Raw genomic sequence first — 144,179 nt, forward strand, 5'->3', positions numbered from 1 at the left:
GGAATCTTTTAATATCTCGGTTTACTTAATGTTGTTTTCGAAAATCGTTTAAGTTAAAAGAGTATTAAGAATGGGGAATCTCTTAAAATTTCTGTTTGCTTAATGTTTGTGTGAAAATCGTTTAAGTTAAATGAGTATTAAAAATGGGGTATCTTTTAATATCTGCATTTGCTTAGCGATTGTTGTGGATGGAGTCAGTGTATGCTCATGCATTTCATTTTGGTAAATCGTGCTGACCCGTGATAGGTGGCACCTCGGTAAACAGTACTGACCCGTGATAGGTGGTACGTTTACGATTTACGTTTTTAGTAAATTGTGCTGACCCGTGATAGGTGGCACCTCGGTAAACAGTACTGACCCGTGATAGGTGGTACGTTTACGATTTACGTTTTGGTAAGTTGTGCTGACCCGTGATAGGTGGCACCTCGGTAAACAGTACTTTGGCCTGTGATAGGCGGTACGTTTACGACTTACGCTTTTTCTTTTAGTAAATCGTGTTGACCCGTGATAGGTGACACCATGGTAACTGTACTGACCCGTGATAGGTGGTACATTTACGATTCCCGCTTTTTCTTTTAGTAAATCGTGTTGACCCGTGATAGGTGACACCATGGTAACTGTACTGACCCGTGATAGCCCGTGATAGGCAGTACGTTTATGGTTTACGCTTTTTAGTAAATCGTGCAGACCCGTGATAGGTGGCACCTTGGAAATTGGTACTTTGGCCTGCGATAGACGGTACAATTATGATTTACGGCCCTTCGAGGAGGGTTTTGGTTTGGAATTCCGAGTCCATGCATTTTGGCATATACGCATTGCATTAGGGTGCTTGGCACACGAGTCGTGTTTGAATCAAGTTTATGATTGAGTGGTTTGAATAGGAATTGTCGTGGTAATTCTGTTGGAATCACTAAGTGTTATGTATTGATTATCGTGTGTGAATGCGATGGATTGTAAAACTATTTCGAAAATCAATTCGTCGTGGTTATTGTGTGGGAATTTCTAATTGTTAAGTTTTGGAATTATGTGTGAGTGTGGCAACCCAGGGACTCATCAGAACTGACAAAATCGACTTAGAAATCGATTTGGTCATGCAGAAACTCAGCAGAACTGACCAAATCGATTTGGCAATCGATTGGCTCAGCAAAAGTCCTTATTTTGAGTTAGATAATCGATTGCTCAATTGATTTATCAATGCTTTGGTCAGTTATGTATTACTTGATGGTTTGAGAACTTCATTTTGATTTCATTTTTAATTGGCAAGCATTACATGAACTTTTAGCATATGAGAAATCCTTTTAAGGTGCATGCTTAGTTGAAAGGTTATTTTGTGCATTTAAAACTTAAATGTTATGTGTTATCTGTTAATTTCGGTTGGTGACTCTTTACAACTATTGTGGAAATCTAGGCTTTGCCCTCAGATGAGAGCCAGGATGATCCTGCCGGTTCGTACCCTACGGATGGGAATGCTTGACTGGAGCTATGTAGGAGGATCTCACGGGGCGCATGGAGATCACTCAGGGTGTATAGTTTTTTGTAGGATGATCAGATTAGGTTGATGTATAGAGACTAGACGTCCTTCTTTTTGGGTTGCACTATTTTAATTCGAAAAATTGTACCTATACTAATATTGTCTGTTTGACATGTTATTTATGATGGGGTCTATGTACCACCTTTTGAAGTGTAAATACTTTGGATTCGTATTTTGAGAAACTTTTCTGCTGCTTGTAAATTATAATGACTCAATTATTTATCCAAAGGTATTTCCTTATTTGTTTTTCTCTGTTTTATTTTAATCTCTTTTAAAAAAAAATACACATTCGCTTTGAAAATCGGGGTGTTACACAATAAAAGCAGCTATTGTTGCAGATGGGCTTCCTCCTCTTCCTATTGGTAGTAAAAAAAGAAAACCCAATGCTAATGGTCCTAAGAGAAGCTCTAAGGTTTGGCTGGACTTTAACATTCTACCCCGATGAGTCTATCCCTACTGCTGCTTGTATACATTGTCACCAAAGATACCTTTGCCATTATAAAACACATGGAACCTCGAACCTGAAAGCTCACTCTAAGAAATGCAAAAGTAATCCAGCCCACATTCTTAAGGACCCCACTCAAACAAACCTTTCTTTTGGTGATGGTGGTAGTTTAGTTCCATCAAGCCAAAGATTCAATGCCCAAGCATGTAGGAATGTCATTGTCCTTTTTGTTATTCTTGATGAAATTCGTTTAGAGTGGGTGAAGGTGAGGGTTTTAAACAATTATGTAGACAGTTGCAACTACAAATGACCATCCCTTCAAGGAGGACTATTGCTAGGGATTGTTTTCAACTATATATCTTGCTGAAAAATTGAAGCTGAATGCATTGTTCAAATCTGATTGTAGTAGAATAGCTCTTACTACAAACTGTTTAACATCCGTTCAAAATCTCGGTTATATGACCCTTACCGCTCATTTCATTGATAAAGAATGGAACTATCAGAAACACATTATAAGCTTTAGTTTAGTGCCAAATCACAAAGGGGACACTATTGGTAGGAAAATTGAAGAGGTGTTGATGGAATGGGGTATAAGAAATGTGTCTACAATTACTGTTGACAATGCATAATCCAACGATGTGGTTGTATCTTATCTGAACAAGAGACTTAAGAACAATAATGGACTGATGGGTGAAGGGGATTATTTTCATATGAGGTGTTGCGCCTATATCTTGAACCTAGTAGTCCAAGATGGCTTAACAGAACAAGATTTATCTATTCGTAGCATTCCAAATGCAGTTAGGTTTGTCTGTTCTTCTCCACAAAGAGCTTTGAAGTTTAAGGAATGCATTGATATTTGTAATATAACATGTAAAAAACTTCTTAGTCTTGATGTTTCCACAAGGTGGAATTCAACATACATGATGTTGGAAGCTGCTGAAAAGTATCAAGCAGCTTTTGATAAATTAGAGAGTGATGATTCTGGGTATTTGACTTGGTTTGGGGTTGTTGGTCCTCCTACTTCTGATGATTGGGAAAGAATTCGAGCATTTGTTGGATTTTTAAAGATTTTCTTTGATGCAACAAAGGTTTTATCATCGTCACAACAAGTGTCTCTGCACACAGTTTTTCATAACTTGACTTCTATTCAATGTGAGCTTGACAAAACATCAATGAACCTGAATACTATTGTGGCTATAATGGGTACGTATGTGAAGGGAAAATATGATAAATATTGGGGTGACATTGAAAAAATCAATCGTTTTCTTTATTTTGGAGTGATATGTGATCCTCGTTATCAATTAAGGTATATTGAGTGGACTTTTGATAACATGTATGGTGAGGACGTTGGTAAGGTGAAGGCTGGAAATATTAAGGATAGTTTAATGAAATTGTACACTTGGTACAAATCTTCCCATGATCGTAGTGTTGTATCTGTTGTTGTCCGATCTGTTGAACAATGTACCCCCTAAAAATCCATCATTTTTTGCACGGGTAGATGCCTTTAAACAACACTTAAAAGAAAAGGATTCTATTGATAAACAAAACGAACTTGAGAGGTACTTAAGTGACGCTTTTCAGTAGATTGTGATAAGTTTGGCATTTTGATTTGGTGGAAGCAAAACACTGCTCGTTACCTTATTTTGGCAGCAATGGTAAGAGAAATTTTGGCCACACCAGTGTCAACTGTAGCTTATGAGAGTGCATTCAACACAGGTGGAAGGGTTTTGGACACTTATAGGAGCTCTTTGAGCCCAAAAATAGCAAAAGCTTTGATCTGTACTCAGAACTGGTTGAAGCCCTCTTTTTCATACTTTAAAGACCTTATTTTGACAGAAGATTTTGAGATATCAAAGAATGTTGTGACAGGTTGTGTAATATGTATATGTACTTCTTTAATTAGACTATTTCTTGTTATTGTAAATTAGCTTTTAATTTAAATTGTTTATTCACTGTAGAACTTCAACAAGGCTCAATAACTAGTAATGGAAGGCAAAGGTCTATTATTGACGGAGCAGCTGCTCCTGGGCATAGGCCTGCTTAAGTTTTTTAAGTAAGAAAAATTATACTTATGTTTTAATTATAAAGTATGTAAGTGATTTTTAATAATGAACCTAATAGTTATGCTAATTCAGTTTTATTTAATTACATCTAGGTTTTAGATTTCAGATTTTTTGAGTTTTTTGAAGTCATATATGACTTATACTTGCACAACACATGCCTGTATTTTGAGGATGATGTTTTGGCTGAAAACCGCGCTTGTGTGACATCGTTTTGAACATGATTTGCTGACGTTTGTTGGGTTGGTTGTTTGTTGCCAGCAATTTATGTATGTGTGGTTCATGCTTGATAATTGGTGGGTTTCTATATATTGGACTTATGAGTTATATTTACTGAAATTTCTGAATTATTTGGTACTAATTTTGTGTTTGATTGTCACCAACTTTTAAATGAACTTCACTATTGGGAACCACACAAATTTACTCATGTTTCCACACGTGAAAGGGTAAGTTACTGACTTGATATTTTTTAACTTAGTAATTAGCATTATTGTTCTGCCATACTTAATAGTGTAGATTATAATGTGAACTGATTATGTTGTATTTAAATTGATAGAATGAGAGCTTAATTGGTTATGAACTGGTTATGCTGTATTGGTAGATAAAATGATAATTTAATTGATTATCAATTTGCTAGGTTGTATTTAGTATTTAAACTGATATAAAGAGAACTTAATTGGCTATGAACTGATTATATTTACTGAAATGTCTGCATTATTGGGTACTAATTTTGTGTTTGATTGTCACCAGCTGTTAAATGAACATCACTATTGGAAACCACACAAATTTACTCATGTTTCCACATGTGAAAGAGTAAGTTACTGCCTTGATTTTTTTTTTTTTGTATGTATCATTAAATTTTAATTGAGTTTGTAATTGAAAATTTAGTTGAGTTTGATATTATTTATAACTTATTGAAATTTGTATTATTGTTAACTTAGTAATTAGTATTATTGTTCAGCCCTACTTAGTAGTTTAGATTATAATATAAACTGATTATGTTGTATTTAAATTTATAAAATAAGAACTTAATTGGTTATGAAGTGGTTATGTTGTATTTAAAGATAGAATGAGAACTTAATTGGTTATCAACTAGTTAGATTGTATTTAGTATTTAAATTGATACTTAATTGGTTATCAACTAGTTAGATTGTATTTAGTATTTAAACTGATATAAGAAGAACTTAATTGGCTACGAATATGTTGTACTCAAGCTTTTATTTTTCAAACATGCTAGTGGCAAGAGAATTGGCAGTGGTTCATTTTCAACCGTTCATTTTCAAATACGAAGTGGTTATCTCACATTAGGGGAATTGAATTTCAAGGTTATAGTTTAAACTTTATATATTTATGTTGATGTATTCTAATTTATTTAACATTAGGTTATATTCTTGATATTCTTATGAAATTAATTTCATTTTTGTTATACGTACAACTACTGCAACATCAGCCATATGCAAATTGGTCATCAAACTCCAAAATATTGCTTTACTATGTTTATTAATAGATTTGAATTGAAATATATATTTATTTAAATACTTCTGGATGACTGTAAAATATAATTACTTTTCCATATGACTGTAATTATAAAGTTTGACTCATTCTGGGTGATGTTGGCAAGCTTTTGATTTGGATGAAATCCTGAATAGCATGGCCCTTTTTAGGTTTTCCATATTATTTAAGTTTGTTATCAAAGATGAAGGTCCTAATATGTTCTTAATTGATGGCCCTGTTAATCTATTCTATTGATCCTTTATGTTTATAAGTCAATTTTTATTTTGAATGATAGTTGATGTAAACTATTGTTTTAAAAAATGGGGCTTAAGTTAAATTATCTTATGGTCCATACAAATAAAATGTAAACCCGACCCGCAAAATCGATTAAACCCGTGACCTGCATATCAACAAACCCAAGATAAAAACAGTCGAAAATGGGCCTTAGTCTGCCAACCGTGGTTTGGGCTGGATTGGATATTTAGACCCGAATCCGTTCGAACCCGACCATTTGTCCAGCCCTAATCGAACTCGAACTTATACCTGTTATTTGGTAATAATGAAAAACAAAACTAACAAAATTTTAAAATAAAAACAAAAACTAAAAATATCCTTCATTCCTTCCTAAATATTGTCTTTAACTTCTTCAATAATTTTATGTTTATTTTTTTTCTACTCAATAATTTTATGTTGATGTTCAATACATTTTGCTTGACTATTAATGATTCGGTGACTAAGATGATTAAAAAACTTGTACAGATTGCTCATGAGTTCCTCCAATAATTAATATTATAGATATAAATGTGGATTAGTCCCAAAAAAATGTAGATATATACATATGGGTTATTGGTTTTTTTTTATAATTGATGATAGTTTTGTTATTTTAACTATAATAATTTTATATTTATAAAATATTCATGGGATCTCTTAATTTAATTTTAGATAATAATTCATTTTTTTATTTGATTTTTTTATTTAATTTTAAGTAATAAATTTTATGTGTTAACGAGTAAAATACATGTGCTTTCGCATTGATACTACGTTATTATTATATTTCTCTCTAAGGTCATAATTAAAGAAAATTAATTAAAAATTAATCTCTTCTTTGTGCTATAGGTAAAAGGATTAAACTTATTTGAATTAATAATGTTCAAATAAAATTGAAAATAATAATGAGTTATAGTATTTTACTTTTTTGCATTTTCAAGAAAATATATTTGATCAATAGTACACTAAATATTGCAATTAATATTTTGTATATATCTTGAATATTTATTTGTGACAAATATTTGTTTTATATTTTTTTTATGTGTTAGTGACAAACTTTTGTCTAGTGTTTTTTTAATACTTATTGATGGCAAATATTTCTTTCGTTTTTTTATATGCATCAGTTATAAATATTATTATGCATTTTATTATATTTATCAATGATAAATACTTGTCACATGTTTTTTATATGATTTTTATTTATTTATTACTAACAAATATTTGTCTAGAATTATTTTCATGCATCAATTATAAATACTTATCCTGTGTTTTTTTTAATATTTATCAATGATAAATTTTTGTCTTGTGATATTTTTATATTTATGACTGACAATTTAGTTTGATATTTGTCCTACATTTTTTTTAATATTTTTTATATTTGTCTCGTGTTTTTTAATATTGAACATATATCCCACATATTAAATTAACTTATTTATCTCTAAATTTATATTTAGTGTTCAATAATCGTTCCTATATTTTTTTATTAGTATTGAAACCCTATTAAACCCTTAAAACTGGAGCATTTCATCCGTTCCTTGCAAGGCTATGTAAGAAAATATAAGAAAGTGGATTGAAGTGGGATTAAAAATGTCTAAAGTAATTGATTCTTTCATTTTTTTATTGAAGTTGATGACTTAAACTCTTTGTAACATAATAGCTTTTGTCTTTCTAACCTAATACATACTTGTAATAATTGAAATTGAATTGATAACTTAAACTCTCATGCAATCTTTTCTACTATACGACAGATTATGCAAATAAACACTAATATACAACATATATCAATTTAACTAAAGTCTGTAATATATCATGTTTTTTGTTCATGATATCATTTTTACTAAAGTGTTATTTGAAAATTCAATGACAATGGAGCAAACATTAGATGGATATCTCTCAATAACTAATAAAAATTCATGATAATTGTAAACACATTAAAAGATAATAGTAGAAACAGGTTTTTCTTGAATAAATAACTGTTATTAGTAATAGTAAATAATACTGATACAATACAATAACAATATGTAAGGGTGAAAATTATACATCGAGAAATATGAACCCAAAATATAATCAACAAACATAAATGTGACATTAAATAACCAATTCTTATTCATTCTTGAATGAAAATGAAAAGAATTTTTTATGATTCTTTTTTTTTTTTTGTCTAGACTAATATTTTACTCACAATTTTGGAGGAAAATTTTCTCTTGAATAATACAGTTATATAAAATTTCACTTTAGAGGGAAGTTATTAGATAGTTATGGTTAGTAGATAAATGCAGTTTTCAGCGGTTAAACATAATAATTACTTTGGTCTCCATAATTAATGAGTCAATGATAAAAATAGCTAGGTCAGAAATGTAGTTTTAGCAGTATTTTGTTTTCTTAAATTGATAGTAGAAAGATCAATAATATTATCATTTTTTTTTTTACAAAAATGTAGAAAATTCATCATCATCTTCAAATCAAAAAATATTTATCAAATAAAGAACTCGCATTTTAATATTTAGGTTAGGGATTTGATTTTGAGGAAGGATAGAAAGAATAAGAAGACATTGTCTTGATGATTTGGGGATCAAATCTTAGAGTGTGAGTTCATTATTTGATGGAAATGATGTTGATGGAGATGAAAATATGGGTTTATTTGAAAATATGAGTTTATTTGAAAATTTGAGTTATGAATTTGATGAATATATGAATATATGAATATTCTTGAAATTGATAATGAATTTTTTAGACTTTGTTTGAAGATGATAATGATTTTTTTAAGTTTCTAACAAAAAGGATAATATTGTTGACATTATAAGACATAAATGATCAAATCGTTATTTAAAATTAAATAAATGAACAAATCGAGAAAAAAAATAAGAAATTGAATTGTTATATGAAATTAAATTTTAAGGAGACACAATTGCTCCTGTAGTCCCTTAACTTAATTTCAGATAACACTTTAATCGTTTAGCTTCATTTTTTCCCCTCGATTTGGTCATTTATTTAATTTTATTACAAAAATTCAAAAATATAAATAATGAAAATATGAGTTTATTTGAAGATTTGAGTTATAGATTTAATGAAATTTGCATTATTTATTGAAGATGATAATTAATTTTATGAGTTTTATTTGAAAATTTTGATGAATTTTTGTAAAAAAAATGATAATATTGTTAATATTTTAAAACATAAAAGATAAAATTCTGTACTTAAAATTAAATAAATGACCAAATTGAGAAGAAAAAAAATAAAAGACTGAAGTGTTATCTAAAATTAATTTAAGAAACTGTAGGAGCAATTATATTATTTTAAAAATAAGCAAAAAAAAAAAAATGTTATCTTTTATATTTGATTATATTTTCAAGGTTAAATGATATAGACAATTTCATTCTATCTTGTTTGTTCTAACTTAGCTCATAACATTAATTGAGATTTAAACTAGATAAACATAATATAATGGGGTGATAAGATTGATAGTCCCTGTAAGACTTACAATAATTCAAAAAGAATGTAATGAGTCTAAATTTGAACTACATGCACATAGCTTGTTATTTTTATTTTGTTTTAAAAAGAGTATATGATATATCATATCTACCTAGCTAAAGGCCACAACGGGTTGGATTTATAATAATATTAATAAGGTAATATTTTATTTTATATATAAAAGGACTACCAAGTTTTTATGTGGTTTTTTCTTCTTTTAATTATACTTTTCATTTAAACTATTTTATTTATAATTTTATTTTATTTATTTAATAATTTATTATATATATATATATTTTATATATATAAAAAGGATATTAAGTTTTAGTGTAAATTTTATTCTTCCAATTCTATCCTTCTTTTCTCTTTCATTTTTATCATTTTTTATTAATCAAATAACTATTCTTTTTTAAATTTTACAAAACTTTGTAACTTTTATTATTTTATCAATAAAATAATATAAAAATGGTCAAAACAGTACACTAGTAACTATTAAAAATAAATAAATGAAAATTACTAAAGGAAATTATTGATAAGATAGGGAAAAAACACTTGGGTTTTTAGAAACAAAGAAATTTTTTTTTTTATTTATCTCGCTACAATTGTTCTAACATTCGAACCCACAAATTATAGATTTAATGCTCCTCTTTTACAAGGACGCCAAATGATTGAAGTTAAAAACCAATGCAGGTTTATTCCATAAGTTATAGTATATATAGTATATTATTCTGTATTTTTATGTTGTAAATATGTAAACGAAAAATTAAATATAAGAGTGGTGGTTATTGTACAAAAAGAGTGGTGGTTATTTTGGTAAATATTATTTTTTAAATATAATTTGATATACATTATCTAAGGATAAGAATAGGTTTTGTCTAGTTAGGTTGAAAAATTGCAATGTTTAAGTCTAATATGTAGTTTGTCATAAATTTACTTTTTCGACTTGAGTCTGATCTTAATAAAATTATGATATAGTTAATCTATTTAAAGGTCTATTTCATTTTAAAATTTTGGAATAAGTAATCAAACATATTTGTAAATAGATTAACGAATTAATATGTCAATGAAATTAAGTTCTATTTTAATATTTAATATGATATTTTAAAGAATATGACTTTATACACATCCTATTTCAATTTTATTTTATAATAAAATATTTAAATATTTCAAAAACTAAAGAAAATTAATATGCGTAAATTATTAAAAGTTGATTATCTAATAAAAAGATCAAAATTTAATATAATATTGATAATAAAAAAATTATTATTTATATTTATTTAAATAGGTCAACATAATAAGCCTCAAGTTTATTTTGCGTCATGTAGCCTTATCTTTTTAAGTTTACAAGAAAAGTTTGAGACAAAGTCTCAGATAAGTTAGGCGGTAGACAGTTGTTGATTGGTAAGATATATTCTTACTCCTACTGTTATTGGCACAATACAATTTGTAATATATTATTGTGATACGGAATCCCATAAAATCAAATTTTGTTTCTGTTAAATTTTAAATTTTGTGTACTAATTTTTTTTAAAAAATATTTAGTAAGAAAAAAAAAGTTTTAAAATTGTTCCTACGCTTCGAATTGCTGTTGTTTGAGGAAATTTCGAGTTTTATGTTATAATTTAGTGATTATATATGCATTTACATATATAGATTAATATATTACTTTCTGTTTCAAATTGTAAATTATTTTGACAATTTCACACATATTAAAATTTATAATGAATATTTTATGAAAAAAGTAATTATATATTACTTTACAAAAGTATATTACACTAATTTTATGAAAAATATAAATTAAAATAAATGGGATAAGATAGAATAATAAATAATAAAAGATAAAATAAAAACAGTATTTATGATTTATTAATATTGTGAAATGACTTATAATTTAGACAAACATATTTGTTAGAATTATAATTTAGGAGAGATGTTTGTTAGAATGACTATAATATAGGAGAGGGAGTAATTATTATATTTGAATTTCAAACATATTTGTTAACACTTACACTATTTGTTAATTAAGATTCTGGTTTCACTAATTAAATGTCATTACTTGATATACGTTGTATTAGTATAACTGATTTGGAGTTAGTTACAAGCTGTTATGTGTTAGTAAAGTTAGGCTAATTAATTATCATTTTTAATTAAATAAATTCTTCTTTAAATACTGTATTTTTCACTCATTCAACACTTTCAACCTATTTCACTTTGAGTTATATAAAATCTCCAACATAATTTTCTCCCTCTTGCAATCACTTTCTTTCATTTTACTGCACTTTCTTGTTAATAATGAGGAACACCGGCGTAAAGGAAGAACCAGTTCAACTCGATAATTTTTGGGCCAACATGGATAAAGGATTACCAAAAGATTTGAATTTGTTGGTTTGTGAGAAACAAAAAGTCAAATTCCACGAATTATGTGAAAGAAAATCACAAAAGAATTCGTATTTCGATGTGTCAAATGTTCAAATAAATCAAGAGAGAATTGATACAAGTTTGCTTAGGAATAAGGAAGATGTTATCAATTTGGAGCAATGAAGTGAAGGGAACATTCAAAGGAAGAATCCTTTTCTCGATTTGTCAAATATTCAGATCCAAAGTGAACACACAAGTAGTTAGATGGATCCATGATCATTCAAATATTTAATGTATATTTTTTGAAAAAATATTAAATATTACGCCGAAAAACCATAACAAAAAGGAAGAAATCATGTATTATTTTTTTTATTGATTTGATTCGACTATTTCAATTCATATTATATGATTAGTTTTATTAACTTTAATTTTTAATTTTTAATCTTCATGATTTATTCGTGAAAAAGACTATCGTAGTATGCACTAGGTAAATAGTTATATGTATTATTATTTAATTGATTTGATTATTTCAATCCGATAAGTATATGATTAGTTTTCCTAACATTTTAACTTTAGTGATTTATCCCTGAATAAATCTGTCGTAATGTTTTTATTTTATATTTAATTATTTTTAATTTATAATTAAATTTAAATTTATTTTGTTTTAGGGTTTCAGGATTTCAAGTATTCAACAAAACTCCAAAATATCAAAAAATTAGCTACAAATGGGCTTGAGAATATCAAAGTAGAGCAATTTGGTAAAGGAAAAATAAAAAAGCATCAAAGAGTTGAAGAAGATTTACGTTCTATTAAGAGGCGTAAAACTCAGAAAATTGTAGAGAGAAGTGTCAGTCACTGTGCGACCAAAACCAGTACTCAATGGAGGATGGGTCCATTAGGGAGAAATATTTTATGCAATGCATGTGGGTTGAGATACAAGACAAAGGGGTTGCATCTAGAGTATAGACCTGTGGCAAATCCAAGTTTTGATGACACAAAGCATTCAAATTGTCACAAGAAAGTGTTGAGAAAGGGAGGATATGTAAATTATAATTTTTATTTTTGACAAGATTCATCCAGTATTGATGTGGAAGACAGAAGTATCGAAGATCCTGAAAAAATCAAAGAGTGAAAAATATTTAAATTTGTAAAATTGATTCTTCTATATTAAAATTCAACCCTTTTGTAATTTCACATATTTTTTTAACTAAAAAGTAATAATGGACATTTCAATTCATAAAATTGGTCTTAATATCTATGAAATTGAAAAGAAAAAAAAAAACTTTTAAAACTTCAATTTCAACTTTTAAAATTATTATTTTTATAAGTTAAATAACAAAATAGAAATAATTAATATATAAATGATTTTAAGTCTTAAAATATAAAATGTCATATAATACAATGATCGCCATTATTGTCAAAGCAACACAAATTCTGCATAAATAGAAGCAAGCAGCAACAACCTGTATCTAAATGATTCTACTACCACCACACAAAGCCTGATAAAATACCATTTAAGTGCACAATCTGTTGACAAGCACAAACATCCAACTAATTATTCTACTATATAACCAATTCATTTAACACAACAAAACCAATATCCCAAGCGTGCTCGTGGATTCAAAACCAATATCCCTTATCGTCACTTATATGTTTTCTAAACATTCACATTTCCATCTGTTCTAAAAGTCTTCATTCTAAAGGGTTGTAATCAAACAATACTCAATGGTTTATAGAAGGAAACACAACTAACACTATTTTAAGAACATGAAACATTTAACCAGTGAGAAATATAGAACTTCATCAATACCAATATAAACTGAAAATCTTATAACAGTACCAATGTAAACCAGACATGTTCAATCATCAAGGAAAATGTAAAACACAAATAATTAAACTCCTGAATATATCCAATGTTGCTGCACATTGCAAGGAAACTAAAATTTAAAAGTATAATACTTGTCTGTTAACTGAAAGCAAAAAACACCAAGGCTTAAATATCATTTGCAACTCCACTGCAGCATCTCGAATATTCAATAACCGACATAATTAATCCCCTGCTAGAATTATAAGGAAACAACATCAAGAGTCATTTATAGCATTCAATCAAGCAGAGAAGAAAACAAATTTTGCAGCACTGTTATTAGTGTAGTCTCTTACATTATCAATATTTTAATATAATCTTTGAAATTATAAAATATAATTCAAACAGAGGGACAAATTATTTGATTAACATGTGCAATTTTAGAAATCATTTTAAAATATTAATAATATGAAAAACTATATTAATACAATTCTACAATTTTCATCGCAACATATTATGAACAAAAAAGAATGAGAATCACTAACCTTTTCTAGCAGTGATTAATACAACCTGCCACCGCACTCAAAGGCACCACAATAGCAGTTCTTCGTCTTAACATTCCCATTGCCATCCAGCACAAGACCTATCTTGTAATGATAATGGTAAGTCAACTCCGTCATTTTCGGAATGGTCTCAGCTGAAAATAACATGATGTGTGGAATCCTTCCATCATCGTGATCATAAAGAACATTCTGACCAAACAAATTAGGAGAACAGCTATGGTTAATAAATCTCGCTACATTACCGTAATAAGCAGCGTCAATAGTAAACCCACCATTGTTTTCATTACCACTCTCATCCACAAGAACCTCTTCATCACCACCATCCTCATCCTCATCCTCATCCTCATCCTCATCCTCATCATCATTAATCATATTTGAAGCCTCTTTCAACACACTATCATCCATATGATAATCACCAATACTAAACAAATACTCATCATTATCAACCCTTTTGTCAACTTCATCATCTTCAATAACCTCACCTATATACTCACAAATAAAACTACCAGCTGGAATTGTGTCACGTGACCTCACACCCCACCCTTTTCTTTCAGTCCTGAATATCTCAAGATTAAATTTAATCCCTTTTTGACTCACTCTATTAGGACAATCTGCACTACACTTACAATAAGGACCACACTCATGAATCACACCCCCTGATGCCACAATAACATTATTCTTATTATATGGAATTTTCCCACCATTCCTCACAGCACATAAACACTTCGCAGAATCTCCACATTTACCTTCACAATCACACCCTAGATGAGGAACTGGAATAGGTTTACACCAATTAGGATAAATCATTTTAGTCTTGTAAACAAAAGATTCAACTGTAAGCCTCTCTTTATCCACAGTATTAATCACACATATAGGAACAGCCTCTCTCTGACGAGAAATATCTTCAACAATTAAACCTTTTCTAATTCCATCAATTCCATATTTCATCAATACATTCCATGCAACCTCTTCCTGACCAGAGTTTCGAACCAAACAAAATGTATAAACCATCCTTTCTCTTCCACATCGTTTAACCTTATAAAGACCATAATAACAATAAACATCCATGCCGCAGCGACCACTATTCTTCAAAAAACACTTAATTATAACTCTAATGTCATTTTTAACATTAAAGCTATTAACTAATAATTCAGCATTTTCTCTTAACTCAGTAGAAATATAAACTTCATTATGTTCCAATCCGTCATCATCTAAACCGTCGTAAACGACGCTAGTAGCAATCCTTTTTCGGTCCCTGATCACGTGATCGATGTACTTTTCATATTTCATTTCACGGTGGAGGCCAATGATGTTTAGTTCATTCCAATATTGAAAAACGTCGCCAACTTCAACTCCGGGGACTTTTCCTATAAACACTTTTCTGTCGTTTAGGAATTTGCCTCGATCTTTAAGAGTCTTTGCCGTTTCGAAAGGAGATAATATGGAGAAGAGTCTACGCATGCCATGGAAGAGCTTCAGTAGTTTTCTTACTTTCTCTCGTGCCACGTCATTGGAAGGAAACGACGCCGCGTTTTCGTAGACGGTAGTGATTTCATTCTTTTTCTTGCGTTCGTCGTTTCTGTTGCTTGAAGAAGGTGTTGCATTGTAGTCAAAACGACGTTGTTTGGTTCTTTTCTCCTCGTATTCAGAAATTGGAGGGATATGTGTTTTCTTCTTATTGGATTCGTTGTGACTGTTTTTAAAATTTTTCAGGGGCTGTTTAGTCTTCTCGCGCTCGGTTGTTCTTGATAATGGAAGTGGAGTTCTTGCTATTTTCTTGGTGGTGACATTTTTGGACGAAAGTACCCTTTTGGTTGATTCCTGATGAGATGGTTCTGCAGCATTGGGTTTTGGCTTTGGGCCCCTTCTTGAAGAGGATGGAGCCATAGGAATTGGTTGGTGTGGGTCCCTGTCTTCGAACAAATTTGGGTAGATAATAATGTAAAATTAACTGAACTCTAAATGATTCACTTGAGGAAGGTTTGAGAAGAGGAGGACCAAATTACTGGAGTATGAAGTGTTTTAAATACTGTCTCAATCAACTGCACCTAATATCACCTGGCTAACACAATATAATAAGACTAGTAAGTAAAGGAAAACTTTATCCACTAAAAAATATGACTCTAGCTAATTGATCATCACAATTACTTATTTTTAGAATTAGAATTGCCTCTATTATTATCTGTTAATCTTTGATTTGTTAAAAATCTCACTTGTGTTCAAATGTATTTTAAGAATTGTCTCATGGTTTAAGATGGAAAATTCAAGCTACTTTAATATTAGTATTATGGTTGATTTCTGAGAGGCAATTGACTTATAACACATAGAACCTAGGATAACTCAAGTGGCATCTGACCGATATATTGGAGATGTTGGTGGCATGTGGTCAGGTAGTGTCTCGCCAGTATATATGAGATATCATTGTCAATATCATTTAGTGGCATGAGTCAACATGTGACTCATAATTGCATTAGAATAGTTAATACACAATTTGAGATATATACTAAATGATGGCATCTTCTTTATGAATATTTTTGTGTGACATATATTTTTGTTTTGCATCTTATCCCAACTTTTATACTTTTACATAAATCTTAACTCCTATTTTTTTGTGTGTGGTATGTTTCTCATTTACTGCAGATGGTAGGATATCTTCCACCTCACTTTCTTAGAGCACTGGGACAAGCACTGTGGAGTGATTTAGAGATACTATACCACAACAACATTGACGACAAACATTGAGATTTTGAAGTAGAGGGGAGCATGGTCGTCTACACCAGATGAGGAACCTAGGTGTACCCAAGTCCAAAATGGGCAAATGATATTTTTGAGAATGGTACCACTTATCACCAGCTATTTGGTTAGGTCAATCGGGGACGGGGACATGGTCTTGGTAAATGATAGGTGCCAGGGGAATGAGACTCGATGATCAAGGTTATGTGTATAATGTTTTGGCCAATATCTAGTCTTTTTTATTGGTTGTTGGTCGTTGTGTCATTTTTTGATTTGCTGTTTGTTTGATGTATTTTTTTCTATCTCATAAGTCCATGTGGTAGACTCCAAATAACATCATGTTTATATATATTGGGTTTGCCTTGAAGATATGGAGACATTACTAGTACAAATCAAGATTCACAATTTTGAGTGTTCACAAGATTCTAAAATATCTATTTGATCAAAAGGAGTTAAACATTAGGTAGAGACATTGGATGGTATTTCTGAAAGGTTACGATTTCAGTAGAAAGACACGTCATGTTTCCACAATGATGTTAAAAGAACAAGAGTCGATTGAGAAATCTATAGATTTAAACTTGTATACTCAATTTTCTCAATATAGAATGTTCTTAGGCACTGCAACGATGTCTAGTGAATTCTTGAAGTGGATTAAGGAGGAGCAACTTATGAATGAACATTTGATGAAGATAAAAGAAATAGAAGAAGATGGTTAAGGTTGAGCGTTTCATCAAGGAAATGATGGAATATTAATGTTTGGTGCACCTAAGAGCCACAAAAAATGTACTAGGACTTAAAAATATATGTTTTTTGATGGACTAAAATGAAGAGACATTAATGTATTTTGATAGACTAAAAATGTATTTTGATGGACTAAAATGATGGACTAAAATGTACTAGGACTTAAAAAAAATGTATTTTGATGGACTAAATGTGTGGTTTTTTGTTTCAAAAAGAGAAAATTGAACTCCAAAAACAATTGGATCATTGCAACCTATAGATATCCCAAAATAGAAATGGGATTGAATAACTATGGATTTTGTGATATCATTACTCAAGACTTAGAAGAAGTTTGACGCTATAAAGGTTATCAACGATAGGCTGGTGAAAAGTGCACATTTCATTTCCATCAGTCAAACTTACACTTCAAAGAAATTTACATCGGTGCTTGTCAAACAGATTGCCAAACTACATGCGATTCTTGAGAGTATAATTAGAGATAGAGACCCAAATTTACATTGAAGTTTTGGCAACAACTGAATCAAGAACTTAGAATGAAGCTAATAATGAGCTCAACTTATCATCCCAAAACACTAACCAATTTGAAAGAATGATTTAGTAACTGGATGTTCGGATGAGAGCTTGCATGCTAGAACATAGAGGGAGTTGAGATGAATTATTTCCTTTGATACAATTCACGTATAACAATAGTTTTCACTCAATTATTGACATGGCTCTATAAAAGATGTTGTAAATGGTAAAAAAATGACGTACACCTCTTTATTGGTACAAACTAGGGTGAATATGATCCTTAGATCAAATTGTGTTGTAGACCATGAAACGAGTTAAACCAATTAGAGATAAAATGAAGTTTACGCAAGATTTACAAAAGAGATACAATAATAAGCGGATAAAACCTTTAGAATTTTAACTTGGAGACCATGTGTTCCTAATAGAAACCTCTATGTATGGAGTTGGATGAACAATCAAAACTAGGAAGTTAACACAATGATTTATAGGACTTTTCCATGTTATACAAAGTGTTGGCCCGATAGTTTACCATGCCGCATTACCATTGCATTTATTGAATCTTCATGATGCATTACACGTTTCTTAGCTAAGAAGTTACCACCCAGACTCTTCGTTCGTCATCGAACCCGAAACATTTGAGCTTCAAGATAACTTGGAGTATGAAGCTTTACTTGTCAAGATAATGGAATTTTGGGTAAAGGAACTTCACATGAAACATAGACCATGACTATGGATTGTGTGGGGCAAAAATAATATTAGACAACAATATCCTTTTCTCTTTTAGATTATGTTAAATTTCAAGAAAAAACTTTCCTTAAGGAGGTAGAGTTATAACAACCCAATTTTCATTAATATAAGTCGAATCGCGTTTAGAATTGATCAGTAAGTGTTTAAATTGGATGGATTTCTTCGTGATTAAGTAAATTAACTTGGTCAATTAGTCACCAAGATGTGTCTTGGCCGACACCATACTCTTAGTGAATTTAGTGTTGACCTAATTTTGTAGTTGCACTCGTGTCAACAGACTTGGGCTACAAGCACCATGTGTCATGCACAAGTTGGCTTGAGATACATGGTGCTCTCTAATTGAACTAGACAAAAAGCGAGGGAGTTAAAGAAACAACATATTCGTTAAGCAAATTCGAGGCAAATTTTCCTACAAATAGAGAATCTGTAACCCTTGATCCTTATTCATTTTTCTCAATAATTTCTTTCTCGAAAAGCTTGTTTTCCAGAATCTCTCTCTCTCTCTAAGGTTGTGAGTTTCAAGTAGGTTCCAACATTATGGTTCAACTTCGAGTGAGTTTTCAGTGTGTCGAGGTTATGTTTGATTTTTCAAAGGCATTTAGGTTTTTAACGAAATGCTACAAAGGTAATGCCCATTTTAATTTCTAAAGGTTATTAGGATGTCAGAGGTATACCCTTATTTCTTTTCAAATCCTTTTCATAAAGGTCATTAAAAGTTATGGCAGTCTTATGCCGTTTATCTTAGATTGGTATATTGGAAAATACATTGTATACCTATTTGTGTACTGTTTGCATTAATTGTTAGAACGTGCTATTTGTGACGTATATATGTACCTAGTTTACTCCTCATCTCCACTTTTATACTTGTACACATATATTAACCCCTATTTTCTTGTGTGGTATGTTTCTTTTGTATTGCATTTGGAAGGATATCTTCCACCTCTTTATCTAATGATACTTGGATAAGACGTGCGAAGTGATTTGTAGATACTATACTATAATGACGTTGATACAAACATTGGGATTTTGAAGCGGATGAGGGCACAATTTTCTTCACAAGACAAGTGACCTATGTGTACTAGAGTCTTGGGCGAACATATGTTATTTTTGAAGGCCATGTTTAAGTCATACAAGAGTTGCTATTTCACCGCATAAGGCATGTAGGAGAAGCACACTTACTATAATTTGTTTGGTCAAGTTTATTAGGGAAGAGGACGTGGTCATGGGAGAAGACAAGTACACATGGGGCAGTAGGCCCAATATGTAGATTTTGGGATTTTATCTTATCATGTTGCTAATCCCTAGGGGCTTGTTCTAGATGGAGGTTGAAGTGGCGATTTGACGAATTTGGCCAGTATCGAGTCCGTCTTTTTGGTCATTGGCTGTCATGTCATGTCATGTTTGGTTTTGTTGTTTGTTTAATGTATGTTTTTTTGTCTCACCAGTCCACATGGTGAACGCCACATAACGTAATGTTTGTATATATTATTATATATATGTCTTTATGTTTTCTTTTACTCACATTTATTGACTGAAAATTTATGTGTATTTATAACATAATTTGTTGAATTAACTAGGTGGACACGATCTACTATAGATCAGTGCTAAAAAGTAAACTAAAACTCTAACATTGATCAACGACACTCCTTGGATGTATAAGTTAATGACTCTCTTTGTCTTTTTGGCTAAAATGGCGACCTGATTATTGTTGATTAGACAAGTTGACTTTTGAGGAACACATTATTTTTCTCTTATTTTATTGAACTAATATTGATTGAGTCATAATTCAAGTTGTAAATATGAGCAGGGTCTTGTCGTTGATTATCGTTAAATTTCGAATGAATTTTTAGCATTGAGCCAAATGTATTGGATTTTCTTAGCCCTATTATATGTAAGATATACCATGTTCATGATAAATGAATGGTCATAATTGAAATACAAAAATTATATTATACATTATGTAAATAAATGAGAAACTATATTAATTAAAATACTAAAAAATGGATTTTAGTAAAATAAATAATTGAATTTCATGTATTTACAAACTAATTTCGTTTACAAAAAAAATTATATTCCTTCTGAATAACTATTATTTATTGGATGATTAAACTTTTTGTGATAGTTCAGTTATATTTTCTCTGATCATAAATAAACGAAAAAGTCAAATATATTTAGTCTTAATTGAGTCAAAATACATTTGAATATATATTTATATTTAAAAACAGAGAGATTATTACATTTATTATTATACAAATACATTTTTTTGAAAATTCATAGTATAATTCATAATATTGATAAACAAAATGAAAATGATATGCTATGAATTTTAAAATGTCCTCAAGTTGCAATAATAAATCAAAACTAATTTTGATTTATTACATCTAAAAACGGAGAGATTATTACATTTATTATATACAAAAACATATTTAAAATTTCATAGTACAATTCATAATATCGATAGAAAAAATGAAGATGATATGCTTTGAATTTTAAAATGTTCAAAGTTGTAATAATAAATTAAAACAAATTTTGTAAAAGCAATTTTTAATTTTCGTTAATAGATCGTCCACTAAAAATCCTTTCTTGCACACTATTTTTCAATTGAAAATTTTGCAATTCATTTACTGATACTGTCGATAAAATCTTCAAGCAAGTAAATAAAAGGTAAACAAATCAAACCAAGTAAAATAATAATGAATAATAAGATCTCACCGTTAACTTACTCGAATTTCTGATGTGCTGTAACAAAAATAAAAAAACGCCGTCATGCGCACTATTTTTCAATTGAAGATTTTGCAATTCATTTACTGATATTGTCGATAAAATCTTCAAGCAGGTGAATAAAAGGTAAACAAACCAAATCAAGTAAAATACTAATGATCAATAAGATCTCACCTTTAACTTGCTCGAATTTCTGATCTGCTGCAATAAAAAAAAAAAAACATCGTCATGTGTACTGTGCTCTTTAGCTACGTTTTTTGAGGTTATATTTATGTGCGTAAAAGATGAATGATGAAGAAAATCTCACCTTTACCTTTCTTGAATTTCTAATACGCTCCAAGCAAAAAGCGCCGTTGTGATCACTATTCTCTTTAGCTGCGTTTTTTAGGGTTAGGTTTTTTTGAGATGAGAGTATGTGTTGGTTTTCTTTTATTTTTCATTTTATAGACCTCATTGTGCATATTTATACAAGTGTACCGTAAGTGGAAATATTTTATTAATACCTTTTTTTTTACAAATATAATAATACTAACAACTACTAAATATAAAAAGTGTATAATATCTACGTATATAAACCAATTATAGAATTTTTAAAAATAATCTAAATTAAATTATTTCTTAAATATTGCTTTTATTAATATCAATTTTAAAAAAATTATATATTAAAATTGTACACATCATTGTGATATTTTTAAGAGGCACATTAATCGAGTCACTCTTAATTTAACAAGAGTGACTTAATTTTAGTCTTGTCCAAATAGTTATATCACAAATTGTATTTCTCTTTTGATTGATTTGAAAATGAAGTAAATCTCTTTTAGTAAAAAAAATCTATTACTTGGAGTTTTGGACTAAGCTACGACCCATTCCACCCAAAAATGTGGTAAACCCAATAAACATAACAAAACATGTTACACCCTAGTTGACGTTGCACGATCTTGGATGATTTGAGCTGTTGAACGAATCCAACAATTCTTTGTATTCCATGTCGTATTTAGAACAACCTCCAATAATATTTCCCATAAATCCTCCATTGCCTTTATATGTAAAGGCAATAGTTAGAAGAGTTTGGTATGCAATCCATACAACTTACCTCTCACTCAATCCACTTCAGTCATTGACTTAGGCGTTTAAATGCATGTAGGTATCTCCACCACGTCAAAAAATTGCAGCTATCCTATAACTTTGACATCCACTATGATCCTACTTCATATCATTTGGTATCTTTTGTGGGATGTAACTATTATGATCCTACTTTGGATCATCATATGTCCAACCACAATGATCCTACTTTCAATCGTCGTTCATCCAATGTTGTCTTCACCGGACATTAAGACAAAATTTTCTTCACTTGTTCCAACACTTGTTAAAATAAAAAAATTCCTCCAATATTCCCAATAACTTCGTAGAAAAAATTGATGTTTCTCTAGAATTTGCTCGCATGAGTAGAAAGACAATCTAAGATGATTGATGAGAAAAAAATTTAGACGATCATCACTACACATCTAGGATCTTAGCGGCAAAAAGGAGAATCAGGTTAATACTCTATTACTTATGGGTCGTGAAACTATCGCTAAAGCCGTATTCCTCACCACTTCATTCCCTCATTTCACCTTGTTTCTCGATGAGATGCTTTGTGACACCTAAACGCGTTACTAGTAAGATTCGCTTCCTCATCCCTTAAAACACGAAACTCAAGCAGATCTGATGTCCACCATGAACCAAAACATTAATACTTATCGTCATTGACGAAAAGGAACCATCGATTCTCTTGATCTTCATCTCTTATATCTTTTGATGAATTTAAAAATCTTATCTATCACGGTCCATTCGTTAAAAGGATCATTAGTTATTCTATCTCGTCGTTGCTAAGAATTCAACATAAATAGGCGCCTATTATGGTATTACTGATCCATGAACACATCAAAAATGCTAAAACTGTTTTGAACTACCACAACACAAGATCTCTTAAGTGTAAATTCTTTTCACTAGCGTTGAAGAAAATAGTCATAGATTGGTTCCTCAACATGGGGTCTAACTTTGTCGAGTGATGTTCAAACCATTACTGCTAGTTCATGGAACACTTCACTACATCATGAGTGTAGCCAATGTTGATATCCACGTTGAAAGGGATTCGTTAGGGAAAAGACGAGTTGCCGAGAGACTTAACAACCCCATTTTCCTAATTTGATAAGTTATGTCTAAAATTAATGATTTTGATATCCCATTCTTCTTTATGTGATTGATATGTTCGTTTTGAACATTTTCCGTGTTGGGAAGTTTTTCATTTGAGCCTTGGAAGGACTTTGAAAAGAGGTAATTTGTTGTCATAGAAAAAAGTTTATTTGTAATATTTGAATGTAAGCTTTAATTTTTTGAACGTATTGTAAAATTTGTCTAGCCTTTCGACGTATCAATTTTTATGCACAACAAGTTTCATGTGTCAACCAAAGATTGGATGCTAACATAGGACGTACGACATGTAACACATTTTGAGTTATAAGTTTTTTTGTTTGATTTTCATCCTTAAAATTTATTTATTTATTTTTTAATTTTTATTCTTTTGTTTCAATCCCTATAAATTTAAATTTTATTTGAATGAGTCCCTACTCTTTTTAGTCCTTGCAAATATTCATGGTCATTTTTGTTTAATATTTTTTATAGCATCAAACAAAAATTCCTTATGTTTTACACTAATAAAAATATTAACTAATATTATTTTAATAAAAACTTCAAATATATTGAGTAACATTTCATATTCTAATAACATTAATGATTTATTAGTTTGAAATATATAAAAATTATTCATTAGTTATATATTTTAATTATTTTAACTTATAAACATTAAATAAATTTAAAATTGTGGCTTATTTTAATATATTATATTTTAAATATAATTAGATATATTTTTTTTATCAAAATATTGTGACTTATTAAAATATTATTGATTGTATTAATTAATCTATTTTGTCTTTTAACTATAAAGAATCTTAATTAATCATTATTTTGATAAAAAATCAAAAATATATTTAATTTTATTTAAAGTTTATTATATTTAGTTTATTTTGATATTTTTTCATATTATAATATTATTGATTGTGTTAACGTTCAAATATAAAACTTCTAGTACATTTTAGTAAAATATTAGCATCACCTATTAAATTTGTAATTATTAATTTAAATTTGATAGAAATACATACAAGCTTTCTAAATGATACAATAAATTGTTAAATACTATTGAGATATAAAAATAAATAAATATATCAATGATAAATTAAGTGATTGAGCTCAAATTGTTTATGAGTTTCATATAAGGATGAATCATTTGGAGAATTTAAATTTGAATTATAGCTTAAACAATTATTGGTCAAACTTTTTTATCTCTTGCGGAACTCCAAATAGAGTTATCAACATCAAGTTAATTATCTAATGGATCAATGATTAAATTGCAAAAACACTTGAGAGAAAGTACCTCCTATTGGACTTACTAGAATGGTCCAGTCCACCACATTTCAATAAAAAATAAGACAAAATACATATTCATCAATTAATTAGTGCTTAATACAATACATCATAATTTATATTAATAATTTCCAGTAATTAATTATTGTCAATTCATATTGATTAATTAAATAATTAATCTAAAAGTCTCCCTCTTGGATGACAATAATTAATTAAGAGAATATAAATTTTAATACTTGAATTTTAATTATGGTCAAAAAATTTGTCTTCTAAAGAGAAATAAGTTATACCGCTGCATAAATTGTATACGATCAGAAAAACAAATCACATGTTTAAACTTACATATTTATACAAGATTGATGAATTTAGAGTAACATATTTAAATTAACAAGAAATATGTTTTTAATAATGACTAAAACATTTGAAAATGCTATAACAAACTTTCACTAACCCAAAATACCATAAGACTTGACTCAACCAATATGAGTAACAACACTAATGCATATTAATATGTGGCTATTGATTCCTTCAATGAGTTTTCAATTTCATAAAAGGTCATAAAATATCTACGTAGGTCTAAGAATAGTATGTCTGTAAGTGTCTAAACATAACAACTATATACTCGATAGAAGTATTAACAATATACTTGTACTTGTGCATTTGTGACCTCACAAAATGTGGAATGTTGGCAACAAGAGAAACAAAATTTATTTGCATGCTAACGAATTATTGTACATTTTCCAACAAATTTGACAGAAACATCCAATTATGACACTTACTAAGATTAAAGAGTGTTTATATATCTAAGTATAATACAACAAGACTAAACTTAAAAGTCTCTTAAAATATATTATATGTTATAGTGCGTACAAGCATATATGACAATTGAAGAATGATAATTTTCAAATATTTATAATTTGTGTACACATGCACGTCCATCCGATATATATCACTTTGAGATTCTCATTAAAGTCAACTAATTTCAAAATACTCCAACGATTCCATCCTTTTTGTTCATCTTTGATTCCATCTGATTTCCATCAAGGAATTATCACAGATCTGTTTTGATCGAGGTATCTATTCATGTCGAGTATTGCCCTTATTATCACTTTGAGCATCAATTTTATTTCTCACAATTCCACAATCGTGAGATTTACCATTGTTGAAGAGAGCGCCAATGCTACCATCCAAATTCATTGTGAGCAATATGCAAACAATACTCTTTGACACTGTCTCATTGGGAGTCTTGTGACTGAAAAAAAGGTTAATTTCCTTGTCATAAAGGATTGCTTCATCAAACTATCGCATATGAATAAAAGGTATCACAATATCTGCATTGGAAGAAGACAGGTTCTTGTTTTAGTTATAGCATCCCTTTGATGTTGATTATGATTGGATGTGTGATGCCTAGAGGTGGTTCTGTTGACGATGTCAGCAAAGACCACAAGGGATTTATGTGCAACATCTCGTAGAAGATAAAGAGAAACTTGCCAAACTTGGTACTTGAGCATTTGAGGTCTTGTATTATCAACTTTAGGCCAGAGAAAATCAAGACTATCCCTTACTCAAGACTCATAATAGCTATTCTATCGAGAACTCCCCTTATTAAGGCTCTATAAGAAGTAGAAGGAGTTTTTAAAGATGAGCACATGGTATCCTCATTTGTACTAGTGTTCAACATCCAAAATATCATTAAAATGCGGCTCATTGCTACCAAGGACTACATAAAACCACACAATGAAGTTAAAAGGCTCACATGATAGTCTAGTGGAACTCAAAACACTCCTTTTGTGGTTGGAGATTCATTCGCACCAATTTTTGAAGAAGATAATAAAAAAGTCATTCAAGAATATTTATGGTTGTATCACTCTGGTCAATAGATACCTTCAGTCTTCTTTCCTATCCAAGAGCATTTCAAGAGTTTGGGAGGAAAAGGAAAAGAGCAGTCAAGGTATCTTATATGATGACAAACAAAGAAGATGATGCAAACGCAAATGAGAATATAGTTAGCCTCAACTTGAGGAAGAGGCAAAAGGTATATTCATCTACTAAGCGTATTCACACTCATGTTGATGTTGGTAGTGGTAATGAAATAATTGAACCCAAAACTATTACAACACCATCTGAACCCTTCACTAAACACCAACCTCTTACTCATATCCGCTCTGCATCCTCATAAACTTGATTACTTGTTTTAGTTCTGATTCAGATACAAATACCTCAGACGATATGTTTGAAGCAACCCTAGCTGAAAGTCTTTTAGCACTTAGGTATCAATCAAATCCATATCCTAGTAGTACTAAATTTCCCACCTCAACACCACAACCTTCCCAAACTAACCTTCCAATAACAACTTACCAAACAACTAGTCAAACCTTACATACCCCTTCTACACCTACTTCTGAAGCTCCCTCACCTATGCTTGTAGAATCTATCCATGCAACATTTGAGTTAACATCTCAAGCTGTAATTGACTTAATGTTTGAAACATCCTCAAATGACTCACCTAATTCTAAATCCACCCAATCTCAATGTGAACCTAATACTTCCATACCCCTAGACCTAGCCCTTTTTATCCCATCCATTCCTTTTGGCTTTCTAAACCTTAACTCATTCATTACCTATTTCACTACTAAAATTAACAAGATTAGGAATATGAGTTTTCAGAGTTTGGACCCTAATGAAGTCTCAAACCAGGGGAACAATGTTCTTTCTTTTGGCACAACCTGGATTAGGGAATATAATCTTAAGTGAAGATAACTTTCCCTTTCGCTATACTTATTAGGAAACACGCGTAGCTGCTCCCCTGGCACCACTGAAGTTTTTTGTGATCATCCCATCGATTGAGTTACCTCCATTGGATGTTCCTTCTGTTGTTGCTTCAGGATATGGAGAGTTTTCCTTTTAAGGCCCCATTACTAATCTGTCTACAACTACTTTTGTCCGATCTTAATTTGTAAAGAAGGAAGACTTTGATCGACTGAAATCTAAAATTGAGCCGTTCATGGAACAGACAACCAAGAATCAGGAGTCCATTCAAATCTTAAGTAGATTGACCAATCCTACCCTTCAGTTTACTTTTGATTTTATTTGCTTTTGTGTATTGTTTTTTACTCTATATGTACTATTGACTCTCTAATGTAAATGTTTTGTTGTTATTTAAGTTATAACTCTTATATCCTTTTTGTGTGCTTTACATCCTACTCAACTCTTTTTGTCTGATGACAAATTGAGGAGTATATGGGTTTTTGACAATTTGTTTGAGAACATATTCTTATCTTTTAGCAAAACCTCCTTGTCACAATATTGTACTCGACTTTTTTTTTTTTTTTTTTTTTTTTTTTTCTGGAAAACTTGTTCATATTAAGGGGGAGCTTTACTACTTTAATTTGAAAAACTTTACATTTATCATTTCATTATAAAAAAAATTATTCACAAAAATAGATCTTTGTCATCATCAAAAAAGGAGAGATTATTAGAACCAATGTGGGTTAAAGAACAATGACCCTAAATTATTTTGATGATAACAAAAACTCATTTTGTTGGAGCAGTTTATAGCACTAACAATTTCAATTAAGTGCACAATTCCATTGTCACAAACCTCAAAGACCTTATGCTGGATCCTCAGATGATTGGAGAAGATAAACATAAAAAAACAAGACAATGCTCTAGACAATCTGTTATGTGAAGAGTGAATCTGTTAATACATGCTCACTATGATAAATATGTATTTCATGAACTTGGTATACAAATTGAACATCTAGAGAACACTCTGATGAAGTCAACATTATGAGGTCAACATTCTAATGAAGCCAACACTTTGATAAAGCCAACACTTTGATAAAGTCAATATTTGGACATTATCTGCACATCTTAGTAGGCTTATCCTCCAATTGAAGAAGCGTGTGACATCTTCTGATAGTGTCATCCTTTAGTCTTCCTGCCATTTCTATCAAGATATGTTGAATCAATTATTAAGATGAATTTGGACAAGTTATTAATGATGATTCAACATCTCTAAAGATTGATACGAGCTATTATTTGACATGTCAATTTCATGCAATAATAGAAATGGTCAGAAACCCTAATCGACTCAAAGTCTCTCTGTAAAAGGATTTGTGATTATCACTAAAAAGTAAAAAAGAAAAAACAAGAGAGAAACCTAAAGCCGTTTCAGATAAAAGTTCTTATATTAGTTATAAGTACCAATAAACCTAAAACACATTTTGAGAGCAACTTCTGTAAACACTCTTGTGTGAGAGTTTGTCATAAAATCATTATAAACACTATTGTAACTTGACCCAGTAGTGGTTGCTGCCCTCAGTAGCTTGACCATAATAAGGTAGAATGTTGAGAAGACTTGAACACAATTAGTTTGACTAGAATTTGTTTAGTGAACGTGTGATATTGTTGGAAAGAACTAGATGTAGCTATTGTCCTTTAGTGTGAAAGAACTGGATGTAGCTATTGTGTTAGTGATAAACCAGGATAAATTGGCTTATGTTCTCTCGGTATCTATTTACTTATTCTTGTTTTTAACATTACTAGTTTATAAATAAATAAAATTAAAGTTTATTTTTGGATACATAACACAATTCAAACCCCCAATTTCTTGTGTTTTTCTCTCTACAAGCTTAAAGTGTTTTCAAATTAGTGCGATTTGTAATGAAGAACCAGAACCATATTTATAGCTCTCACCTCCCTCTTCCTTTACAAAACTAAACATTGTGGAACTTTTTTAACATTGTTCAATTTCAACCAAATCCATTAGAAATGAAAGAGTGCTCTCAATTGGGTATTTAAAGACTTTACTAAATGAATATAAAACTCTTAAAAATATGATTTTTAATGGTGCTTAATTTGTTTCAGATACTAGTCTTGTTTCAATTTGTTTATCAAGACTTTAAATGAATCCATTCCAAGGATAAAAAAGTATTAAGAAATCTTTGAAATACAAAAAACTGATATTTGAAAGAGAATTTGTAATATGTATTTAACAAAGGATAATCAAAAAATTAATTTTCATTAACATTTCTTAATTCAAGGGCTTGGGAAGGAAGATGAGATCAACAAGGACAAAACCATCTAATCTATAACATAGATTTAGACTTAACTAGACATGGACTAATAGCCTATAAGAGACATGCATTCATAACCTTAATCCCATAATGATGGATAAACACCACATATTTAGAAATTGGTACATGCAAGAATTCAAATACAAATTAAGCATACCACAACAGTTCCAATCACCTATAAGGATCTATCTATCACAGTGTTTAGTTTCATTAAGTTCAACAAATGGGTTTACCACTATATCTCCAGCTAAAACCTCATCAACTACAAGTTCATGATTTTCCACCTAATCCTTGTACTAAACTTTTCCTTGGTAATTTGCATCTTGATACAAGTTCTAACACACGTAATATTCATTTGGGGTGTGTCCACTATGTATTGTACATTTTCAACCTATCGATTGTCAGTCAACTACACCTATATATTTCATACCATCGACATCTAATTTTTTCCGTTCCTTTCAATTATTCACAAAAAATAAAAATAAATTCTTTTTCTCTATTTTGGTCTAAAATTAAATATTAATACACGTTTTTATTTTAAAATATAAAATAATAATTAAAATAAAAATAAATAAATAAATAATTTTAAACTAATTAAGAATGATTTTGATTATTTGTAATTATATTTATTTTTAATCTAGAATAATCATACTTTTAATTAAGGAGAATTTTAAAAAGAAAATATCACTATTAGGACTTGACCAAATTAGTATTTTTGTTGACACTAAGGATTTTCTCTAATTAGTATTAATGTGGGTTATTACTTCCTAAAGTGATTTAACCTCATATTCAACAATATATAAGAGTCTTATATGACTCTAAAAGGGGACAAACTGATGAATTGACAAATTGATGAATTGATGAATTGATGAATTCAACTATATATAAGGTCGCTTGCTTATGTTATTTCTATATGTGTATAAACCTTTTAATTGAGTTGGAGCAACTCCAATGGTAGTTATTTTCCTAATAGAGACTACAACCTATTAAGCACTCACGTTGAAGAATAATGAATATGAGTGATTATTAAAGAAAAAGACTTGTTATCAGGTTTTTTGTTTGAATTTAGTCCCTGTAAAATCAAAGGCGATTGATTTTGATCCCTAAAGTCAAATCAAAAGTTTTTTTTAATAAAAAATCTGGCAAACTGCCATGACACAAAAGAAGACGGGTTTTCCAGTTAAACCTTGTTATTATTATTTTTGAAAAACAATGATATAAATTAGGTTTACTTACAGTTTTGATCTTCCTATTTTAGCTGAATCACGAAAATAGTACTCCAATTTAATTTCTCCTTAGTTTTGGTCCTCAATCATAATTTTGATCATAAACTTGATGAAGTGTCATTTTTTTGCGCTTATTTAAGCCACTTCATGGCTCACGATCTCGTGATACAACAATTGTACCTTATATCTATGATGATAAATGGTGTGATGTGACATAAAAAAATAACACTTCATTAAATTTTAGATTAAAATTCTGTTTGGAGACCAAAACTGGAGATAAATAAAATGAGATGACTTTTTTGTAATTCAACTAAAATAAAAGGATCAAAAACTACAATTAAACGTATCAATTATTAGTAGATTTCATTTAGTAATTTTTTTAAAAGTGGTAGCTTCAAGTAATTAAATATTTATTAAAGACCATTATTAATATTATCATTATTATTATTATTATTATTAATATTTGAAAAAAAGACATACGAATATATTATTGATGAATATTTTTTGTTCAACCCAAATCGCTTGAGATTTGATTTTGGATTACATGAATACAAACCCCAATCCATACTTCATCGATATTAGATAAAGCAAAATGGGCCAAAGTGTGAGCAGCCCTTTACCCTTTGTACTAACATTGTATAATTTCCCCATTATGTTCGAGGAAAATCGTGGATCTTAATGGCACTTACAAGAGTTTGACAATCTGATTCAAAAGCAACCTCATCGAGTCCACGTGCTTTGATGATTTGAATGATGTTGAGGATGGCATGAGCTTCAACCAACGTGATATCTGGTGGCCCCATCATCTTCCATGTTGCAGCCAAAATCTCCTTCCCGTTGTTGTTTCTGATCACCCATCTCGATCTCCACTCATTATTACTGGTAAGAGTCGCATCACAGTTTGCTTTAATCGAATACTTTTCAAGCTTCTTCCATTTTTTTTTTGCCACTTACTATTGTTTTACTTCTCATTTTTTTTTTATCTAAGATCTGACTACATATTTGTCTCAATATTGTGCAAAATTATGGTTAATTTCATGATATTAATAAATTAAATTGTACTACATTATAAAAAATTAAATAATTTAAATATTAATAAATTGAACTACATATTTAAAATAATTCAGTTAATTAAACTTAATTCAAAAATCAGTTTAACAATTCTAAATTTTTTTTATTACAAAATATTTGAAATTTATTTTTCTCTAAATAAAATATAGAAAATATTGAATTTTTTTTTGAAGAAATAAAAATAATTAAATCAATTTTTTTTTTTTTTGAAAAATTTTTGAGAAAAAAATCGAAACTTTTTTTTATATTTATTTTTCTCAAAAAAAATTTTCTTGAAGAAAATCGAAAAATTTTCTGTCAAAAGAATTTCAAAATAATTTTTTATCGATAAATTTTTTACATTTATTTTTCTTGAAAATAAATTGATATTCTTTTATCAAAAGAATTTCAAAATTCTTTTTTCGAATAATTATTTTTGATATTGATTTTAACTAAAAATTTCTTCAAAATATTAAACTAGTTTATATTTATAAACTAGTTTATATTTATAAACCAGTTTTAAACCGGTTCAAAACTGCACTGAACTTAATTTAAAAGTGGTTTTCAATAACTGAATCAAACCATTAATGTGATCCAATGCGGTTCGATTTTTGCACCATGAACACCCTTATGCCTGACACCTTTTGATTGTACTCGTAATGATCTCTGAAACATGTATAATTGTTAAATACTTTTATGCTGCTCATTTGATATTTAGACAAAGTTAAAGGAACATCTAGACTTCGCTATGAAATTCGTATTCTAAGTCTAATTAAAGCACTCTGAAATGCGCCGTTGGTGATTCTGTTAATGCTAGCAATGCTCTGATTAGTTCGGCCTCTGATAAGTGTGTCAAACATTTGATTACTCTGCCTCTGATAATCATGACAAAGAAGCGACCATCTGCCTCTGATAAGTATGACAATGCTTTGATAATATGCCTATGATAATTGTGTCAAACCTCTAATCGTTTGATAATAATATCTTATATATATTTTCCTCTCTTAAAACACCTCAATAAAATTATATTGTAGAAAGAAAAAATAGATCTCTTGACACACACCATGATTCATGAAATGAATGTTGGCAAGCATTTCTAGGCAAAAGCATTGAACACTTCATGTTATATTATGAATAAAATCTATATTAGACCTATTCTTAATAAGACTTCTTATAAACTGTGGAAATGAATAACACTCAATATTTCATACTTTTATCAATTCGGTTGCATATGCTACATTTTGAATACCAAAGATAATCATGGCAAGTTTGATTCACGGTCTCAAAAGTGTACGTTTTTGGGATACTCTAAAAGGTCTAAAGTCTATATAGTATACAATAAAGAAACACTGATTGTTGAAGAATCAATTCATGTAAAGTTTATGATAAAAAGCTTGACTGTAAAAGTCAAAGCTAGATGTAGATTATGCATATTTACAGATATCAGAGGAATTGGAAATATCAAAGGAACCAACGAAGCAAAATTCTAATGAATCGGAAGATGTGCATAAAATTTAAGAACAAGCAACAATGAACCTCCCACAAGTCAAGATAATCAGGAAACCAAACTTAGATGGAAATAAAAATCTTCACATCCAGACTCTTTGATCATAGGAGGTATCTGAAGACTAGATCCACATTTAAAGAAACATCTGTGTTTGGACTATTATCTGAAATTGATCCTACAACTATAGAAATGATAATAGGGGATCTTGTCAGAAAATTTATGCAAGAAAAGTTGAATAAATTTAAAAGAAATGAGGTAGGGGATCTTGTACTCAAGCCTAAAAAAAATAAGTCAATTGGAACCAAATGTGTTTTCGAAAACTAACTGAACAAGAAAGGTGAAGTGATTAGAAACAAGGTTAGACTTGTAGTTCAATGATACAATCAGCAGAAGGATATTGATTATACTGAAACTTTTACCCTTATGGCAAGGTTACATAAATCATTTTATATCAAATGCATGTGAAAAATGCTTTCATAAATGGTTACATAAATGAAGAAGTGTGTCAAAAAACCTCATGACTATAAAGATAATGTATTTCTAGACTATGTTTTCAAATTAAGGATATCTCTATGTGGCCTAAAACAGGCTCCAAGATTTTGGTATAAGTTAAGTATTTTTTATTTATTAAAGAATGATTTTGAAAGAGGTCAGGTTGACACTACTTTATTTAGAAAATCATCTAAGAATGACTTTCTCACTATCCAAATAGATGTTTATGATATAATTTTTGGTTCTAGTAATTGTAAGCTCTACTAAGAAATTTATAAGTTAATGCAGAATAAATTTGAGATAAGCATGATGTAAGAACTAAAATTCTTTCTTGAAATCAACATTCATCGAAGCCTGGATGGGTAATGTATTGGCTTCAAGTTCATCCTCAAACCCTACACTGGATAACGTCTCTTATGTTCCTATCATGAAATGTAACCTCAATCAACTAAACATTCTTCTTGAACAACAAGTAAACTTCGCAAACCTCGCTGAAAAAAGGATTTGTTTTTATTGAGGATGTTGCTGGTGTTGGTTGGTATGAATACTTTAACCTAAAACAAGATGTTGCTTTGGACGTTCTAGTCAAGAAATTATAGGGATTCACTAATGCTAACATAAACGGAGAAGTATCAAGTACCATGTTAGGGTTTTCCATCAAGATCACTCAACAATCCCTAACTACTATTACAAGATGTCCAAAGGTAAATTCAAAGTCATTCCACCTGAAACCTAAGTACAAGGTACTCTTCAAGATCCTGATTGGGTGTGTGGTACCCAAAGGAGGATCTATAGACTATGTTAGCAAAGACCACAAGGGTCTGATGTGGAATATCTTCTAGAGGATCAAGACCAATCTTCCCAAACTAATTTTGGAACACATGAAGTCGTGAGTTATCAACTCTAGGCCAGGAAAGATCAGAGTAAACCCACTACCCTAGACTCATCACTATTGTACTATCGATAACTCATCTCATTCAAGCCTTAGAGGAACGAAGAGGAGATGTTCAAGAGGAACACTTGGTTTTTTCCTATGCACCAGTGTTCAACATCTCAAATGTCATCAAGATGTGACTTATCTCTCCAAAGAATTGCATCATCTTCATCATTCATGAAATGTTCTTCCTGATTAACATTTTCTTCATATATTTCTTGTTGTTGTTAAATAAGTGATGTGTACACATGACTCCCATACAAGACCAATTTAAGCACTCATTTTAAAAATCCACCATTGTAGATGCTCTTATTATTTTCTTGCCTTAACTTTGTACAAGTCCTTTTTTTCCTTACACTATATCTCTTTTCTCCTTTTGTAGTGTTTATCTTAAACTACGTCTGACAAGTGATGTAAAAATAATACATTGAACAAGAAAGTAACCAAAGCAAAGAACCAAACTCAATATGAAAGCAAAATTTTCACAGATTTTTTTCATCAATAATCTTCAAACCAACAACATGAATATGAAAGAGGTTTTGATTTTCAAAGAAAATAATTTAGTAAAACTAGAAAGATAGATAGTAGAAGCATTGCCGCCGGATGATTGGGTTCCATTCCATTCCCCTTATTCACCAATGCCGACTGGCCAACATCTTCCATGTGTTGTCTGGCTTGCGACCGCACATCCGATTTTGGTTGGTATGATATCGCACGTAACCACCTCGTCCTGTTTCCTTGTGTTGCAGCTGCAAACTTGCTGCGTTTATGCAATGTTAGGGATGGCAATGGGTATACACGTGTATCGATAGTAATGTTCTAATATCCGCTTAATAGATATTTGACAAATTTTTAAGTATCCGTGAGTATTAACAAATATTGATGGATATCATCTTTCAAATAAATAAAAAAAACATTTATGTACAAAGAGTCTTTGTTGCAATTGTGTAGATTTTCTCCCTATTTTGTCAACACAAAAAAATATTAATGCATAAAACATTAATACATTAACAAATAAATAAAATATATAACAAAATTCCATAAAAACTAATAATACATTAGTAGATAAACAAAAACATTATAAAATATTAGTTTTACTAATTTATTATCGGGTACGAATATCGTTACTTCCACTTTCATATCCATTAACTTACCTGTAATCAAAATAACAATTTATTTTATGTGGCGTAATCGTTAAGCTCTCCACCTTGTGCCCGTTGCGAATATTATCTGCGATATAGTTTTTCTTACCATCCCTAAGTCAGAATTAAAAAAAATTACTTTTTTGCAAAATATGAAATGGGAGTATGTGTCAAGTGAGGATAATTTGGGAAGTTAAGGGCCCAAAATTATAAATAAGGGTACAAGTCAAATTGTGGGGTAAAAAATCTAACTTTTTTTTATAAATGGGCTTCTGATTCTTTTAAAGAAATTGGGTACAGAGCTAAAAAAATGAAACTCTTTGATTCAAAAGAAATAAAGAAAACAAATTCACTTTCACATAAAGTGGGCTGAATCTTTCATAAATTTATCTTTTTTTCTTAAATGAAATGAGATTTAATGAGTAGAGTAAAATCAACTAAAAATAGTTGAAGATTATCCAAAATAAAAATAATTCAAAAAACTTAAATATCTACGAAGTTTAATTAAAATCACCGGTTAAATATTTGTTATAGATTCGCCTTTGACTTATTTGAGAAACCTTTTTTTTTTCTCTGATGATGAAGGGTTTGCATCATTAATGTGTGTGTTGTCAAATGTCTACATTGCCTGAATTGATCATTTTGGACATATTCCATACATTCCTTGATTGATCTCTCTGCTCGCTTTGACTTACCAATTCTTTAGTTGTTTTTTGTTGATGAATGTGGTGTTTTTGGTAACATATTAGACTACTTTAAGGAGTTTTAATTGACTCCACAAATCAACACTAATTTTTCAACATGTTTTGCATTCACTTTGCATATATTTTAAAAAACTTTTTACATGATGATCACCTATTAAATAAGTACTCCAAATCAAATACGTTTAACCGTTAAGTTCTTATTTCTAGTTTCCTAAAAAGAATACGGAGAGCGAGAACAAGATTTTTGCCAAAAGCAAAGGATAGTAATTATGGCAATTTTATGATTAATAATATTTGATATTTCCTTTACAAAGAAACATACAAAATATAAACATAACAATTAACTTTTCAAAAACACAACTCTTTGAGTAAAATAGATGGCACTAATGCAACATCGCAATAGACGTAGTGTGGAGACCTTTACCTAAATCCCTTTATAAATTTCAATCTTTATTTAATATATATATATATATATATTGCTTAAGCTAAGTGTTTAAAATTAATAAATTATAAGTAAAATTATTTTAAATTTCAATTCTCCTATTTTATTAGGTTTGCATACATAGTACTCTTTTGATCCCTTAAATTTTATACTTGTTATAATTTTTGTCCCACCTATATTTTTCACACTAATTAGACAAATTTTTAGAAGACGTGATATTCAATATGATAATATAATATGATATGACAAAATATTAGTGGGTATATATTTATTCAACATATAAAACATTCAAAAAATAACAAAAATACTTTCAAAAATAAAAAATATATTACAAGAAAGATGAAGTTATAAGTTACAAAATTAAACAAATATTTTTGCACAACATAAAATTGCAATTAAAACATTAAATGATCAAATATTCATTAATATTTTGGTTGTTTTAATTTTGTTTGGATTATGTCCTCTCTATTGATGTTGACCATGACTTCATTTGCAAAACCATATTTCAATAAGAGTTTCTTCTCCTATCTCTTTTGTTCTCAAATACATGTTTAGATTGACTAATCTAGACATGTAAAATACACCTCCGAGGATTGGGAAGAAAAAAAAGTTACCCACGTTGTAGATGTATGGTTTGTTTTATATACAAATTGATGTGTGAGTTTTAACACTCTAAGTTTTAAAATAAATTATTTTATTATTTAAGTAGGATTTTAAAAAATTAATTTAATATTAAAACTGTTTAATAATTAATTTTATTACTTTAGAGTAGTTATTTTAAAGAATAAAAATTTGAGTGTTTTTACGTACACTTACACGTTGGTAGTTAATGTAATATTTGATTAACATTAAATGAGTATATAAGTTAAATTTAATTATCTTTAACTATATTTTATTTTAGTTACTTATTTTATAAATATTATCTTAAACATATCGTTAATATTATAAAATATCTATTGTTATTATAGAAGTGTTAAATATGTCCTTAGTAAAAAAAATGCTTTTAAAAATGTATATATGTAATTATAGTTATAATTTTAAATATGAGACTTTTAGTTATTATTAATATATTTTTAAAAGATTAATTACTTTAATTACACTATTTTGTAAAATATTATTTTGAAATATTAATTATATTTTAAAAATAAAATTATATTTATTTAGAAATAATTATTATCATATATGATAAGTATTTTCTTAGTCCTATTTTAATCCTAGAAGGGTTAAAAATGAGTTTTGGACAATCATACTCTTTGCACCCCATCATCAGGCCTTTAACTTTATGCACCTCTATCTGGTACTATTCAACATCATCCTCATCATCACGATAAAAATGAATGCAGTCCTCATGATCAAATCATCATTCTCTTTTTCTCTCTCCTCGAGCACTCTCATACAGAGTCGCGGGGCGTTGCACAAAACTTTACCTACCTACATAAAATCGACCACTGAATCTATTTTTGGCATCAACTTTATCAATAGTGGCATCGTTTCGCCGAAAAAAGTCACGTTTTCACGGCTGGGTGGATTGTATTTTCCCATTTTCCAACCATCACGGACATCGTTTTTTGATTCCTCTCGTTGAAACCTTCAGAAAGCACTACTCGATGCATGTTGGCGAGTCTTTTATGACTATATATTTTGCGTTGTCTTGACTTTGTTTTTTATCAAAAAAATTTAATTAACTATTTCATATTGATTTTTAAGCTTCGGGTAATTTATCAATCATGTTTTATTGACATTATGAAGTTGTCTCTGATTTTTTAACTTTTTCGTTGCACACCGTTGATTTGCCATTTATGCTGAAAAGTATTGTTGATTCTTGTAATTTGAAAAAAAAAACAATGAAATAAGGTAAGAAGCGAGAGAGATTTGAATTCATAACTAGAATATATTGTGAGCTAAATGGGAGAGTCGTGTTTCCCAATGATTCATTCGGGACTCACTACGTACAATAGTAGTCCTTTGAGAGATTAATTAATTAATATTAAATTATGAGAATTCTGATATTAAAATGTGAAATAGAAATATTTATAAGGTGTTGATTGCTTTAATTTTCAATAATTGTGTGGTATTTTATAATATTGTGATATTGGATGTTGAATTAATTTTGTGACTTTGTTTGATTTGATTTGATTTTGTGATGTGATAATAAACATTGAATGCATTGTGTGACATAATAATATTTGATGATAATATGTGACTAACAGTTGAGATTTTATCATTGTGATGAATATATTGATGTCACCTCATAATTGATGAAATATTGGTGATTCTAACTTATGTTAAAGATGATGCTTTTAATGGAGTATCTTAGACCAACGAGACGAGAAATTAGATGCTAAGGTGTTTGATGTGAATATTATTTTGTCATCATATAGGTATGACTAGACAATCCTTGTGATATTGGAGAAGTACAACTAGATGAGTTTGAATGTGGTGATCTATTGTTGAGCCATAAGGTAAGATTGTTAAACCTTATGAGTATTCCGGTTTGAAATTCTTATGAGACTTGGAGGTAGCCCTCCAAATTTTGGGAGCTACCATACAACAAATTTTATCTAGATTGTCGCGTATATGTATCTCGGATTTTGTTGAGGTGATCTATCAGGACATGACCAATTTGAATGTTCGCCCACTTGCGTAGTTGCATAGTATCAAGCCTCCAAACCAAGTACTTCAGAGTTAGAATGATACAAAAAATGTGAAGAAGTAGAGTCTAAGCTCGTGCATAACATTGCATTATCTTGTGATTATTCCATTGTAATTAGTGTGTATTGAATGTGATTATAATTTTTTCTAAAATTTGATGTTAATTATAAAGAGATGTTGATTTCTCTTTAAGGATTTTGACGTTATAATGTGATGTAATTTCCTTGAATATTTTAATAAATTAGAATGTATTAAGATATAATTTCTATTTTAATTATTTGTGTGTTCTTCTTACTTATATTATACTATTAACATGATTTATAAACTCACCCCTTTAGTTATTTATGTTTGATTGGTTTGATCATACATTTACGAAATCACACTTATTATAAGTTAGTGAGCCTTGAAGTTGAAATTTAGGAGAAGTTTCACTAAGATATCCGACGTCGTGAATATAATTTATAAGTTATATTTTACCTATTTAATTAGGAACCATTTCTTTATATGAAAATCTTGTTAGTACTAATAAGTTCTTGAAATTGAATTAAAAAATTATAGTTAAATTAATTTTATTGAGATTGCATTGTTTTGTTTAAAAATTAAATTTAAAGTTTTTCATATATATCTTAAAAGACGTGATATCTTATATTATTTAAAACAATTTTCATTGATACGCTGAAAATTCTTATAAAAATATAGGATAATTTATTGTATGTATTACTTTGTGTTTAGAGTATTACATGAGTTATATCGTTAGTATTGTATCTAATAGATTCATCACTTGTACGATAATTATAACTTTAAGCATAACAACCTTAATATATGATGATTTATTTGTTCACTATATATCACACATCATTATCAACCGTATTAAATATTTTTTTTTTCTAAACGATCATATTAAATATAAAACTAAAATAAATTATTATTTTAGATGATCATATTATCGTTATTTATTTATTTATGACTTCACATGATCATATTATTTATTACAACTCATTATAATTTATTCTGCAGTGGCTTTTTTGTTGTCCATATCCTGTAAAAGACGTGTCTGTCAAAGAAATAAAAAGATCAATTAGATATAAAATGAAGTGTGCTAGAAGTAATAAGAGTAAAATCACGTTCAAAGTTGCACAAAAAAAAAAAACTGTTCAAATTATAATTTAAAAGTAACAAAATTATCTGGCAAGTTACCTTTTAACGGCATGAACATTCATAAGCAGTGCACCTCTTAAAATAAGGTCGTTCGCATTTTGGACAATCACCATCAATATAACATTCACGATCGTCTATATAATGTAAACCTCAAAGTAATATTAATGAAAGTGGAGAAATCTTGTGTAAAAAATTGGGTTTGTATAATATAGATATCTCAAAAGGGTTTTAATAGTAGACCTTTACCATTTTCATAAAAAATAAATTTTATAATAATAAAAAATAAGAAAGAGAGATGTAATATTTTATTAAAATTTACTAAAAATAATAAGTGTTCATCTTTGGTATTTTTTAGAGGTCCACATTATTTGAATCCTACAAAATAAAGAATAAGACGATGTTTACTTTGGAAAAATATTTTCTATTTTTAAATTTTAAAAAAGTGTGTTAATTTTACTTTGAATAAGGAGTTGAAAGCCTTTTGAACCGAATAATTATCTATATTTTTTAAAACAATAAAAATGTCAAAAAAATATCTATAAAAAATATATCATCATTAATTAGTATTTTATTTTCTCTCTGTTATAATTGTTCAATTCAATAATCTTTTATTAAAATAAAATAAACATACATTTAAAAAGTAAAAATACAAAATATTTTTATAAAGTGAATTATGAAACCTAAAATTTGAGAAGGATGAGGAAAATAACTTACGTATGCTTTCGATTACACCATAAAGTAGGAAAAGATACACGATTATAACATAAACAATTTTGAGAATTGCACCCATGTTTCTTTTACTTTTAAGTAACAAATAGAAAAATGTTTGATCACTTTATTGTTTTTAGCATTTATAGGTTGGCAAGAGACTCTTGTTTAACTTAAAGTTTTTATTAATGCCTCTTGATTAAATTGATGGGTCATTTTTGTTTCTTTTACTAACTGAATTTACTAACTCAATTGACTACTTGTCTTTATCTATCACATTAAAATATTTTTTTAAAACAAATGTTTGAAATTAGAAGTTCAAAAAAAAATTATGAAGTGATCAAACAATTTATAGTACTTATAGGTTGGCAAGAAACCCTTATTTAAATTAAAATAATTATTGATGTCACTTAATTAAATTGATGAGTCATGTTTATCTTCTTTATATTTTATATTAAAATATTGTTAGTTATCAGATTTTAGTTTTTTTATCTACTTTCGTAGATTGTGATAAACATAGACAAAATTTTAAAAGGAATTTGTATGCTTTCAAAATGTATATAAGTATATATAATCTAAACAAATAATAAATGATAAATATATATCATTTCCATGAGATTTGTTTAGTTAATTTATATTAAGTCATTATCTAGATTAATTAGTGGAGAAAAATTGGTAAAAAATGTTTATATCTATTGTACTAAAAAATTCAATACCACAAATGTATGTCAAATGTTTCAACAGTCAAGTGACAAATAATATTGATTTTCACAAGTTTTGTTCATAGATATGTATTTAGTCTTTAGAATTGGTTTTAATTTAAAGTTGTCTATTTTGTCTCTTATTAAACATGATTTTTACTTTATATTTTACACCTTTTGAGATGAAATAGAATTTTATTTCATTAGATGTTGGCTCTCATCAAATTGTTAGGGACATTCAATTAACATTTCAAACTTTTGTTTTAGAAACCATATTTCAGGTCGGTTTTGTGAGACTCGCCCAAATTTTCATTAAAAGCAAATTCAAAATATGGGGTTTACCACTTCTTCACTAGATTAAAATATTTGGCATGAAGGCCATGTTTAGTGGTGGCTATCTTGGTAGTCTCCAACAATTTTTTATATTTAAAATAGACTATAAAAAAATTAAATAAAAAAACTTAATTATAAAAATATACTGTCTTTTTCAACTTAATTAGTTTCAATTGTGTATATTGTAAGTTTCTTCTAGCATACAAAAATCAAATCAATATATGATCAACTCAAAAGTTTATAAGAAATCTATTAAATTAATTTCTTTATTTTAGCTAAAACTAAACCAAACAAAATAAATTCTAACATCTATTAATTTAAATATGGTTTCACGTCATTTAAAATCAACTACCAACATCTAAACGAAACAATTGTTTTTATTTCGCACTATATCAATAGAGTTATCTTAGAAAATGTGTGTCTTTAATCAAGTATTTTTTAATAATTTATATACTATATTTTTTTGATTGTTGTTTATGTACTCCTATCCTAAAAAATTTGATGCAGTTGTTTTAATGGTATTACAAATCTGGCGTTTGAATTATTATTTTAGATTATTATAAATGTTAAATAAATTTTTAGTCACTTTAAAATTTTAAAATTTCATTTTTATTCCTAGTTAAACAAAAGATTTTTTTAGTCTCGATAAAATTATCATGCAAATAGTTTTAGTCTCAATTGAAATGTCAACATATATTCTTTTTAACAATCTTTTGCAAACATGTGTAAAATATTATAAAAAATTTCTTCACAAAAATTTAAATTTTTTTAACTTTAGATCAATTAATTATAAAATTTTAAATGCTATAAACTCAAGATAAAAGAAATAAAAATATAGATTAGAAAACAAATTTTGAACTCTCTTTTTATGGGAACTTTTTATAATATGTTAAACATTACTTCTAAAAAATCATTCTAAAATATTTGGTGACATTTCAGTGAGACTCACACTACTTGTATGATAATTTTATAGTGATTAAAAAATGTGATTTTTTTACAGAGATTAAATACAAAATTAAATCCACATGTAATTCTTTATTGATTTGGTTCAAATGTTGTGAGAAAAATTGTGAATGCTCAACTAAAAAATCTATCTTTGTAGTTCAAATTTTTTTTCTTGGAAATCAAATCAATATGTTACAATGTAGCTCCATCTCTCCCAAACATGTGAAGCTCTTCTATTTGATTCACCCTCTCTTTCTCTACCATTGAGTTTACAATTTTTTATTTTTGTGTGCTTACAATTGTAAATTGGTAACTTATAATTCTAATATACAATAAAATATTATATTTAATCAATTAAAATTTTAAAAATTCGACATCCTTAAAAAATTTGTCTATACATCACCGCTAGCCATGTTGGCTCGTCCTTCTTTGTTATCAAACATAGATTAAAGTCATCTTATGTTTCCACGAGACTCTTATTCTTTCCATTGAAACCATTCTTCTTGGGTTTCTTGTTGTTTTCCTTCTTGTCTATTGTAGGAAAGTGCTTATGGTGCTTCCCTTTCTTACTCTACGTTTGTTGAATCTTTCTAGAGATGAATAAAAGTTCATTGCTTAATTCTGATGGGAAATTCAACAACAAATATAATAACAACTCTAACAGAGCAATATGCAGCGGATAATCAATTTCCCAAACTTGCAAGAATCTGTGAGGAGCAATCAACAAATAATCACAGCAACTAAAATCACCATCACAAATGACACAATAATTTTTAACGTGGAAAAACCTTCTCAATGTGAGAAGTAAACAACCACGGGACCAAGCCAGTAATAAAGCTCCACTATGATCAAAATATGGGTACAAAGAGTTTCTAATATGGCACAAATTCGTACTCAGTAACCAGCCAAAAACAGCAAGGTAACTAGCACAACAATCAGCCAACACAATGAGAAAACAAACATGAAATTGAGAAAAAAGTTCAGCAAAAAAAACCAGAAAAACTGCTGCTGTCCGAGTCCAATTTCTCCCACCTCAGACCTCTGATCGACGATCCAAACGGTCAGAATGAAGTACCACGAGTCACGAACCTGCTGTCCAAATTTCAGCCCGATCCGACGGTGAACGAAGGAGAAATCGTGAATTTAGTGCAGCTGCTCTGTTTTATACGAAAATAGGGTTTGCTCTTCCTCTCTCACTTTTCTCTTTGCCTCTCTCTCTGAATTCAGCTCTTTCACGCCCACTAATCTGACCTCTCTCCACTTGGATAAGTGAGACACATGGACTTGCACATATTGGGCCTTTCTCCACATAGGAAGGGAGCCCAAAACCCAACATATCTCCCCCTCACAACTATGTGGAGGTGACCGCCAAACCGGCGATCTCACAACAAGTTTCAAACTTGCTTCTCGGTAATGCCTTGGTCATCATATCAACACCATTATCATCTGTATGAACCTTGGCCAATTCCAACAACCCAGCATCCAAAAACATCACGTATCCAATGATACCTAACATCAATGTGCTTGGACCTAGAATGAAAGGTTGAGTTCTTACCAAGATGAATTGCACTTTGACTATCACAAAATAGCAAATACTTATCTTGAACAAAACCAAGCTCCTGCAAGAATTTCCTCAACCATAACAATTCCTTGCATGCTTCTGTAATGGCAATGAACTCTGCCTCAGTAGTGGACAATGCAACACACCTCTGCAATCTGGATTGCCATGCCACAACTCCCCCTGCAAGCTTAATCAAGTAGCCTGAAGTAGACTTTCTGGAATCAATGTCTCCAGCCATATCAGAATCAGTATATCCCACAAGAGTAGGCTTATCACCTCCAAAACAAAGCCTCAAACTGGTAGTACCACGAAGATACCTCAAAATCCATTTCACAGCATTCCAATGCTCTCTACCTAGATTAGACAGAAATCTACTAACTGTACCAACAGCATGTGCAATATCAGGCCTTGTACACACCATTGCATACATTAAACTACCCACAGCAGATGCATAAGGAACTACCCATAGCAGATGCATAAGGACTCTAACTAGTACTCAATTTAAAATGAGTAGCAAGAGGAGTACTTACAGCCTTAGCATATTCCATCTGGAACCTCTGTAACAGTCTTTCAACATAGTGTTCTTGTGACAGCCAAAGTTTCTTCTTGTTCCTGTCACGCATGATTCTTATACCAAGAATCTGCTTAGCAGCTCCCATGTCTTTCATGGCAAATGACTCGCCCAATTGCTTCTTCAACCTGTTAATCATGGAAATATTTTTCCCAACAATAAGCATGTCATCAACATACAATAACAAGATAATGAAATCATCATCAGCAAACTTTTTAACAAAGACACAGTGATCAGAAGTAGTCTTCCTGTAGCCTTGCTCACACATAACTGACTCAAACTTCTTGTACCACTGACGCGGGGCCTGCTTCAAACCATATAGACTCTTTCTGAGCCTACACACATAGTCTTCTTTGCCTTTAACAAGAAAACCATCAGGTTGCTTCATGTAAATCTCTTCCTCCAAATCACCATGAAGGAAAGCAGTTTTTACATCCATTTGCTCTACCTCCAAATCAAGAGTAGCAGCCAAACTCAACACAGTTCTAATGGATGACATCTTCACCACAGGAGAAAAAATCTCATTGAAATCAACACCCTTTCTCTGTCTGAAACCTCTCACAACTAATCTGGCTTTATATCTTGAAGATGTAGAATTGTTTTCTTGCTTCACTCTGAAGATCCACCTGTTTTCCAAAGCCTTCTTTCCCTTAGGTAGTTTCACCAAATCAAAAGTGTGATTATCATGCAAAGACTTCATTTCATCTTGCATAGCATCCAACCACTTCTTCTTTTCATCACTCTCCATGGCTTCATCATAACATTCAGGTTCGCCTCCATCAGTCAAGGTAACATAGTCATCAGAAGGATACCTGGTGGATGGTTTCCTCTGCCTAGTAGACCTCCAAACTTGAGCTTGAGGTGGTTCAGGAGCATCACCAAGATCCTCATCTTGTGACATCTCATGTTCTTCTTCAGCATCATCATTAGGAACATCAAAATCATCTCCAAGCTGCTGATCACCAACATCACCATGTTGCTCATCATTCTGAACATTATTTTCAGCAGTATCCAGATCATGTGTAGGCATCCGAACTGGATCAACATCAGACAAACCATTATCAATCTCAGGTGTAGTCTTCTCCATCTTATCAATGTCTTCAATGGTTTGGTCTTCCATGAACTTCACATCACGGCTTCTAACAGCTTTCTTCTCAACTGGATCAAACAGCTTGTAGCCAAATTCATCCTGACCATAACCGATAAAGATGCACTGTCTTGTCTTCCCATCCAACTTGGATCTCTCATCCTTTGGAACATGCACATATGCTTTGCAACCGAAGACACGCAAATGATCATACCTGACATTCTTGCCAAACCAAATCTTGTCTGGCACCTCAGCATTCAAAGCAGCTGCAGGACTCAGATTAATAACATGCATTGCTGTGTACAATGCTTCACCCCAGAAATGCTTAGGCAACTTTGCTTCAGAAAGCATACACCTAACTCTTTCAATCAATGTCTTGTTCATTCTCTCTGCTAAACCATTCAGCTGAGGGGTTTTAGGAAGAGTCTTTTCATGTTTGATACCGTGCTGCTTGCAATAAACATCAAATGGTCCACAATACTCACCACCATTGTCAGTACGAATGCATTTCAACTTCTTGCCTGACTGTCTCTCCACCATAACATGGAACTCTTTGAATTTCTCCAGAACTTGGTCTTTTGTCTTCAAAGCATAGACCCAAAGCTTTCTGGAACAATCATCAATAAAAGTAATAAAGTAAAGTGCACCACTAATTGACTTTACCTTCAACGGGCCACAAACATCAGAATGCACCAATTCAAGCAACTCTGACTTCCTTGAGGAAGGATGTTTCTTGAAGGATACTCTAGTCTGCTTACCAGCCATGCAATGAGAACATTTCTCCAACTCTGCACTCTTTAATCCCGGAAGTACATCCTTTTTAGCTAAACAATTCAGCCCCTTTTCACTGATATGACTAAGCCTGTGGTGCCACAAAGAAGCCTCCATATCCATGGCATTCACACTGTCTTTAGCAACCAATGCTTTAGTCCAATACAGTTTATTAATTTTCTCCCCTCTGGCCACAACTAAGTTACCTCTGGTGAGTTTCCATTTTCCTGAACCAAAGTGATTATCATAACCACCATCATCAAGCATCTGCACAGAGATCAAATTAAAGCGAACATCTGGAGCATGTTTGACTCCTCTAAGCAACAACTGCACTCCCATGTTGGTCTGCAAACAAACATCACCAATACCAACTACCTTGGACACACCATCATTACCCATCTTCAACACTCCAAAGTCACCAGAAGTGTAAGATGTGAAGAACTCCTTCCTTGGTGTAACATGCAGTGTAGCACCACTATCAATAATCCACATGCTCTCATCTGATACAAGATTGACTGAGTCATAGTCACGGAGAATAATCAGATCATCACAAGTAGCAGTAGTAACACGGTCATCATCATCATGATTCTTATCTCTCTGCTTACTGTTATTGTTTTTGCTCTCCCTTTTCCATATGAAACAGTTCCTCTGTATGTGCCCCATTTTGTGACAATAATTGCACTCCACATTCTTGTATCTGGACTTGGACTTACTTCTGTTGTTCTCTCTACTCGCACTTCTGTTATTCTGTCTGTTCCCTTTCGGTTCCTTCCTTTGACTTCGGCCCATGTTCTCAGTGACAAGTACCTCAGAATGAAATGAAGTACCTTGTGCCTTCCTTCTCATCTCCTCATTAAGAACACTTCCCTTTACACTTTGCAAAGAGACAACACCATCAGAAGCTGAGTTTGTAATTGAAACCCGAAAAGTTTCCCAAGAATCTGGTAGAGTATTCAGTAGCCATAGTCCCAACACTTCATCATCAAATTTGATACCCATACCTGACAATTGATCTAGGAGCCCTTGAAAATCATTTAAATGATCTGAAATAGAAGTCCCCTCCTTGTACCTCAAATTCATCAAGGAGTTCAACAAATACAACTTATTATTCCCTGATTTAGAAGCATACAAAGATTCAATCTTCTTCCACAAGGATCTTGCATGTTCCTCATTAGCAATGTGATTATAAACATTGTCTTCTACATATTGCCGAATAAAACCACAGACCTGCTGATGTTCAAAGCTCCAATCCTCATCAGTCTTGGATTCTGGCTTCTCAGTAGCAAACACAGGAAGATGCAAATTCTTCACAAATAACAGATCCTTCATTTTTCCCTTCCATAAGTGATAATTAGTGCCATTCAAACAAATCATTCTATTTGTATTTGCCTCCATCATTCAAACAAGTCAAACAACCCCTTAACCAAAGAGCTCTGATGCCACTCTGATGGGAAATTCAACAACAAATATAATAACAACTCTAACAGAGCAATATGCAGCGGATAATCAATTTCCCAAACTTGCAAGAATCTGTGAGGAGCAATCAACAAATAATCACAGCAACTAAAATCATCATCACAAATGACACAATAATTTTTAACGTGGAAAAACCTTCTCAATGTGAGAAGTAAACAACCACGGGACCAAGCCAGTAATAAAGCTCCACTATGATCAAAATATGGGTACAAAGAGTTTCTAATATGGCACAAATTCGTGCTCAGTAGCCAGCCAAGAACAGCAAGATAACTAGCACAACAATCAGCCAACACAATGAGAAAACAAACATGAAATTGAGAAAAAAGTTCAGCAAAAAAAACCAGAAAAACTGCTGCTGTCCGAGTCCAATTTCTCCCACCTCAGACCTCTGATCGACGATCCAAACGGTCAGAATGAAGTACCACGAGTCACGAACCTGCTGTCCTAATTTCAGCCCGATCCGACGGTGAACGAAGGAGAAATCGTGAATTTAGTGCAGCTGCTCTGTTTTATACGAAAATAGGGTTTGCTCTTCCTCTCTCACTTTTCTCTTTGCCTCTCTCTCTGAATTCAGCTCTTTCACGCCCACTAATCTGACCTCTCTCCACTTGGATAAGTGAAACACATAGACTTGCACATATTGGGTCTTTCTCCACATAGGAAGGGAGCCCAAAACCCAACAAATTCATCATTGTAGCTTCTAGAAGATACATAGCTTGTAGAACCTTTGGAGTAGAGGGTTTGTTGTTAGATTTCAAAGTTATGGAATTGCAAACTATAGTTAATAATATTGAAGATCATTTATCACTTAGATTACTTATTTAATTAATCAATTATTAAAAATTATATTATTAATTCAACTATAGTTAATTAATATTAAGCACTGGATTATGTATTAGACTTTTGTTGTTCAATAGATTAAGATTGAACCATTCCGTAAATTCTAATAAGAGGTCATATCTCTATTGTTTAATTATACTAATATAAAATGTTTTTCCATTAAACTTTTACAATTGACTCAGTTTTCTTGATTCTCATTCAAATATTATTGATTTGGATTATAGATTATCATTGATATCATTGATATTAGAATTTTATATTTTGATATAAGTGTTTATTTTATTTGTATTATGAATCATTTGAGATTATGTCGTAAAAGATCTCATGGATCTAGAGTCATAATCCTACCGTCATTAGAGCATAGTGACTCTACACACAAGCAAATATAAAATTATTTTATGCACCTTGTTGTTGCATAAATATTGTTAATTTGTATAATTGTAATCTCACTTATTATGAATGTAATTGTGCAAATTTTATAAATTAAATAATTAAAATGATATAAAGAATAATCATATTCTATTGTTGTGTTATTGTTAGTACGTTTAATTTGTTGTTAATTGGTTTTCTTTGTAAAATTTAAATAATAAAAACTATAGTGATAATAATAATACCTTATCGGTATGTTATTGTTAATTGTTCAATGCACTTATAAATTTTATAAGATTTTATGTCAATTATGGTTCCAAGTACCTTATCGGTATTAGAATTTTTCGTTACATAATACTTGTATATTGTTGTTATATTTTTTTATGTTCGTTACATAATATTTGTACATTGACACTAAATAAGAATATTTTTTTTAAAGACATGTAATAATTTATATTTTTGTAACAATCCTCTTACTATTTTAAATATTTATTTATTTTTGATTATTTATATCATTTAAAAAAAAATTAATTCCCACTATTGTTATTAGGTAGTTAATACCATTCCTTTCGGTTTTAATTATTACATATTAATATTGTGAAGTGAGAAGTATATTCATTATAAGCAAGAGTCAACTTTTCCATCATTCTCCCAAACACAACATAAATGCTACTCTTCTCCTCCTCCTCTTTTCCAACCTCAAAATATCATATGCAAGTTAATGTGTGTTTAGTTTATAGTATTTTGAAATGTTTGTATAGTTTTAATGTGTGTTTAGTTTATAGTATTTTTTTAATGTTGATTTTAATTGTATTACAAATGGTTGCTTGATTAATAAGCTTGATGTGTTTAATTTGCATTGATTTAACATAAAATGATACTATATTTTTTTCATATTAAAATTTCATTTTTCAATTATATGTTTTAAAATGAATGACTGAAAAATGATAGCGAAGATATGATGATATTTCATTAATAAAACATCTGTAAATGAAGAGCAACTAAGATGTCTGTTGCGGTCATAGTCTAGACCTATTTTACAAAATGATCACAATTATCTTGGTGGCTCACGTTGAGATAATTGGAATATACTATCCATATTTTATATAAAAATTGACTGAAAAGAATAAAAGATTTTTAAACGTAATTTTACCTTATAAACTTTATTGAAAAGGAAATGTGTATTTTTCTATTGTTGATGTTTTAAAAAATATATTTTCTAACTATTATATGTGGATTGATAATTCAACTATCATTCTTTATCTAGTGAAATAATCTTACATGTAAATTATATACTAGAAAACTAATAGTATTTATTTTGGAGAATTATATTGAGAATATTTTAGTCTTATGTTATTTATAAAAAAATGATAAAAGTACAAGTATAGTATCAATACTTCTATAGAGTATAATATTTTGTTGTTAAAGTACTTATTAAATGAACAATAATAAAAAATTTCATTTCACTCACACATTCGAAACTTTAGCAAATTTTTTTAAAATTTTATTGATTATAAAATTTTTGAAATACAAATTAAGTTTGATTTCGAAAGTTTGAACTAATTTAAAATTTTTGAAAATACAATATATTGTATTCCTTAAATATATTTGAAACTTTAACCTTTAATAAAAGTTTTGAAATGCATATTTTCGGAACTTTCAAACTTTCAAAACATTAGATTTTTTGTAAATCAAATTTTCGAAACATAATATTACATTTCAAAACTTTCAGAAACTTTCAATGAAGATGAAAGTTTCAAAAATTTGAAATTTTACTCAAATTTTAAAAATGTAAATTTTGTTTTAAAATAATTATATCTTTTTTAAAATATTGTATTTACAGTATATATATTAATTAAATTTAGTATATTTTTTTTCAAATTAAAGGTAAAGTTCCTACAACACCGACCATATATTCTATAGATAAATTCATGACTGATCAGGTAATCTTAATAATATATGATATTATATGTTTTTAGTTTTTAATGTATATACATATGTTGATGTTTTATTTGAAATATATTTTGTAGATATTTTTCTCTCGAGAAGTTGTATTCGAATGGACAAAACTATTGGAAGACAAAAACTATCAAAAGTTTCATATGGTTCGAAACTTTCAAAAAAATTAAAAAAAATTAAAAATTACTTTTCAAATGTTTCAAATTATTCAAAAAGAAAAAAAAAACTTGTACTTCGAAAGTTTCAAAAGTTTCGAAAGTGTTGGAAAGTTTGCTAATGTTTTAAATGTGTGTTTGAAAGTGAAAAGGAAAATATATCAATATTCTATATATAGGAAAAAGGATAAAATAGTGTTTTTAAGTGTATTGAGGTTGAGAGATATAAGTGGAGGGTAGGAAGTAGAAAACTCTTGCTTGTATCATGCTCATGCATTGTTTTTTTGTTTTTTTCATTTTATCAAAAAATAAGTATTTAACTTTATAAATTAATAATAAAAAAAACTTTATACATTACCCTTTGAATTAATTATAAGTTAAGCATCATATTTATTAATTAACCGATTCCACCACGTTTGGATTGGTTTAACCAATTACACTATGATCCGTAACTCTTACTGGTACGACCTCTGATCCAATTTTTAAAAATGTTGTATTATTGTTGAGAAAAATATGTGGTTAAATATGTGAAGATCCAATAGTGATAAAATTCTATATCCAATTATATTGATAATTTTGTACTAATTAAAAATTTAGTATCCTAATGTTAAATATGACATCATTAGAGTAATTTGCATATATATAAGATTAGTGGGAGTGTGTACACAAAATTATTTATAATTGTTATATCTTATAGCAATAAATTTGTACTAAAAATTTAGTATCCAACTATTAAATATTATATTATTAGAGAGTAATTTTAAACAAGTGAATTCTTAATGATAATCCAAATCTTGTTATATATTTTAGATCAATGGGAGTGCATATATTAGAGCATTTAGAAATTAGTCAGCTTTAATAAGAATCTAAATCAAGTTTGCATATATATCATTAGAGTATTAATGGAAGTGCATGAATAAATAAAATATAAATATTTAAAAATTATTATGCATGTATTGTCATATACTTGTAGCACATTGTAACATATGACATACTTTACAAGACCTTAAAATTAAGTCTCATTCTATTAAATTGAGATATATATAAAATTATTTTCATTTTAGTAAGCACCATAATTTGGTGCTTAGCATGCAATTACATTGTGATTCTTTTTAATTACCAACATTCTACATTTTGTGAAGTTCCAAAATACAAATACAAGTATAATATCAATACTCCTATTGGGTATCGTATTGTGTTATGAAAGTATTTATAGACATAATACTTTTAGACCTAAGTCGATATTCTATTACATTTATGAAATTAAAAATTAATTTGCAAAACCACTAACCCAAGACATGCCCCATAACGGATATCATTTTGATTAAAGTCTAATGGTATTTTGGGTTAGTGAGAGTTTATTATAGTATTTTCAAATGCTTGGACCATTCTAAAGTCATCATTATGATTTGACACGTATGATTTGTTTTTTCTATCAGATTAAATTTTTGCAGGTTAAAGTTTATTTCTCTTGGAAGACAATTACTTTGAACATAATTAAAGTTCTAGTATTAGAATTATATTCTTTTAATAATTGATTATTTTTATTCAAGTGGGAGATTGTTATATTAATTATTTAATTAATCAAATATGGATTAACAATAATCAATTATTAGAAATTATTATTAATTAAATTATGATTAATTAATATTCAATACTAAATAATGTATTTGACTTTTGTTGTTGAATGGACTATGATGAGTTGGACTATTCCGTCAATGCAATAGTTACTCGTATGTGCTCTCTCCATCGCGAATCCCAAAAATATGCCGTTATTGATTATTCTTGTGACGGTAGATATTCTATAACTTGTATCTTATGCCGAAAATTTTTATCACTACTAATTACCACTCAATAGTTTATATGTTAGTACATACACTACAAAAAACAAATATATTTCTTTGCAAATTTTTCTAGGCACACGACCCCTATGTAAAAAACAATGAAAAATTCATGTTATATTATGAATAGAATCTATATTAGACCTATTCTTAATAAGACTTCTTATAAACAATGGAAATGAATACCAAAGAGAATCATGGCAAGTTTGATTCACGGTCTCAGAAGTTCACATTTTTGAGTTACTCTAAAAGGTCTAAAGCCTATAGAGCATATAATAAAGAAACAGTGATTGTTGAAGAATCGATGATCATGTTAAGTTTGATGATAAAATGCTTGACCATAAAAAGTCAAAGCTAGATGTAGATTATACATATTTACATATATCATAGGAACCCAAAATATCAAAGCAACCAACGAAACAAAATTCTAATGAATCCAAAAAAGTGCCAGAAAATTCAAGAACAAGCAACAGTGAACCTCTCACAAGTCAAGATAATTAGGAACCCAAACTTGGATAGACATAAGAATCTTCACATCTAGACTCTCTGATCATATGAGGTTTCTGAAGACTAGATCCACATTTAAAGAAACATCTATGTTTGGACTATTATCTGAAATTAATCCTACAACTATAGACAAAACTCTATTAGATGATGGATGGATAATAGCTATGCAAGAAAAGTTGAATAAATTTAAAAGAAATGATGTAGGGGATCTTGTACCCAAGCCTAAAGAAAATAAGTCAATTGGAACGAAATGTGTTTTCCAAAACTAACTAAATAAGAAACGTGAAGTGATTAAAAAAAAGGTTAGACTTGTAGTTCAAGGATACTATTCAACATCACGCTCAACACGATAAAAATGAATGCAGTTCTCATTCTCTTTTCCTCTTTCCTCGAGCACTCTTTTACCAAGTTGCGGGGGCGGTGCACGAAACTTCACCTTCCTACACAAAATCGACCACTGAATTTATTTTTGGCATCAATTTTAGCAATAGTGGCATCGTTTCCCCGATAAAAGACACATTTTCATAGTTGGGTGGATTGTATTTCCGATTTTTAACCATCATGGGCATCGTTTTCGGATTCCTCTAATTGAAACCTTTAGTAAGCACTACTTCATATTAATTAACTGTCTTGACTCTATTTTTTATTAAAATAATTAATTAACTATTTCATATTAATATTTAAGCTTCGGGTAATTTATCAATCATGTTTTATTGATCTTATGAAGTTGTCGTTGATTTTTGGACTTGTTCGTTGTACACTGTTGATTTGCCATTGCTATTGAAAAGTATTGTTGATTCTTGTAATTTGAAAAAGCGATGAAATAAGGTAAGAAGTGAGAGAGCGTTTGAATTCATGAGTATAATATATTTTGAGATAAATGGGAGAGTTGTGTTTTCCAATGATTTATTTGGGGCTCGTTACGTACAACAATAATTCTTTTAGAGATAAATTAATTAATATACAATTATAAAAATTCTGAGATTAAAATGTGAAATAGAAACGTTTAGAAGGTGTTGATTGATTTAATTTTCGATAATTGTGTGGTATTTAATATTATTGAGATATTAGATGTCAAATTAATTTTGTGTCTATGTTTGATTTGATTTAATTTTATGATGTGATAATAAACCTTGAATGCATTGTGTGACATAATAATATTTGATGATAGCCCTCCAAATATTGGGAGCTACCATACAACACATGTTTATCCCGACTGTCACATATGTGTGTCTCGGGTTACGTTGAAGGTGAAATTACAATGTTGATCACAAGAAAAAGGGATTTGAATTGTAATTCTCTTTTTAAAATTGATTTATGTATTAATTTGTTGAGTCAAGATTGATCTTGGTTTGATAAATAATAAAGGCAAAAAATTCTTCGTTAGAATATTACAATAAAAACTTCACAAAATGATTAGTGCCGTGCAGGTGAAAAATAAAAAGGAGATAAAAGAAAGAGAATCCACACAGAAATATACCATGGTTCAACCTTGACCAGTTACAATAGTTCACCTTTCAACCTTGAAAAGATTTTCAAAAATTACCCTTCAGTCCAGAAGAGTATTTACACGTCACCTTTTAAATACAAATGATTTTTCAAAAGTACTCAAACTATTTCTATATTCTATAGTGTTTGAGCTTCAACAAAAATGTTTGGAAAAGGATTGTTGGATCAACATTTACTCAATACTTGTTTGAATTAAGTTTTACACAATCAAACTCAAAGAATAAATCATTAAATCAAATGAAGAGCTGAAGTTTTTGCTTGATTCTAGAGTTTATATTTCTCAAGAATGATGATTTAATTGAATGATTGTTTGCATTTTGGACTGATGACGTTTCCTTTGCCTCGCGGTTCCTTTTATAGGCTTCTTGAAGGTCTGTGCCAGCCCGTATAGCCGTTGGAAGGCAAGCTATTTGGTATATGAATTAATAGGCATGTGTTGTAAATAAGCGAAGAGTGTTCCTACTTGATCATTAGAACGTTCTTCGTTTCTGTTTTTGGCAACTGCTTGTATTTGTCACTTTTGACAGCTATTGTAAATCATGTTATTATGTACTTGTGTCAATGATGCAATGTCTCATTTGTCCAAGATGCACTTGCTTATTGTAACATCGAAAGTTTAACATGAATAAAAAATATTTACATGATGTACATGAAACTGAAATTCTTTTGTAAATTTTTTAAATAACTTAGAATGCTAAAATACTTACAAACTTTAAAACAACTTTCAAGTGAGACTTAATTGAACTATGACTCTAATCTAGACTCTTGACGAGATCCAACTCCGACTCATGACATTGAAGAACTAGTGAGCAAATCCGAATATTTATCAGACTTTCAACATTTACTTGTTGCTTGGAAAACATCACCCTCAACATAATGAGCATAAAACTCAATAACATAGATTTAATAAAAACAATTATTGATGTTTCCCAACCATGCCGGTGTGCTAAGCATAAAAAATCATCTCGGCAAACTATACTTCAATTTTATATAATACTATTTCTTCGTAAGCTATATTCAAATACCTCTTCTACCTCTAGCCTCAAATCTTTCAAACATTTTAAGCCATTGGACGTGAGTAATCTAATGACTTAAACTCAACATAATAAGTAAATTATAAAGACTACATTGATTTCACCTAATGTCCTCTACTTGAACAACTTATTTTAGTTAAGATTGGACATAATTAAGTTCGTAAAAAGTGTCTGACACACCCTCGCTTACCCCTCACTCCGTCGTTAATTGACGGAGAATTGATCTAGCTAGAATGAATCCTATATAATAATAATAATAATAATAATAATAATAATAATAATAATAATAATAATAATAATAATAATAATAATAATAATAATTGAATATATATCTAATGATAACATATGAGTAATCATTTACTCCATTCACACAATTGAACATGTGCTTAACATAAAATTCATATGACTGTATACATATACACACACACACTATGTATCAACATCAAACTTTTAGGAAAAGAGTGTTATATATAAGCTTTCAAACTTAATTGGTTTCACTAAAAATTGATTCCTATTGCTTATCATTTTAAATTAGCTACATCATAATCCTTTTATGCTTAAAATATTATAACTTTGATAATTTAATTAAAATATCAAACGATGTCCGATTTGAATAAAAGATAACATTTTGGAAAGCAATAAATGTCTAGTTTATAAATATAATTTTTATTTTGCATAATAGACATTCAAATAATACAGTTTAATAAAATAAGGTATACAAATACAAAATACGGAATAAGAGATTATTTTACAACTTGTAACTCAATTTTCTCTATCAATTCGCAATGCAAATTAGTGGAGCCAGTGCCTATTTTGTAGGTAATTAAGTCTATTTTTTAATGAGATAGAAATCAGCTCAAAACACCATCTATGGACAAAGTTATGAATAAAATACCGAAGGTATATAGCTATACGGATTCAAAGACATCATTTAACTATTTTTATTTCAAATTTTATATTTTCAAGTAATTATCAATACAAAACAATAATCATCTCATCATCAACTCAACCACAACACTCAACAACAATAATAAAACAACAACTCTTCATAGTAATTGATACAAACACCTAACATGCATTATTAATAATCAATGATACTAAATCAAATAGGATTATCTCAATACCTGAATATACAAATGATGAACAAATATTAGGAACATGCAACCAATATCTCTAAGCATACCTAAGAGAGGTTTTAAGAAAATTTTTTGTTACCTTAACTTGTAGATGTGGAAGTCATTCATTGATAATAATCCTCACTTGGCTTCCATCTTCAATCTTCATTTTGTTTTCTTAAGAGTGAAACTTAATCTTCTTTCTTTCTATCTTTCTCTCCTCAATTGTATTCAATCTTATTGTAAGAAGAATATATTGTAAGAGAGTGGTGTGGGTAAGTTTGGAGGTAGAACATGCAATGGAGACTGATTGTATTTTCTCTCTTCTTTTTCTTCTTCCTTTTCTTTCTTCTTCATTTTCCCTCTTGTCTTACATTATGCCCTCCCTCCCCCTTTCTTTCGTTCATTCATTTTTTTTCCTTTCTAACAATTGGGTTTTTTAAGTACGAGGAATGTGATGGAAATTATTAATCATGCCCCTCCCATTCCTTACTAATGACAAGTTATGTTTGACTACAAAATGGGCTACTACAAGTTGAACTTGAGATTTCTATTTGGTTTATTTTTAATTTATTCCCCAACTATAACAAACACACTAGTCTGAACTTCCTAAACTAAATCTCACTTGAATAACTAACAATCATTTGTGATTAAATGAGATATAAGGGATTAGAATAAATATATGAATTATGACAATAAAAAAAAATAGAATTATTAGTAAAATAATAATAAATGGAATATACAATTTTTGGGGTGTTACACTATCTAAGCCATCAATTTTGAAGATTAATCTTACAATTTACTTTTTGTGCATTGCTTTGACTTTGTTGATTCTTTTGACAAATCTGTCCAAAATGTCTTTGAATATACAGTTATGTTCCTTCGTAATAATTAGTGGTGATTTGCTATGCATCTTGATGTACTTATGCAACCTAGATCGATTTTGATTTCTAGAAGGTTTTGTTCTTTAGTAAACCAGAACGCTATTGAATTAAAAAGCTGTGAAAACCAGAACGATCTTCGCTTTTTCTATTTAATAGCCAGAACAATCTTGTTTTCTCAGATATGATCTTGCTTCTTTCAAATTGATCTTTGTGGTTATATTTGATGCATGTCTTTGATTAATACACTGAAGAACACGTTAAATAACAACACATTTTTAGAATCAAAACTAGAAGAATAATTAACTTTGTTTGATTATCATCAAAATATTAATTTAGGATTTTATCTCAACAGATGGGATCTATGAGGACGTGACCAATTTGAATATTCGTTCACTTGCATGTTGACATAGTATCAAGCCTTAAAACCATGTACTTCGGAGTTGGAATGATACAAAAATGTGAAGTAGAGTTTAAGCTTGTGCATAGAATTGCGTTATCTTGTGATTATTCCATTGTAATTATTGTGTATTGAATGTGGTTATCATTTTTCCTAGAATTTGATGTTATAATGAGATGTTGATTTCTCTTTAGGAATTTTGACGTTATAATGTGAAGTCATTTCCTTGAATATTTTGATATAATTTATGTTTTAATTATTTGTGTGTTCTTCTTACTTATATTATACTATCAACATGACTTTTAAACTCATCCCTTTCGTTATTTATGTTTGATTGGTTTGGTTATACGTTTGCGAAATCGTACTTATTACAGTTTAGTGAGCCTTGAAGTTGAAGTTTGGGAGAAGTTCCAATGTGACATGTGCAGATGTCGTGAATATAATTTGTAAGTTGTTTTTCACTTATTTAAGTAGGAACAATTTCTTTGTATGAAAATCTTGTTAGTACTAGTAAGTTCTTGAAATTAAATTAAAAAAATTATAGTTAAATTCATTTTATTAAGATTGCATTGTTTTATTTGGGAATTAAGTTTGAAGTTTTTCATATATACCTTGAAAAATGTAGTACTTAGGTAGGAGTAAGAATAGGCTAGACCAAACTTTGAAAGGTTTGAGTCTGACTTACAATTAATTTTTTTGCCTAAATAAACCCATAATTAACAAATTTTAAATAAGAAATACTAATATTAATAAATAATAAAAATAAAAAAAATAAATAATAATAATATATATGTAGTCTGATCTATCAGGTCTAATAGACTTTTTATAAGCTCGAGTTTGATCTATTTAAATTAATAGGATTTGAAAAAAGTCTGAACCTAATCTTTTTATTAAACAAGTCACTATAACTAAATTTACAAAAATATAATATAATTTATTTTATATATTATTTTAGAGTGAAGGATATCACAAAAATTGTATAATTAATATTGTATCTAATAGATGCATAACTTGTACGATAATTATGATTTTAAGCATAGTATCAGTAATATATGATGATTTATTTGTTTACTATATCACACATCACTATCAATCGTATTAAATATTTTTTTTACTAAACGATCATGTTAAATATAAAACTAGAATAAATTATTAGTTTAGATAATCATATTATCTTTATTTATTTACTTATGACTTTACATGATCATATTATCTTATTACAACACATTATAATTTATTGTGCAATGGCATTTTTGTTGTCCATATATATCCTGTAAAAGACGTGTCTGTCAAAGAAATATAAAGACAATTAGATGTAAAATGAAGTGTGCTAGAAGTAATAAGAGTAAAAACACGTTCAAAGTTGGGAAAAAAATAACTGTTCAAATCTATACATTATAATAAAGCAAAGATGATAATTTGGCAAGTTTGCCACGTGTCAGCCAAATAGAGTCTTAGGAATATATGAAGTTTCTATTAATAGAAATAATACTTCATCGTGCAGATTTATGGCCAATTAAATAATTAAAAATAAAATACTATACACCACGACTACTTGACAGTTTTTTTGAAGGTAAGTGTTTTTTAAACACTACTTTATCAACTACCGCTTCAAATTAATTTAATTAAAAAATTTATGGCCAATTAAAAAATTAAAAATAAAATACAATACACCACGATTACTTGACAGTTTTTTGAAGGTAAGTGTTGTTTAAACACTACTTTATCTACCGCTTCAAATTAATTTAATTAAAAAATTTATGGTCAATTAAAAAATTAAAAATAAAATACAATACACCACGACTACTTGACAGTTTTTTGAAGGTAAGTGTTGTTTAAACACTACTTTATCAACTACCCCTTCAAATTAATTTAATTAAAAAATTTATGGCCAATTAAAAAATTAAAAATAAAATACAATACACCACGACTACGACAGTTTTTTGAAGGTAAGTGTTGTTTAAACACTACTTTATCAACTACCCCTTCAAATTAATTTAATTAAAAAATTTATGGCCAATTAAAAAATTAAAAATAAAATACAATACACCACGACTACGACAGTTTTTTGAAGGTAAGTGTTGTTTAAACACTACTTTATCAACTACCCCTTCAAATTAATTTAATTAAAAAATTTATGGCCAATTAAAAAATTAAAAATAAAATACAATACACCACGACTACGACAGTTTTTTGAAGGTAAGTGTTGTTTAAACACTACTTTATCAACTACCCCTTCAAATTAATTTAATTAAAAAATTTATGGCCAATTAAAAAATTAAAAATAAAATACAATACACCACGACTACGACAGTTTTTTGAAGGTAAGTGTTGTTTAAACACTACTTTATCAACTACCCCTTCAAATTAATTTAATTAAAAAATTTATGGCCAATTAAAAAATTAAAAATAAAATACAATACACCACGACTACGACAGTTTTTTGAAGGTAAGTGTTGTTTAAACACTACTTTATCAACTACCCCTTCAAATTAATTTAATTAAAAAATTTATGGCCAATTAAAAAATTAAAAATAAAATACAATACACCACGACTACGACAGTTTTTTGAAGGTAAGTGTTGTTTAAACACTACTTTATCAACTACCCCTTCAAATTAATTTAATTAAAAAATTTATGGCCAATTAAAAAATTAAAAATAAAATACAATACACCACGACTACGACAGTTTTTTGAAGGTAAGTGTTGTTTAAACACTACTTTATCAACTACCCCTTCAAATTAATTTAATTAAAAAATTTATGGCCAATTAAAAAATTAAAAATAAAATACAATACACCACGACTACGACAGTTTTTTGAAGGTAAGTGTTGTTTAAACACTACTTTATCAACTACCCCTTCAAATTAATTTAATTAAAAAATTTATGGCCAATTAAAAAATTAAAAATAAAATACAATACACCACGACTACGACAGTTTTTTGAAGGTAAGTGTTGTTTAAACACTACTTTATCAACTACCCCTTCAAATTAATTTAATTAAAAAATTTATGGCCAATTAAAAAATTAAAAATAAAATACAATACACCACGACTACGACAGTTTTTTGAAGGTAAGTGTTGTTTAAACACTACTTTATCAACTACCCCTTCAAATTAATTTAATTAAAAAATTTATGGCCAATTAAAAAATTAAAAATAAAATACAATACACCACGACTACGACAGTTTTTTGAAGGTAAGTGTTGTTTAAACACTACTTTATCAACTACCCCTTCAAATTAATTTAATTAAAAAATTTATGGCCAATTAAAAAATTAAAAATAAAATACAATACACCACGACTACGACAGTTTTTTGAAGGTAAGTGTTGTTTAAACACTACTTTATCAACTACCCCTTCAAATTAATTTAATTAAAAAATTTATGGCCAATTAAAAAATTAAAAATAAAATACAATACACCACGACTACGACAGTTTTTTGAAGGTAAGTGTTGTTTAAACACTACTTTATCAACTACCCCTTCAAATTAATTTAATTAAAAAATTTATGGCCAATTAAAAAATTAAAAATAAAATACAATACACCACGACTACGACAGTTTTTTGAAGGTAAGTGTTGTTTAAACACTACTTTATCAACTACCCCTTCAAATTAATTTAATTAAAAAATTTATGGCCAATTAAAAAATTAAAAATAAAATACAATACACCACGACTACGACAGTTTTTTGAAGGTAAGTGTTGTTTAAACACTACTTTATCAACTACCCCTTCAAATTAATTTAATTAAAAAATTTATGGCCAATTAAAAAATTAAAAATAAAATACAATACACCACGACTACGACAGTTTTTTGAAGGTAAGTGTTGTTTAAACACTACTTTATCAACTACCCCTTCAAATTAATTTAATTAAAAAATTTATGGCCAATTAAAAAATTAAAAATAAAATACAATACACCACGACTACGACAGTTTTTTGAAGGTAAGTGTTGTTTAAACACTACTTTATCAACTACCCCTTCAAATTAATTTAATTAAAAAATTTATGGCCAATTAAAAAATTAAAAATAAAATACAATACACCACGACTACGACAGTTTTTTGAAGGTAAGTGTTGTTTAAACACTACTTTATCAACTACCCCTTCAAATTAATTTAATTAAAAAATTTATGGCCAATTAAAAAATTAAAAATAAAATACAATACACCACGACTACGACAGTTTTTTGAAGGTAAGTGTTGTTTAAACACTACTTTATCAACTACCCCTTCAAATTAATTTAATTAAAAAATTTATGGCCAATTAAAAAATTAAAAATAAAATACAATACACCACGACTACGACAGTTTTTTGAAGGTAAGTGTTGTTTAAACACTACTTTATCAACTACCCCTTCAAATTAATTTAATTAAAAAATTTATGGCCAATTAAAAAATTAAAAATAAAATACAATACACCACGACTACGACAGTTTTTTGAAGGTAAGTGTTGTTTAAACACTACTTTATCAACTACCCCTTCAAATTAATTTAATTAAAAAATTTATGGCCAATTAAAAAATTAAAAATAAAATACAATACACCACGACTACGACAGTTTTTTGAAGGTAAGTGTTGTTTAAACACTACTTTATCAACTACCCCTTCAAATTAATTTAATTAAAAAATTTATGGCCAATTAAAAAATTAAAAATAAAATACAATACACCACGACTACGACAGTTTTTTGAAGGTAAGTGTTGTTTAAACACTACTTTATCAACTACCCCTTCAAATTAATTTAATTAAAAAATTTATGGCCAATTAAAAAATTAAAAATAAAATACAATACACCACGACTACGACAGTTTTTTGAAGGTAAGTGTTGTTTAAACACTACTTTATCAACTACCCCTTCAAATTAATTTAATTAAAAAATTTATGGCCAATTAAAAAATTAAAAATAAAATACAATACACCACGACTACGACAGTTTTTTGAAGGTAAGTGTTGTTTAAACACTACTTTATCAACTACCCCTTCAAATTAATTTAATTAAAAAATTTATGGCCAATTAAAAAATTAAAAATAAAATACAATACACCACGACTACGACAGTTTTTTGAAGGTAAGTGTTGTTTAAACACTACTTTATCAACTACCCCTTCAAATTAATTTAATTAAAAAATTTATGGCCAATTAAAAAATTAAAAATAAAATACAATACACCACGACTACGACAGTTTTTTGAAGGTAAGTGTTGTTTAAACACTACTTTATCAACTACCCCTTCAAATTAATTTAATTAAAAAATTTATGGCCAATTAAAAAATTAAAAATAAAATACAATACACCACGACTACGACAGTTTTTTGAAGGTAAGTGTTGTTTAAACACTACTTTATCAACTACCCCTTCAAATTAATTTAATTAAAAAATTTATGGCCAATTAAAAAATTAAAAATAAAATACAATACACCACGACTACGACAGTTTTTTGAAGGTAAGTGTTGTTTAAACACTACTTTATCAACTACCCCTTCAAATTAATTTAATTAAAAAATTTATGGCCAATTAAAAAATTAAAAATAAAATACAATACACCACGACTACGACAGTTTTTTGAAGGTAAGTGTTGTTTAAACACTACTTTATCAACTACCCCTTCAAATTAATTTAATTAAAAAATTTATGGCCAATTAAAAAATTAAAAATAAAATACAATACACCACGACTACGACAGTTTTTTGAAGGTAAGTGTTGTTTAAACACTACTTTATCAACTACCCCTTCAAATTAATTTAATTAAAAAATTTATGGCCAATTAAAAAATTAAAAATAAAATACAATACACCACGACTACGACAGTTTTTTGAAGGTAAGTGTTGTTTAAACACTACTTTATCAACTACCCCTTCAAATTAATTTAATTAAAAAATTTATGGCCAATTAAAAAATTAAAAATAAAATACAATACACCACGACTACGACAGTTTTTTGAAGGTAAGTGTTGTTTAAACACTACTTTATCAACTACCCCTTCAAATTAATTTAATTAAAAAATTTATGGCCAATTAAAAAATTAAAAATAAAATACAATACACCACGACTACGACAGTTTTTTGAAGGTAAGTGTTGTTTAAACACTACTTTATCAACTACCCCTTCAAATTAATTTAATTAAAAAATTTATGGCCAATTAAAAAATTAAAAATAAAATACAATACACCACGACTACGACAGTTTTTTGAAGGTAAGTGTTGTTTAAACACTACTTTATCAACTACCCCTTCAAATTAATTTAATTAAAAAATTTATGGCCAATTAAAAAATTAAAAATAAAATACAATACACCACGACTACGACAGTTTTTTGAAGGTAAGTGTTGTTTAAACACTACTTTATCAACTACCCCTTCAAATTAATTTAATTAAAAAATTTATGGCCAATTAAAAAATTAAAAATAAAATACAATACACCACGACTACGACAGTTTTTTGAAGGTAAGTGTTGTTTAAACACTACTTTATCAACTACCCCTTCAAATTAATTTAATTAAAAAATTTATGGCCAATTAAAAAATTAAAAATAAAATACAATACACCACGACTACGACAGTTTTTTGAAGGTAAGTGTTGTTTAAACACTACTTTATCAACTACCCCTTCAAATTAATTTAATTAAAAAATTTATGGCCAATTAAAAAATTAAAAATAAAATACAATACACCACGACTACGACAGTTTTTTGAAGGTAAGTGTTGTTTAAACACTACTTTATCAACTACCCCTTCAAATTAATTTAATTAAAAAATTTATGGCCAATTAAAAAATTAAAAATAAAATACAATACACCACGACTACGACAGTTTTTTGAAGGTAAGTGTTGTTTAAACACTACTTTATCAACTACCCCTTCAAATTAATTTAATTAAAAAATTTATGGCCAATTAAAAAATTAAAAATAAAATACAATACACCACGACTACGACAGTTTTTTGAAGGTAAGTGTTGTTTAAACACTACTTTATCAACTACCCCTTCAAATTAATTTAATTAAAAAATTTATGGCCAATTAAAAAATTAAAAATAAAATACAATACACCACGACTACGACAGTTTTTTGAAGGTAAGTGTTGTTTAAACACTACTTTATCAACTACCCCTTCAAATTAATTTAATTAAAAAATTTATGGCCAATTAAAAAATTAAAAATAAAATACAATACACCACGACTACGACAGTTTTTTGAAGGTAAGTGTTGTTTAAACACTACTTTATCAACTACCCCTTCAAATTAATTTAATTAAAAAATTTATGGCCAATTAAAAAATTAAAAATAAAATACAATACACCACGACTACGACAGTTTTTTGAAGGTAAGTGTTGTTTAAACACTACTTTATCAACTACCCCTTCAAATTAATTTAATTAAAAAATTTATGGCCAATTAAAAAATTAAAAATAAAATACAATACACCACGACTACGACAGTTTTTTGAAGGTAAGTGTTGTTTAAACACTACTTTATCAACTACCCCTTCAAATTAATTTAATTAAAAAATTTATGGCCAATTAAAAAATTAAAAATAAAATACAATACACCACGACTACGACAGTTTTTTGAAGGTAAGTGTTGTTTAAACACTACTTTATCAACTACCCCTTCAAATTAATTTAATTAAAAAATTTATGGCCAATTAAAAAATTAAAAATAAAATACAATACACCACGACTACGACAGTTTTTTGAAGGTAAGTGTTGTTTAAACACTACTTTATCAACTACCCCTTCAAATTAATTTAATTAAAAAATTTATGGCCAATTAAAAAATTAAAAATAAAATACAATACACCACGACTACGACAGTTTTTTGAAGGTAAGTGTTGTTTAAACACTACTTTATCAACTACCCCTTCAAATTAATTTAATTAAAAAATTTATGGCCAATTAAAAAATTAAAAATAAAATACAATACACCACGACTACGACAGTTTTTTGAAGGTAAGTGTTGTTTAAACACTACTTTATCAACTACCCCTTCAAATTAATTTAATTAAAAAATTTATGGCCAATTAAAAAATTAAAAATAAAATACAATACACCACGACTACGACAGTTTTTTGAAGGTAAGTGTTGTTTAAACACTACTTTATCAACTACCCCTTCAAATTAATTTAATTAAAAAATTTATGGCCAATTAAAAAATTAAAAATAAAATACAATACACCACGACTACGACAGTTTTTTGAAGGTAAGTGTTGTTTAAACACTACTTTATCAACTACCCCTTCAAATTAATTTAATTAAAAAATTTATGGCCAATTAAAAAATTAAAAATAAAATACAATACACCACGACTACGACAGTTTTTTGAAGGTAAGTGTTGTTTAAACACTACTTTATCAACTACCCCTTCAAATTAATTTAATTAAAAAATTTATGGCCAATTAAAAAATTAAAAATAAAATACAATACACCACGACTACGACAGTTTTTTGAAGGTAAGTGTTGTTTAAACACTACTTTATCAACTACCCCTTCAAATTAATTTAATTAAAAAATTTATGGCCAATTAAAAAATTAAAAATAAAATACAATACACCACGACTACGACAGTTTTTTGAAGGTAAGTGTTGTTTAAACACTACTTTATCAACTACCCCTTCAAATTAATTTAATTAAAAAATTTATGGCCAATTAAAAAATTAAAAATAAAATACAATACACCACGACTACGACAGTTTTTTGAAGGTAAGTGTTGTTTAAACACTACTTTATCAACTACCCCTTCAAATTAATTTAATTAAAAAATTTATGGCCAATTAAAAAATTAAAAATAAAATACAATACACCACGACTACGACAGTTTTTTGAAGGTAAGTGTTGTTTAAACACTACTTTATCAACTACCCCTTCAAATTAATTTAATTAAAAAATTTATGGCCAATTAAAAAATTAAAAATAAAATACAATACACCACGACTACGACAGTTTTTTGAAGGTAAGTGTTGTTTAAACACTACTTTATCAACTACCCCTTCAAATTAATTTAATTAAAAAATTTATGGCCAATTAAAAAATTAAAAATAAAATACAATACACCACGACTACGACAGTTTTTTGAAGGTAAGTGTTGTTTAAACACTACTTTATCAACTACCCCTTCAAATTAATTTAATTAAAAAATTTATGGCCAATTAAAAAATTAAAAATAAAATACAATACACCACGACTACGACAGTTTTTTGAAGGTAAGTGTTGTTTAAACACTACTTTATCAACTACCCCTTCAAATTAATTTAATTAAAAAATTTATGGCCAATTAAAAAATTAAAAATAAAATACAATACACCACGACTACGACAGTTTTTTGAAGGTAAGTGTTGTTTAAACACTACTTTATCAACTACCCCTTCAAATTAATTTAATTAAAAAATTTATGGCCAATTAAAAAATTAAAAATAAAATACAATACACCACGACTACGACAGTTTTTTGAAGGTAAGTGTTGTTTAAACACTACTTTATCAACTACCCCTTCAAATTAATTTAATTAAAAAATTTATGGCCAATTAAAAAATTAAAAATAAAATACAATACACCACGACTACGACAGTTTTTTGAAGGTAAGTGTTGTTTAAACACTACTTTATCAACTACCCCTTCAAATTAATTTAATTAAAAAATTTATGGCCAATTAAAAAATTAAAAATAAAATACAATACACCACGACTACGACAGTTTTTTGAAGGTAAGTGTTGTTTAAACACTACTTTATCAACTACCCCTTCAAATTAATTTAATTAAAAAATTTATGGCCAATTAAAAAATTAAAAATAAAATACAATACACCACGACTACGACAGTTTTTTGAAGGTAAGTGTTGTTTAAACACTACTTTATCAACTACCCCTTCAAATTAATTTAATTAAAAAATTTATGGCCAATTAAAAAATTAAAAATAAAATACAATACACCACGACTACGACAGTTTTTTGAAGGTAAGTGTTGTTTAAACACTACTTTATCAACTACCCCTTCAAATTAATTTAATTAAAAAATTTATGGCCAATTAAAAAATTAAAAATAAAATACAATACACCACGACTACGACAGTTTTTTGAAGGTAAGTGTTGTTTAAACACTACTTTATCAACTACCCCTTCAAATTAATTTAATTAAAAAATTTATGGCCAATTAAAAAATTAAAAATAAAATACAATACACCACGACTACGACAGTTTTTTGAAGGTAAGTGTTGTTTAAACACTACTTTATCAACTACCCCTTCAAATTAATTTAATTAAAAAATTTATGGCCAATTAAAAAATTAAAAATAAAATACAATACACCACGACTACGACAGTTTTTTGAAGGTAAGTGTTGTTTAAACACTACTTTATCAACTACCCCTTCAAATTAATTTAATTAAAAAATTTATGGCCAATTAAAAAATTAAAAATAAAATACAATACACCACGACTACGACAGTTTTTTGAAGGTAAGTGTTGTTTGTAATGACATCGACAAGTTCATTTCAGCAGAACTACCTGATTGTAATTTATATCCAAAACTTGCAAATGTTGTTTCAAGTTTCATGCTACATGGTCCATGTGGATCTTCCAATCCAAAATCTCCGTGCATGAAAGATGGCAAGTGCTCAAAGTATTTTCCAAAGGATTACCAATCTTCAACTATAGTTGACGATGAAGGTTATCCAAAGTACAAGCGACGAGATACTGGTTTGTCCGTTTTGAAAAAAGGAATCAGTTTGGACAATAGGTTTGTAGTTCCATACAATCCACATTTGTTGATGAAATATCAAGCACATGTCAATGTTGAGTATTGCAACAAGGGAAACTCAATAAAGTATTTGTTTAAGTATGTTAATAAAGGACCAGATAGAGCCACAATAGAGATTTCAAACCGAACAGAAAATGGCCAGGTACTTGATGAGATAAAACAATACTATGAGTGCAGGTATTTGGCCCCGTGTGAGGCTGTTTGGAGAACTTTTGAGTATGACATCCATCAAAGGTGGCCTCCTGTTATAAGGCTTTCATTTCACCTTGAAAATGAGCAATCTGTAATGTATTCAGAAAATTATTCAATTCAATCTGTTGTGGCGCGTAATGAAGAACTTGACACAATGTTTTTGGCTTGGTTTGAGGCAAACAAAAAGTATCCTGAAGGAAGAGAATTGACTTATGCTGAATTTCCTACAAGGTTTGTTTATATAAAAAATAGCAAAACATGGCAGCCCAGAAAGCAAGGTAATTCAATTGGAAGACTTACTTATATTCCCCCAGGAGGTGGGGATGTTTATTTTTTGAGACTCCTATTGACAATACAAAAAGGGTGCACAAGTTACAATGATATTAAGAGAGTGGATGGCACAACACATAAAACCTTTAAGGAAGCGTGTTTTGCACTTGGGTTGCTGCAAGATGACAATGAATTTGTGTATGCTATTACTGAAGCAAGTCAGTTGGCCTCTGGACATCAATTGAGGAGATTATTTGTTATATTATTGTTCATGAATTCAATGACAAATCCTTTTGTTGTTTGGGAAGCTACATGGAAACTTTTATGTGATGGAATTTTATACGAAAAAAGGAAAATGTTAAACAACCCAGGTATGCAATTAAATATTAAATACTATATATATTAATTTTGTGTTATTATTATTAATATTTTACAACACTAACTATATGATTAAAATCATTCTCTTTGATTCAGGCCTTCAAATAAGTGACGATGAGTTAAAAAATATTTGTTTGGTTGAGTTGGACAAACTACTTTTCATGAGTGGTAAATCTCTTAAAAGTTTTAAGACCATGCCATGCCCTACCCATTCAAATATGAATCAATTTGAAAATAGGTTCTTGGCTGATGAATTAAACTATGACAAAGATGAGTTAGCTGCAACCCACATCTCATTATTGTCATCCTTAACCGCAGAACAAAGGTCAGTGTATGATCAAATTATTGCTTCTGTGATGACTAATTCGGGAGGGTTTTACTTCTTATATGGATATGGAGGCACAGGAAAAACATTTATCTGGAGAACTTTATCAGCTGCATTGAGATCCCAAGGTTCAATTGTTTTAAATATTGCCTCCAGTGGGATTGCAGCTTTATTATTACCTGGAGGAAAAACAGCTCATTCCGCATTAAAGATTCCTTTGGTTACAACCGAAACATCTACATGTGACATCAAACAACGCACTGATAGAGCTAATCTTATCATACATTCTAAGCTTATTATATGGGATGAAGCTCCAATGCTAAATAAATTATGTGCTGAAGCTGTAGATCGTACTTTTAGAGATATCATGAGGACTGTAGATGAGGCTAACCTACATAAACCATTTGGTGGGAAGGTAGTTGTTTTTGGAGGTGATTTTAGACAAATATTACCTGTTGTTAGAAAAGGTTGTAGGCATGATATAGTGGCAGCTTCAATAAACTCATCTGAATTATGGAAATACTGCAAGGTTTTGACATTATCAAGAAACATGCGTTTAACATCTGCAGAACCCAATGCATATACTAATGACATTAAAGATTTTGCAGATTGGATGCTTGATATTGGAAACGGTAAACATGACTCAAATGAGTTAGGGGAGAGTATTATTAATATTCCTGAAGACTTATTGGTAACAAATTCCCAAAATCCTCTATTATCTCTGTTTGAATTGACATATCCACTGCTTTTACAGAACATAAACAATTTGAAATACTATGAAGAGAGGGCAATACTTGCTCCGACTCATGATACTGTAGATATCGTTAATGATTATATTTTATCATTAATTCCAGAAGAGGAAAAGGAATACATTAGTTCAGACTCAACTGTCCTTTCTGATGAAAATTGTGCTGTGCAGGGAGATTGGTTCACACCAGTATTTTTGAATGACATGAAATGTTCTGGAATTCCAAATCACCGATTAAGATTAAAGATTGGTGTTCCAGTCATGCTTTTGAGGAACATTGATCAAGCTAATGGACTATGTAATGGAACAAGGTTGCTCATAAATGAATTGTGTACAAATATTATTGGAGCAACTGTGATCACGGGAAAAAACATCGGTGATAAGATTTATATACCAAGGATGAATTTGGTTCCATCTGATCCAGCTTTCCCATTTAAATTCCAGAGAAGACAATTTCCATTGTCGTTGTGTTTTGCAATGACCATAAATAAGAGTCAGGGTCAATCTCTTTCTCAAGTTGGTTTGTATTTAAAGCGACCTGTATTTACTCATGGTCAATTCTATGTGGCTATTTCACGAGTAAAGTCTAGGGAAGGATTGAAGATTGTTATTTTAGATGAAGAAGGAAAACTATGTACCGACACCAAAAATGTTGTGTACAAAGAAATTTTCAATAATTTGTAAACATGTATACGACATTCTTTTTACGGTTATATTTGTTTATTGTAAGTTATTTTTTGTATGGAATTGAATTGATGATAAAATTCATATTATGTCTTTAATGTCAATGTCAATAAAATTATGTCTTGAATGTCAATGTTAATTCAAATTTTTATATTATATAACTTTATTATAACAATATATTTATCAATATAGTAATTTGTATCCGTGCGACGCACGAGTTACTCACTAGTTATAATTTAAAAGTAACAAAATTATCTTGCAAGTTACCTTTTAACGGCATGAACATTCATAAGAAGTGCACCTCTTAAAATAAGGTCGTTCGCATTTTGGACAATCATCATCAATATTACATTCACGATCTCCTATATAATGTTAACCGCAAAGTAATATTAATGAAAGTGAGAAATCTTGTGTGAAAAATAGGGTTTGTACAGTATAGATATCTCAAAAGAGTTTTAATAGTAGACCTTTACCATTTTTCATAAAAAATGAATTTTATAATAATAAAAAATAAGAAAGAGAGATGCACTATTTTATTAAAATTTACTAAAAATAATAAGTGCTATCTTTGATATTTTTAAGGAATAAAGAATAAGAGGAAGCTTATTTTGTGGAAAGATTTTTTATTTTAAATTTTAAAAAGGTGTATTAGTCATACTTTGAATAAGGAGTTGAAAGCCATTTGAAGCGAATAATTGACTATATTTTTAGAAATAATGAAAATATTAAAAAATATATATTTTTATTATTTTTAGAAAATATTTTTACTAACTAACATTTTATCTTCTCTATAATAATTATTCAATTCAATAATTTTTTATCAAGATAAAATAAAGAAATAAAATATTTTTAAAAAGTAAATGAAACCCAAATTTTGAGAAGAGTGAGGAAAATATCTTACGTTTGCTTTCAGTTACACCATGAAGTAGGAAAAGATACACGATTATAACATAAATAATTTTGAGAATTGCACTCATGTTTCTTTTACTTTTCATGTAACAAATAGAAAAATGTTTGATCAATTTATTGTTTTTAGCATTTATAGGTTGGCAAGAGATTCCCGTTTAACTTAAATTTTTTATTAATGTCTCTTGATTATAGTGATGAGTCATGTTTGTCTTCTTTACTAACTCAATTGACTACTTGTCTTTATGTATCATATTAAAATACTTTTTTAAAACAAATGTTTGAACAAAAGAAAAAGTTATGAAATGGTCAAACAATTTATAGCATTTATAATTAAGTCGGCAAGAAACCCTTATTTAAATTAAAATAATTATTAATGTTACTTAGTTAAATTGATGAGTCATGCTTATTTCTTTTATATTTTATATTAAAATATTGTTAGTCATCAAAGTTTAATTTTTATCTACTTTCGTAGGACAAAATTTTAAAAGGAGCTTGTATGCTTTCAAAATATATATAAATATATACAACCTAAACAAATAATAAATATAAATATATACTATTTCCACGAGATTTGTTTAGTTAATTTATATTAAGTCGTTATCTAGATTAATTAGTGGAGAAAAATTGGTAAAAAATGTTTATATCTATTTTACTAAAAATTTCAATACCACAAATGTATGTCAAATGTTTAAACCCTCAAGTGACAAATAATATTGATTTTCACAAGTTTTATTAACGTTCATAGATATTTATTTAGTCTTTGGAATTGATTTTAATTTAAAGTTAAAGTTGTCCATTTTGTCTCTTATTAAACATGATTTTTACTTTATATTTTTCATCTTTTGAGATGAAATAGAATTTTATGTCATAAATTGTTAGTAACATTCAATTTAACATTTCAAACTTTTGTTTTAGATAACCATATTTGATGTCGGTTTTGTGGGACTCACCCAAATTTTTATTAAAAGCAAATTCAAAAGATCGGGTTTACAATTTCTTCTTCACTATTTTATGATTAAAATATTTGGCATGAATGCCACGTTTAGTAGTGGAACTTTGTTTTGACATGGGGTGGCTATCGTGGTAGTCTCCAACAATTTAAAAAAAATAGACTATAAAAAAGCATTAAATAAAAGATTTACCTATAAAAATACATTATCTCTTTTAACTTAATTAGTTCCAACTGTATGTTGTGAGTTTCTTCTAGCAGACAAAAATCAAATTAATATCTTGTCAACTCCAAAATTTATATACGAAATCTATTAAATTGGGTTGTTTCTTTATTTTTGTGTTTGAGTTAAAACTAAACCAAACGAAACAAACTCAATATATATTAATTTTAATTTTAATATGGTTTTACGTTATTTCGAAATGAAAGATTTAAAAATTTAAAAAATTTCGAAATGAAAATTTTAGATTTTTCAAACTTTTGAGAATTTTGAAATTTTCAAAATGTGACCTTCGCAAAAATGTCAAAAATTTGGAATTTTTAGAAATTTTCAAAATTAACAATTTACTAAAGGGTTGGTCTGGATCTGAGAGTTTTTAGTTCTTGATATAAACTTTCCATTTATATATTTTTTTAATTATATAAACTTTCCATTTTTTGATTTTGAAAGTTTTGAAGATTTACTGTTTCGAACATTTCAATGTTTTGAAAACAACTAGAAATTAACATTTCAAAAATTTCGTATTGATGGAAACTTTCAAAAATCTAGAAAAAACCTATTTCAAAACTTTAATTTTGTTATAAAAGTTCGAAAATTTCAAAAATAATTGTTTCGAAACTATGAAAAATTCAAAATTAAGAAAACTTACTTACATTTTATATTTTGAAAATTTGTAAACTTTCGAATGGTGGAGTAATTTATGTAAAGTTTCGAAAGAGGGGTAAAAAAATGAGTGCAAAATCATCTTGAGAGTTTTATAGATAATAAAAGGGCAAAAATATAATTTCAAGTGGGAGGAGGGGTGAGAAGCTATGGTGTGGGGTGCATGGTAAAAACCTCAAAAGTCATATATCTATTGTTTAGTTATTAGACCATTATGTCAAGACCAATATTAGGTTATATCTCTGTTGTTAGTTATATAAGGGTTATTCGGGTAACTAAACTCTTGAAACCTAAACGATATTAAAGGCAGTTCACCGTTTATCTTTGCTCCTTCCACCTAATCCTAAAGGTACGTCGTTCTTGATTATTTTTGTAAATGTATATATGTTATATAACTTGTATTTAATATTGGAAATTTCCATCAATTGGTATTAGATCCAAATAGATAAATATTTTGGCTATAGTTGAAATTACATAAATCCTATATTGTTATTAAGCAATGTATTTGTAAAATGTATAATGTATCTCATATACATTTTATAAGTTAGCTACATTGTTGATATATTTTTTATGTGGGATGACAATAAGTAAGAAATTCTCTTTAAAAACATGTAGTAATTTATATTTTTGTAACAACCCTCCTATTATTCGAGAAATTTATTTATTTATGATTATTTATATTATTTTTTAAAAATTAATTTCCACCAATGTTATTAGGTAGTTAATACTATTCCTTTCATTTTTAATATTACATATTAATATTGTGAAGTGAGAAGTAGTAATATTCATGATAAGCAAGCCGCATTCTCTAGCTCCCAAACACAACATAAATGCTACTCTTCTCCTCCTTCTTTCCAAGCCTCAATTTCACCATCCCCCAAAATTCTCTTCTCTTTCCCAACCTCAATATATCATATGCAAGTTAAATTAACCCTTAATCCTTCTCTTTTCTTCATCCTCTCCACTTTTTCCACCTCTCAATCATAAAGGAAAGGTCACATGAAAGTGTAGATTGACAAGTCTTCTAATCAATGGAAGGAGTTAGGGTTAGAAGTCAAGAAAACTCTTCACCATGCTTAGCTTAAGTAGAAATCTCTACCAATCTTTCATGTTGCATGTGAGTTAATAGGGGTGAATTCAACTTCTTATTTGGTGAAAACTATGTTTTCGAGAGTTTTGACAAAATGGGTTTTTTTGAAAATGAGAATGAGAGGAATGTGAGGTTTTGCATGTAGATGATTTGACACTTGCATCTATTTCTTCAAGAATTCATCTTTATTTTGAACAATTGGATATGTATGGTTATGTTTGATTATAAATTAGTAGAAGTTCACTAAGCGAAAATTATTTTGCTAAGCAAGCTTTTGACTAACATGGTTGCTTCATGCTTGAATTGACTAAGTAAATTTAACAGATTTTTGAAAAAATTAGCCCCTATTTTAGATTTGCTGAGTGAATGTTAAATTTGTTAAGCGAATTTGATTGATTTTGAAATTTTTGTGTAGTTTTAATGTGTGTTTAGTTTATAGTAGTTTTTTAATGTTGAATTTAATTGTATTGCAAATGGTTGCTTGATTAATAAGCTTGATGTGTTTTAATTTGCATTGATTTAACTTAAAATGATACTATATTTTTTTCATGTTAAAATTTCATTTTTCAATTATATGTTTTAAAATGAGTGACTGAAAATGATACGAGAAGATATGATGATATTTCATTAATAAAACATCTGTAAAGGAAGAGCAACTAAGATGAATGTTGCGGTCATAGTCTAGACCTATCTTACAAAATGATCACAATTATCTTGGTGACTCACGTTGAGATAATTGGAATATACTGTCCATATGTTATATAAAAATTGACTGAAAAGAATAAAAGATTTTCAAATGTAATTTTACCTTAAAAATTTTATTGAAAAAGAAATGTGTATTTTTCTATTGTTGATGTTTAGAAAAATATATTTTCTAACAATTTTTCCTTTTTATAGAATTCACTGAGATTATTATTTTACCCTATATTTTTATGTATTATAGTAAACTAGAAGGCTTGAGCTTTGAACTCATAGCATGTATATGATGTCAATGTTTTGTAGTGATTGTATTTGTATTTTGAAATTTAGTTAATATATTGTGTAAGTCTGAAACTTGACTTATAAGATTGTATTTCAATACATATTCGATTTCTCTTGTAAAGTTAGACCGTAATGATATTAATTTGTAATATTTTACATTATTTTTTAGATAAGTAATGTGGAGTGTTACAATTTCATTTTATGCAATCAAATATTAATTTTAAATTCTTTAATAAAATGAATTGCAATTCTCCTTATATATTATGTAAGTGATGGACATATGCGCAACGTTAATTGACTTGATTACTTTGTGATAGAGAAGATAATTACAAATTCGTTTAAATTAAATATTTATAAAAAAATATTAGATTGATAATTCAACTATCATTTTATCAATTAGAAGAATCTTACATGTCAATTATATACTAGAAAACTAATATTATGTATTTTGGAAACTTATATTGAGGATATTTTATAGTCTTATGCTATTTATAAAAAATAATAATAAAAGTACAAGTATAATATCAATACTTCTATAGAGTATAATATTGTGTTATCAAAGTACTTATTAAATGAACAATAATAAATTTTACAACTATATACTATATCCTCAATATTAAAAATTGAAGTCTCTTTTTCATTGCTAGTAACCTATAATCGATATTTTTCTCAAGTATGTGAAACTATATTTGTAGCATTTAAAATTTGAATAAATCATTATTAATAAGTGTATATAATCACACATCTTATAAAAAAAAATTATTAAAAATTTAGTTTCATGACGATAGATAAGATGTAGGTATTACAAATAGAAAGACAAAAGGTTGTGTTTGTGAGAAAGAGAAGAGAACGTGCAGGGAAAAAAAGAAAAAAATTAACTTGCTTGATTAATAACTTGCTAAAAGATTGTTGTTGTGCGGCGCATGCATAAAAATTTCATTTAACAATTAAAATTAATCACTTATTTAACATATATTTCCTTAACCATTTGTAATACATTAACTCCTTTAAAATATTGTAATTTAGTGATTAAAATATTGTAATTTAGTGATTAAAATATTTTAAAGTAATTAACGACTTGTATATTAATGCTTAATAAGATATATGTTTCAAATGTGGTTAATAACATATATTTTAGTGGTTAATAAAATATTCAAAATGGTTGATAGAACAAATATATATGTTATGTTAAAAAAATATTTTTAATTTTTTTTTTATATTCTTTTTGGAAAAAAAGTACTACACTTGTGTTTATATATACATACGGTAACAGTGTCAAAAGTTATACTCCAATACACAGATAAAAATTATACAAGTAGCTTATAAATTACCGTTTTAAAAAATTATAAGTTAATCATCATATTTATTGATTAACCGATTCAACCACGGTTGGATCAGTTGAACCAATTACATTATGATTCGTAATTTTTACCGGTTTGATCTCTGGTCCAATTTTTAAAAATATTGTATTATTGTTGAGAAAAAAATGTGATTAAATATGTGAAAATCCAATAGTGATAAAATTCTATAACCAATTATATTGATAATTTTATACTAGAAATTTAGTATCTCGTTGTTAAATATGACATCATTAGAGTAATTTATATATATATATATATATATATATATATATGAGCAAGTGTGTATACAAAATTATTTATAATTATTATATCTTATAGCAATAAATTTGTACTAAAAATTTAGTATCCAGCTGTTAAATATTATATCATTAGAGAGTAATTTTAAACAAGTGGACTCTTAATGAAAATCCAAGTCTTGTTATAAATGTCATAACAATGGGAGTGCATATCATTAGAGTATTTTGAAATTAGTCGACTTTAATGAGAATCCAAATCAAGTTTGCATATATATCAGATTAATGGAAATGCACGTATAAACAAATTATAAATATTTGAAAATTATTATGCATATATTGCCATATATTTTTAACGCATTATAACATATGACAATTATATTATAATGCATAAAAATTCTTTAGCATGCAATTATATTATGCTTCTTTTTAATTACCAACATTCTACATTTTGTGAAGTCTCAAAGTACAAGTATAATATCAATACCCCTATTGGGTATGGTATTTTGTTATGAATGTACTTATAGACATAATATTTTTAGACCTACGTCGATATACTATTACATTTATGAAATTAAAAATTAGTATGCAAAACCACTAACCCAAGACTTACCCCATAATTTATATTGTTTTGATTAAAGTCTAATGGTAATTTGGGTTACTGAGAGTTTATTATAGTATTTTCAAATGCATGGACCATTCTAAAGTCATCATTATGATTTGACATGTATAATTTGTTTTCCCTATAGATTATATTTTCGCAGCATTAAAGTTTATTTTTCTAGGATGACAATTACTTTGACCATAATTGAAATTCTAGTATTAGAATTATATTCTTTTAATAATTGATTATTTTCATCTATGTGAGAGATTGTTAGATTAATTATTTAACTAATTAAGTATGGATTGACAATAATCAATTATTAAAATTATTATTAATTAAATTATGGTTAATTAATATTCAATATTAAATAATGTGTTGGACTTTTGTTGTTGAATGAACCGTGATGAGTTGGGCCATTATGTCAATTGCAATGATAGGTTCTTTTCCTCAGTCGATTAGCTATATAATCGTTATCCCATCAAGTAGTTAACCTAATTTTGAAACATTGTAATCATAATTATGAAAGCTAGACGACAATGACAGTAATGAGGGTAGTTCATTGTTCATTCGTGCTCTCTCTATCACAAATCTCAAAAATATGCCGTTCTTGATTATTCTTGTGAATGTAGATATGCTATAACTTGTATCTTATACCGTAAATTTTCATCATTATTAATTACCACTTAAATTATCAATCTAATAAGGTGCACCACGTATCTTATTTGATAGTTTATATGTTAGTACATACACTAAAAAAACAAATATATTTTTGTCCAAATTTTTCTAGGCACATGATCCCAATGTCAAAAAGCGTCATTTAAAAGATTTTGAAAAAGAAAAGGCATTTTCCATGGGTATCTCCCTAATAAATTGAGTTAAAAAATTACTATTGTTTTAACTCATATTTTTAAGGGATATAACCCTAGAAAATGTGAACTTTTTTTATAGGATTGACTGTTCTGACACAAGCATGTGGGTATTCTGTTTGAGGTCAGTTACGTAGCGATTTTCTAGGGGAATGCCCTTGTAAAATGCATAAATCCATGTGTAGTTTGCTAGAGGTATGCCCTACAGAAATACATGTAGTTGTGAGATATTTCCAAAATATTGGGTACTATATGTATGTATAATTGGTGATAACATAAGATCCCGAATTCGATTTGCGCCTTACTTTTTGAATAAATTCCGCTTTGAAAAGATGCGACCGTTCATTAAAAATGAAAAGGCACAGCGGTGGTTCGAACACAGATCATGCACGAAAAGGTGCATTGATCAACCACCAAACCAATGCAATGCTCTAGTCAACATTTGAACGTTATATGCATATATGCCTTCGCAAAACAGTGGCAAAACCAAGAATTGTAACTCTTTCTCAAGTGACATTATTTTTCTATAAATAGTGTCACTTTGGACAGAATGTGGGCACAAAATTCTAGAGATTTCCATCTACTTTTCTCACCCATTTTTATATTCTAAGTCATCATATTCTTTTATAATGGATGAGTAAAGAATAAGAATCATTCTTTTGTAGTATATTATTGAAAGATACTCTTGGTGTGAAAGTGCAAATCATATCAAGGTTTTCCAAAGTACCCTGAAGGGAATTTCACTAGTTATCTCATTTGCATCCGATTGGTGGGGGCGACTTGAACCTAAAGGCTAGTATAACAACACGCTTTGGAATTTGCTACATATAATCTTCATCAACAACTTCACTATTAAAGTCTTGCAGCATTATCACCAACACAAATCCAACAATCTTTAGGTTCGATTTATTTTCAATCAATGGCTGGATCACTCAAAGAAATGACTTCTAATTTTGAGAAGTTGGAGAAATTCGATGGAGGAAATTTTATCCGTTGGCAGAAAAAGATGAAATTCCTTCTTACAACTTTGAAGGTGGTGTATGTTCTGAACACCACAAGATCGCTGGAGAAGGAAGTGGAAACATTAGCAGAAATAAGAGAAAGACAAAAGTGGGACAATGATGACTATATATGCATGGGCCATATTCTCAATTGAATGTCTGACTCCTTGTTCAATATATATCAAAGTAGCATCTCTACAAAGGAACTATGGGATAAATTAGAGTCAAGGTACATGCAAGAAGACGCTACAAGTAACAAGTTTCTTGTTTCTCAATTTAATAATTATAAAATGGTTGATAATAAATCAGTAATGGAACAAATGAATGAGATTGAACGTATTCTTAATAACTACAAACAACATCAGATGCACATGGATGAAACTATTATTGTATCTTGCATAATAGACAAACTTCCACCTTCGTGGAAAGATTTCAAAAAATATATGAAACATAAGAAATATGACATATCTCTTGAGCAATTGGGTAATCACCTTCGTTTAGAAGAAAAGTACCGTAAACAAGAGAATACTAAAAACCAATTTTCTCATGAAAAGGTTCATGTAATGGACGAAGGAAATTCAAGCAAATCTTTTAAGAAAAGAAATCGAGATTTTGATAAATCTCATGAAAAACACAATGGTAATGATGAACAAAGAAAGAAAAGAAAAGGAAGTTATTATCATTGTGGAAAACCAAGACACTTTAAAAATGAGTGTAGGTTCTTGAAAAGGAAGAACAAAGAGAAGAATTCAAGTGCAACAAAAGATAATCTTGTTGCTGTCATTTTTGGACTCAACATGATTGAAGATGTTGAATCTTGGTGGATAGACTCTGGTGCTACCCGCCATGTGTGCAAAAATAAAGAACTATTTAAGATCATTGATGAAGAAGATGGAAGTATTTTGTACATGAGAAATGCTTCAACTATCCAAGTCAAAGGAAAAGGAACAGTGGAAATTGAATTCACTTCTGGAAAAATACTTACTCTTAAAGATGTATTTTATGTTCCTAATGTTAGAAAAAACTTGATTTTTGTACCTTTACTTAACAAGTTTGGTTTAAAATGTGTATTTGAGAGAGATAAATTTATTCTCTCTGAAGGTGGTATGTTTGTAGGGAAGGGTTACCTTTGTGAGAATATGTTCAAATGTAATGTTGTTAGTAACTATAATAATAATATGATTTCTGTTTATATTGTTGAGTCTTGTGATTTATGGCATATGCGACTAGGACATATTAACTTTAGAAAATTGAATGATATGATGAAATCAAATTTAATTCCGACTTTTGATAAAAATTCAAATTCATGTACTACTTGCATGCTAACTAAAATCACAAGACAATCTTTTAAAAGTGTTGAAAAAAGTTCAAAGGTATTAAATTTAATTCACTCTGATGTATGCGATTTACATGGTTGGCCTATCATTGGTGGTAAAAAGTATTTTGTCACTTTTATTGATGATTATTCTAGACTTTGTTATGTTTATTTAATGCACTCTAAGAATGAAGTTTTAGAAAAATTTAAAATATTTAAAGCACAAGTAGAACTTCAACATGAAACTTTTTTTAAGTGTTTTAGAAGTGATAGGGGATGAGAGTTCTATCATCCTGAGTATTTTGAGTCCACTGGTATTGTGCATTAAACAACTGCACCATATTTCCCACAACAAAATGAAATTGTAGAAAGAAAAAATAGGGTATTAGAAGAAATGGTGAATGCCATGTTATCCTATTCTGGTTTATCTAAAGGTTATTCGGGCGAAGCCATGCTAACTGCATGTTATTTGCTAAAAAGAGTTCCCAACAAAAGGAACAAGATAACCCCATATGAACTCTGGAAGAAAAAGAAAACCCAATCTTAATTATATAAAAGTTTGGGGCTGTAGAGCAATTGTTAAGGTTCCTGAACCAAAAAGAAAGAAATTGGGACAAAGAGGAATTGAAAGTGTATTTATGGGCTATGTTGAAAATAGCAAGGCCTATAAATTCATTACTGTTGAATCTAATGACTTGTATCCTATTAACACAATGATTGAGTCAAGAGATGCAATTTTTCAAGAAAATAGATTTAATTCAATTCCACATCCCAAGGACATTGTTTGTTCTAGTCTAGAAAATAATGTATCTAAAAATGATACTTTGACATGTTCAGAACCCAAAAGAAGTAAAAGAGCCAGAAAAGATAAAGATTGTGGCCTAAACTTCTTTATGTTCCTTGTAGAAGCTACAAATGATTCCATTAACAATTATGGACCAATTTGCTACAATTTAGATAGTGACCCATACACATATGAAGAGGCAATAAAGTCTCAAGACTCTTCCTTTTGAAAAGAAGTCATCCAAGAGGAAATGGACTCAAATTTGTGGACCTCCCACCTGGATCTAAACCAATAGGTTGTAAATGGATCTTTAAGAAGAAAATGAAAGTTGATGGTACCATTGATAAATTCAAAGCTAGACTTGTTGCCAAATGGTTTACACAAAAAGAAGGTATCGACTACTTTGATACTTATGCACCTGTTGCAAGAATTGCATCCATAAGAATGCTTTTGGCACTAGCTTCTATCTATAAGTTTGTAATCCATCAAATGGATGTTAAAACTGCTTTCCTAAATAGAGAGTTAGATAAAGAGGTGTATATGAAAAAACTTGAAGGATTTGTTATCAAATGGCAAGAACATAAAGTGTGTAAATTGACTAAATTCTTATACAAGTTAAAACAAGCACCCAAAGGTTCAATGATAAAAGTAAACTATTAGAATGATTGCAAGTACTTAAATATAGATACATCCCAAATGTTGAAAGTACTTGGACCATAAGTATAAAGTTGGAAGGTTGAATTTTACTCTTAATAGACATATAGCATAAATACATATTATAGGTGTATTTCTGATATAGTCTACCTATGTGAGGATGAAGTGAGGCCGCTTCGAAGAGTTAAATGGCTTGACTCTTAAATTCTCATGAAAAGGGTACATGACACAAGGCCTTAACAAATGTGCCATCTTTATAATTCTTTCGATAGTACCAGATTTCATGTGTAAGTTGTGCGCACTTGTTCTAATGAATACCTGGTTCAATTTTTCTATAAATAGTGTCACTTTGGACATAATGTGGACACAAAATTCTAGAGATTGTCATCTACTTTTCTCACTCATTCTTATATTCTAAGTCATCTTATTCTTTTCTAATGCATGAGTAAAGAATAAGAATCATTCTTTTGTAACATACTATTGAAAAGTACTCTTGATGTGAAAGTGCAAATCATATCAAGGTTTTTCAAAGTACCCTGAAGGGGATTCTCTGGTTATCTCATTTGCATCCGATCGGTGGGGGCGAATCGAACCTAAAGGCTAGTGTAACAACACACTTTGGAATTTGCTACATATAATCTTAATCAACAACTTCACTATTAAAGTCTTGCAGCATTGTCACCAACACAGATCCAACAGTAGTCTCATTATATATTTCTCTTATGTATTCTTTCACTAAAAACTTCATTCTCTTCGTTCTCATTCCAGATATCATCTCTATTATTATGAAATTTTAGCTTCTTCTTTCTCTCAAAATCTATTATCATTTCTCTCTCAAAATTCCCCTTTCATATCTCACTCCATTTTCTCCTCCCATACCAACTCTTTCCTTTCAAGATTTTAGCATGCTTCTTTCTCAAAATCTCTCCTTATTTCCCTTTCAAAACTCTCTCCCTTCATATATCACTCCAATCTCTTCCCCCATATCAAATCTTTCATTTTTAATTTTAGATTTAAGCTTTTTTCTATCTCAAAATCTCCTCTCATTTCTATCTCAAAACTCATCTCGTTCATATCTCATTTCATTATCTCCTTCAACATTTCATTTAAATTTCCAAATAACTTATTTTAATTTATTAATGAAATTATGAAAAAAATAGTAATTTTTTTTTTTCAATTTATAAACTAAAAAACTTTTCATAGGAGGTTAGTCCATGAAAAACTATTTCTCATGAGCTAATCCCTCGAAAATTATTTCCGATAAGTGATTCCTAACCATTTTTTACTCCTTAGTAATCTTTGTGAATTCATAGTTTTTTTTTTTTCTAGGCGTTTTGCCTACTGAAATATGTGTATTTCTTATAGTGACATGATGCCAAAATAATATCTCGCATAAGTAAAATGTCCCATCCACCAAGACAACACTTCAATTTCCCAAAGGAATAGATGTCTAGTACCCCCATTGGATTTTAACTAAGACACAGTACTCTTAGTATTTGTAACTAGGTCTAGGGTCATCTATATAGGATATTCTCACATCACGCATAGTATTAATCGCGTCAAAATAAGTATGTATAACTCAACAAATAACATGAATACAAATGAATTAACTTCACAACTTCCTCAATTAAATGTCACAAAATATCTTTCTATTCGGTTCACTCCTACATTTCATAACACCGTAACTTAGAACTACAATTTTTAGAAGCACTAAAGTCTTTTTAAACCACATTTTTAACACCAAGAAAAGTCTCTTCAACTCTAACACAAGCAGGGCCGACCCAACATGTTATGAGGCCTAAAGCGAAATTATTAGATAAGGCATTTTCAAACTTTAATAAATAAATTATTAATATTTTATTTAATAATTATATAAATTTTGTTTAACAAAATTAATAACATTTTCAAATCTATTTTCTCTATATTTTTCAAATAATGAAATAAGACATTTCAACGGTTATAGGACAACATAAGGCACTCATGTAAAATTTTCCATATTTTAGTTGAATAAGAAAAGAATGTGTATATTTTGTAGCACTCAAGTAACTCATGTTAACAATATGTTCACTATTTATCTCATGATCTCTCCATTTATAACTAGTATTTCTCATATTAATGATGTACTCACCTTTTATCTCATGATTATTCAATTTATAATTAATATTTCTCTCATCTCTACTGTTTTAATTAACCAATTTAGTTGTACTGAGATAAGTATTAAATAATTTGTAATAAAAACAAAATATTTTATTTAATTTATATAAAATTTTATCAAAATTAGTTTTAAAAATATTAAAATCTGAGGCCTTTTTCATAGATAAAAAAATATTTGAGGCATTTTTTTAAGTAAAAAATTTTGTTTTTTAGAGAGGCCTATATCATTCACACAAATATAATGTTTCATTAGTTGATCTCATTTTAGTTCATTAATAACTCCAACATAATATAATGTTTTTACTTTTCATTTTATTTTATAAAAAAAAAATCAATAAAAAAAGGTGCTTCTGATTCTTTTTAAAGAAATTGGATCTAAAGCTCAAAAATAAAACTCTTTCATTAAAAAGAAATAAAGAAAACAAATTAACTTTCACATAAAGTGAACTAAATTATTTGCAAACTTATCTCTTTCTTAAATGAAATGAGTTTTAATGAGTTAAACCAGTTTGAGAGAAACAAGGTGTGGAGTTTAGTACCTAAGCCAGAGATTAAGCATATCATAGGAAGCAGATGGGTGTTCAAAAACAAGTTGGATGAGAATGGTGTGATAACCAGGAACAAAGCTAGACTAGTAGCCAAGGGTTATAGTCAAGAGGAGGGAATAGATTTTGATGAAACCTATGCCCTGTAGCTAGATTAGAAGCCATAAGAATTTTATTGGCTTATGCTTGTATAATGGACTTTAATCTTTATCAAATAGATGTGAAAAGTGTCTTTCTCAATGGTGACCTTCGAAGTTTTTGTTAGCCAAACACCTGGTTTTGAAAATCTTAAAATTAACTAAAAAACTGTTCACAATAGTCCAAATTAAAACTTAATAATAAACAAAATAAAGTAAAATTCGGAAAAATTAAATTGTAAAAAGTTAATTTAATCTAAATTATCATTAAATATTTGTTATAGATTCCTATTGACCTTATTTGAAAAATCTTTTTTTCTTCTTCCGATGACGAAGAGTTTGCACAGTTAATGTGTGTCATAAACGTGTATACTTTTCTTTTAAGTAAATCTTAGTTCCAATTATAATTTCTTTTCCAAAGAATGTTCCAAAAAAAAAATATAGACAAAGTTTGAAACTTTAAGCATAAAAGTTGAGACTTTCACTAAAATTCCGTAGTACCCAAATTTTGTCATTTTTTAACATCTTTAATTTCACAACCTTTAAATTGATTTATCTTATTATCTCCCAAATGTGCAAGTGGACCATTTGGAAACAGCACGTAGGAAAAGGTATTTTTCTACCTTCTGTGTTTGGGACTTTGAATTTCACTTTTCTACTTAGCCCATTTGTTGTGAGCAATTTGTTTCAACCCGAAATTTAAATTGAACCGTCTTATGAAAATTGAATTTTGTATTTCACAGTTAGACTTATACTCTTCGAGATCAGAAAAACACAATGTTGTCTTGTTATTTTCATTCAATCAAAAATAAAAAGAATCTACTACAAAATTTTATTCTCTTGCCAAAATTTTCGGTAATTAAATTGTTTTTTCTAAAAATTTAGTACATAGATTAACACTACAAAAATTTCAAAGCACAAAATTTCCGGTAGTATAAATTATTTAATAGAAATTTCACCAACAAAATAGTATACAAAAAATTTTGTGCATTGAAATTTCTGGTAATTAATTTTATTCTGTCGGAAATTTGTGCTTGAAATTTTCAGTAATTAATTTTATTTTATTGAAAATTTCAAAATTTTGTACGTAATTTTTTGTTTGAAAGAGTGATGAAAAAAACATCATTATGTATAGATTTGACTAAAATATTCACAATTAATCAAATTTTTGAGTTACGAGAAGCTGTCATATCATGGACAAGAGAGGTTGACCGACAAAATCGAGTAACTATTATCATTAATCGCTCTGACATAGAGATTGGAAAGAGAAGAAGGAATGAATGTATTATTAGTTTAATGTGTCGACTTCACAACTAATGAGTTACTCTTTCTTCTTTTTTCAGTGGCGGTTCTCCTATTATATAGGTCGAACTCGAGAATATTCCACAGTATTTTTCGCTCCTCTAGTCCTCACTAGAAAAAAAAATTGAATGAAAAACATGTAAAAACAACAAAAAAAAAATAAAAATATTGTAGCGGAAATTTCAAAAATGAAATTTTCGATAAAAAATAACTACCAAATTTTTAAATTTCTGAATGAGACTAACTACTAGAAATTTCATTGAAATTTCTAGTATTAAAAATTAACTACCGGAAATTTCATTCTTGAAATTTTCCATAAGAGAAGTTAAGAGAAAAAAATTTACTTTTTACGATTTTTTTTTAGTTTTTACTATATACTAAAAGATATTTTAGTAAGTTAAGGGATAAATTTTTAAATGGAGGGTATAAGTTTAATTGTGGGGTACAAAATCCAATTTCCCCATTTCATTAAAAAAAAAGTTGGATACTTTTTTAGCCTTTCTTTCTTTTTAATGTTACAAGTTTGGGAAAATTGAATTTTGTACCCCTCCCCTCAAAATATAAAAAAAATCTAATTTTGTCCATTTCATTTTCAATCAACAAAGGTAATAATAAATTACTTCAAAATCTTATCTTCACCAAAATTTCCGTAGTTAAATATTTCCCTAAAAAATCTGGTACACAAGTTAACACCCGTAAATTGTATTTTTACAATTTTCGATGGTATAATTTGTATACCGAAAATTTTAAGACATGAAATTTCTGGTAGTATGAATTGTCTATCGAAAATTTCCTAACAAAATTTTAAGTACTCTATTTATACTACCGGAAATTTTGTGCCTTCAAATTTCTGGTAGTTACTTTTATTTTATCGAAAGTTTGTGGCTTGAAAATTTATTCTACCGAAAATTTTAAAATTTGAAATTTATGTTACATAAATTTTTTTTCTTCAAGATTTATTTAACTTTTTTTTTTTTTTTATAATTAAGAATGGAAAAAATAATCAACTCTTTTAACTTCTCCGATGTCAACAAAATTTGTCTTGATGATCACAAACCATATAAACAAGTGAAGTGTTGAATGTCAACTCATTGGAAGAGGTGGAAAATATTTCAAACAATGGTAACCTATACTTGTTGAAAATATTTTCACCTCTTCAACTGAGTTGACATTCAACGTTGCATTTGCTTATATGGATGGTGAGCGTCAAAAAAACTGTTGTTGAGCAGTGGAGAAGTTAAAAGAGTTGTTTATTTTTTTCATCTCTATTTAAAAAAAAATAATTAAAGGAAAAATAACTCAGAAAAAAAAAAGAATTACGTAATAGAAATTTACAAAATTAACTACCGGAAATTTGAAGGAATAAATTTCCGATCAAATTTTCGTAACTACCAGAAATTTGAATGTTTAAAATTTATGATAGTATAAATAGAATATTGGAAATTTGATTGAAGAAATTTTCGGTAGACAATTCATACTGCCGAAAATCTCACGCCTTAACATTTCTGATAAAAAATTATACCACTGAAAATTGTATTTTTATAATTTTCAGAAGTGTTAATTTGTGTACCAGATTTTTGAGAGAAATAATTTAATTATCAGAAATTTTAGTGAAGGGTTAAGATTTTAAAATAATTTTTTAATTTTTACCTTTGATTAAGTGAATATGAAAGAAACAAAAGTGGATTTTTTTTTATATTTTGAGAGAGTATGAGTTCAATTATAAGGATACAAAATTCAATTTTTCATGTTTGAGTTGTCCATTACTTTATGGGCTTTGGACCCAATTTCTTGAAAATTTCAGAAGCACTTTACTTGTAGTTGATTTGTTTTGTAAAATAGAATGGAATATAAAATGAAAAAGCATAAAAAGCAGAAATTGGTTTCCTCCCCTAAGTCATTGTTTGCAGCTAACGTCGTTATACCTCCCTGGAAAGTAAGCTTGGTCTCTAAGATTTCACACTTATTGCTATTTTAGTTCCACCTAGATTTTTGACACTAATAAGATATGCTTTTGAATAACATTACATTTATTTTTGTAAAAAGTTGATGACATTATGACGATATGACAGAGACGGATTAAAAAACCAATTCAACGTGGGGTCGTCGATTATTATTATTATTAAATTTTAGATAAAATTCTATTGCAATAAATCTATATATTAATTAAAAAAATTAATTTATATGTTTCGATAATATAAATTAGTTTTATATATATCTATAACAACGAATTATTTTTTCAACAAAAATAATAATCATATATCATCATTTAGATTTTTGTATACATATTTAAAAAAATAATATATGACACATCTAAATAACAATATATAATTAGACATTTTTGTACAACTATTTTAGATTGCTAATATATAAATATGTGATATTAATATTTTTATATTCTCACATTTTAAATTATAGTACTATTGAGGATTTTTTGTCTTTAAATATAAGCTTCTAATCAATTCCTAGAAGTATTTGTTATTGATCAATGACAGATATGTTGCGACTCAATCCCATGAAATTGAGAAGATAGTTCATGAGGTCATCTATGAAAGTATGACTTTAGATGAACAATTTCAAATTGCTGTTATTATTGACAAACTATCCCTACTTGGAAAGATTTTAAAGATTATCTCAGAGATAAAATAAAAGAATTTTCACTAGAGAGCTTGATAACCCGCCTCAAAATTAAGGAATAATCCCATAAGCAAGACTAGAAAAATGAATTACTAGTTCTTTCAAACAACAAGAATAAATTCATCGGAGCAATTCTAAAGCCAGTTGACAAACCACTAAAGAATTATAACCATTATCTAAAGAAGCACAACAAGAAGGAGAACCCTCCAAATGCCTCAATTTTGAAGCACTAACCACCTCTTAGAAATGACTCTGGCTCACCATTCATCCGCTATAAGTGTGGGAAACTAGGTCATATGGCACTCAAGTGTAGGAATAGGTCAAGTTGTACTCAACAGGCTAACTTGGCTGAAGAGCAATTCATTTCTATTATTACTAAAATCAACATTGTTGGTGGATCAGATGGACGATGGATCTACACTAGCACCTCTCGCCATGTTTGCTTTGATTGTGGTATGTTTAAAACATACACTACTGCTGAAGATATGAAAATATTATTGAGAGATACTCACACCACTAATATTGCTGGTATTGGAGACGTGAAATTAAAGTTCATGTATGAAAATACTTTGATTATGAAGGACGTGATGCACACTCCAGAGATAAGACATAATTTCATTTTTGACTTTCTTTTGAATAAGGCATGATTTACTCAATCTATAAGGGAAAATTTGTTCACTATTTCAAAAAAAAAAAAAATTTGTTGGGAAATGGTACTCCATTGATGACATAGTTTAAGTTAAATGTTGAAATTAATTAAATTTACTATTTTGTTTACATATTGTGTGATTTTAATATTTGATATGCTAGACTCTATCATATGAACATACACATGATTTCAAACTTAAGTAACTTAGATTTAATTTCAAAGTTATCTTTAAATGATTTTAAAAAATGTGATTTTTGTAGTCAAGCTAAAATAACAAAGAGTTCACATAAATTAGTAGTTAGAGAATTTGAGTCTTTAGATTTAATACACTCTGATATATGTGAATTTGATAAGACTTTAACTAGAAATGAAAAACCTTATTTTATCACTTTTATTGACGATTGGTCTAACTATACTTTTGTATATCTCTGTAAAATAACAGTGAAACGCTTAACATGTTTATGATCTTTGTACTAAAATTGAAAATCAATTTAGTAGAAAGACTAAGAGGTTTCATAGTGATAAAGTAGCCGAGTATGATTCTAGTTTGTTTAATGAATAAACTATATGGAATTATACATGAAACAACTGCACCATAATCGCCTGAAATGAATGGTGAAACTTAAAGAAGGAATAAAACTCTTACTAAACTAGTTGTTGCTATTATGCTTAACTCTGATGCTGCATCTCATTGATGAGGGAAATTTTTATTCACTAGTTGTTTGCTATATTTTGAATAAAGTTTGCAAATCAAAAAGAAAAAGATCTCCTTATGAGATTTTGATGAACGGACAACCTGACTTGTCTTATTTTTGAACTTAGGATTGTGTGGCTTATATCAGAATCCCCGATCCCAAGCGATTTAAACTCGCAAATAGAGTCTATGAATGTGTATTCATTGGATATGCAGTAACCATCAAATGATGTTGACTTTTATGAAAATAGATTCCCTTTCAAATCGAAAAATAGCAAGGGCAACAAGAAGTCATGTTCCCATGATTAGGAGAACTGAAATCAACAAACAAAGCAAAATAGAAACTCAAAGAAGTAAGAGAGACAAAGTTGCTAAAGATTATGGACCCGATTATACAGCCTATACTTTAGAAGATGATCCTTCAAATCTTCAAGAAGCTTTTTCGTCTTTGGATGCAGATTAATGGTAAGAAGTTATAAATGATTAGATGGATTCTCTAGAGTCTAATAGGACATGCCAATTAGTAGACTTGCCTCCTACCTGCAATCTGATAGGTTGTAAATGAATTTTGAAAAAAGAAACTAAAATCCGATGAAATTGTTGATAAATACAAGACTCGTCATGTAGTCATAAGTTTTAGACAAAGAGAAAATGCATATTTTTTTGACACCTTTTCACCGACCACTAGAGTTACATCCATTAGAATAATAATTCCATTTGCTGCTATTTATAACTTAGTGGTACATCAAATGGATGTTAAAAGTGTTTTTTTAAATGATAACTTGGAAGAAGAAATATTGAAAATAAAAATACTTCTATCATTTTTAAACATTATATAAAACGAGTAAAAATAACATTATTTGAATTAAAAATAATAATTAAAAGGTTGATTGTTTCAAATCTCAATTGAAGTAGAATTTAATGTCTCAAGAAATAGGAGTTGAAATTGAACCGTTTTTAAATTGAATCTATATTTTAAAAACTATGTTATTAAGTTTCAAAACTTGAAATATTTAAGATTTTAGAAAATTAAAGTTTGATTAGAATCAAAATGATAAGTTAAGTAATGAATAGGTGTTGCTAAAATTTTTAGCAACAATTAAGAGGAATGTTGGTAAAGATCTACTTTATTGACACAAAAAGTATAATATCTTTTAGAGGTAATTATAATCGCCATTAAATAAATGTTTTATAATTACTACTTAATCTTCTCACCGGCTATTAGTATTGCGGATAAAAGATTGTGAATCATTTCAATTATAAATACCCTACAAAATTCTAGATAGCAACCTGAGTCAACTAATAATATAATTAATACATCTATACAATATAAAACTGAGAGAGAAAAAGAACTCAAAAATTGAAAACTATTTATTTCAATTAATATTGTAAAACATTACACTATAGAAACTTAACATATATGACATTAATATTGTAAAACACTTTCGGAAATAGAAACTTAACATATATGAGATTAATTTTTGCATCATCATTACATGTCTTGTCTTGTGTTTCTACTCAAACATTTTTTTCAGCTCTCTTCCTTGTTCCTCAATTGGCAAAAGCAATGTTCCTTGAATCTGGATCGAGAAAGTAAGTTAAATAATAACTTGAAGTTTGGATAGGCCATTATTAGAATCTAACTATAATAAACCATCCATTAATTATAATATCCAATTTCCTCAATTATAAAAAATACATTTAAAGAAGTTATAGGTCAATAAATGCAATTTCGAAATAAATAAAGGCATAGAAAGCTAGGAAAGTGTCAACTTATTCATCTGTTTCTTTGAATATTGAAACAATTGTATCTTATAAAAGCCATTTCTCCTATTCTCCCATACACTACTTCAAATGGAGTCGATCTTGTGGAAATATAGAAAGTGGTGTTATACCACAATTTAGCCCAAGGAATCCAATGAGACCAAGACTTTGGTTGGTTAGAAACAAAACAACATACATAAGCCTCTAAACAACAATTTATCAGTTTTTGTTTCTGTCTAAGGGTGATAAGCAGAGGACATCTTCAACGCATTCCCCAACAATTTGAAAAGCTCCTTAAAAAGAAACTCACAAACAAGGGGTCACGATCAACAAGAATAGAATCAGGGACGCCATGCAGCCTCACCACTTCCTTCATAAATATTGCAGCAATAGCACATGCTATGAAAGGATGCTTGAGTGGAATAAAATGACTATATTTAGAAAGACGTCTACTACTACCAAGACAGCCTCTTATGCAACCCAACAATGAAATCCATGGAAATTTCACTCCATACGAAAACACGAAAGGGAGTAGGTTGTAATAGTCCACTCAAAGTAGTTGCAGTATACTTTTGTCTCTGATATGTGTCACAAGCCTTCACAAAATCTTACACGTTTTTCATCATTCCTTTCTAATAAATTGTGTATGCCATTCTTCTATAGGTACATAGATAACCAGAATGTCCCCGCTTGGAGAAGAGTGAAAATCCCTCAATAAATTATCAATGATGGGTGATGTAGCAGGAATCAACAACCTGGCCTTGTAGAACAAGACCCCACCCTTCAGCTCATTTCCTAGTTTTATGAGTTATTTATGATATTACATTTTTCAAAATACAAATGAAACATTTTAAAAAAAATTTTTTACCATAAAATAGTGTAATCTCAATAAACTTGATTTAACGATAATTTGTTTGTTTAATTCCAAAAATTTACTAATACTTACAAGGTTTTCATACAAAAGTCGTTTTTAATTAAATAAGTAAAATACAACTTATAAATCTCATTCTCGGTATCACCTATCAAAGCGAGCCTTCTCCCAAACTTCAACTTCAAAACTCATTAATCTGTAATAACTGCAATTTCGCAAACTCATGGCCAACCAGTCAAACACAAACAAGGAATGAAGTGAGTTTCAAAATCATGTTGATAATATAATATAAATAAGAACACACAAATAATTATAATAGACCGTATCATAACACTTTATGATATTTCAAAATATTCAATGAAATAATACCATATTATAACATCAAAGTCACTCAAGTAAAATTATTATCTCATTATAATATGCATCAAATTATCTAAGAGAAACTATTATCACTTTTGAAACACATTAATCCCAAGAAACTGTAATATTATGCATGAGCTTAGACTCTACTTCTTCATAATTTGATACATTCTAACTCTGAAGTACTTGGAGGCTTGATACTATGTCATCACACAAGTGTACGAACAATTCAAATTGGTTTTGTCTTCATAGATCCCCTCAACTCAACCTAAGACACATACACGAGAGTCGAGGTAGACGTGTATTGCATGGTAGTTCTCGACATTTGGAGAGCTATCTCCAAGTCACTTAGAGCATCTCCAACGGTAGCCAAATACGTTCGTCCGCCAACGTGTAATTGCGTAAAATTCAGTTTTTGGCAAGTTCACTGTTGGAGTTGTGCCAAGCTATCATCACGGTTCTCTCAAGAAGGAACGATACTTTCATTTTCCTTTTTTACAACCGTACGTTACCTTTTTGTATTAAAATTATCCTTTTTTTTTTATTAATTTATTACCTTTAACTTCTTTTTAATTTATTAATAATAATAATTTTATGACCATTACGTTTTTCTTAATTTTTATTATTGTTATAAAAAATTTAGTTTAATTTTATTTTAAATTTAAATTAAAATAATGTATAATAATATTAATTGAAATATTTAAACTAATATTTTAAGTTATAATAAAATTAAATATAAACAAAATATTAATGTATAAATTAAAGTTGTGGAACCTATTTGATCAATCCATGTTGACTTCATCGTTGGAGTAAAAAATGAATGAGTTGCTTCAAGATGATATGGCATGGACCCTATTTAATGAATCCAAGTTGAGTTCATCGTTGGAGATACTCTTAAGAATTCCCCATCAGAATACCCTTAAGGTCTAACAGGCTTGCTTTATGGCTCAACAATAGACCTCCACGATCAATCTCATTCAATTGTACTTCCCCAAAATCACTAGGCTCGTAGGTCATACCTATATGATGACAGATAATCTCCACGAAAAAAATTCTCAACATCTATTTTTTCCCCTCTTTGGCCAAGACTACTTCATTAAGAGCACTATTTTTAACACAAGTTATAATCACCATTATTTCATCAACTTTAGGGTGACATCAGGGGCGGAGTTTCATAGGGACAAGGGGGCCACGACCACCAAAAAAAAAAAATTTAAGTAAAATGACCAAACTATCCTACTTAAAACTAAATAATTACAAAACTACCTAAACCTAATTCTGTTTTCTCTTTCTTCCCCTCTCTCTTGCATCCAGCCTTCCTCTCTCCCTCTTCCATAATAAGATTTACGACGGCCGTCTCTGCCAAACAAACGAATCGCTCCTCCTTTGCCAGACAAACGAAACGTGCGACCGCCTCCGACAAAAGAATCACGAATCGCTCATTTGCTCGATGCGGGCCTGCGGCCGCCTCTGCCTCTGTGGCCGTTTGTCGCTCTTGCCTCTCTGTTCGCCGCAACTCTCCAGATCGCGTTACTGCTTTGTTCAAAAGGTTCGAATTTCTATTTTGTTATTGCTGATTTTTGTTAAGTAGTGCTGATTTTTGTTAGATTTGATTTATGTAAGCATGAAATTTAAAGCTTATATTGTTAGTGTTGAGTTTGAAGCTTTGATTTGGAGTTTTGAATTTTAATTTGGAGTTTCAATTAGACATTAGTGCTGATTTTTCTTTAGAGTTTTTGTGTTGCACATAAGGTGTTTGATTTTATATCAATATAAAGTGTTTGAGTTTTTTGTCGCACAAGGTGTTTGATTTTATGTCTATATCAAGTGTTTGAGTTTTTTTGTTGCATATGTTTGAGTTTTGTTGCATTTTGGTTTGAGTTTTTGTGTTGCACATAAGGTGTTTGATTTTATATCAATATAAAGTGTTTGAGTTTTTTGTCGCACATAAGGTGTTTGATTTTATGTCTATATAAAGTGTTTGAGTTTTTTTGTTGCATATAAGATGTTTGAGTTTTGTTGCATTTTTGTTTGAGTTTTTGTGTTGCACATAAGGTGTTTGATTTTATATCAATATAAAGTGTTTGAGTTTTTTGTCGCACATAAGGTGTTTGATTTTATGTCTATATTGAAAGGGAAATTGCTGCAAGTATCACTTCTCAGTCTATTATTGATGATTTCAAGTTAATTAAAGAGGATATAACATTACTTTAAGGTATTCTTAAATCATATAGTTAAATTATTTGATATTTTACTTTGTGTTTATTACAACTTAATTTTTTGCTATATAATATTATTTTTATATTATATTTTTATGTCGGCCACCCCAACCTTTTCGGTCAAGCTCCGCCACTTGGTGACATCAACATACTCATCATAATTTGATAACATCTCAATCGTTAGTCACCATTATCATCATCATATATTATTATGTCACATAATACATTCTTCAAGGTTTATCATCACATCATAAACTTATAACATCACTATCATCTATGTACATCATCATCGCATAAACTTATATCATACAATGTATCCATATGTTATTATCACCTCGCATAAACTCGTCTAATCCAACATATGCACAAAATTCATTCGACATCCAATATCACAATATTATCAAATATCACATATTCAATGAAATTAAATCAATCAACACCTTATAAATGTTTCTATTCCATATTTTAATCTCATAACTTCCATACTTGCACATTAATTAATTTATTATTCAAATGGCTACTGCCATACGTAATGAGTCCCGAATGAATTGTTACGAAATACAGTTTTCACGTTCATCTCACAATATATTATACTCGTGAATTCAAACGATCTTTATCCCCTTACCTTGTTTCTCTGCTTTCACATGCGAATACGAGTCCACAAGCAAAAAACTTTTGTTCTTTGACTCCTTATCCTTCAATTGAACTAACTTGAAAGTTTATGGGTAAACGTCAAAAATAAATTATGAGAACACACTCTAAAATGGTCAATTTCAACATTGAGTCAAGTAAACTTACCCTAAATCGAAAACTAATCAATGGATAATATAGCCATTGTTCACATGGCCATTTTGGCGTTGATTTAACTCAAATCAGACTTACGGTGAAGAAGGACGGTGCCAAATAACGATTGACATAAGCAGAGAAGTCGAGTATTTTAGAGAGAAATTATGATGGTTAAAATTATGAAAATAAGTGTTAAATTAACTGAGTCTGTGGAGGAAAGAATGTACTGAAGTTTAGATCAAAACGAAGAAAAATTTCTAGACAGTCGTGAGACATCGGCATCGATTTTCTATTCTATTTTAGTTGTTCCCAATTCCTATGTGCTCTTGCTCTTCATCTTCGAATTTCTATATACTGTACCGCTACTATCTCCCTTATTATATTAAGTTATATTTGACTTTTTTTTAACATATTATGTTATTATTAACCTAACTCATCGAACTCATTTTGTTATCTTACTGTATTTGTTTTTTCGACAAGATCCAACTAATTACACACTTATTTTAATTTATTTATTTGCCACTAAAATAATATTTTCCAAAATATCGAATTAAAATTTTATTATATTTTAAGAATAGTTAAAATGATAAAATAAATAAATAAATATAACATGAGTATTTTATATTAGCCAGTAAATCAATTAAATATTTATAAAATAGACACATCATAACAAGCACACATATAAGAAAAGTTAAGCGCAATATTATTAATATTTCAAAATCAATATTTTACAAAAAAAAAAATTAATTAAAGTAATAAACTTTTTCAAAAATATATCAATAATAGGGGTGGGAATAGGCCAGGCCAGACCAGGCTTTGAAAGGCCTGAGCCTGGCTTACGATGAATTTTTGAGGCCTAAGCCTGGCCTACGGCCTATTGTAGATTTTTTTTTTTGCCTGAGTCTGGCCTACAGCCTATCATGGCCTGACCTGCAAGCCTATTTAAAAGCCTTATTCACATTAAAAATAATTTTTCTAACAAAATAATTTAAAAAAAATATGAAACAAACACCCTTTAAACCCTAAAAAATGATTTTTGGTTTAAAAGAATAAATTTTTTATTAAAACAAACGCACCTATTATTATCTCTCAAACAAATTGTCTCAAACAAACTCAGATTATTACCTCTCAAACAAATCCTCTCGTGCAACATCATATTTAGTAATAATGTGTATATGTATACCAATACTAATGTGTATATGTATATATATATTAAATAAAAAAATGATTTTTCTAACAAAATAATTTTTTAAAAATATGAAACAAATACCTTTTAAACCCTAAAAAATAGTTTTTGGTTTAAAAGAATAAATTTTTTATTGAAGCAAACACACCTATTATTATCTCTCAAACAACTCATAATATTACCTCTAAACAAATCCTCTCAAACAACTCAGAATATTACCTCTCAAACAAACTCATATTCAGTAATAATAAACAATTAGGGTTTCTAAATTTATATACTAATAATATATATAAAGATAACAAATAAATAGTATTGCTTTTTATAAAATATAAAGTAACAAATAAATAATATCGGTTTTTATAAAAAAATATGTTGTTTTCATACATGTTTGTTGGAGTGAGTGCAATGGAAATTAGAAGAATAAAAAATATAGAATGGAATACATATAAAATATATATAGGTCGGCCTGTCAGGCCTAATAGGCTTTTTTACAAGCCTGAGCCTGACCTACTTACATAAATAGGCTTTAAAAGCAGCCTGAGCTTGACCTTTTTATTAAACAGGCCAGACCATAAGTAGGCCAGACCATAGGCCCCTGTCGGACGACCTAGCCTATTCCCATCCCTAATCAATAATAACAAAAACGCTTGTATTCAAAATTATTACAATACTTACTGATATATGAATTTTAACACCAAGAACATGTTTTAACAATTAAAAATAGATACTCTAAGATATGCATAATATATTAATTAAAGTAAGAAATAGTTAGAAGTAATTAAAATATTATTTTGTGTACATTTATCATTTAGTCAAATGCTTAAGAAAGTATTAATTTTAAAATCATCACACTAAAATACTATTAATTTTAGAAAAATTAATAAAACAATTAATTATAATATTTATAATTCAAACTAATCATTAAATTAAATATGTATAAAATTATGACATTACATCAAACACATATAAAGAAAATTAATCATAAATTTTTTATCAATTTATATTTTAAAATTTTTTTAACACCAAACTAATTCTTTAAAATTCTACTTAATTGAAAAATAATTTATTATAAATTTTAGAGTGTGACAAAATGGAATAAAAGACCAATGTTTCCATTTCAAGATCCTCGTGTTTACGCTAGAAAACATATGCCACCTTATTCTTCGCTCCCATATTATACACCGCTTCAAAGTCTCACATGGCCAAGGTATTCCACCCTTTGTTGAACAAAAGCACAGTTTTTTTTTTATTTGCCACAAACTAATATTGTTTTAGCACTTTCGTTGCGATGTCTAAGTGTTCTAAGTATATCCAATTTATACTTTACACTAGGATATCATCAAAAAACATTAGCACAAATTTACGCAGAAAATGCTTGAAAATAGCTTTCATCATAGATTGAAAATCAGTTGGAGCTTTAGTGAGTCCAAAAGGTATTACCATATATTCGTAGTGACCTTCATGAGTATGGAAAGTCGTGTTGTGGATTGTTGGGTTTTGGGCTCCCTTCCTATGTGGAGAAAGACCTAATATGTGCAAGCCCATGTGTCTCACTTAACCAAGTGGAGAGAGGTCAGATTAGTGGGAGAGAGAGATCTGAATTCAGAGGGTGAGGCAAAGAGAAAAGTGAGAGAGGAAGAGCAAAACCCATTTTCTCCTTCGTTCACCGTCGGATCGGGCTGAAATTTGGACAGCAGGTTCGTGACTCATGGTACTTCAATCTGACCGGTTGGATCGTCGATCGAAGGTCTGAGGTGGGAGAAATTGAGCTCGGACAGTAGCAGTTTTTCCTGGTTTTTCTGCTGAACTTTGTTCTCAATTTCATGCTTGTTTTCATTGTTTTGGCTGATTGTTGTGCTGGTTACCTTGCTGTTTTTGGCTGGTTACTGAGCACGAATTTGTGCCATATTTGAAACTCTCTTGTACCCATATTTTGATCATAGTGGAGCTCTATTACTGGCTTGGTCTCATGGTTGTTTACTTCTCATATTGAGAAGGTTTTTCCACGTTAAAAATTATTGTGTCCTTTGTGGTAGTGATTTTAGTTGTTGTGATTATTTGTTGTTGCTCCTCACAGATTCTTGCAAGTTTGGGAAATTGATTATCCGCTGCATATTGCTCTGTTAGAGTTGTTATTGTTATTTGTTGTTGAATTATCCATCAGAAGCACAATTTTTTTTTTATTTGCCACAAACTAATATTGTTTTAGCACTTTCATTACGATGTCTAAGTGTTCTAAGTATATCCAATTTGTACTTTACACTAGGATATCATCAAAAAACATTAGCACAAATTTACGCAGAAAAGGCTTGAAAATAGCTTTCATCATAGATTGAAAAGTAGTTGGAGCTTTAGTGAGTCCAAAAGGTATTACCATATATTCGTAGTGACCTTCATGAGTATGGAAAGTCGTGTTGTGGATGTCCTTTTCCTTCAATTGAATTTGGTGGTAACCTGATTTTAAATCTAGTTTAGAGAAACAACTAGAACCATACAACTCATCCAATAGTTCATCTACTATTGAAATTGAGTATTTGTCTTGCAATGGATAATCCACACACATCAACCACTGTTTACCAAAATCACAAGACTTGAAAAGGCCCCTAGTGCTATTTCGGATGACCCCTTATTGCAAATGGCTTGAAATTTATTTTTCTATTTCATCCTTTTGATGATGAGGGTACCTATAAAGTCTCACACTAATCGGGTCAGCACCGTGTTGCAAAACAATCACATGTCAAATATTTCACACTAGAGGAAACCCTGCAGTATCTTTGAATACAGCTGCATATGTATTTAATAATTGTTGTAACTCCTCTTCTTGAACACCTTTTTTTTTAGCTCCATGTCAACTTTTACCATCATTGTTTTATACGAACCACATCCCTCAATTATTCTCTCTAGAGACACCAAACTCTTAAAATTAACTGATTTCTCTTCAATTTGTTGCCCTTTTAATTTGACAAGTTGTCCTCCATGATTGAATACCATAGATATTTCCTTCCAATCCAGAGTGACCTTGCCCAATGTCTCCAACCACACAACTCCCAATATCATCCACACCCCATAGTTCAAGAACATAACCATCTAATATGATGTTTATGTTCCCTAGATCCACCTACAACCTTTCACACTTTCCCAACATCCTAATACAACAACAGTCTCACAAATGAATTCCTAACGGAGTAGTTGGAACCGCAGGTAAACCCAACACTTATACCACATCAGGGAAATGAAACTATGTGTTGCACCACTGGAATGAAAACTAACTATAGAATGAGAAACACAAGAAAAATGGGTTTTAATTGTGTTTTACTTTAAGAAGAAAAAACATTTTAACCAGATTAAAACAAAGGAATGAAAAAAAAGAGCAAATAAAATATAAACACAAAACAACATAACCAATTAATTATGGTTCACCACCAACACGAAAGCTACATCCAGTCCCTTCAAACTGAAAGATTATAACCACTAATTCACCAAACGAATACAAACTTTCACTGAACATCTGCTAGTCAAATTGATTGTGTTCAAGTCTTCTCAACCTTCTAACTTAGTACAATTTAGCTGTTCAGGTATGTAGCCACTAGTGGGCAAGGTTACAAAAGAGTAAGTTTAAGGGTTTTGCGAATATTCTCATAGGACGGTGTTTACAATGTTGTATTCTTAGAAACTTTTTCTCAGCACTTAGACAAATCAAAGGATAAAGAGCAAGAGTGTAGAGATGATTTTATTGTGCTAATGTAGTGTGTTGTTATTGTTGTATTCTTTAATTAGGGTGGCGCATCCTTTTATAGAAAACTTTAGGGTTTTTTTGCCGTTGTCCTGATTTCAAAAAATCAACATGTATCATCAAGTTTTGTATCAAATCTTTATAGATTGATTCACCAGTAGACCTTGCCATGAAATAGTCCTTGTAATTGATTTTTCCTATCTTGTTATAGCGACAAAGAGAGCATAGGATATCATGATCAGATTATTTCACATAGGACTTTAGACAAATAATAGACTTAAAGTGTTGAGTAGAGAATACACAAATTTATGTTTTTCAGAGCATTGACTTTTCACAATGTTGACTTTTTATTAGAGCATTGACTATTAGACAGAGTTAGATCATCATATGTTTGGCGTGATTATCAGAGGTAGAGAATCAATTGCTTTTTCCCACTTATTAGAGGTAGACGATAACTTGCTTTTTTAGAGGCAGAGTGATCAGATGCTTGTTGTAGTCACCAAAGCTAGACTAATCAAAGCATTGCTTGTACTAGATAGAGTCACCAAAGGCACATTTCAGAGCGCGTTCACCAGACTTAGAATATGAAAATCAGAGCGAAGTCTTGATGTTCCTTTAACTTAGTCCAATTATCAGAGGATGTAACGTAACATCCTTCAAGAAAACCCGATTTGCGAACTACACATTTAAATAGAACATTAATGCTTTAAATTGTTCCTACAAAATAATTTTGTTATCATCAAAACAAGTGAGGGTCATAGTTTTTCAAATTAACTTGGTTCTAAGAGTCTTCCCCTTTTTGACGATGACAAATATCTATTTTTGTGAACAATTTTTAATTTTAGAGAAGTACACAAAATTAACATAGAATATCACAACAAGACTGCCCTTAAAATATGCATGTTTAATTGTAAGATAAAAGATATTTTGGCAAGATAGTTGATGAGCGTTAGTAAATAAAATAAAAAACAAATTCATTAAAAAAGTTCTCAAAACATATTTTCCATCTTTTGTCATCAGACAAAAAAAGTAAAAAAAAAAATACAAACAAACAAAGAACAAATCAAAAAAGACAAATTATCGGGAACTAAAGATTTTGGTTGGTCAGCTTGGCTAAGATTAAACTTAGGGTAGTCTAAATGTTCTCTTAATTATTGGTTGTTTCTTACATGAACGATTCAGTCTTAACTTTCTAGCGGTCAAAGTCTTCGTTCTTGGCATACTAGGAAGGATCAAACATGGGGCCAAAGGAAGTGGTAGAGTGATTTCCGAAGGAAGATTCTTTAGATCCTAAAGCAACAGTAGTAGGAGTGCATGGAATTGCAATGATGCTAATGGAGCAACCACTAGGAGTTCTAGATGGACACCACTAGAGGGAGATATGTAATACTTTGATGAGCCTTTTGAATTAATAGCTTTCTGAATCAATTGCTCGAGGCTTTCGGAAGCTGCAAGATCCATAAATAGAGGATCTTAGGTGTTTTCTTAAAGACACATGATTCTGGGAGACCAACGACATTCCATGATCCATGTTGTCCCTTATCTAATTGGTACGAGATGATGTTGTTCCATTGGGTTGAAACATCATAAGGGTCAAAAACCAAGTCAGAGATGACTAAGTTATAGACTAAGTCATGATGGTAGAGGTGGATGTTTCAAAGCAAAAAAGGGTTGAGGGAGGAACAGAGGAGTCTTGTGAAGAGGAATCGTGTGAAGGTGCTTGAAAACACAAGAAAATGGGGTTTTGATTGTTTTTTACCGTTTTAAAAACTACTTATTTTCTTACAAAGATCGTTTTGTATCAAAACATTCAACTTACTATTGAAAACGTTTAGCGATAAAAGGTTGAATCATAAAGAACTAAAAGGCAATAATTAAAATAGACACATATATTTCTTATACTAGTTCGCAACAAATTGTTGCTACTTCTAGTCCTCCTCTTACAAAAAGATTTTGCCTCAGAGTCATGTTCCTTGATTTTTTTGTAATTTTCTAACGAAATATCGGTGCAATCCGAGACAATCGTCTGAAAACCGGGTTTTTTTTCTAGCAAAGTGCCTAAGAGCTAGCAACAAGCCTATCCGACCTGTAGATCAACAAAACAAGTAGAAGAAAAAATAATTGTTAAGATGGTTAGTAATACTCTAAAATTGGTTAATATTGTTATCAGAGAGTCCACGACAATGGCGCCAATTTGACCTGATGTCGTACACGGGTCAAACACAAGTAATAAAACATAGATAATGGTAATAACTTAAGTCGTTTCTCAAGGGCTTCTGATATAATAATATTATCCAAATTGAAAGTTGAAATTATAAAGAGTTTTTTTTTATAGATTTTTGTTTGAACAAATTAGCAAACGATTAATCTACTGATTCGTGTTTCAGACCTATCATAGATTCTATCAACGAGTTTAATTTCTAACTTGTGATTATATTCCTATTTGACTATAGAATTGATCAAACAAGTGTAATCAACCCTATGTGACTTCAGTTTCTTTGACTAGATTAAGCATCACAATCATCGATGTATTACAATTAATGATCAAGCGTTGCAAAATTATAATTCAATTAATATAGAAACCGAAATTGAATTATTTCAAATGAATCTAATCAATCCTAATGAAATTTGAATTAAGCAATCAGAATAACAATAAAATCAAATAAAGAGAAATAGAATCATAACGCAAAATTAATATTATAACCTAAACCTCGTGGTGTTGATGAAACTCTGAATAGTGGATTAATTTGAGAAAAAATTAGTCTTCCATAAAAATAAAATAAAGTGTTTATCTATTTCTTTCTCAATCCGAAAAAACACTGAATCAAATAGAAGGAAACTCCGAACATAATGTACTCGCTTTTTTGGGCTTGTAAAACAAGTAGCCCATTACTTAAAATTAGTACAAAAGCTCAGATAACGAAATCTGCAATTTAGGCCTAGTAAAGTTCACCATTGGGCTTTTATTTCATCACAAAAATTGTGGCTCTGATTTTTAGCTTTCCAACGTCTGCTCGCGTTCGTCAATCCGATATCCAGAGCTCAAATTATCGCCTACAGAGCGAGCATGGGTCGATATACAAGTAATAAAATTAAAATTCAATTTCGACCCAAAGTTTAGAAACAAGTTAAAAAGTTAATCTAAGCTATAGAGAACTTTTAAAACGCCACTGTAAAAAACTAGAAACATGTGCCCAAATGCTTTGATCAATAAACTTTTAAGTCAAATAGGAGGAGGTTATGTGTTTTCCAAGATTGATTTGAGATAAAGATATCATCAAATCAGAATAAAGTTAGAGGCTATCCCTAAAACAACCTAGAGGACTTGGTATGGACATTATGAATTCTTAGTCATGCCTTTTGGGATGATCAATGCCCCAGCTCTATTTATGGGTTATATGAATATGATTTTTAGACCCTACCTTGATAGATTTGTAGTGGTAATCATAGATGATATTTTGATATATTGAAAAAACCCTAAGGAACATATAGAACATCTCCAAGTAGTGCTACAAATACTTAGAGATAGGCAATTGTATGCCAAACTTAGTAAATGTGAATTATGGATGTCATAATTTGTAAGAACAGAGGTGCACCTAAAAGGGGCGGGGCGGATTAGGTGTTTAGAATTTTTTTTTTTTTTTAGAGATTTAGTGATCGATTTTTCTGATTTACAATAATGTATGAAAAAGATAAATGGCAGAAAAATAATGAACACAACGATATTATCCTGGTTCTCCTTATGACCAAGGGTACATCCAGTCCTTTTGCACACCACAAGAGATTCTTCTACTAATGTTAGAATATGTACAAATCCAACCATAGGATATCTGCTACAAACTTCTAACACACTTCTTAAGATAGCATACCACTATCTTAGATTACAATACTTAACGAAAGTATACTACTTTCAATAATTTCAATGATCTTTTTAACAAATGTTCTTGACTAAGAAACTGAGTATAAAAGTTGTACAATAATATCAATCCAATAATATTTCAAGTATACTAGAGAACCTTTCTCAATGATGTGAAAATGTAATGCAAGTACTTCAAATATGAAAAAATAACTTTGAGAATATTTCAGAAAGTTGTTCAAGGTTTTGTAGTAAGATTTTTTTTTCCGATTAAACTGATGTTATGGGGTATTTATACTCCATAGACATCACTTCAGATCAGTGGTCATCATTCGTAGAGGTTTAATGAAGAAATGCAATGATCCGGAACCATTTCAGAATTGAAAAATTGCATTGTTTCTAGTTGTATTCGACTACAGCTTATGTGTAGTCGAATAAACATCCTTTTAGCGTTCAATTTTATTTGAATTTTGAAGCTTGTATTCAAATACACATTCTAGTATCGAATACAGATGTTTGAATTTGGCCACTGACTTGGTTTTGTATTCGGCTACACCAAGTTGTAGTCGAATACAAATGTGCAGTTTTAGCTATTGACTTAGCACTCGTATTCGATTACACCATATCATAGTCGAATACAGATGTTCAAATTTAGCTACTGACTTGTCTGTATTCGGCTACAACATGTTGTATTTTGCCAAAAATATTATTTTCAAACATTATTTATATATTTTGACACTTTGAAAATCCTTTTGATGCATATGCTAAAATGAAAGGCTCTTATGTGTATTTGAAATATAAGCATATTAGATTGTATCATGTACCTTTACATTATATATCTTCTAATTTGTGTGAACATAGTTGACTTTGATTATTTGACTTTTTTTTTTTATCTTTGTAACTTTGAACACATTCCTTGGTCTTTGACTTTATCAAAAACATGTATTTTACATTCTCCCCCTTTTTGATTATGAAAAAAACTTGTTGTTTGGAGAGACTTTAACATGTTTGAAAGTTTTAAAATTTCTCCCCTAGAATTCATGCGTACTCCCCCGTTGATCATGAGTTCATGCCATGATATGGTAAAAATATTGACGACCTACCAAAGGTTTTAGCAACAACAATATACCAAATTTTCTCCCCCTTTTGACATGGTCAAATAGAAGGAAAAAATAGAAAATATAATTCAAGCATACAAACGCTAATATAGTGAAGCATCACACAAGGTAAACAAAGAAGCATCACATAATGAAAAAACAAAATCATGTTCAACTTAGTACATCATAATATAAAGATATAGTCAAGAAGTTTTAACGATAAAAACATAAAACATTACACAAACAAACTACAACAAATACATTTCTAGTATCGATCTATATGTCATCATCCGATGGAAGGTGAAGGTGATCGATTTTGACGGATAGCCCATTGAGTTCATGCAATAAGGTATCATGCAACTGGGTAGTGATGAATGTTTGCAAAGTGTTGAGTTAGTCCATGACCATGCGATTAGAAACATGATCATCATCAGATGTTATTGCTTCTGCATCTTCTTCCTCCCTACGCGTGACCCCCCATTTTCCCTTCTCCTCCATTTTCGTCTTTCGTTGCTTTCTTTCTTCAAGACTAGTAACCCAAGGTTGGGTGAGTGTTAGAACAAGGATTTCTCAACTCCACTCTTCCTCTTTGATTCGAAAACGAAGAAAAACGGTATTAGGGATTCAAACACAAACCTCCCCGTTTCACCTAGATCTAAACGTCGTTTCAAGAAGTGATAGAAGGGAAGGTTGCTCACCTCCGTGCTACGGTGCTAGTGGAGCAATTTTGGAAGCGGCGTTGCGAGCGGAAAATTTACCGGATTTACTCACGGTGCCGTAATCGCACGTTAGAGCTAACGCGAAGGTAAGGGCTCCTTCCAAACTTTTAGTTTGCATCTAGGGCCTTATATGTGGTTGTGTGGAAACGAATTTTGTTAGGATTGGAGTATTGTTTTGGGAAATAAATTGTGTCGACCCGTGATAGGTGACACCTTGGTAAACTGTACTGACCCGTGATAGGTGGTACGTTTACGATTTACTTTTTGGTAAATCGTGTTGACCCGTGATAGGTGACACCTTGGTAAACTGTGCTGACCCGTGATAGGTGGTACGTTTACGATTTACTTTTTGGTAAATCGTGTTGACCCGTGATAGGTGACACCTTGGTAAACTGTACTGACCCGTGATAGGTGGTACGTTTACGATTTACTATTTAGTAATTCGTGTTGACCCGTGATAGGTGACACCATGGTAACTGTACTGACCCGTGATAGGTGGTACGTTTACGATTTACGTTTTTGGTAAATTGTGTTGACCCGTGATAGGTGACACCTTGGTAAACTGTACTGACCCGTGATAGGTGGTACGTTTACGATTTACGTTTTTGGTAAATTGTGTTGACCCGTGATAGGTGACACCTTGGTAAACTGTGCTGACCCGTGATAGGTGGTACGTTTACGATTTACGTTTTTGGTAAATTGTGTTGACCCGTGATAGGTGACACCTCGGTAAACTGTACTGACCCGTGATAGGTGGTACGTTTACGATTTACGTTTTTGGTGAATTGTGCTGACCCGTGATAGGTGGCACCTCGGTAAACAGTACTGGTCTGTGATAGGCGGTACGTTTACGATTCCCGCTTTTTCTTTTAGTAAATCGTGTTGACCCGTGATAGGTGACACCATGGTAACTGTACTGACCCGTGATAGGTGGTACATTTACGATTTACATTTTTGGTGGATTGTGCTGACCCGTGATAGGTGGCACCTCGGTAAACAGTACTGGTCTGTGATAGGCGGTACGTTTACGATTCCCGCTTTTTCTTTTAGTAAATCGTGTTGACCCGTGATAGGTGACACCATGGTAACTGTACTGACCCGTGATAGGTGGTACATTTACGATTTCCGCTTTTTCTTTTAGTAAATCGTGTTGACCCGTGATAGGTGACACCATGGTAACTGTACTGACCCGTGATAGGTGGTACATTTACGATTCCCGCTTTTTCTTTTAGTAAATCGTGTTGACCTGTGATAGGTGACACCTCGGTAAACTGTACTGACCCGTGATAGGTGGTACGTTTATGATTTACGCATTTTAGTAAATCGTGCTGACCCGTGATAGGTGGCACCTCGGTAATTGGTACTTTGGCCTGCGATAGGCGGTACAATTATGATTTACGGCCCTTCGAGGAGGGTTTTGGTTTGGAATTCCGAGTCCATGCATTTTGGCATATACGCATTGCATTAGGGTGCTTGGCACACGAGTCGTGTTTGAATCAAGTATATGATTGAGTGGTTTGAATTGGAATTGTTGTGGTAATTGTGTTGGAATTGCTAAGTGTTATGTATTGATTATCGTGTGTGAGTGCGATGGATTGTAAAACTGTTTCGAAAACCAATTCGTCGTGGTGATTGTGTGGGTTTTGCTAAGTGTTAAGTTTTGGAGTTATGTGTGAGTGTGATTGAATTAGTTTAAGTATTTTTGGAAGAATAAGCAGGGAAATCGATTTCCCAATCGATTGGATGAGTTGCAGGAAGTTCACTATTTTAACCTAATCGATTTGCCAATCGATTGTATAAATATGTCTTTCAAAATCTTTTAAGAAATCGATTTGGAAATTGATTGGCAGAGAGGCAGGAACTCAGCAAAACTGCCAAAATCGATTTGGAAATCGATTTGGCAACACAAGGACTCATCAAAATTGACAAAATCGACTTAGAAATCGATTTGGTCATGCAGAAACTCAGCAGAACTGACCAAATCGATTTGGCAATCGATTGGCTCAGCAAAAGTCCTTATTTTGAGTTAGATCATCGATTGCTCAATTGATTTATCAATGCTTTGGTCAGTTATGTATTACTTGATGGTTTGAGAACTTCATTTTGAGTTCATTGTTAATTGGCAAGCATTATATGAAATTTTAGCATATGGAAAATCCTTTTAAGGTGCATGCTTAGTTGAAAGGTTATTTTGTGCATTTAAAACTTAAATGTTATGTGTTACCTGTTAATTTCGGTTGGTGACCCTTTACAATTATTGTGGAAATCTGGGCTTTGCCCTCAGATGAGAGTCAGGACGATCCTACCGATTCGTACCCTACGGACAGGAATGGAGATTGGGACGCTTGACTGCAGCTACGTTAGGAGGATCTCACGGGGCGCGTGGAGATCACTCAGGGTGTTTAATTGTTTTGTAAAATGATCAGACTAGGTTGACACAGAGGGAACGAATGTTTTTCCTTTGGGTTGCGTTTACTTTTAATCTGGAAGACTGTACTACTCTTGTTATGTAAATATTTTGAATTCATGGATTGAGAACTTTTTCCGCTGCTTGAAAATTATAATGACTTAATTACTTATCCAAAGGTGTTACCTTGTTTATTTCTCTGTATTATTTTAATTTCTTTTGAAAAAAAAAAATATACCCTCGCTTTGAAAAACGGGGTGTTACAATTAACTTGTTGCAAGTATGAGAGAACACTATTTTTGGAAGAGATGAAGATAAAGACGGTTGTATTCGAATATAGAAAAGTAGAAAATAACCTAAAAAACGTGAAACAACTTTTATATTGGGGAAAAACGCGAACCTGTATTTGACTACACACTTGTTGTATTCAAATACAAGTTGTTCTGGAAACGTGTATTCGACTACATATGAGGTGTATTTGAATACAGGTTGTTCTGGGAACGTGTATTCAAATACGTATAATGTGTATTCGGCTATGATATCAGAAATTTGTTTTTGAATCGAATTTTTCACAAAGAAATCAACATGTAAAGTACATTTTTATAAAAACAAGGACACATAAACATCAAATAATCAATTTTACCAATCATTTCAAGTGAAGTGTTTAGATCTTGAAGAGAAATGACTTACAAAGTATAAGTACCTTGCATTAGAGATCGTTTTCATTTAAAATGTCAAGTTCTCTTCGTATCTTGTAGAATGAGTCTTTAGGTAGTGGCTTTGTGAAAATATATGTTAGTTGATTGTGCGTATCCACAAATGTTACTTCGACATTACCTTTGAGCACATGATCTCGCAGAAAATGATGACATGTATTAGTTCAAGAGTGCATGATTGAGTTCTTTGAGATATTGATTGCATTGGTATTGTCACATCTTAGTGGGATGTATCTGAGATCAAGTCCATAGTCATATAATTGTTGCATGAACCATAGAATTTGTTTAACCAAAAACCCTATGCTACATTCTAGAGTTAAATACATAGAAATCAAACACCATTTCATTAGGGACTTTGTTGAAAAAAGTGTGTTTAATATCCAGTTTATAAACACCAAACATCCAAGGGCTAACATTTGCTCCATACCAAAAGCTGAAGATAGGTTCGAGTTCATCAAGAAAAACGTAAACCTTATTCTTTTACCTAACTGATGTTGTATCAACCGTAGAGTATTTTAGTTTCATACTTAGGATAAATTTTATATTTATGTTATTTTCATTCTATTAAAATAAAATAAAAAAGGGCAAATTAAATAAATAAATAAAGGGCAAATTAAAAAATATATATAACTTTCACTTTCATGTCTTTTTGTCTGATGACAAAAGAGGGAGAAAGATGTTTGATAATGTGAGGAGAAAAAATACTTAGACTTAGGGGGAGCCTTATGTAAGGCATGTCAGTATTTAAAAGAAAAGTTGTTATAAAAAATATGATTTTGTCACCATCAAATATGGGAAGATTGTTGAAACCAAGTTGGTTTTATACTTAGAGTTTTGATGTTAACAAAAATATTTATGAAAACAATATATTTGACTTTACAAAGTATGAAAAGAAGATATGGTCAAATGTTTTTTAAAAAAATCTAAAATAAGATTTGATTCAGATTTATAATTGAAAAAAATATTTAACCAAGTTGAAAAAAAAAACATATGATCAAGATTTGAAGAAGATATGATCAAGATTTATCACAATGAGAGATGAATTATTTACAAGATGATTTGATCAAGACTTATCTATAATAAAATATGAACAATATCAATCTGAATATTTTACAAACTCAATCTTATTAGAATTAATCTGAAGAATTTACAAACTCAATCTGAACAAAATACGAACAATATCAATATTAAGAATTTACAAACTCAATATGAATAAAATGCGAATAAAATCAATCTGAAGAACATACATACTCAATCTGAACAAAATACAAACATAATCAATCTGAGGAATTTACAAACTCAATCTAAACAAAATACAAACATAATTAATCTGAAGAAATTACAAACTCAATCTAAACAACATAGAATAAAATCAATCTAGAATAACTACTCAGATTGGATTGACAAATAAAGAATTGACTAAAGAAAATATTATCAAAAAAACATCTTGTTCAAAATTATTTTTGAATAAGATCATTGTTGACCAAGCTAGGAATCATAATACAATTTAAAATTAAACAAGAACTAAATTGAATCTCAAATTTTATCTATAAATAGATACTCAAGGCTAAAGAAGAAGATCATTAAAAAATCAGAAAATAGTAGAAGAAATCAAGCTCAAAATTCTAAATCGATCATAGAGTTCAAATAGAGAAACACTTGTTCGAATGAGAAACAATTTTTGAGTTATTTTCTAAGAGTGTGATAGTTATTTTTATAATCAATTTATTAGAAGCAACTACTGAAGTTCAAAACCTATGTATTCAAACCCAAAAGTGGTGTTAGTGTGTCTTCAACAATCTGAGGTTTTCAGATTGTGTGGAGAAGACTTGGTTGTAGAGTCAAGGTGTGCGAGTTCCTCAAAAGTCTGGGGTTGTCACACTGTTTGAGAAGATTTGCTTAGAGGGTTAAGTGCTTTGTAATTCATTTTGTTGAATTAGTGGATTAAATCCTTATGAGTGAATGGACTGGATGTAGGAAAGCTAGTGGTGAACCAGGATAAATTACTTGTCTCACTTTATTCATGTACTCCTTAGTTTTGTTATTACTTCTACTCCAAGTAAATGATCAAGACTGAACTAGTTTAATCAAATAATGAAAAAGTTATCAACTAAGTCAAACACAATTGAATCCTCATTTCTTGTGTTTGCACCTTTAGGAAGTCACTCCACTTATCCCATTTGAGGATCCATGAAATGGATCTGATAAAGAGATTCAAAGACCTTAATCTTAAGATGACACTTCTTCAAGGGGGAATTCTTTTAAACTAGTCTGAAATAACCAGTTATCTCAATGAGCTATAGGCTAAGAAGGGACAAGAGAATTTTTCAAAGGGAACATATGAGACAATTCTTTTTCAAAACAGAATATGTATATCTAGGGACCAATAATTTAAAGGAATAGTATTAGAAGAAGCCCACAACAGCCACTAAACCATTCACCTTGGAGACACCAAGATGTATCAGGATCTTAAGAAGGGATATTGGTGGCCAGGTATGAAGAATGATGTGGCAACCTTTGTTGCCACATGCCTGACTTTTCAGAAGGTAAAAATAGAACATTAGAGACCTGCAGGTCTGGAACCCTATGGATATACCCTAAGAAAATGGGATTCTATTTCTACAGCTTTTGTAGTAGGACTACCTCGTACATAGTCAAGGTATGATTCAATTTCATTAATTATAAACAGATTGACTTAGTCAATCCACTTCTTACCTATCGAGGCTACTTACAATGCCCTATGCTAACTAAGTTATTTATATACTTAATTGGTTTTAGTTCTCGTATTACTGATTCATGAAATTGGTCCTCCTACTTTAAAAGTCGACAGTTTCGGTTCTCCTATGATTTTTTAACTAAAAAATGACAACATTAGATGATTTAAATAAAGTGACATATGATATAAGAGATTAACATCCATGAAATTAGAATAAAATACTATAAAAGTTTAGCTTTCAACTTCAAAGTGTATGTCACGTCATTTAAAATATGTCAAATCATCTTTTTTAGTTCAAAATTTTGAGGGAGGACTAAAAGTGTCGACTTTTAAAATATGGAATCAATTCTGTGAACCGGTGATAAAAAAGGGACTATAATTGCAACTAAACCTTATTTATAAAGAAGATAGTAAGATTACATGGGGTAGCTCACAACATAATATCAAGGATTTAAAGAACAAAGTTATTCTCCTAGTGAAGGTTGTTTGGGAAGGATCATCTTCAAAGGAAGCATCTTGGGAGACAGAGGCTGATATGTAGAGAAAGTATCCTTACCTCTTTCAATAGGTAAGTTATCAATTTTTGAAGGCAAATTTTTTTAAGGGGGAGAATGTAACAACTCTCTCACTACCTTAGGAATATTTAAAAGATTTAGGTACTAACTAAAAATTCCAAAAAATATTATTTGTTAATGTTGTGCTTTTAGTAATATTAAATTAAGAGCAAGGGTAGAATAGGAAAGTAGTAGCATTAACAAGCTCAAGTGGCAAAAAGAGAGAGAGAGAAAGAAAGAAAGAAAGAGCTTACCACCTTTACTTCTCTCTTTTTCACCTTCATTCACATGCATAAAACCTTCCTTCCACCTTTCTTTTTTTTTTCTTTTTTTTTTTCCAGTCATACACCCTCCAAACATTCAGAAACACCAACATTGTTCTTGTTCATCATCCTTACCAAACCTTCATTCTTCCTTCTCTCTCAAATATTCCAATGCAAAAGTTAACAAAAATTCCTTAAAGCTTCTCAACAACCGTGCATGCGGGAATATGCCTCATCATTCTTGCGAACCAACTCAAATCAATAAAGCGGAGGAAATCATCTATAAGAGGAGGTTGGAGCTACTTCAAGCATGAATCATCTTCCTCTTTAGAGTTATTCCTGTGATAATGTTACATTAAATTATTTTTAGCATGAGGGTTATGTGGGTTATTCATTAAAATCCATTATTTATTGTGAGAATTGTTTTCAAGGATTTTGTGGGTTAAAAGAGCTTATATGCGTGAGAGAAATGAAATCTTTAGCATATAGGTGTTTTGAATCTGCACCCAATGATTTGAATTGACATACATGTGGTTTGTTTGTTTGTTTGTTGCTTGAGTTGTTGTGTTAGTTATTTAAGAAATCCTAGAATTTTGAGATTTGATTCTTGTGAAAGGTGTGAATCTTATCTTGAAGGTAAATACATGTTGGGATGTTTTCCACTCTTGTCAATGTCTTTTGTCTTTGATGGTTGCAGCCATTCCTACCTATAATAGCTCTTTATTTAAATTCTAAGTGTTTATGCCTCTGGTGATTCTCTCCATGTTGCATCTTATGGTTGTCACTACAAAAACACTATGTCTTTTTGACTCTGGTGGTCCTCTTCATGTTGCCTCCAATGGTTCTCGCTCTAAATTTTTTAAGTATTTTTGCCTCTGGTGATTCTCTTCATGTTGCCTCTCGTAGTTGTTGTTACAAAAATAATAAGTGTTTCTGCCTTTGGTTGTCCTCTTCATGTAGCCTCTAGTGGTTCTCGTTCTAAAAATTCTAAGTGTTTCGGCCTCTAGTGGATCTCTTCATATTTCGTCTAGTGGTGGTCGTTATTAAAATTCTAAGTATTTCTGCCTCGGGTAAAATATCCCTTTCCTTTCTTCCTTTGATGTTGCTTCTTCTTCTGACGTTGATTCTTCTTCCTCTAACTTTGATTCTTCTTCTCTTCTTCCTTTGATGTTGCTTCTTCTTCTCTTCTCCCTCTAACATTGATGCTTCTTCTCTTATACCTCTGACATTTCTTCTTTTTTTCCATTGACTCCAATCAAAATCTTATGGATGTGTATCATCTAGTTCATCCTCTAGACGCGCATCCTCTGATACATCCTCTAGACGTGCATCATTTGATACATACTCTTGATGTGTATCCTCAAATACATCCTTGGGACGTGTATCCCCTAACCGAGAGCTATGCCCTTAGTCCAACTCTGATTAGGGACCTAGAATTTAATTTTCACTTGATTTTCAATATATTGTTGAGTTATTATGAGTATTATGGAGTGATAATGCGTTTCAAACCCATGGTACCAAGGGCCTTGCATACATAGCATCACAAGCACATTACTTTATCATTAATCATATTATGCATTACTTTATTCACGGTGGGATATTTAGGGTTGTTCTAGGCATGGAACAACAGGTAGAGGAGAACAATCAAGACATTGGTTGGGGTTTGGTCAGACCACCTTTATCAATTAGGACTCAATTATCTTAATGACTCACATCAAGATATTGAACGACTTTTCTTTATTTAAAAAGAAAAGATTTTTTGGTCATGCATAGTTTCATAATCATAATTTCATGTTTTTATGCATATCTATGAAAGAAATATTTTTAAACTACCATTTCCCTTTATTTTTCCAGAGCTCTTTGAGATTTTATATCTCACCCCTTTTATTTTTATTTCTTTAACAGTTGGAGAAACTTGAGACGAGTTGAAACCAGAGGAATAATTCCATATTGAGAGGCATTTAAGTTTGATGTTTTTATTTTATGTTGTAATCAGACAGTTGTGATTAATTTTCAGATGTAATAGATTAAGAATTTATTGAACAAATTGTAAACTATAATTTTGAATGTAGTTTCAATTGAATTGATGATTCTAATTAATTATTTGTTTTTGTTTTTATTAAAATGTATGGATCTAATTGTATGATTCTAATTGATCTTTTTTAAGGAAAATGTATGTAGGCGTAAAAGGAAGTCATTCGAATGATATTCTTTATTTTGACATTATTTTTGTATATGCAAATTTATATTTTATTTATTGAAGAGTAACGATAGTTACATTAATCCATTATTGTTACAACAACAAACCACATATTGTGGAGTGTATGTAATACAATTCCCACCTTTCTTGAAGCCATTCTTTAAACAATTTTGATTGCACGCTTTATTTGTCACACATTTGTTTGCACAAGTTTTTCCTGGAGGGTCTGGAAAAGAATCGTCCGCTGCAATAACTAAAAATGTTTTTTTGTAATCAATATATAAAACATATCAATATCAAATTCATTTACTATATTTTATATCGAAAATAAAGATAAAGAAATATAACTATTTTTGTTCTTTACCTGAAAGCAAAACAAAAGCAATGCACAAAATGCATAAAAGAAAATGATGACGGACACCAAATGCCATTGTGTAGAATTTCAACTCATATTTTGTTCCTTGTGAAATCTATCACTTACATGTTCTTTTTATACTATCGGTATGGTTAGGGATTTTTTGAAAGAAAAATATATAATAGTACTATTCATTGAATAAAAAAAACTCCCTTGAATTTTACAATAATATTAAATAATACTATCTTACCGAAAAATTACAAATATATTGAGTAACATTAATGATTTATCAGCTTAAAATATTAAAAAAAAAATTGTCTCTATATTAATATTTCCTCAGTTTAAGAAAATTATAAAAAAATAATAATTTATTTTTACATTAATTATTTATTTATTAGCATTAAATAAATTAGATATTGTATCACTTTATAATATTTTAATTGAATTAATTAATCTACCAGGTCTTTTTACTAATAAAAAATGTATTATTTGTCAATTTAGTCAAATATATAAAATGTAGTTAGTTTATCTTGATATTTTTCATATTATAATATTATGGGTCTTGTTAACATAATATTATAATATAAAACTTATAGTATATTTCTCTTTTTTTTTTTACGAAATTTTAGTATATTCTTCTAAAATATTTGTATTATATATTTTAATTTTAATTATTAATTAATATATGAAAAAAAATATCCATAGAAGATTTCTAAATGATACAATGAATTGATAAATATTATTATGATATATATTTCGGAAAAGGAATATGTACATAAATGTCATTGAATATTAACTTAAAAAAATTAATTCTATCAAATTTTAAACATTATATATTAGTTTAAAAATAATATCATTTGAGTTAAAAATAAAAATAAAAAGGTTTATTTTTTCAAATAATGAAATGATTTGTTTATTTATTAAACATATCAAACCTTTCTTTTATTTTTCCTTGACAAGTAGAATTTTTTGTGATAATGATAAAAATAAAATTCAATTCTTAAGTCCAATATGAATTAAAAAAGTGCATATGGATTTTGTGATAGGTTACTAAATAAAGTTACTCATATCAGGAAGCCCAAATCTTTACTGAAGGTGTTGGAAAACACAATAAATGAGAGTTTGAATTGTGTTTACCATTTCCAAAACTAATATTTTCTTACAAAAATGATTCTTTATCCAGACATTTAACTTACTATTAAAAGAAGTTTTGAGTAGTAATGTTGAATCATAAAGAACTAAATTGAAATCAATACAATAGAGTAAATAGACACAAATATTTTATATTAGTTCACAATAAACTGTTGCCACATCTAGTACTCCTCGTACAAAGAGATTTTGCCTCAGTGACAGTACATTCAAGGACTTAATCCATTATTTTCATAAATAGTTGTACAAGTAATCTTTATTTTGCCTCTTTAGGCTTTGAGTATTTTTCTCTAGCCTCTCAAGGCTTATGTTTCCATAACCTTTCTTCAACATACTAGCATCCTATCATTGAGGTTCATGAGGATCATTGTACCTTTTAAGGTGCCTCTTTGAGGATGAGATTATTGTGCCAATATCGGACAAATTTATATCAGTTCTAGTTTGTGTTTGATATGACACAAAGTTTGTTGTAGGATTTTAAGTCTCATTGAGAAGATGTAACAGATTAAATCATATATTAGTACAAGTGTATGAAAATAATTTGATTGATTTACATTAACTCTAATAGCTCCCTGTGATAGGATAAAACAATCATTCTATTGGTTTGATGTGTACTTGACTTTTTCAAATTTTATGTTTGTAACGCTTAACCTTTTTCATTTTTACTAAAACACTCTCTCTATCTCTCTCTCTCTCTCACTTTCTCTCTCTCTCTCTCTCTCTCACTTTCTCTCTCTCTCTCTCTCTCTCTCTCTCTCTCTCATCATAAAGTACTAAGTGAGTTCTTCTTAAATACAGAGAAGAAATGTCAATTGAGAATGCTACCGTTGGAGATCTTCAATCACTATTTTAGGCAGATCGAACTTTAATGAGTATCCATATACATCTCAGTGAGTGATTCTGCATATATTGGTATTAAGGACAAAGAATCAGAGGATATTGTAATCAAGTCAAACATTAAAGACTTTCAAACACATAGCAGATTTAGAATGTTCATGACAAGATGTGAAGTTGCTTTTGTCTTCTTTGGGCGTTGACTTTTTCAGATAGTTGACATTTTTAGAGGATACATAAAAGTCCAGAGTCAAACGATGAAACGCTTGATTTGATTAGCAGAGGCAAATGCAGTAACTTGGTTTTCACGCTTATTAGAGGTAAAAGCATATTATTTTTGCCATGCTCATCAGAGGCAGATGTATAATATTTGTTGTTGTGCTTGTTAGAGGCAGATTATTTCTTGTTACACTTAAGTATCATAGGTTGAGGAACATAATCTATGTTGGATTCATCAGAGGCTATCGACGTACTACGTTGCTTGCATCCCAAACTCAATTGAAGCTTGCGACAACAAAGGTGTGTCTCATCATACTTATGTTGTCAAGCTTAAGCGAAATCTTGGTTGCTTTTGCCTTCATTCAATCATTAGAGGATAGAACTTATATTGCAGCGCATGCTCTGCTGCACTTGTCTTTGCAATACTTCTTTTGTTTTATTATATCTTGCTCTATTAGAAGATCTCTAATCATACTTGTAATATAGGTTACTATTGAATGGATAGTTATTAACATAACTATTGTTTTTAATCTACACACTTAACATATATAGCTAGAGAATAATTATAATTTATTTGTTTGTATTTAATATCATCAAAATATCAATCAAAATATTGTATTTTAAAATACTTTGTACAAACTTTTACATGGGATGAAAATATTTAATCTATACTTTGTTTACGATTTGTAAAATAATAGGAGTTTTCTAATTTGTCACAATAAATTAAAGAAACAATATATTTTATTTGTTAACAGTGTTTCTAACAATGTTTCTATGACAATATTTTCGTTATTCGAAATAATTTTTAAAAGCTAACAATTAAGTGAAATTCACAGAAAAAAAAATATAAAGTTTTTTATTAATGCCCTTATAGAGTTAAGTTAAAAAAACGTGGAACGTATTTTAAGTTGTCATTCATAACTTTTGAAGGTTTTGTTTAATCAATATATGAAGAAAGAAAAAAATGAAATAAGATGCATGTCAAATTTATTTGGTATAGTTTATATTATAAGTAACACTAAAGAGATAAAACTTTTTTTTCTTTACCTGAAAACACAACATAACCTAATAGTCTTTAAACAATGTTTTAAAGAAGTTTATAGCAAATTTTCCAAATTTCAAATATTTTATAAAGTAAAATAAATTTTAAATTTTAAAAAATTGTAATAGATTAAAACATAACACGCATTCTTTGAAAAAACTTTGCCGTACAAAAAAGTTCATTTATAATTAATTATACAAGTATTTTAATCTAGTGAAACAAATAAAAGAATGAAAACCAATGCATCCTATTTTAAGAGCGACTGTGATCTGATATTGCGACATATGAAAATGTCACCTTAACATTGTTGTGACTTATAAAAACTCGATAATATCGAACAAGAAAAATAGTTGTTAAGATGTTTCCAGCTACATTTAGTGTAATATATATGAGAATAAAAATATCCACTTGACAACATTCCTTTATGAACTTCATCATATACTTAATTATATATGTATGTACATTTATATAATTATATTCAAAAATCTTTAAAACCTTTAAAAATGTTTAAAACATGTATATTAAATCGCTCAAGCGAAAGTCATCTGAAAGATCCTAGTCTATAATTAAGGTAGGTATGACATAATTGTTCGCACAAGACGTTCCACTTACTTTTCCCTTACTTATCCCCTTGAAGAAAATCTCCCCATTACAAAAGCAATTATGCGATCTCAACATAAAAAATATATTTCTTCTTTACTTCTTTACTTCTTTACTTAAGAAATCCATCCATTAATGTATTTATATGATACATTTTTTATTCATCCACTTCTTCTTATAGTTTAGAATATATACATAAACAAATAAATCAATCATATAAAAGCAAACATAAAATATATAACAAGCACAAATATGTACAATAATAAGAAAGGATCCCATTTTCAAATAGACCAAATGCGCACATCCTTTTTTATTTGCTCGGAGAATTTGATAGGATGCATATTCTGTTGTGTAGTAAGTCTCACATTACTTAGAAAAGTAATGTTCGAGCAATATGTAAGCGAGAGAACACATAAATTTATTGTCTAAATATTTTGAATTAGGATGTAGTGTCCAATTCACTTATGTGGTTGCTCATGTTTGAATGTGAGTGATCCCCGAACTCCTCTCATGACCTAACATATTAATATTTACAAATTTAAATATTATCCATTCTCATTCTAACTCTCAAATCCCCTTTTAATAATAATTTAAACTAAGGAAAAACTATATGCAACTCCAAATATTATCATGACAAAAAGATGTTTTTTTATAACTACCAACACAATCAAAGTAACATACAAATTTACATACAAATGATAAACTATTAACTACAATCACAATATTATAAAATAAAAAAATAAAAAAATCCCGAACATAATATGAACAACTATGGTATAAAATTCACTTGCAAAGAAAAATTAAAACAGAGAGGAACTCGTTCAAGTAAAATCTAAACACATCCTATTAAGGTTTTAAAGATGGAGTTTTTTATAATGTACCTCAAAATCCTAAAAGGAAATTAAAATTTCTCAAACTTGTCCTACAAATTCCCTTCTTGACACCTCTTTTAAACTCTAGAACATTTTTTTAGTTCCACAGCCTACTTAGGAATGAAGGTTGTAGGTTGTAATACTTCATTTATTTTTGGTGAAGATGAAGATGCAAGTTCTCCTTTTTTTTTTTTTTTTTTTTTCTCTTATAACTCCCGAATGTTTTCTTCTCTGTTGAGTAAAAGAAATTGATGTGTATGGTTTTTCAAGGAATGGTTTTTCAAGCGAGTAATAAGTGGAAATGGTTTTATAAGGAAATGAGGCGCAACCTAAAGAAAAAGGGAAATATGTGAGACAAGTTTTTCTATTTTATTCTTTTTTTTCTATTCTCTAAACTATCCCAAAATTACATCAATCATCCAATAATTTTCTAAATCATTGAAATACACTTAGCTTAATTTATTTAGATAGGGTTAAGATTGAGATGGAACATTCTCCCTCCCTCCCTTTAAAAAAAGTTTCCATCAAAATTATAACCTTAAACAAAATAAAGAATTAATATTAGTTTTGTAACATTCTGCTTTTTTAAGACATTAACTAACGGAATTCTAAACGTAAAAATAAAAATTTATTTTTTATTTATTTATGATTATCTTAAATACTCATTTACCTTAAAATCAACTAATAACATTTTTAGCTATATTTTCAAAAATAATGATTCAAAGTATTTGTAATTACTAAAAGGAAAATTAATACGTTAAACAAAAGAAACTCCTAGAGCCAAAAATCTTGACGTTTTACTACCCAAACATAAATTCTAGTTGGTCATAAACTTTGGACTTGTGGAAAACTCACTCAACAAGTCTAACACTGGCAAAAATGTATCGTGGAGCCTCCAACTGCATGCTATTGTAATTCCTCGCATTTATCCTATTAGGTTGATTGTAACATCATTCGTTCAAGTAACACTATATGTGACGTCTTGTCAAATGTAAGGGTCATCTCCAAATAACAAACACAGAGCAAATATGCATGCATATATAGTTGTTATAACAAAAATATAAATAAATGATATACTTTATTTAACAGTTAAAAATCACAACACACCAAATATAAAAATCAACCAAAATGCACAACCTATTTGTTAGATTATATGTCAGTGCATGATTCTGGAATATCACCTCCCCCGCAAGGGTTTTGTGGGTCCTTCCAAGCAACACCACTAACTCAACATCCTCGCAAGGATCTGTGGGCTCCAACCAATTATGGACGCACCACACAACTATGAATGCATGAATGTAGACACTTTTGTTAGTAAATATAGATCACTCAACCAGAGCGTCCAAAATCATTCAACCTTATCCTAAACTAACCTAATTTAAACACAAAGGAATCACCATGAATAACCACATGTCAAACACAACCATTATAACAACGTATCATATAACTTTCATTTTCCACAATTTGAACATGTCAAGCACAACCATTATTAATATACATTTTGAAGATAACACACAAACAAAATCAATACACAACATCACAATACATTTATATCACATATAATTCAAGTAGGAAAGCGGATGGAGTGATGCCCTTACCGATATGAGTGTCGTTATTAAAATTCTCACGCAGCGGTCTTTACTCCAAATATGCTACACATTCACAATATAATGTACTTCTCACTTAGTGTCAATACTTTTTAGTTTTATTTTTTTATAGATTGACGTATAAAATCTATTAATAGTGTGACCGTTATTACAATAATAATGAGATAATAGAGTTCCTAATAATATATGATATTAAGAACTTTCATTTCCTTTACTGTATAACAATTGATCCGTGTAACGCATTCACTACTTTATCTAACCATCATAACACAAATATAGTATCATACCCTTTCTTGTGTAACAATTAATCCTATCGTCTAACTCATTAACTACTTTATCTAAACATCATAACACAAATATAGTACCTATATTCCTTATAGTTGATTAAGATAAAAAAATAAAGATATAATTAGAGAGACATATTCATCGATCTATTTTATTCTATTTTATTTTATTTTTAAAAATATCAATAAGGGGTTTTGTTCTACTACCAATAAAATAATTATATAAAGTTAATATGATCATAAAGAATTCTTACTTGAGGGGATGAATCACTAACAACTTTAGTTCTTGAATTTCTTCCTTTTTCTCTCTTAAATCCTTTTTTTTCTTTCTATATCGTAGAAATGTTTGTGAATGGAAGACGTCAGTTTTGTTTTTGACGTTTTCCAATTCATGCTATTATTATTATTATTATTATTATTATTATTATTATTATTATTATTATTATTATTAATGTTATTATCAAAAATTAAAATAACACAATACATAAGTAACTATCACCAACAATCCTTAAAATAATTATCTCTACCCCTAATAAGGTAAAATATAAAAATAAAATAAAATGTTTGGTTGATACAAGTATAGTGGTAATAATTAAACTTTGTTGTCTCAAAGTATTAAACTCAATTTCCTTCAAGAATATTTGTAAAATACCATTTGTGTCACTTTAACTAATAATAATTTCTCCTTCCTTCAATTTTGTTTTAAAACTGACAAATAAAAATAATTCTATCATTTTTTAAACATTATATAATTTGATTAAAAATAATATTATTTGAGTTAAAAAGAATAATTAAAAGGTTGATTGTTTTAAATTATGACATCATTACTTTATTTATTTAAAATGTTACACCTTGCTTCTCTGTTTTCTTAACAAGTAGCAATCTTTGTGTTAATGAGAAAATTAAAATTCAATTCTTAATCCCAATATATATATGCAAAAATAGTTTTGAATTTACATTTAAAACTTAGACAAAACCTAAATCTTGCCATAGGTTACAATGTAAATGTACTCACATCAAGGAGACCAAATCTTGACATCGGATCAAAATATTTTTTCTACTACTTTATTTAGGATTTATAAATTAATATGAGTTTTTAAGTTTGTCACAATAGTGTAAAATAATGTTATTTTATTGGATAACAATGTTTCTACCACAACAATTTATTTCTCGTATTTGAAATAATTTTTTTAAAATTAAAAATTAAGTGAAAATCAAAGAAAAAGTTATAGAGTTAAGTAAGAAAGACTTAGTCTGTACATAAAATTTGAATGTTTTGATAGCTCTTTTTTTTCAAAGAAAAGACATTAAGTACCAATTAGAAGTCATTTGAACTATGATGATACTGACAACTCAAATTAACACACCACATAACAAAATATATAAAATATAAAGAGAAAATATATTTTTTCGAAGGCAAACATCAAACCCAAACAAAACAAAAACAAAAGAAACATCAATTTGTTTTTCTTTAAAAGAAACATCAACTGAATATGCATAACAATGTAAGTTTGATAGTGTATAGAACCACGAAAAGGAGATATTAAAGACAATACATGTTGATAATGATGCAATGGAAAAAACAAATAAAAATAAATTATTAGCCATATATAGTGAATTAATAAAGTAATATGGTAAATCATTCAAAATGAAATATAAGCAAAATTTATTAATATTTTTTTTAGAATGAAATACACATAAAAATTATTATCTCTTATTTATTTAACGATCCAATTTATTGAAGGATAATTTAGATAATATATTATGTTTTTAAAGGGATTGTATAGATTAAATTTGGTCACTTACGTTTCTTAATATATATAGTGTTGTTATTGTTTACACTTTATTTGGGAATGAACCATTCATTTGAATTGGAATCTATTATGATATATTAAAATAGACTCTCAAATACTATTGTAACATATAATCTAATATTGTGTCATTTCATTCAAACATTAACACATTAATCAAAATCTCATGTGGTACATCTAAAAAGAATCCTCCTTATTATTTCACTTCCAATTTATTTTAACACACATTTTATTATTATTATTATTATTATTATTATTATTATTATTATTATTATTATTATTATTATTATTATTGTTACTATTTAACATCTAATATTGTGTATAACTATTTATGAGCCATGAGTTACAATGAAAGTACAATAAATATTAGTTAATCGGCACTCATTGCTCCTCCATCATTATTGGCAATAATTTTCTAGGGTTTTAACTCCAATGAATATATTGATCCTTTTAAATGTTTCTCAACAAATATATAAATGACAACAATTTTGGAAGTTATTCGATATCATATATTGTTTAGGGTTTATGGTTCAGATTATGTTATGTGTCATCCAATGTATTTTTCAGATATATGCTAAAATAGATTTTTAACTTCAATGCACCTATTAAATTTCGGTATATAATAGAGATGTTATTGAATATTATACCATAACAACTATACTATCTTTTTCACCTCAACTTTATACACATGAAGTTAAATAGTGCAACACATATCTCTATTACGGAGTATGTTATGTATTATTCAATATATTTTTTCAGATATATGCTAAAATAGATTTTTAATTCAAATGCACCTCTTAAATTTCAGTATATAATAGATAAGATATGAAATATTATACCATGACAACTATACTATTTTTCTCACCTCATCTTTAGACACATAGCGTTAAATAGTGCAACACATATCTCTCTAAGTGTAGCACATAACTATATAAGTTTCTACGAATGAAGAATAATAAATACTTAATGTCTATATTTTCCACAGTTTTTGTTTCTACAATTGTTTAAGTTCCTCCAAATGAATATTGTATAATATCATCATGGTTTCTTCTTGTAACTATTTTCACACACCATATGCAATTAGCTTTGGGATCTCAGGCTTGCCACTGCGAGAAAACCTTCCACATATATATGAGTTTTCACAACCTCGTTTTATCAACTCAAAATGAAACATCTTTGCAGTCCAATTATTTTCAAAGAAGTAGATGATAGAGTTGGAAAAAAATTATTTTGCACAAATAGTTTTTGAGTAAGTGGTATTTTCTAACATATTCTACTTATTTGCTCATTTTTCTCAAAACCTTGATTGTTGTTAGTTAGAGTATTGTTTTTTGCAGAGATATTTAATTTCATCTACGACGTTAAAGTATAGTGGATCCTTAAATGACAAAGAAGATTGTTCATATTTAGCTTAATAGTAGTGTTATTATTGTGTCTTCGAAAGATTTAGAACTATCTTTCTTTTAATAGATAAAAGACTAATGTTAAATATTTAGATTCATAAATTATTTGTTGTTTTTTAGAGAGATATTTTATGTTGTCAATTTTTTTAAAAATATTACTTATTTGAAGTTTCTACATCTATTTTACTTCTACTCAACCGTACATATATATGTATACATATGTTGTTTGTGAAAATTTTCAAGTCAGGTTGTATGAAAGTCTCATACTTAAGACATTGAAATTTAGATTTGTCATTTCTTTAAAAGAGTTAGAATGAAATGAATATCAAATACAAAATCATATACATATTTTTCTAACAATATTGTGACAATAAATTAAATTTGTTCTTTCATTTTTTTTAATAATACTTTTCTATTAAGAGAGCAACTAAAATTAAATTAAAATATTAATTGCAATTATTTTTACTATGTTTAAAACAATACTCATTTTATCTTACAAATTTTTAATTTTACTTTTCATTTTGTATTTGCCATTTTGTATCCTATTATTAATTGGATATTTTAATTTTAATTTTGAAAGTGATGTGAAGACACTTCTTTCTCTTTCATTCAATTGAGTGTTCCTCGGGGCACGAAATATTTCCACCTTTGCTATAATTTATTTCCACCTTACACTTTTTAAATTTTGAAAGTCATGTGTAAACGCCTAAAATGGCAAACTGCAACACTGCATCCAAAAACGCGGGAAACAAATCAATCAAAGTGTGCTAAGACCCGCATTTTTTGGCAACAAGTTGCTATACAACTTTTTATTTTACCGACACTTGCGAGAGAAGTTAAAATCAAAGAGGATTTGGACGAGGAAACGCTTTGAAAGAATGAAATTTTTTAAAAGAAATTAAAATCTTTTAGGTAAATTATTTTATTTTGATAATAAATTTAGAAAAAAATTTAAATGAAGGAATTTTATGAATTATTTTATCAAAATTAAATTTAAAGAATTTAGAATATTATCTTAAACTTAAATTTTCTATTTACTTTATAATATATGAATTATGAAATAGTTCTTATAATTTTTAAAATTTCCAATTTTGATGCTATATATTTCTAAATTTCCATAATCGTCTCTAATTTTTCTGTAAATTGATTCATAAAATTTTCAAAATTTGCAATTTTTATCTCTAAATATTTGTAAAATAGTCCCACAACTTTTCAAAATTTCAATTTTAACCCAAATTTAATTTTCAAGTTTGTCCAAAAACTTGTAAAATTTATAAACAAAATCTTAATTTATGAAGAAGAAAAAAATCAATTTGTTTATCTAAACAACAAAATATAAAAATGAAATGATTCAGATGAAGCATTTGAATTGCTTAAAATTTAAATTTCTCTAGAATTTCCAACTACCTCATTCAAATACTTCTTAAAGTTTCAAGAAAAAAAAAATATATATTTGAACATATAGGAAGAGAGAGGAGGATGAAATAGTACATTTTTAGATGTGCCACATATATTTTTGTTGATGTACGTCAATATTTGCATGTAATGTCACAATATTAGATGATGTGTAACAATAGTATTTGAGAATCTATTTTAATATATTTTAATATATTATAATAGATACTAATTCAAATGATTGATTCATTCATCATGTACTATGAAGTTTCCATTAATTTATTTATCGACTAAAAACTAGAACTTATATCAAATATGAAATTAAAATAATAACATTATATTACATATATTAAGAAACGTAAGTTGTAACATCCCATATTTTATAATAAATTATTCTACTAATGAAATAAGATTTTAAATAATTCATTTGGTGTTAAAATTATTTTAGAATATATGTTGATTAATTTTAAGATTAATTTTCTTTATATATGTATTTTCTATGATGTGTTACTCTTATACATATTTGACTAAATGAGGGATATAAATAATAAATATTATATTTTATTATTTTATATATTTTTATTAAAGTAATAGTATTTTAGTGTATAAATTTTAAATAATAAGATTTTAGGCAATTTTACGTATATATGTGCGCTCATAATTGATGTAATATTTTTATGTGCGTTTGACTGATACTAAGGGTGCACATAGTTATATTTTAATTATTTATAACTATTTTTTATTTTTTTGTTATTTATTTTGTAATTAATTATCTTGAGATATTAGTAATATTGTATTTGATTTCCGTTATTTTTATAAATACATTGTGATTTTTTTATATATATATTTATTATGATTTTATAATTAGTATAAAGTGTTGATGTTATACTTATTTATATTGTAATTTTGACTATTCTCTAATGATGGTAGTATTTTAATGTGAATATTTTGAAAGAATAAGTATAATTATAGTTATTATTTCGAATATGAGAGTTTTGGTTATTAAATTATTTTAAAAGATCAATTTCTGTAATTACTTTATTGTATAGAATATTTGTTTTGAAATATTACTAATGTTTTATTAATGAGATTGTGTAAAAAAAATGTGTTTTATGAGTTAGGTTCATATGCAAGAGTAAAACCTAATTAAATAATAAATAAATAAACTATTAATTGAAAAGGAAATGAAAGAAAATATGAGAAAGAGAGCCGCAAGACAGAGGAGGCTACATTACCTAATTTGAGAAAGGAGCAAGAAAATCAGCACCAGCGATTCATAACTGTTCCAGAAAACTTTTTTTGTTTTAGTCCAAATTTCATTATGTTGTTTCACTCATTTGGTTAGTCAATTAAACACATTTTCCTAGATTTTCAACCATCTCAATTTCTCTTTAAAGTACCCTACTTCTCCGTTTATGAGATTTGCTATTTTGCACCATTCTTCTTCACCGTTAGTCCGATTTGAGTGAAATCAATGCTAAAATGATCGTGTAAAAAATGACTATATTATCCACTGATTGGTTCTCTAATTTATGATAAGTTTCCTTGACCGAATTTTGAAATTTATTTTTAGAGTGTATTCTTATAGTTTATTTTTGACGTTTATCCATAAACTGTCAAGTTAGATCAATTGAAGGAAAAATAGTCAAAGAACAAAGGTTGTTTGCTCGTGGAACCATATTCGTGTGTGAAGGCTTCGAAATAAGGTAAGGGGTGAGAGAACATTTGAATTCATGAGTATAATATACTGTGAGATCAACATGAAAACCGTATTTCCCAACAATTCATCTGAAACTCGCTACATACGATAATAGCCCTTTGAGTGATAAATTGATTAAGGTAAAAATATGGAAATTGTGAGATTAAAATATGAAATATAAATATTTATAAGGTGTTGATTGATTTAACTTCGTTAAATGTGTGGTATTTGATATTATTGTGATATTTGATTTATTTTCGTGAAATGTGTGGTATTTGATATTATTGTGATATTTGATTTATTTTTGTTAAATGTTTGATATTTGATATTATTGTGATATTGGATGTCGAATGAATTTTATGTATATGTTTGATTAGACAAGTTTAGGTGATGTGATAATAAAAGTTGGATGCATTTTGATAAGTTAATGTGATTTATGATGATGTTAATAATAATAATAATAATAATAATAATAATAATAATAATAATAATAATAATAATAATAATAATAATAATAATAATAATAATAATAATAATAATAATAATAATAGTAATAATAATAATGTTATAAATTTGTGATAAGTCTATGTGATGATGTATGATTGATGATAGTGATGCTATAAGATTGTGATGACTTTATCTAATGAGATATGATTAACGATAGTATTATTGTGAAATTGTGATGAGAATATTGAAGTAACTCCATAGTTGATGAAATAATGGTGATTCCAAAATTCAATTTGTGTTTGAGATTACGGTCTTAATTGAGTATCATAAGCAAACGAGGGGAGAAAATAAATATTGAGTATCTGTGAAGTGGAGATTATTTTGTCAATATATAGGTTGGGCTTGACAAACTTAGTGATTCTGAGGAAATACAACTGAATGAGTCTGATCATGGCGGTCTGTTGTTGAGCCTTAAGACAAGATTGTTAGACCTTGGAGGTATTCGAGTGGGGAGTTCCTAGGTGACTTGGAGGTAGCACTCCAAATATTGGGAACTACCATGCAACACGAGTTTACCTCGACTGTCGCGTATATGTGTCTCGGGTTCAGTTGAGGAGATCTATGAGGACAAAGTAAATTTGAATTGTCCGTCCACCGAGATGGTGGCAAAATATCAAGCCTCCTAACCAAGTACTTCAAATTTAGAACGGTACCACATTGTGAAGTAGAGTCTAAGCTCATGTATAGCATTGCACTTTCTTGTGATTGTTTTGTTGTGATTAATATGTATTGTGTGCGATAATAATTTTTAGTAGATGATTTGATGTTATAGTGAAATGTATTGATTTTTCTTGAGTAATTTTGACTTTATAATGTGATGTTTTTTCTTGAAGAATATTTGTGTAATGATACAGTTTATTTATGATTAATTACGTGTTCTTCTTACTTATATTATACTATTAACATGATTTCAAAATTCACCTCTTTCGTTGTTTGTATTTGACTGGTTTGGCCTTTTGTTTGCGAAATCAGATTTATTACAAGTTAATGAGTCTTGAAGTTCGAGTTTGGAAGAAGTCCCGCTCTGATAGGTGATACCGGGAATGAGAGTCATAAGTTGTATTTTTATTTATTTAATTAGAAACAACTTTTTGTATGAAAACCTTATAAGTACTAGTAAACTTTTGGAATTAAGAAATTATACTTAAATCAAGTTTATGGACATTGCATTGTTTTATAAGAGGAAAAATTTTAAAGTGTTTCTTTTGAATTTTGAGAAAGGTAATATCCTAAATTAGTTATAAAAGTTTTATATCCTTGAAAGTATATTTTCTTTAGTCGATGCGAATTAAAGTTGAAAAAAATTCTTGTATAAACTATTATATATTATTTTGAAGTTGAGGGTGTCAAATAAGTGACCACATTTAATCTATACAATCACATTAAAAACATAATATATTTTCTAAATTATCCTTCACGATCGATCAATAAATGGGATAGTTGAAAAGAGAAAAAGTTACATTAAATGAATGGTAATTTATAGATATTATTATTAAATAAGAGAGATAATAATTTTTTATTTATATTTCATTCTAAAAAATATTAATAAATTTTACTTATATTTCATTTTGAATGAAATACGATATTACATTATTAATTCACTATATGTGGCTAATAATTTATTTTTATTTGATTTTTCCATTGCATCATTATCAAAGTGCATTGTCTTTAATCTCTCCTTTTCATGGTTCTATGCGCTATCAAACTTACATTGTTATGCATATTCAATTGATGTTTCTTTTGAAGAAAAACAAATTGATGTTTCTTTTGTTTTGTTTGGCACTACGCGAAAAACTGCATTTTACAGCGCTTTTTTTAATCCATTTACAGCGCTTTTTCAAAAAAAAAAAGCGTTGTGGAATCGAGCGTTGTAAATGATACAACAACGCTTTTAAAAAAGCGCTATAAAACATGTAAATATAACGCGCGCTTGTTATGCACATTTTACAGCGCTTTTTCAACAAAGCGCTGTAAAATGCACCCCATTATATGAGTTATGAGTCTGCATTTTACAGCGCTTTTTAACAAAAGCACTGTAAAATGCACACCCATAATATGAAATTATGGGTCTGCATTTTACAACGCTTTTTTGAGAAAGCGCTGTAAAATGCACACCCATTATATGAATTTATGGGTCTGCATTTTACAGCGCTTTTGTTGTACATTTTACAGCGCTTTCTCAAGAAAGCGCTGTAAAAGGTACACCATTATAGCGCTTTACAACAACATTTTACAGCGCTTTTTAAAAAAAGCGTTGTAAAATGTGTTTTTTTTTTAAACGCTGTAAATTAAATATTTGAAATGAAAAGCGCTTTTTAGCTTTTTATGACATTTTTTTTTAGAAAGCGCTGTCTTTTATCTTTGTATCCAAAATTATTTTGATCCAAAATCAGTGCACACGACAACAAAACATATTCAAACAAGCAGTTCACATAATCAGTAGAACAGAAAATCAGAACTCTGTAACTTAATTAACATATATGTAACTCTGTAACTCTCTAATTTACAACCTAATTAACTACATTCAGATACATATATATAACCTAATTTACAACCTAATTAACTACATTCAGATACATATATAACCTAATTTACAACCTAAACTACACATTCAGATCCATATGCATGTTCATATATTGTGTCCTATGATCATTTACATATAATAACTAACAGAATATACATTATATGCACTAGCTACCATATAATATTCAGATCCCTTGCCCAGCAGCAAGCTATTTCCCAGAAAATCAAATAATTTTCATGTCAAGCACGTACTGACACCATTCTTCCTTTAATTCCATCAGATCTTCCTCAGAATATGATGGACTGGAATTGTCAAAGTACTGCAATATAAAAATTGAACATATTATATTAAGTTAGTATCAAATATATAGATAATTTATATATGAAAATCATATAATGCAAATACCGTACCGTTTCTGGGATAATAGTTTTATTCTTCTCAACAATCTCCTTCATGAATCTCAATATGTAGTACCCACAGTCGATGTTATTTGTTTGACGAGGGCACTTTATTGAGATCCATGTAATGTTATTAGACTTCTGCTTCGACACTTTAGCACCTCTTTGAGCTCGATAAACTTTTAAGGCACTATCGAATGAATAAATGTGATTATTATAGCATGAACAAACACATTATATATATATATATATATATATATATATATGTAAGAAATAAATGAATATTACTTACGTGTCGAGCATAGTCTTTATTTCGGGGTGATTGCTGTAATTGTCGTGCACGGGATCCAAATAGTATATAACTTCAGAGACCGCATTGATTGCAAATAGCACCCAATGTGCCCTACAACAACAAAAAATTGGTTAAGCAATTTTGTTTATACACAACTAATAAATTAAATTCTCATCAATTAAAAAAGATAAAATTACGTACCCTGAATTATATGGTGCCAAGAACAATTTATCATTTTCTATATTTCCTAAAAACATATCTACAATGTATTTTTTTACATTGTCTGGATCGAGTTTCCACATCGACATCTTATGCGGAGACAAGAATGAGTATTTATTTGACAATTTCCTCGTGCACACGACCTTCTCGTACAAAAACCTTCAATGAAAATTTTAAACTAGATTAATTACCAATACATTTAATTAATTACCAATAAATGCAATTAAAAGTATTTTTTACCTTATGTACAAGCTGATTACAGTAGCACTGAGCTCCTTATGTTCGAGAAGTTCGTATATGTGCTCCTTTTCGAGGTATTCAACATACTCATTTCCAAATATATCTTTATTCATGTGTACGATGGGCGAATCGTTGTTGCTGTCCATGTTCCTTTTTATTTGAATGTCAAGACACGCCCCGTATTTACACAGGTGTGGCTGACTTTTATTAGGAGCAGCAGCAGCAGCAACGACCGATTTTCCCCGATCCAGATTTTTTGTTGTTGCAAGTTTGGCAGCTTTATTACCCTCCGGCCTTTGTGATTTGGCAGCTCTATTAACCTCCAATTTTTGAGGTATGTTGCCTTTTTTTGGCTGTGGGGGTGGTTTATTTATTTGGACCTACAAAAATGAGGTAAAATGTTAGTTTATTGAATCTGAAAAAATGACAAACCTTAGGCAATAAATGTGACAAACCTTTTCGGGAGATGTAACTGATTTGTCTCTGGGAATCTTTTTTTCGAGGGCAACAAGGTTTGTGGGCCATGCCACGTAACTACCAATAGTGTCGCTTACGAACTGCATATCTCACTCCATTCATCCTTTGATATATAATGTTGATATATCTTTGGAGGTTCAGCATTTGTGTTTCCTTCTCTATCTTTTAGATAGAAATTTGAGAGATGGGATCTAAATCCACGATGGATCTTTCCAGCAACTCTCAAAACATAAGACTTTCGTCCCTCATCAAGAACAAAAGTCGTCTGCAATGAAAACAATTATAAGTAAAGTATTTTACAAAAAAAAATTATAAATGACAAAAGAGTGGATCAAAAAATTTACTTATGAATAATAAAACACAAATGCTAATAAATTAATCACTTACGACAAACGCCGGGTCAGAACGTTTGGAAACAAATGCACTCCATTCATCCTTTGATATATAATGTTGATATATCTTTGGAGGTTCAGCATTTGTGTTTCCTTCTCTATCTTTTAGATAGAAATTTGAGAGATGGGATCTAAATCCACGATGGATTTTCCCAGCAACTCTCAAAACATATGACTTTCGTTCCTCATCAAGAACAAAAGTGGTCTGCAATGAAAACAATTATAAGTAATGTATTTTACAGAAAAAAAATTATAAATGACAAAAGAGTAGATCAAAATATTTACTTGAATGTCATTCCAGATGATATCTTTGGCATCCTTCAACGCCTTATCTCTCCAGTTGTCTATTGTTATTGGGACATTTTGACGAACAACAGCCCCAATATAGCTTACAAACATAGAGCTGTTGGGGTCAACTGGCTGACCACTCTCATTCCAGCCAACCTAATAAACTCATATAGTAAGTACATGCCCAAAACCCTAAAAAAAGATAAAAAAACACACAACAAAAAGAGTATAGTATACCTCAAATTTAATGCCATTACTCCTTGCTTTAATCACCTTTTGCATGATAGTTGCACCACGTTTGACTTCTTTTTCTTAAGTCTTAGAGGTGCCAACTTCTTCATTTTGAACTTCTATATCTTTGTTTGTATCCATTTAACTACAACAAGTTCAACATGCAGTTTAGTATAACATCAACAAGCTCAACATGGATCATGCATTATTATAAACAAGCTCAACATGTATCAATATATCTTAAAAAAGCTCAACATGCATTTTAATGATTACAAAAAATTTATAACATCAATACCTGAATAATGGTTCGAAGAAAGATGAAATGTGAAGAAAAGAGGGAACGCGGAAAGTTCACAGAAATATGGTTCACAGAAATACGGTATTGAAGAAATACGTAATGAGGGTTACGTATTTCAATGAAAATATATTGTGTGAAATGGGAGAGATGATCTTGGATGGAAATAAGGTTCGAAATGAAGGAGATGATAGTGGAAATAAGGTTCGTAATGGACGGGATGATAGGCTTTGCAAAAGAAGAGAAGAACGATGAAGGTTGAGATGATAGTGAAGTTTACGTAATGAAGAGGAAACTGAAGCGGTTACTGTTATATATACGTAACCCTTTTACGGAGCTTTTTTATAACCCTTTTAGAGCGCTTGTTTGGAAAGCGATGTAAAAGGCGTCCTTATTTAACTTTTTAAAAGGCTCTTTTACAGCGCTTTTCCCTATAAGCGTTGTAAAAGACCTCATTGTTTTATTGTGTTATATATAAAACCCGTTTACAACGCTTGTTCACATAAGTGCTGTAAAAGGTCTCTTTATTTTATTTGTAAAACAGTATTTTACAGCGCTTATTTGCAAAAGTGCTATAATAGACCTCATTGTGTTATTATGTTATATATAAAACCCGTTTACAACGCTTGTTCAAATAAGCGCTGTAAAAGGTCTCTTTATTTTATTTTTAAAACAGTATTTTACAGCGCTTATTTGCAAAAGCGCTGTAATAGACCTTCTTGTTTTATTATGTTATATGAAGGTTTTTTTTAAAGCCTTTTACAGCGCTTTGTTAAACAAGCGTTGTAAAATGCCTTATTGTTTTTGTGTTTTGTTATGTTATTTTTTAAACAAGCTCAACATGCAAAATCCACATAGTAGTAACTGGTCACCACCAGAATCCCTTCCTCTTCACCAAACTCTTCTCCTTTTATGCATCTTCTTCACAAACATCAAAGCTTACTCTTTCACAATTCAATCTCTACCTCAACACTCTTTTTATCTCTTTACATTCCCTTTCCTTCTTAAATCGAAACTTGGTATTCAGGTTCATTGCCATGTTGCGAAAAATGGGTTTGAGTCTGATGTTTTTGTTAACAATGTGTTTTTGGGGATTCCCATGATGCGTACAAGGTGTTTGAAGAAAATCCTGTTAGAGATAGTCATGTTAGGTGTCTGATAATTATTATTAATAAAGCTTTTTACAGCGCTTTTTCAAATAACCGCCTGTAAAATATCATTTTTACTTATTTTCAAAAGGGTCGTTTACAGCGCTTTGTATAAAAAGCGCTGTAAAAGATTTCAGTATGTTATTTTTGTGTTGGTTTTATTTGGGTTCAATTTTGGATGACTGTAACTGATCAGACATTTATTCCAATCGAATTGGCACTTAATTTACATTATATAAGTGACATTAGTATAAAACACTCAATTATAACTTGGTATAAAACACTCAAATCAAGCTAAATATAAGCAGAAAATAAATTAATCAGAAAATAAATTAATCAGAACTTAGTATAAAACACTCAATTCAGATTACATGCATATTTACAATAACACAGTTCAGATTACATGCATAGCTTATATAAAACAATTAAACATATACATTAAGATGCCCTTCTTCTTTTCCTGGTGACATTCACATTTGTTTGTCCATTTACAATACGAAACGATGGATTAATCTAAATTCCCTCATCATGATCATCTCTAAGATATAAACCATCATCCGTTGAATCAATTTCATGTGGTTGTTGTGATGTTGCAAATAAAAGATCATTACCAACATCTTCATCATTATTGTTATCATCACTTATTTTATTGGTCGATAGGACAACAGACCATTTATCATCAGAAGGATCAGTGACATAAAACACTTGTTGAGCCTGCGACGCTAAAATAAAAGGTTCGTCTTTGTATCCTACCCTATTAAAATCGATAAGCAAGAATCCTGACTCATAAATCTGAACGCCATTATTATTATCGACCCACTTGCAACCAAATATGGGAACACGAAACATTGTGTAGTCTAACTCCCATATGCGCTCGATAACCCCAAAATATGATAGATTTGCATATATTGGGTTTTTGTCTTTTGCACTTGAGACATGCATCGCTTCAGCTACGAGAGTGACTCCACTATTTTGCATAGTGGTCTGATCATCTTGTTCTTTGGTATAAAATGTGTAGCCGTTAATAACATAACCAGTGTAAGAAAAGACATGTAAGCTCGGACCATTTGCTAGCCACCTCAATCTATTTGAAATTGATCCGGGGTCTATATCAAATTTTGACATTATGTGATTTTTTAACCATGTTACAAAACTTCGATTGTGCTCTCGAGTTATCCAATTTTGATTCCTATTCATGTTCAAACGAGATAACTGATCAATGTGTATTGTAACATACGGTTGAACCTCATCATCATTGTGCAGAACATACAATTGTGCCTGCTCCCATTCTGTCCTTGATATAGTCAGTAGTCTCCTTCTAATTATCCCTTCTCCTGATATTCTTCCCGAATAACGAGACATGGGAAGTCCTATGGATTCAACATTGGACAGATATTCAGGACAAAATTCAGCAGCCTCTTCAACAATGTATCGTTCAGCAATACAACCTTCTGGTCGACTTCTACTTTTTACGTACCCTTTTAATATTTTCATATATCGTTCTATCGGATACATCCATCTCATATAAGCTGGCCCACAAAGTTGTGTCTCCTTAACCAGATGAACAGTAAGGTGAACCATTATATCAAAAAACGATGGTGGGAAATACATTTCAAGCTCACACAAAGTAACAACAATTTCCCTCTGCAATGTCGGTAATTTCTGAGGGTCGATCACTTTACTACAAATTTCCCTGAAGAAGAAACATAATCTAGTTAAGGCTAGTCGAACTTTTTCAGGTAAAATGGAACGTATACCTATTGGTAGCAAATGCTCCATTATAATATGACAATCATGGGTCTTCAAACCTTTTAACTTGAGGTCTTTCATACAAACCAAATTTTTAATGTTCGAAGAGTATCCTTCTGGAACTTTAACTTCGTGTAGAAATTTACATAAAACAATTTTTTCCTTTCTAGATAGAGTATGAGCGGCTGGAGGTAGATATGTGCGATTTCCTTTCTTTACTGGAGCCAGTTCATTTCTTATTCCCATATCGACCAAGTCCAATCTTGCATTGACGCCATCTTTAGACTTTCCTGGAACATTGAGTAACGTACCAATAACACTTTCAAATACATTTTTCTCAATATGCATCACATCGAGGAAATGTCTTACATACAATGACTTCCAATATGGCAATTCAAAGAAAATTGACTTTTTCTTCCACCCAGTTTTCACCAGCTCTCCCGCAAAAGGTTTGCCAAATTTATTGGTCAAACCTTGTACTTTTTCAAGTATTTGATATCCAGTCGGTGCTAAAGGAGCTTTACCTTCCTCTGATTTTCCATTGAATGCATTTCTCCACCCACGATACTGATGACTATAAGGTAAAAATCTACGATGTCCAAGAAACACATTCTTCTTACAATGTTTCAACCGCATCCAATTTGTACTCTCTTCACATATAGGACATGCACACTGACCTTTAATGCTATATCCTGATAAATTACCATATGCTGGAAAATCATTAATTGTGCCGAACAACATAGCCCTCAAATTGAAACATTCTTTCTTATACCCATCATAAACTTCCACACCTGTCTCCCACATACTTTTTAAATTTTCGATTAGAGGAGTCAAGTATACGTCGATATCATTCCCCGGTTGTTTGGGTCCAGAAATTAACAGAGACAACATCATAAACTTACGCTTCATACATAACCATGGAGGTAGGTTATATATTACCAAAATCACAGGCCACGTGCTATGTGAGATGCTTTGAAGACCATGTGGATTCATTCCATCAGTAGAAAGTGCAAGTCTTAGATTTCTTGACTCTATCCCGAATTCAGGATACTCGTGATCAATTTTTGCCCATTGTGGGGAATCTGCAGGGTGTCGAAACATTCCATCTCTAATTCTTTCATCTGCATGCCATGTCAAGTGTTTTGAATCTTCTTCACTGCGATACATGCGCCTAAATCTTGGTATTATAGGAAAATACCACACGACTTTTGCTGGAGTAGATTCTTTCTTCTTATATCGAGAGACATTGCATTTCGGACACGCCTTAAGTAGTTCATATTCGTTTCGAAATAAAATGCAATCGTTAGGACACGCATGAATCCTTTCGTAACTCATTCCAATAGAACACAAAATCCGTTTAGCCTCGTAGGTTCGACTGGGAAGTTCATTATCATCTGGCAACATATCTTTTATGAGTGTTAATAATTCTGTAAAGCTTTTATCAGACCATCCATTACTCGCTTTTAAGTTGTACAACTTTAATATCGCTGACAGTCTTGTGAATTTAGTACAACCATTATATAATTCTTTCTCTGCATCACTCAACAAACTTTCAAACATTTTAGGACAATCTCGAAGATCTTCTTCAACTGCTTTTGCAATCTCATCAACTCGGTCCGGCTCATATGTATCTGTATCGAAGTCAGTTGAAGCATATGTCGAACTATTCTCAAAATTAATGTTTCCTTTTTTTTTTTCTCACCATGTCTTATCCAACATGTGTAGCTTTGATCAATTCCATTACATACTAGATGTCCTTCTAATTCATCTTCTCTAACACGTTTTCCAAAACAACATTTTAAACAAGGACAAACTACTCTATTTGGATCTTTTGCATTCTTCACTGCAAACTCAACAAACTCCTTCACTCCAATTTCATACTCTTTTGACAATCGATTGGCTGAAATCCATTTCCTATCCATATTATACCACCTATATAAATGCAGTAACAAAAATAATAAGCTTTCAAAACATATCAACAAGTTTCAAAAAGAAACCAATATCAACTAACAATTTCAAAACAGAGCAGATCATGTGGTATGAGTTTTTGACAATTTTTTACAATTTCAAAACATAACAGATCATGTGTAGAAGAGATTTAATATACATATAACAATTTTTAGTAGATTTAATATATATATATATATAACAAAACATAACAGATCATGTGTAAAAAATACCTGAGACAACGTAGATGGCCGCACAGTACGTAGAGGATACTAGGGTTCCCAACGTATATAATTATTTGAAAGATGTAGAGGATATGAGGGTTTCCAACGTATATAATTATTTGAAAGATGTAGTTTACAGCGCTTGTGAAAAAAGCGCTGTAATAGGTAGTTAAATTCAATGAAAGCGCATGTATTTTACAGCGCTTGTGAAAAAAGCGTTGTATTAGGTAGTTCAAATATTTGAAAGTGCATGTGTTTACAGCGCTTGTGAAAAAAGCGCTGTAACTGATACGCGAAAGCGCTTCATTTTACAGCGCTTTTTTGACAAGCGCTGTAAAAGCCTTATAACGTTATGCGCAAACGTTATATGACCTACAACAGCGCTTGTTTTACAGCGCTTGTCAACAAAAGCGCTGTAAAAGGCTCCGTTATTTTTAAAATATATTTACAACAGCGCTTGTGTTTAGCAAGCGCTGTAAAAGGGGCGCTGTTAAATGTCATTTTTGGCGTAGTGTGGGTTTGATGTTTGCCCTCGAAGAATTATATTTTCTCTTTACATTTAATATGTTTTGGTATATGGTGTGTTAATTTGAGTTGACAGTATCATCATAGTTCATAGTTCGAATGACTTCTAAATGGTACTTCATGTTTTTTCTTGGAAAAAAAAAAAAAGAGTATCAAAACATTCAAATTTTATGTACAGACTAAGTCTTTCTTACTTAACTCTATAATTTTTTCTTTGAATTTCACTTAATTAGTAATTTTAAAAAATTATTTAAAATACAGGAAATAGATTGTTTTGATAGAAACATTGTTATCCAATAAAATAATATTATTTTACACTATTGTGACAAACTTAAAAACTCATGTTAATTGTAGTACCCTAATTTTGTCCAATTTATTTAAAAATAAACCAAAAAGGAAATATATATTAAAAAAGGAAGTAATTATATTCAATAAGTAGAGGCTCATCAATTTACAATGCCAAATCAAGTTATAATTTTTTAAATTACAATTACAATCAAATTGCAACAATAAATATTAAATCAAATTAAATTACAATAAGATTTAAACCAAACTAAATTAAATTACAATAATTTTTAATTTGTTGTTGTTGTTGCCTCTCTGTTTCTGATGCAATGTTTGGCTCTGTTTTGTTGCTGCCTTTCTGTTTCAGATGTAGTGTAATTGGAAATATATATTAAAAAAGGAAGTAATTATATTTACAATAAGTAGGCTCATCAATTTACAATGCCAAATCAAGTTATAATTTTTTAAATTACAATTACAATCAAATTGCAACAATAAATATTAAATCAAATTAAATTACAATAAGATTTAAACCAAACTAAATTAAATTACAATAATTTTTAATTTGTT

At 29.4% G+C, this 144,179-nt stretch overlaps 2 protein-coding genes and 2 long non-coding RNA genes across 4 annotated transcripts; 1 reads left to right on the forward strand and 3 right to left on the reverse strand.

Annotated features, from left to right (window-relative positions):
* Nucleotides 1–13,990: 13,990 nt before the first annotated feature.
* Nucleotides 13,991–16,047, reverse strand: LOC101497063 (histone-lysine N-methyltransferase, H3 lysine-9 specific SUVH6-like). Its single transcript, XM_027331104.2, has one exon. The coding sequence runs from the start codon at nucleotides 15,878–15,880 to the stop codon at nucleotides 13,991–13,993; it is 1,890 nt and encodes a 629-aa protein (XP_027186905.1). The 5' UTR covers nucleotides 15,881–16,047.
* Nucleotides 16,048–41,034: 24,987 nt separating this feature from the next.
* On the reverse strand, nucleotides 41,035–42,132 carry LOC105851346 (uncharacterized). Its single transcript, XR_001143072.3, has 3 exons — nucleotides 42,007–42,132; nucleotides 41,332–41,426; nucleotides 41,035–41,188 (listed from the first exon to the last, which is right to left on the reverse strand). It is a non-coding gene; the product is annotated as an uncharacterized lncRNA (long non-coding RNA).
* Nucleotides 42,133–61,181: 19,049 nt separating this feature from the next.
* Nucleotides 61,182–74,391, reverse strand: LOC140919528 (uncharacterized). Its single transcript, XR_012162160.1, has 3 exons — nucleotides 74,305–74,391; nucleotides 73,671–73,765; nucleotides 61,182–61,341 (listed from the first exon to the last, which is right to left on the reverse strand). It is a non-coding gene; the product is annotated as an uncharacterized lncRNA (long non-coding RNA).
* Nucleotides 74,392–82,435: 8,044 nt separating this feature from the next.
* On the forward strand, nucleotides 82,436–95,346 carry LOC140919787 (uncharacterized). The gene is made up of 4 exons (XM_073366427.1): nucleotides 82,436–82,788; nucleotides 82,999–83,384; nucleotides 94,687–94,744; nucleotides 95,169–95,346. Exons 1-4 carry the CDS (start codon nucleotides 82,436–82,438, stop codon nucleotides 95,344–95,346), a joined length of 975 nt encoding a protein of 324 aa, XP_073222528.1.
* The last annotated feature ends 48,833 nt before the right edge of the window (nucleotides 95,347–144,179 follow it).

This window comes from Cicer arietinum, chromosome 3, assembly GCF_000331145.2.
Source record: "Cicer arietinum cultivar CDC Frontier isolate Library 1 chromosome 3, Cicar.CDCFrontier_v2.0, whole genome shotgun sequence".
NCBI classification, from domain to species: Eukaryota; Viridiplantae; Streptophyta; class Magnoliopsida; order Fabales; family Fabaceae; genus Cicer; species Cicer arietinum.

Coding starts and splice junctions, on each gene's coding strand:
- LOC101497063 (XM_027331104.2), bottom strand. CDS start 15,880: ATGGCTCCATCCTCTTCAAGAAGGGGCCCAAAGCCAAAACCCAATGCT.
- LOC140919787 (XM_073366427.1), top strand. CDS start 82,436: ATGTCTGACTCCTTGTTCAATATATATCAAAGTAGCATCTCTACAAAG. Junction 83,385..94,686: donor ATTTATTCTCTCTGAAGGTG/GTATGTTTGTAG, acceptor CATTTTTTTCAG/CTCTCTTCCTTGTTCCTCAA. Junction 94,745..95,168: donor CTTGAATCTGGATCGAGAAA/GTAAGTTAAATA, acceptor GGTGATAAGCAG/AGGACATCTTCAACGCATTC.